At 51.5% G+C, this 116,164-nt stretch overlaps 2 protein-coding genes across 3 annotated transcripts; both read right to left on the reverse strand.

The window, feature by feature from the left end:
• Nucleotides 1–34,930: 34,930 nt before the first annotated feature.
• On the reverse strand, nucleotides 34,931–52,519 carry Mfng (MFNG O-fucosylpeptide 3-beta-N-acetylglucosaminyltransferase). The gene is made up of 8 exons (XM_034516694.1): nucleotides 52,058–52,519; nucleotides 46,680–46,728; nucleotides 46,221–46,323; nucleotides 43,463–43,616; nucleotides 39,856–39,941; nucleotides 38,248–38,413; nucleotides 36,316–36,401; nucleotides 34,931–35,697 (listed from the first exon to the last, which is right to left on the reverse strand). The coding sequence occupies exons 1-8, from the start codon at nucleotides 52,310–52,312 to the stop codon at nucleotides 35,637–35,639; spliced, it is 960 nt and encodes a 319-aa protein (XP_034372585.1). The 5' UTR covers nucleotides 52,313–52,519; the 3' UTR covers nucleotides 34,931–35,636.
• Nucleotides 52,520–54,105: 1,586 nt separating this feature from the next.
• Card10 (caspase recruitment domain family member 10) lies at nucleotides 54,106–82,992 on the reverse strand. 2 transcript variants are annotated; one of them, XM_076911601.1, is made up of 22 exons: nucleotides 82,113–82,992; nucleotides 81,896–82,010; nucleotides 81,075–81,326; nucleotides 80,356–80,493; nucleotides 77,858–78,183; nucleotides 73,783–73,974; nucleotides 72,452–72,607; nucleotides 71,507–71,632; nucleotides 69,056–69,247; nucleotides 67,882–68,007; nucleotides 66,950–67,065; nucleotides 66,086–66,114; nucleotides 65,594–65,717; nucleotides 59,879–60,038; nucleotides 59,533–59,644; nucleotides 58,869–59,112; nucleotides 58,667–58,736; nucleotides 57,775–57,868; nucleotides 56,601–56,759; nucleotides 56,362–56,477; nucleotides 55,836–55,948; nucleotides 54,106–55,201 (listed from the first exon to the last, which is right to left on the reverse strand). In XM_076911601.1, the coding sequence occupies exons 3-22, from the start codon at nucleotides 81,307–81,309 to the stop codon at nucleotides 54,964–54,966; spliced, it is 3,066 nt and encodes a 1,021-aa protein (XP_076767716.1). In that variant the 5' UTR covers nucleotides 81,310–81,326; nucleotides 81,896–82,010; nucleotides 82,113–82,992; the 3' UTR covers nucleotides 54,106–54,963. The 2 variants fall into 2 exon arrangements, with proteins under 2 accessions (XP_076767716.1, XP_034373101.1); XM_034517210.2 differs by lacking the exons at nucleotides 81,896–82,010; nucleotides 82,113–82,992 and adding an exon at nucleotides 81,555–81,719.
• Nucleotides 82,993–116,164: the final 33,172 nt, after the last annotated feature.

Here is a 116,164-nt window from a genome sequence, read left to right on the forward strand (position 1 = left end):
CAAGTGGATCAAGAACCTCAACATAAAACTGGATACGCTAAATCTGATAGAACAGAAAGAGGAGAGCAGCCTTGAACTCGCTGGTACAGGAGACAACTTCCTGAACAGAACACTAGTGGCTCAGGCTCTAAGATCAATTAATTGATAAACGGGACCTCATGAAACTAAAGAGCTTCTGTAAGGCAAAGGACAAAACGGCAGCCTACAGATTGGGAAAGGATCTTCAACCCTACATCTGACAGAGGGCTAATGTCCAAAATTTATAAAGAACTCAAGAAGTTAGACACCAACAACACAAATAACCCAATTTTAAAATGGGGTACAAAAATGGGGTACAGAGATAAACAGAATTCTCAACAGAAATCTTGACTGCTGGAGAAGCAAAGAAAAGATGTTCAAACTCCTCAGTCATCAGGGAAATGCAAATAAAAACGACTCTGAGATTCTATCTTACACCCATCAGAATGGCTAAGATCAAAAACGCAAAGGATAGCGCATGCCTGTGACGATGTGGAATAAGGGGAACTCTCCTCAGTTGCTGATGGGAGCGTAAACTTGTACAACCACTTTGGAAATTCTCAGAAAACTGGGAATAGTTCAACCTCAAGACCCAGGTCATGAGTATGGGATGAGACAAAAACGGACATCAGGTCTAGGCCAGGCCTTTCCATTTTTTCCCCTGGTGTCCTGTAACAGTCTCCTCTTCCTCTCTCACCCGTTTAAGCCCTCCAGAGGTGGCCCGCAGCTCAGGCAAGCATGCAGATGTGGTCTTAGAAAGATGCCAACTGATTGGCATTAGACGCCTGAAGTACTCGCTGGATCAGCTGGGGCAGCCTGCCCACACGTGACTGCTGGGGACTGTGCTACGTCTTCTCTTGTAGAGAACGAAATCCAAACTCCCCACTTTGCTTTCTGTGCTGGCTGGTCCTGTGGCAACTTGACACACGTAGAGTTATCTGAAAGAAAGGATTGGCAATTAAGAAATGCCTCTGTAAGATCTGGCTGAGAGGCATCTTCTTAATTAGCAACTCATGGGAGAGGGCCCAGCCCATTGCAGGTGGTGCCACCCCTGGGCTGGTGGTCCTGGGTTCTATAAGAAAGCAGGTTGAGCAATCCATAAGGAGCAAGCCAGTAGGCAGCACCCCTCCGTGGCCACTGCATCAGCTCCTGCCTCCAGGATCCTGCCCTGTGTGAGTTCCTGCCCTCACTGCTTTTGATGATAAATGTTTTATGGAACTGAGTGAATAAACCCTTTCCTCCCCACGTTTCTTTTGGTCATGGTGTTTCATCACAGCAATAGAAACCCTAAGACATTCTCACAGGCCCTTCGAAGGTGGGCCCTGGGATCTTTCAGCGTCTCTCCCATCACGAGGCATGTGTTCTATGAGACAGCAGCACAAGGTCAGCGCTTTCCAGAACACACCACGGAGCTCTCATCCCAGACTCCCTGCGAGCCCCTCCCTGCCTGCCTCCTGCCAGGCTACCTAGCATGGGGCACTATGGGAGGCCCACCTCCCACATGACTCCTCCCCTTACTAACTCCAATGAGCTGGCTGTTGCTTCTTCGTTCCTCGGCTCCCAGGACAGTCTAGAAGCTGTAGTGACAGCACACATCATGTCATACTGTCATTGGCTCCCGTCCTGTCCAGGGCTGAGGCCTTCCCTGTGGGGATCATGTTTGTCTGTGGCTCTTCCCGGTTCATCTTCAGCCGAGCGCCCCTGTCTAGGAGCCCAGTGCTCTTGTCATAGGTTGCTCAAATTTACAGGCTATAAAAGTAGCCAGCCACTAAGGGCTTGTGTTTGGCGCAGCCAGCCTCTCTCCCTCTTCCCATAACACCTAATTCCTTCTCTCCACACAGCCATGGGCAGTCTTAATGGGATCTGAATCAAGGTGCTCCTCCCGGAAGCTGAGCTAATTGCTCACAGGTGGAATGATGTGTGGGCAGAAGGAAAGCTGTATAAGAACCATCCCAGAATCCCAATGTCCAAGATAACACGGCGGGCACTTCCAGCTGCCTGGAGCCCTGTATTACATCCCAGACCTTCATCCACCTTGGGGTCTTCTCATAGTGCTGATGTGTGGTCCCCACAGCCCATCAGCAAAATGACCTCCATTCATGAGTTGACCAAATGTGGCTCACATTCCAATGACCCCACATCATCAGGGTGTTTTCCCTCAGAAGGTCTTCTGTTGGGGGGCTTAGAACGGTAAAGAGATGTACTGGGGTGCCGTGCACACACTTGGCTGAGTAGCAGGATGCATCCTTCACACACCATGTCGATTTTCTTTCACTTGATCTGCATGCCATTCCGAGTTGGTGCTAGACAATTAGGTTAAGCAATTCTCAGATCACGGATACATACACAGGACTATAAGGAGTCACAGTCTCGTTGGGCTTTTGGGGCTGGGACAGAATGCTTGACCCACTGCAGGGGAGAGGCAAAATGAGAGGCGGAGTCCAGAGGACACGTGAGTTCAGGAGAATACCCTGTCCTGTGCCCAACATGGATATCCCAAGAGGCATGGGACAGGACGAGGTGAGAACAGGGGACAGAGATGCCTTCTCAGCGAGGGGTCCTCAGATGGGAGCTTTCCTGTTTTCCTGAACACTGCAATAGGTCCAGGAAGCAAGGCTGAAGGCCAGGTTCCTCTGTCTTCTCTGGGCCTTCTGCCTTGATCTGAGGTCAAATACTTCTGGGTCCTAAGAAGGATGAGAGACCTTGAACGTGGGCTGGAGAGAGTCACGAGGAGGATGGATGAGCAACTGTCAGGAGGAAGAGGATGGAGATGGACCCCACCCACTGGAGGCTGAGACCCCTCCCCTACTTCACCCTTCCCACTTTCTCTGCCCTACCTCCTTCAGGAAAGCCTGCCTGGTTTGCCATATCCATCATCTGTTGTGTAATGAATTACCCCTCAACTCAGTAGCTGAAACCAGCAAAAACAAAAACAAGCTTACCACTCAGGTTCTGGGGTCCTGAGTGGGAGGGAGGGGTGTGTTCTTATAAGGCCATCCCTGACCTCACCTGCTTCATGATGGATGACAAGTGGGTGTAGGCTGAGGAAGAGGGCGCTCAGCCCTTGTCCCTATAGGACCATCTATACACCCTCATGATATAATGAGTATTTCCCCTGTGATTGGTCAAAGGCAGAAGCCAGAAACCAGGATGGCTCTCATGACCTGTCCCCAGATGACACCAAGGTCAGGGCCACACTGGGTCTACACAAGAGTGTGTAGGAAGATGCTCCCATTAGCCCGTTCCAAGGTCAGTGGGGTCTGATAGCTGACCCCAGAGGAACCTGAGGAAGTTCTAAGTTCTGTGTCCAGACAGACAATATGAAGATAGCAAGTGGTACAGATGCCAAGCCAGCCACCATTTGCTCTCCATCACAGGAGAGGTGGATTCTGGGAATCTGTGGTCTCTGTGATTCAAGAGCAGCTGTGGAGCTGACAGGGCAAGAGGAATGATCATGAAGTTCCTTCTAAAGCTAGCAAGGATGAAGGAAGTCAGGATATGGCCCCAAGGGGAGGTGCCTACGAAGGCAGAGGCCAATGCCACATTCATACATCTCCCAGCATGAGCCATCTGACCCTAAAAAACTATTACAGAGAGAGCCCAACAGAGTACAGATGGCCCCCTGCTTGCCCGAATTAGGGATGATGTTACTGGATGCTAAAGTCAGCAAGCAGGCTGCTTCCCTGTAAGGAGCCCCAGGACTGGGAGAGAACAGGTGCCACATGTACCTTGTGGTAAAACAGAATGCAAGCGAGTCCATATATGACTGAGGCCAGTACCCTAGCCAGGCACGGAGAAGGGGCTGAGGGAAAGAGGACCCTCGTGAGCGGCCACCTGAGGGTGCACATGTCAGACTGAGGTTGTATCCACCCAGCCCTCCTCTGAAAACTCTCACAGAAGGGCATCTTCAGGTACTGAGAGTCCCATGGCAGCCCACTTTTCCCTCAAGACCACCCCCCAGTGAGCTGGCTGAGGAATCAGGAAGCTTGGCTCTGAACTGGGCCAACATGTGCTACCTGAGAGCCAAAAGCTGTCCAGCTCTGATATCAGGAATTTCCTACCATGCCTGAGACCTATGCACAGAGCTCTACAGTGCTGCTGTCCTGGGTCCCACAGGAGCTCCATCCATTGAAGGGGGCACAGTGAGCCAGGTCACAGGTCCAGCCTGCATTATTAGGGTCATCTATCTAACTGCTTGGAGGGAGGCTGGAGGTATGTGGTTCTCCCCCCTTTTTCTCTCTGGTCCGGAACTGGGGCAGTCATGGTCTCCTGGGAGCTGGAGGTCACTGACTTTGCAGCCAGGCTTGTGACCACTGACCTGCTGGCTCCGGCTCCAGGTGCTGCAGGGATCAGAAAGCTGCTGACTGCATTTCTTCATGTTCTTTCTCTGCTGAAAAGTACCCAACCCAGGGCTGACAAGATGGCTCAGCAGATAAAAGCACGTGCAGACAAGCCTGATGAACCAAGTTCAAACCTCAGGGCCCATGTGGTAGGAGAGAACAAGGATTTCCACATTTGACCTCTGACCTCCACATTGCACACACTGGGGCACATATACATACACACATACACCACAATGAAATAAAATGTAATCATTTAAATAAATAAGTTTTTTTTTTAATCTCGTAGTGAATCCTTGTAATAAAGCACCCATTCCTTACTTTGACAGCAGAGCCTCCCAGAGCCTGGCCTAACCCCACCTCAGCCAGTAACACTCTGGGCTAAGCACTCAACAAGAATTAAAGTCTCAGACTACAGAGAAGGCTCAGTGGTTAAGAGCACTGACTGCTCTTCCAGAGGTCCTGAGTTCAATTCCCAGCAACCACATGGTGGCTCACAACCATCTGTAATGGGATCTGATGCCCTCTTCTGGTGTGTCTGAAGACAGCAACAGTGTACTTATATAAAATAAATAAATAAATCTTTAAAAGAGGCATTTTAAAAAAAAAAGAATTAAAGTCTCTGTGACAGAGATGTTAAGCAAAATCCACCAGGGCCACACAGGGAAGAAGCAGCATGATCCACACCTGGCTTTTGTGTGTTGTTTTGTTTTGTTTGTTTTGTTTTGTTTTTGCTGGCAGTCAGAGCAGAGCTCGGCCTGTTTCACCAGAACATCATCCATAGCCCTATGCGAACCCAGTCGATTCCCGGGGCCTTGCCTCTCCAACATTCTCTCCGTCTTGAATTGCGTGCTCCTGCAGGTGTTGAGTAGCTGAGCTTCCCCCCCACACACACACACACAGAGGTAAAGATGGGCCTTTTGTGGCTGTCCCCAAGTTCCCCTGGCTCCAAACCCAGGGTCCAGATGGGAGTCTCCGGGACTTCTGTCCCTGTCACCCTTCAGAATTTCCACTCATACACCACCATTAGCCACACTCCCCACTTGTTCTGGTCTACTTGTTTCTCTCTCCTGGCACTTGTTCTCTGATCCAGGTCTGACCCAGGACACCACACTGCATGCATTTAGTCACCCTGTCCCCCGGGCCTATGACAGCTTCTTGTCCTATCCTTATTTTGTATGGCCTTGAAGTTGTGAAGGAGTGGCCGGGTCCTGTGTGGAATGTCCCTCCATCTGAGTTTGTCCATCCTCCATGTTATTGATCTGGGCTGCAGGGGAGAGTCGAACTGGAGGGTCATGGTGGACACACAATACAGATCTGAGGACCTAGTGAGGTTTGACCCGGGGACCAGGAAGCCACAGAGGATACTGCCAAGCTTGTCTGGGAGGGGAGGCAAAAGCTGGCACAAAGGCCTTGGGAAGGAGACTGGAGCAGGGAGGGGGCCTGAGCTGGAAAAGAGGGACACAGAGCAGAGGCCATGAGGTTCCACAAAGACACAGTAGAGTCCAGCGTGTGAGATCTCAGACTCCCGAGTGCCACAGCCTGGGCTCAAATCCCCAGGCTCCTGTTTCGCATTTCCTGACACAGAGGTCTTCATTACTCCCCAAACTCACGGCAGGTTCTCCAGGTCCTGATTTGGACACTGTGCACCCACCCAAAATAATCCATTCTGAGCCAGTGCCACCTCATCCCCCTATGATATCCCCTACAGCCAGTGTACTCTGCACCCCTGTAGACTCTGAGGCCAAGTGAGACTGTAGGATCCTGTGTCGACAGCATTAAGAACTTGGGACAACGGCAGCCAAGCATTCATTCAACTGTGGTGCCTTCAGGCTGGGGGCTGCACAACTCTGCACAGGGCTTCTCTATGCCTCCCCACCCAGCCTTAGGGCACACCTACTCCTGTAATCTGATGATTGTGCTCTCCCCAGCCCCCTTCCCACCCCATTGGCCTCCACCATTCCCAGGCCTGCCGGCCTGCTCCACACTCCCACCCCCACCCCCCAGTGACTGCCACTTTCATGTGGCTGCTCTCTGTCCTGCCCTGGGTGGCAGGCAGCAAGAGAGCAGCTCAAGGTGCCGCCTGCAGTTAAGCTGCAAGTCCTTTAAGTTTATGGCTCTAATATCTTTGCCAGGAAGCTGGGAGTACACAGGCTCAAGATGTCAAGGGGTCAGGCTCTCCCGAGGGCTCTCAAGCCTACTGTCCGCCCACAATGTGGAGGTTTTAGATAAAAGAAGCCTCCTTAAAATTTCATTCACTGTTTTTGTTTTTTTTTTTTCAAACATAAAATGCAAAATTAGAACCAGTGAGGGTTTTTTTTCTCCTTTTTTCGTGTGTGTGTGTGTGTGTGTGTGTGTGTGTGTGTGTGTGTTAAGGAACTGAACCTCCAGGGCCCACGTCTGGTGGGCAAGAGCCCTGCTATGAAAACCCTTCAAATGCACATTCATTCACTTAGTCATTTATTTATTCACTTAGTCATTGTAATATTCTTCATCTTTTGGCTTTTTTGAGACATGTCTTCATGTAACCCACGTTGGCCTCAAAATCACCTTGTAAAATAGGGATGAACTTAAACTCCCAATCCTCCTGCCTCCACCTCCAGAGTTCTGAACTGCAGGCCTGTGCAACACCAGTGTGTTAAATTATAAGATTTGAGGTTTTCCTCACTGGGTCCCTAAAGGTGGGCTGTGGGCTGCAAAAGGAGCCAGCCTTCTTTTGCAGGGTGCAGTGGGGAAACATCTTGTGTGCTAGCCTTTCTCCCCCTTATCACTCCCAGAAGTAGAATGCAGGTGCCCCTTCATCCCTCCTGGACTCTGTGAGCATGTGCAGGTGGCCTCATCTCTCTAATAAATGGAAACAGTGAGTTCTCGCCTGCTAGCTATTCACCATGAGAGACGCCAATGCTTAGAAATGGATAGACCAGTAACAATAAATGATAAGTGGATGGATAGATGATTGGTAGGTAGTTAGGTACATAGATAGATACATAGATAGATAGATAGATAGATAGATAGATAGATAGATAGATAGATAAATAGATAGATGATAGATATATAGATGGTAATATATAGATGATAGATAGATGGATAGATAGATAGATGATAGATGATAAATAGAAGATAGATAATTGATAGTAGATAAGGAAATAGAAAGATAGATAGATAATTGAGGTGATTAGTAGGTGGATAGTTACATGATAAATGGAACCAACCACTTCATAGCGCCGCCCCCATTTTGAGTCTCCAGACTTCCGGAAAGGCTTAGCTTGGTAATGCTCATGTGTGTCACGTGGTCCCAAGCTGTCTGCTGGAGTTGCCACCATCTGATAGACCAGTTGGGTTGGGCATCCAAGAAGGCTCAGCCATACAGTAGCACTAGGTACCCACTGCTGACCAGGGTTTGCCAGAGGATGGCAGAGAGAGAAATGGGGGTTTGTACAAGGCAGGGGCTTCCCTGGGGAAATCCCCCCAAGAGAACAGGCCAAGAAGCATGGCTTTAGAGATCAGCAGACACTTCCACTACATTTTTGGTTGTTTTGTTTCATTGAGACAAGTAGCCCAACCTAGCGTCTAACTCATGGCGATTCTCCTGTCTCAGACTCCTGAGTCTTGGGTGACAGGTGTACACCACCATTCCTGAAACTTCCTCTGCTTTCTCTTAGCTATCTAGACAGAAGTAAAGGGAAGGGACAGAGACCTTGCTCCCAAATTGGAACTTTATTTTTAAAATTGGAGGATTGGGACTAGGCGTGTGGCCTGGGGTAGAGCACAAGTCTCTCAGGCATGTCCCAAGCCTGAATTTCTCATATAAGTCTAATTTTACATGGGCAAAGAGAAAACACAAACTAGTAAGCATTTAGAAAACCACTGAGAAAATGTATGTGGCTGGTTCAAGCCCCTATGCCTTGTGCCTGGGAGACTGGATTTTAAAAAAAAAAATGAAAACAACAACAAAAACTCCTTTTATTGGTTTTTTTTTTTTTTTTGTGAATTTCACATCACGTACCCCAATCCCACTCATCTCCCCCACCCCTCATAACTGCCCTCCACCCTTGCAACCTGCCCCCCAACAGAGAAAAAAATCTGGTTGTGGAAACTGTAGTGTTTCGGGGTGTCTCGCAGTACCCCCTTTTGTCCACACTTAATGACTGGTTGGTCTGGCGCGAGCCCTCTGGCTTCTGCTACTCTATCACTACTGCACCTCACTGGGGCTCCTCTTGGATATGGGGCTGGTGGCCTGTGTCATGGAAACCCTGTAGCTCCGTATCTGTAGAAGTGCAGTCCACCAATGGGGTAGATGTTGGGGTGGGTCAATTCAAGATTCTGGATCTGGGCCTGAGAGGTATGTATGTCTTTTCCTCATCACCTGTGAGTCTCCAGTTCTGCCTCTCTTCACTGTGCCCACATTCTCCTGTTTCTCCCTCTTCTGTTTCCCCACCACTTATTTGCTCCTCTTAGTGGCTCCCAGAGTCTCATCTGGGGTCATCTCAGGAGTGCTCTGTCCTACTCATGCATTATGGTGATGGGCAGGGGTCATCTTGGGCATGGTCTGCTCACCATCCCAAAGCCTTCATGACACCAGACTGGTGGTCACCTCAGGCTAGCTCCCTGTCCAGGCCCCATGTGCTGGTATAGTGGTCATCATGGGCTAGTTTCTTGCCTGGCCCACTCACCCAAATGGCTCCTTTCGAGGGTCATCTGTCCTGGAGCTAATCCTACCTGGGTCTCCAGCTTCCTCCCTGTCCTAGGAGCCTGCCTGGGCCTGCCTGGCACTGACTAGTGGCCACTTCAAGCCTGTGAATTTTTATCTTTTCTCCTATGGTGGAAAAGTAACCATGATGCCCCTTGGTGGGGGCACAGGGACATAGAACGATTATAGAATGAAGGCACCAGGTATAAAACTGGTGACCCCTATGAGTGAGGACAGAAAAGAAACCAAAACCAGAGGTGTGCATCCAAGTACCTGGCTGAGTAGAAAAGCCAGACACAGAAATCTATGGCAAGGACACTTAGGAAGCCAGTAACACACTGAGTGGCAAACTTATCTATGTGTGAGTGAGTGTGTGTGTCTGTGTCCCTATATGCGGGTGTGCATGTGTGACAAAGGAGAAATCAGTGTCCTGCTCACAGGTGTGACAAAGGAGGACATCAGGATTCCTTGAAGGTGTGCATGTGTGACAAAAGAATATCAGGTGTCCTGCTCACGGGTATGCATGTGTAACAAAGAATGACATCAGGAGTCCTGCTTGCAGGTGTGCTTGTGTAACAAGGGGGGACATCAGGTGTCCTGTTCACAGGTGTGCATATGTGACAAAGGAGGACCTCAGCTGTCCCTGCTCTACCACTCTTTCCTTATCCTCCTGAAACAGTCTTTCACTGAATGTGGTGCTACACTGACAGCCAGCCCAGCAATCCTCCACTTCCACTCCACACCCACTCCCTGCCACCGTGACAGGTGTACACAGGTGTGACAGGTGTTTTCCCCAGGTGCTGGGCAGTGGAACTTACGTCTCTCACTTGCACAACACAGTACTCTTTCCACAGAGCCATCTCCCCAGTTCTAGCTTTTCTTTTCTACTAAGTCAGAAGTCTTCATGGATGAAGCCACATTTGTCCCCACACCGTGTCCTGGCAGCCCCCTCTGGCCACGTGCTGAGCCAGCGGCACAGCCACCTCATCCCGCTCTGCTTCTAGTCCCGTGAAGACAACAGCTTGAACAACAGTGGCGTAACTCCAACCAAACCTGCCACTTTGGCTCCCATGTTCTCCTCAGCCCTGGATAACCTTGCATCGTGGACAACAGCAGGAGCAAGTAGAGGAGAAGCCACCTTGCCTCGTGGTAGCCAAGGAGCAGCAGAAGAAAAACAAAACAAACAAACAAAAAAAAACAAAAAAACAAAAAAAACAGAGAAAGAGGAAGGGGCGGAGACAAGATGCATCCTTCAAGGACACGCCCCAGTGACCTACTTCCTCCAACTAGGCCCCGCCCCCTGTGCCCCAATAATGCCGTCAAATTATGAAGACGTTAGTGAACACCCAGAGATAAGGTCAGAGCCATTGGGGCAGGCTGTTCTCCCCAAAGGTCCACCTCGGAACGGTGCTGCACCCAGAACTGAGTCTTTAGGGGCACTTCATCATAAACGAACCACCACAGAACCGCTGGATGATGGCGCCTTTGGAGATGAGGGAGGAACAGCTTTAAAAACCCTTCTCGGTGACACCGTAAGCCATGGAAAGCCACTTTGATTTGGAGCAGTGTGCCTCAGCACACCGTCCTCTCAGCACCTTGAACAATCTGCTTGTCTCCTTGGATCCAGGATATAATCCTCACATTCCATAAAAAGATACCAAGATGTGGCGAAATCAGACCGTGGGGCGAACTTCTTGATCCCCACGAGGCCTACTCTGAACCAGTCCTTGATGTTTTTCTCTGCTGCTTAGAGGGAGAAATCAATGACACGGTGACAAGCATATTAAAAAACACAGCTGAGTGCCAGCCACAGCCAACAGGCAGGCATCCTCTCCACTGTGAAATCCAGCCGAAGTGAGGCGTCCCAGTGGCCTGCCACGTGCCAGCTCCTGAGGGCACCACACATGATGAAGGAGGCCACCCTGAGAAATCCCTTCTGTGTCATCCCAGAAAGCTGTGTCCAGTCCCCAAAGCCCAGGATGTCAATCACTACCAAGCACTTGCAGGTGCCCAGCCTTGGTAGCCCAGCCTGCAGTCCCTTGTCTTGGTAGAGGTGAAGGAAGGGGACTGGAGAGATGACTCAGCTATAGCTGCTCTTCCAAAGGACCTGGGTTCAATTTCCAGCATCTACAGAATTCCATTTCCCAGAGATTCCATTTCCTCTTTGATCCACAGTCACCAGGCACACACATGATACACACACAGACATGCAGGTAAACACTCATACACCCAACATTTTCTATAAGTCCTACAAAGTTAAATACATGTTTTGTTTCAATCTTTTAAGAGGTATAGGAAGAAAGCTGGCATTCCAGATCTTAGTATTGACAGCCCTGTAGAGCCTCCTGCAGAGGAAAGTCTATATGCCTCTCTCTGGCTCCAGGAGGCACCGTGGGCATCAGCAACAGCAAACGAAGATTCGAAGCGGATTTGCCCCTTGCAGTGCTGGGCAGATAGTGCAGGTGGTGAAGGGCTTGCCACACAAGCCTGAGAACCTGAGCTCAGTCCTCAGCAGCCCCACAAAGAAAGCTCGGTGTGGTGGCACTCACTTAGAATCCCAGCCCTGGGGAGATGCAGACAGGAAAACCTGGGGCTCCAAGATCAGCCCGCATGGCCGATTTGGTGAGAGATCCTGCTTTAAAAACAGGATCCAGGCCAATGAGAGACCATGCTTTAAAAACAACAAAAAGGGTCTGGCGAGATGGCTCAGCGGTGAAGAGCACTGACTGCTCTTCTAGAGGTCATGAGTTCAATTCCCAGCAACCACATGGTGGCTCACAACCATCTGCAATGAGATCTGATGCCCTCTGATGCCCTCATATGGGTGTCTGAAGACAGCTACAGTGTACTTACATATAATAAATAAATAAATAAATCTTTAAAACAACAACAAAAAGGAACAGCAGCTAAAGACATCCTCTGGCCTGAACACACAGGAGCACCCATGAGTATGTATGTCTATACCAATGTAGTCATCACACACACATACATTCACATGCACACACATACACACATGCACACACACACACACATACACTCATAAAAGAATCATCCCTATGAGTCCTACACAACTTTATTTTGTATGTGGTCGTGCCTGTGTGCACATCTGTGTGCACATGTGTGCAGAGGACAACATAAAGAATCTTCTATAATCATGCTCTTATTTTTTGAGGTAGGGTCTCTCACTGAAGGTGGAGCTCCCTACCTCAGACCTCAGCTAGACTGTCTGTCTGGACAAGGAGGCCAGGAGATCTCCCTGTCTCCACCTCTCAGGGCTGGGGTGACAGGCATGCCAAGCAACATGAGCGCCAAGGCTCTGAACTCAGGTCCTCAAGCTTGTGTGACAAGCCCCTTACTGAGGCACCTCTCCCAGCCCCTGTAGAGGTATGTGTGAAAACGTGGGACAGTGTAAACAATAGGAATCCAGTGGTCTCGTCTTTTGTAAGTGATCGGCCCAGCGTCAGGAAGCCCACTCGCATTGCCAGCTGCTGTCGCCGTGGCCATTTCCACAGCTTTGCCTCAGCCCAGGTATGAACCCTGGGCCTGTTGAGTAAGAACTCCCAGGCTCTGCATGACAGGCCCCAGCCACAACTCTCTCCATCTGTGAATTTGACCTTCCTGGGGACCTTCCATGAGTAGAAATACACATCTGACCCTCCTGAGGTTCCTCTTGTTCATTTGACATGTTTAAGGTTCGCCAGGGCTGCACATACTATCACCTTTCTCCTCCTCGAGGCTGATGGCCGAGCAGCTGCTCTCCTGGGTTTGGCTGAGTCCTCTCAGTTCCCCCAAGTACTTCCCTAGGACTGCAAGAGCTGGTCACACAGCGGCTAACTCTACCTTCAACTTCTAAAGTTTGATATATTTGATTATGTTTATGTATTGTGTATGTGTGTGTGTGTTTGTGCATGTGTGCACATGCATGAATATATATACCATAGTGTATATATTCTGACTATATTTAGCAATCAGAGGATAATTTGTAGGAATCGGTTCTCTTCTTCCATCATGTAAGTCCTGGGGATCAAACTCAGGTCTTTGGGCTTGGCAGCAAGCACCTTTACCCACTGAGCCATCTCCACGGCCCTCTACATTCAGCTTCTTTTTATTTCCTAATTTAACTTTGTGTGTGTGTGTGTTTGTGTGTGTGTGTGTGTTTGTGTGTGTGTGTGTGTGTGTGTGTGTGTGTGTGTGTTGTTTGCATGTATATACATGCACCATGTGCTTGCATAATGCTTGCGGTCAGAAAAGGGCATCAGATCTCCCTCCGAGTCTGGAGTTACAGATGGTTGTGAATCACCAGTAGGTGATGGGAATCGAGCCAGGATTCTCTCTCTATAAGAGCAGCCAGTGCTCCTAACTGCTTAGTGGTCTCTGAGGCCTCAGTACTCAACGTCTTAAGGAATGCCAAACTGTCTTCTCTGCATCCACACCATCTCATAGTCTGTGATTCATCTTAAACATTCAATTTTATGGGTTTAGGTTGTTTGAAACAAACAGAGCTTCTTGTGCCAGGCTGCTCTTGAACTCCCTAAGTTGCTGAGACTGGCCTTGAACTTCTGATCCTCCTGCCTCCATCTCCCAGCTAGGACAGCAAGTGTGCCCCCAGCTAACATCAATTTATTTTTACTTTTTTTTTTTTTTTTGCTATGGGAATCTATTCGTACTCAACCTGAGGTTGGAGGCTCATGGGGGCTCCTTGTGACTTCAGGCAACTGGAGCTGTCACAGGCTGTAGACACACTTACATGGAGGTCCTGATTCTAGGACTCTCAGGTGAGCTCTGAAGGGCCAGGGCAACTTTTACACCAAGGCAGACTAACAGTGATGTTTACTGAAGTCCCCTCCTTGTGAATTCACATTGAGGCCTTGGGGTAAGCTAGTTACAAACCCCGGGAAACTAGGGAGGGTGTAGCAGCTGGGAGGGGCAGGAATTCCTGCCAAGGGGTATGTTTAGGGCAGTGGAAATAAAGAGGAAGAAGTCAGGGGGTCAAAGGGAGGGGTCGAAGGGAGGGGTCAAAGGGAGGGGTCAGAGGGAGGAGTCAGAGGGAGGGTTAAAGGGAGGGGTCAGAGGAAGGGGTCAAAGGGAGGAGTCAGAGGGAGGAGTCAAAGGGAAGGGTAAAAGGGAGGGGTAAAAAGCAAATAGTGGGGCTCCACCAGAGAAAGTTCATGGGTTCTAGGCCCCTACATGAGTGGCTCTGAAAGGAAAAAAGGACAACCATTCACTCATTCATTCAATCATTCATTCATTCAACAAACATCTCCTGTACTATACCAAGTCAGGCGCAGCCCCCAAGGCAGCAGGACGTCTAGCTTCCTTGTGTTCAAGCCTGCATGTCCGACCAGCCTTCCCATGAAGTGCGGGAATGCTGGGGCCAGCCCCCACTGCCCTTGCTTCTACTGGCTCTTGTAATGTCACCTGGCTGTGGACAACACCTCAGACATGTGGGTCACCGGTGGAACAGTGCCAAGGTTGCTTCAGGCCTCAGAGGGAGGGCACCAGCTCAAAGTCACTGAGCCTTCCCCTAGCCAAGTGTCCCACAGGTGACCTTTCAATGTCAAAAGGCCCAAGACTCCACCCTCAGAGCAAGACACCTCCGCTATTTTCTGAACTCACATCTTAGGAAGAGAGACAGGAAGTTTAACAACGCAGGTGCAGACCAGCTGTGATATCATTTCCCCCCACTGCAGTTGCTCCCCCACCCCGCACTTCACACCATAAAAACTCTAAGCACCCCAAAAGTTGACCCTCAGGAGGATGACTGGAACCTCCCACCTCCTTCAGCGTGGTCAGCTGTTGAATAAACCTTCTTCTGCAAAAAATGTTCTTTTGATGGCTGGTTTACTGCACAGTGGAAAAACGGGGTGTCCCCCCCCAAAGTCTCAACTACCACTTAGTAACAGCCACCATTCACTAGGTAGTCTCCAGAAACTGCTGCACACTGAGCCCTTCCTGAGGTTAGCACTAAATCGTTACAGTACCCTCTCCTTTAAACATAAGGTAACTGTAGCCCAGAGAGGGTGAGCAGCATAGCCAGGGACACACAGCTGAGAAGCAGAAGAATCCACACTCATGACCCCAAGCTGTGTCTCTAAATCCCAGACCCTTTCCTGAGGTCACTGAAAGAGACCTGGGAGAGGGATTGGCATCACACAGATACAGGATCTGTGGTCCCTCCAAATCTCATGGTATCTCTGGAGAGTTCCACAGCCTGCTTCTAGCCCTGCAAAAGACAAATCTCGCCTGCGTGTCAGTGCCTGGCATCCCCAGTAGCTGCAGAGAGCTGTGCCCAGGATCGAAGCCCCGCCTTGCCGGAGCCCAGCAGCAGCTGAGAGCAAACATGTCTCCTTTTTGTCAGAGTAATAGACTCTTGAAAAATCACATCCTGGGAGGAGGCTTACTGCTGAATCTGATACTCTGAGTCTCTCTGTCAGAGAACCTTGGAACCACAGACTAACGATCTTCATGTGGGGAGACTAGAGGAGCCCTGAGTGCCACCTCTGTCCAGCAGGCAGACTGAGGGCTTGGTGTGACCAGGAGGCCTCGGGGTGCAGAGAAAGGGGTGCAGGGGTGATGGCTCAGCCTGTCATTGTGCTAAAGCACTCGGTTGGTGGGTGAAGCCTGGCTCTGTTACTGATGGTTTTTAATTATGTAAATCAGCCGAGGGCCTGCGCCTGGCACAGGCTCGGCATCCATCAGCTGGCAGCAGAATTAATCAATAAATAACCAGCTGGATGGGGCCTGGGCATCAGAACCAGCCACGCCCCACCCCCACCCAGCTGGAGGGGGTGGAGGGAGAGGAGGGAGCACGAGAGCCACAAAGGGCTCTCAACACAAGTCAACCCGCCCGCCCATATGCTGAGGTGCTCACCGTACTTGCAGTGGTAGGGACTGCCATAGACTTGTACAGTAGCACAAGCTATATGTACTTGCTCAGCACAGAGGCATGATGTGCAACACACACACACTCAGGCCCACAGCCTCCTAGTGCTCTAGCAAATCCAGGATGACAAAAGGGACAGGGGTCCCCATTCCAACATCACATTCCTCTCCTAACTCACAGCCAACTGTGTTTACAACACCCTGGGAAGCTGGCCGAGCAGGGCCAAGGCCTGTATCTAACATGCAGAAAAGCCAAGAGAGGGAATCGCCCCAAGATCTAGTCCAGGAGTCCTCCTTCCTCCTCCCTCCTCCCTCCTCCCTCCTCCTTCCTCCATCCTCCTTCCTCTCTCCTCCTTCCTCCTTCCCTCCTCTTCCAACCAGCACTGCTCAATAGTGCCAAGAGGCTACAAGCCCAGAACACTGAAGAAGAGAAGGCAATTTTAAGGGTTCTAAAGAAAGCCCTCTCCCTGAGAGCAGGGAGCTGGCAGGGTGGTGCCCTGGCAGGGACACAGGCAGGGCAGGGCAGGCAGAGAAGCTGGCGCCACGTTCCTGCTCTCTTCAGTGAGTCCTGATGGATGACTTCTCCCACTGCTGTGCTGGCTCCCTAGCATGGCCCATAAATCAGATGCTCATCCCAGCCATGGCTGCTCCTTTGATCACTTTCCAGTGTTTAGGGGATGGGGTTCCGCATCCCTGGTGGCAGGAGGGGTTGGCAGAGAGGACAGTTAAACTGATGGACAGGTTTCCTCTCCCTCTGTTCCTCCCCTCTGCGCCCAGCTGTCTGCCCATCTCTGCTCTCAGCTGAAATTATTAAATAGTGAGGGAGAAATGAACTGAGATGTGGGTGTGTCCCTCACGGGTCCCTGTCCCTGGGCCTGAGAGCTATTGAGCATCAAGCCAGCTCCCAGGCCAGGTTCCCTGCATCAATCAGCTCAGGGAGTTCTTAGCCATGCTCTGAAGCAGCAGAGGGGGAAGGTACCCTTCATGGCCACTGAAAGTTTCACAGGGTCCCGGGCTTGTGACAAGGAAAGGACTTTGAGAACCCTGGCCTTTATGCAGCTGTGCACACCTTGGAGCAGCTGACAGCCTTTGACAAGGACCAGAGCATTCCGCCTGAGGACTTGGAAGCCATCCGGAGCAAGCAATGGACAGTGACTCAGTCTCAGGTCCCAGCTGTGTCACCCTGAGCAAGCAGCTTCATCTCTTTGGTTCTCATACGTGTATAAAGTAGAATAGCCAGGCCAATGTGGCAAAGGGGTACAGGCATCTGAGTGGAAGAAGACTCTAGAACATACCCACCATTGCCACTACGAAAGGCACAACTCCACGCAGGTCAGCCTCTGTAAGAATCTCCAGAAGGCCTTTAAAACCCAAGTTGCTGCCCCTTCCCCAGCAAACCTCAGAGTCCCTGGCTGATGCTGGTATTAGGGCCACACTCTCAGGGCCTCCAGAGCCTACACGGTGCTGCTCACAAAGCCAGCTTAGCTTCCCACCCACTCTCAACCCAGAATAGGAAGCTATGCCCAAGGCCATGTAAGAGTGAGGGTGGTAGCCCAGGCCGCAGCATCCCAGGGTAGGGCTTCTCAGCAGGAATGGAAGAGAGAGTGAGGGTGGGGGAGGAGGATCTGAAGGGGGTTGGGACTCTGTGCCCACCCCCACCTCACCTCCACTGCCCCCAGGAGCAAAAGGGTAGATTCTGCCTTCACAGCCCAGCCGGAGGTAATCTTTTAATCTCTTTGGCTTTAATCTTACAGCCCAGCATAAACCCAAATCCTCCAGGGGAAAGAAGGGTTTGGGGAACAGTCCCCTGTCCTGGCTGGCTGCTAATCTAAGCCTTGGGCTCTCAACTCACAGCACAGCTCCCCTGCTGTCCTGCCCCCTTCTCAAGAGACAGGGGATCAGGAGGTGGATCTAGAAGAGAAGGCGGGGAATGCAGGGAATGCGGGCAGTGAGGTGATGGGGTGTCAGGATCATGGGGTCATGGGATCATGGGTAATGAGGTGGTAGGGTAATTGGGTGGAGCGATAGGGCAGCGAGGTCATAAGGTGAGGTCATGTGGATTTACTATGACCAGTATGGCAAGCTAAACCTTTTTAACCAGGACACCAAAAGCATTAGCAATGAAAGAAAAAAGTATACATCAAATGAAAAATATAGGATTACAGGACTAGCCAAAAAGAAAGGTCAATTCAAGGATGCCAAGACTATCCCAGTAAACATACCTGGCAAGGGCTAGTATCACCACACATAAAGAACCTCTAGGGCTAGAAAGATGGTTAGACAGCAAACTGTTTGCTATGCAAGCTTAAGGACCTGAGTTCAAATCCCCAGCACCCATGTGAGAAAACAGGCAGGATATGATACACCTGTAACCCCATAACCGGGAAAGCAGAGACACCAGGGCTCCTAGGGCCATTGGACAGTGTCCAGCCAAGCTGGTGAGTTCTAGGTTCAGTGAGATGTGCTGTCTCAAAAATAAAGTGGGCATGATGAGGAAGACACCCAGTGTTGACCTCTGACCTACACATATACACACACACATATATTCACACACTCACACACACATATTCACAATTCACACACACATACACAAACACTTTCACACATACTCTTATTCACAGTCACACACACACACACACATCCATACATGCATTTACTCACACACACTCACATATACACATCCACATACATTCACACAGATACATACACACTCACATACATACACACATAAACACTCACACACTCACACACACTCACATACTTACACATACTCACATATGTACTCACACACATACATACACTCACACACACGCACTCACATACACATACACACATACACGTGCTCACATGCTCACATACATTTACACATACACTGTCACTGGATCTGCCTGCTGCTTCTTACTGCTGTGGTTGAATGTCTGTGTCCCTTTCCAAATTCACAGCGAAACTTGCCACCAGTGTGACAGGATTAAGCAGCAGGGTCCTTAAGGAATGATTAAGTCACAAGGGCAGGACCCTCCTCAATGGAACTATAGTAGCCTATGAAAGGGAGTCCTACGACTCTTTTGAAGTATGAGGCAAGAAGGCTGAAGTGCTCACCCGTCTGAGGCCCTGGGATCTTGGGCTTCTCATCTCCAAAACTGTGTGGGAGAGATTTCTATTACTTGTCAGCTACAAGCCCCTGGTGTTTTGTTATAGTAACAGCAACAAACTAAGATACCTAGCTAAACCTACACCCATTCTCCCACCAAACCATCCCACTCTCAGGAAATTAACACAAAACGAGCAGGCCTGCCAATGCAGTTAGCGAGCGTGAATGCTCCAAGGGATTCATTCAGTGTATCTCCAAGCAGGCCGGGCCAGTGGGATGATTGGGCAAGTAAACACACTTTCCAAGGAAACCTGACCTCCTGAGTGTCATGGCATGCATGCCCAAACATATGGGTTATGAATGTGCATACACAAAATAATACTCACTAAAATAAAAACATACTTTGGGGGGGGGTGTTTGAGGCTGGGTCTTATGAAGTAGTCCTAACTGCCCTGGCAGTCATCATGTAAATCAGGCTGGCCTTGAACTCACAGAGATTTGCCTGCCTCTGCATCCTCTGTGCTGGGATTGAAGATGTGCTCCACTAAGCCCAACAAAATATACTTTTAGAAGCTTTAGTCTCAAAAAAAAAAAAAAAAAAAAAAAAGGAAGGAAGGAAGGAAGAAAATAAGACGCTGTTTCAGAGAGGGAGTGGAGAGGAAAGAAAAAAGTAGAAGAAAGACACCAGCTTGTCGATGGCATCGTGGCATCCCTACTTCCTACCATGCTCTCCGTGAGAAACACAGCCCCCACTGGCTTAAGCCGCTGTTATCCCAGCCTCCGTCACTGACACTGGACAGCAATCCCTCACCATACACTCTGTCTTTCACACTCCCTCTTTGCACAAGCAATGTCAGCCTTCCTCCAAGATGTCTGTGACACCCAAAAGCCCCTAATTCTATTCCTCTCATCCAGATGCTGTGGCTCAGCCTTGACCAACCAAAGTGGCCTCCTGGCTTCCGGTATAAGTGGTGCTCCTTGGCAGAGTGGCCACGGGGGTTTTTTGACACAAGTGTCCAGTGAGCAGCCAGTGGCAGCCTAAGGGACGGCTGACTGTAGTGAAGAAGGGGAACTGGAAGTGGCGACAGATCATAAAGAACAAGCAAAATCCCTCCTAATTGGGCAGGCGGTTACTCGGTTATTCAGGCCACTGTGGGGAGATGTGCGTGCAGCTAGCTGCCTTGCACCTTCAGAGAAGGAATGCTTTGTGGAACTAACTCACAGGCTCATGCTGGGATGGAACTTAGGGCCGTGCATGCTAGGCAAGTGCTCCACCACCGAGCCACACATCCCAGGGCAAATGTCACGATTTATATTGCATCCTAAATTCTCAAGCTTCTAGTGAATGAAATTCTAACGAGGCTTCTCCTTCCATCTAAAACCTCCAAAGTGTGGGTGGACAGCAGGCTTGAGAGCCCTCGGGGGAGCCCAACCCCTGACCTCCTGACGTCTTCCACCCACATACTCCGAGCTTCCTGGCAAAGATATTAGACCCATAACTTAAAGAACATGCAGCTTAACTGCAGGCAGCACCGAGAGCAGGTGGAACAGCCGGTGACCTGGGGCAGGAAAGTGACAGCCGCTAGGCAAGGTGGCTGGAGCAGTGGAGAGGCCTGGGAACAGTGATGGAGGCCAATGGGGTGGAACAGGGACATTAGAGGGCTGTAGTAGTGGGGCCTATGTAGATAGGCCCCATGCATAGACATGTCCCGTGCATAGACATGCCCTGCGCCCTGGGCGGAGTTGCACAGCCCCCGCCCCCCGCCTGGAGGCCCCCTTTCGTGGGTAAGCCCATGGCTACTGCTGTCCTGAGGATGTTTGTTTTGTTTTGCTTTGATTTGGGGGTTTTGGGGGGTGGGGTAGTGGGGGAGGCATGTTGTGGTTTTTCAAGACAGGGTTTCTCTGTGTAACCTAGGCTGTCCTGGAATTCACTGTGTAGACCAGGCTGACCACTCACAGAGATCTGCTTCCCAAGTGCTGAAATTAAAGGTGGGCACCACCACTGCCCAGCGTGCTCTGAGTTCTTAATGCTGTAGACATGGGGTCCTATAGTCTCTGTCTCCATGAGCCCCAGGAAATCTATAGCAAGACCAGGCTGGGAGGCAGAACTGCAAGTCTACCTCCAGTTAGTAGGTAGAGCTCAGAATGAAATATTTCAGGCAGTTGCTGGACAGTTGGACCCAGGGCTGGACAACCCAAAATGAATGAGCAGCATCAACAGGCTGAGACTAACCCCCCCCCCCGGAAGTGGGAATGGGAGGATTTGAACCCAGTCTGTAGTTCCACCCAGTCTCCAAGTTCCACTGTTATCAACATACCACTCTGCCATTCTCTGTTGGATGGCACAGCTGAACAGTTCTTTGCTGTGTCCTTCCTTCTCCTTTCTTCCCTCCCTAGACCCTTGGGCCAGCCCCTCTCTACATTCCCACTCTGTAAAATGGGCACACATGGACAGGGTGGGATTCCAGGAGCTTCTCTGGCAACAACTAGGTGTATGGGGAGGGGGGTAGGATATCAGCCATCCTTGACACTTCATGGTAAGAACACTTCCTCGTGGTGTGTCATGGTGTTTCTTGGAGGAAACCAAATTTCCTCCCTGGTGCTGGAACATTCCAAGATGCTCTCGCAGGCTGCTCTCGTGATAATTAACCCATGTTTGGCTTCCTGGCATCAAGGAGAGCAGCCCCAGGCCTTCCTCTTGCTTAGCTTACAGAGGTAGAAATATGCATTTGTGATCAGCAATTCATTTGTCAAACACAGGTCAAGAATTCCACCAGTTTGTCTCATCATGAAGCCTGCGTGAGGCAGCTCCTTGCATCCCATAATATCTCCCCTCTGACCCTGGCAGAAATTCCACCATCTGATCCAAAGAATCTGGGGGCGGGAGTACAGTGCAAGGGTACAACATCCTAGAGTACATGCACGTATCCAGGTCAGCCTGGAGAGGAACCAGGGCAAGGAAGGGAAGGAGAGCCTTTAGCACGAGTGTGTGTGTGTGTGTGTGTGTGTGTGTGTGTGTGTGTGTGTTCTCTCCAGGTATTAGAGAATCTGCAGCCACTAAGGGCTGTGCAGTCAGACACACACACACACACACACACACACACACACACACACACACACGATGTGTGGGAATGTAATCCCTTGGCCACCAGCACTAGGGACTTAAGCCTCTATCTAGGCTAGCCAGGCTCATGCCCCCAGCTGCTCTAGCCACTTCTGTCCCAAGTCTAGGTTCCCAAAGGCTCAGCAAGGAAACCCTGTTGTGGCTGAAAGCCAAAGCCAGCAGAGCCAGCTGTTACCAGGGTCACACACCGAACACAGGTGTACACATGTACTTGTGTACACAGATGTATAGCCAGCGGCGCAGCAGACACAGGTGCACACCGATTTGTGTCCCCAAAGGCAAGGCAATCCCAGAGAGACACAGAGCCATGTAAGGAGGATACACATAGGCATATACAGAAACTGCCCGGGAGCATTCTGCACCCCAACTCCAGGGTTCAGGGAAGGAAACAACATACTTACTCTTGCCCCTAGCTAGGCGCGCGTCTTGAGGCTCCCGCCCTCTGCCTCCGTGAGATGAATCAGTCACGCGCCCCCTCTTAACTCTTGCTGCCTTCCACAAATATGCTTGGTCCACCAAATCTCATCCCTTCATCCTATTTCCTGCCCTGAAGCCTGGACCATAAAGACTCTGGCCTGCAGCCTCACAGCCCCAACATAGGGCCTCCCCCTCCACCACCACCCCAACACAGAGTAGGTGCCTGACCCCAAACTTCCCATTCCTGAACTCTGACTCCCTCTTCCTCCGTCCTCATGTGCCAGTTTCCAGCAGGCTGAGGCAGATGCTCAAAGACTACAGCTGAGTAGGAAGGGCCAGGCAAGCTCCCTTCTGCCCCCATTTTTGTCTAACCTCCTGTCTAAAACCTTCACACCCTCCCAAAGGCAGGCAACGTGGGCCTGGTTTCAGTCCCATCTCTCATCTGAGGCTAGGGGACGGTGACAAATGGCTTGCAGAACCCCCAGTCTGCCCAGACTGGCCTTGAGATGGAATGGGATCAGGATATCTCCAGGCCCCAAGGAGGCGCATCTTTTGAACTAGCCTGTGACCGTGTTCTGGGCGATCCTTCTCCCTGAAAGAGAAGCTGGAGAGCTGGGGCAGGTTTGGCATCAATCCATGGGTACTGTCTAGTGCTCACAGTCGGGTGTGACCATGGCATGCGTGTCATCGTTACCCTTCACCAAGTGACAGAAAAGCACTTGCTTTCAATCTGCCTGGGGATTCACTGCCTTTCAAGATAGTGAAGCTGTTCTCACTTCTAATTGATGGCTGTGTCCCTAGCTGGTCATGCTTGTTGAGCCTAAAGAGACACATAGTGTAATTTCCTTCCCTAGACTGGGAAGAATTTTCTAGAACTTGAATACAAGGAGCCCACTCTAACGCCCGTCATGTCCATTTAAACCATAAGGCCACTCCAAGCTTGCCCAGACCCACCTTGCTCAGGCCCTGGATAAGAGCCAGGCCTGAGGCACGAGTTCCCCCTGCTGGTGATGTTCTGTACTGCACACTGAGACTCTAGCAGTGTGTGGAGCCCACAAGCCGCCCATATATAGGTTAGTACTGCCTGGAAGGGTGAGGGAATTCATGAAGTCCTGAGAAGGGGCTTCAGTAGGACATGAAGACTGTGGGACACCTACTTCAGCAGCCAGGAGTGTGGCTATTGGTGGCAGACACCTGGCTAGGCGGTGGATGCCAGGTAGGGTCAAGCAAGCAGCCAGTGCAGAGCATGGACCGTTGGAGGGACCAGCAGTGTAGGATGGGCAAGTGGAGGGAAATCCACTGTTTTCTAGAGGTGGGGTGGACAGCATCTGAGGTACAATGCAATCTTGGGAGAACAGTAATCTTCTTGTTCTATGACTATATTAGACATAATGTATCTGGCCAACCACATCGGTAGCATTTAAAAGTAAAGATTTTATACACAAAGGTTCATTGTGATAATATAGCAGGCACACACATGCCACACACCCAGAGAAATCCCATAAATGCTGCCAGTGAGTGAGAGGATGAACGAATGAACAAACAAACAAATGAACAGGGAATGAATGAAGGTGTGTTGTGGAAAATTATTGACGTATTTACAGAGCAGCGTGGTCCACCGCTGACTGGCCTATGGAGTCACTTGGGAAAGTCTGTGTCCTTGATTCCCAGGAGGTTGCAGACGTGTGTCACTTGAACCTCTAAGGACACAGATACCCAATTTAGAACAGTCCTGGTTTTAGTTTTGAGACAATGGAGCTGCTGTCACCGGAGGAGCCTTGGTGACAAGAGACTCTAAAGCCTCAAGCAGAAACAGGGACATGAGCTGACATTGACACAGCTCCCGTGACAAATCATGGCTGGCCTTGAACTCATGGTTATCCTCCTGTCTCAGCCTCTCAAATGTAGGGATCAGAGGCATGTATCCCACCTCATCCCTGGCTGAAATATGACTTCTGTTATTAATTTATTTTATGTGCATGAGTGTAGTGCCTGGATGTATGTGTGTCTGTGTAACGTGTGCAGTTCTTGTAAAGATCAGAATAGGGTGCTCTATCTCCTGGAGCTGGAGTTACAGATGGTTGTGAGCCACCATGTGGGTGCTGGGAATCAAACCCTGATCCTCCAATGAGCAGTCAATGCTCTTAACCACTGAGCCATCTCTCCAGCCCCTGGCATATGTCTTTATTACCAGCAGATATAAATATTACATCAGCCACTGTGCAGAGCACAGAGGACTTGCCATCCTAAGTTTATTTATAAGTTAGTTCATTCACAAGGCTTTTCTCCCTGGGGGGAGAAAAAAAAAAACCCTTCCACGAGAGGCTAATTACAAACATGTATTATCGTAATGTAGTTAAATGTGACTGTTATCTGTACATCTCTCGTAAGGGTGGTCCTGATTCGCTCATGACTATTTTCTTCCTTCCTTGATTAAAGTGTGTAGCTGTGTGCTGGTTTGGAAGAAAGAATTCCTCTTGTATCTTTAAAGCCACAAGGAGGACAAAGCATGTGAGCCGATCTATTATCTGGTCAGTCACTCTTGATAAGAAAAAGGGGCGATCCAGTCATGGAGTCTTATGGCTGTACCTCGGAGAGAGAACTGAGAACAAAGTGAATTTATTTTACGTTAAATATATTTATGTGTGTAGTTGTGTTGCATGAATAAGTATACCACGCGTGTGCAGGAGCCCTTAGTGGTCAGAAGAGGGGGTTGGATCCCCTGCAACTGAAGTTATAGGCAGGTTGTGAACCACCTGCTGTGCATACCTGGGACCCCTGAAAGAGCAGCTAATACTCTTAACTGCTGAACCATCTCTCCAGCCTGAGTCTGCCTTTAAAAGAAAAAAAGAAAAAAACATTAAGAGCGTTTTAAAACAGAAATAGTTTTGCCACGGCACCATATCAGAACTAGTTCTGTTAATAGCGAAGAATTCAATATCAATTATACGTTATGAACAAGTGTAATTAAGTGGCAAGTCCCCTCATAGGATACGATGATAGGACAGTTTTGACTGGTATTGGGAAATGTCAGATCTGTGTCCCCTAAGGGAGACAAAATCCTTGGCACACTGTGGAGAACATGTGTGCTTAGCTTTGAAGCTGGGCCTTGCTCTTACGTGACTAGTGGGATTCAAAGTGGGATTCAAAATTGGCACATTTGTGCTCACGGCTGGCTGGACTGTGACCACCAAACCACAGATACACTTTCTCACTGGCTCTCAGCCTCACTCCTTGAAACTTGCCCACCAGTGTGCTCACCTGAATTTCACAGTGCAGGAAAAGTCATGGTTTGAGGGGCATGTGATCGGAAAGAACCCAACCGTCCTCAGAAGAGAACTGGCTGAAGGGATCCAGAAATGATGATAGGGACACACAGAAGCATGAGGGGCCAGCAGCAAGACAGGCAAAGGGCTTGAAGAGGTGATGGAGAGATGGGTGTGGTGGCACACCCTGGAATCACAGCACCTGAAGGTAAAGGCAGAAGAATCTGTAGTTCAAGGCCAGCTTCAGCTACATACCAGGTCTGAAGGCAGCCCGAGCTATAGATGACTCTGGCTCAAAAACAACATCAAAAAATGAGAACCATAGTGCATTTCTGGTGATAGTATAAGTTGTGTGGCTGTTTTGGATAACAGTATGATGGTTTCTTTAAAATGTTCAGTACTTGGGCCAGCAAGATGGCTCAAAAGGCAAAAGCGCTTGTCACCAAGCCTGATGACCTGGGTTCAATACCCAGGGTTTATACGATGGAAGGAGAGAACAAACCCTACAAGCTGTCCCCTGACCTCTGCATACATTTCATGGTATGCTCGCACACATAAAAAGTGTTATTTTTAAAAAATGTAACACAAAATTATGATAGGGCCCAGGTCCACTCTTGGAACTGAAAGAGGGGACTCAGATGCTTGTTTATCCACCTTCATGCCATCATTATCTACAACAGTCAGAAGATGGAGGCAGGCAGATCCCTGAGTTCGAGGCCAGCCTGGTCTACAGGGGAGATTTCCAGAACAGCCAAGGCTACACAGAGAAAGCCATTCCCAGACAGGGGTCAGGGGGAGAGAGAGAGAGAGAGAGACAAAACGTGGCCCATAGCTATAGAAGAATACTATGCTGTCATAAAAAAGAAGTGGAGTTTGGGTATGTGCTCCAACATGAATGAATTCATGCCTTCTGTTATGAAAATGTTTTTGGTAAGAGCTGCACATTACAAACACAACCAACACTGCTGATCTATAACTCAAATATGGTTGAAGTAACAACTTTACAGCATACATTAATTTAATTTTCAGAAACTAATAACAGAGAAGCAGAGGGTGTGGCTCAGAGCTAAGATCCACCCTTAGCACGCACAAAACCTAGGTGAGTTGATTCTCCTGAGCCTAAGCACCGCCCCCACAAAACACAAAACTACTCTGAACTGAATGCTGGGTGAAACCTAGACTAGTGTCTAAAAATAAAGGGACAGATTTCTTGTTTGTTTTTTTTAGGATTTCTTTATTTATTTTATGTATATGAGTACATTGTTGCTCTCTTCAGACACACCGGAAGAGGGTAGCATCAGATCCTATTGCAAATGGTTGTGAGCCACCATGTGGTTGCTGAGAATTGAACTTAAGTCCTCTAGACAAGCAGTCAGTGCTCTTAACCTCTGAGCCATCTCTCCATCCCCTGAAAGGACAGATTTCCAGTGACATTCTCAGGGCTCCTAGTCAGAGGACCTCGAAATAAAACCCAGGAGGTGGAGTGTGAAGCGAGCCACCTTTCTATTAAAGCAGAGACTTCAAGAAACTCAGGTGAGCATGACTCAGCCAGAGCAAGAACAGCAAGGACTCTTGGGGGATAAAGGCTTGTTTGGAGTTCAGACTTTATTATATGTGCATATGTATGTATGTATGTACATGTACATATGTGTATGTGCATTCGTGCTGGCGAAAGACGAGCCCTGAGCACCTTTCTCAGCTACTCTCTACCTCATTTTTAAAAACATGGTCTCTCCCTCTGAACCTGGAGCTCTGGTGGGCTGGGCTAGTAGCAAGGGAGCTCCAGGGATTCTCCTGTCTCTGTTTCCGCTTAGACAGGGATTACAGGTGCATGCTGCAGTCTCAGATCCCCAAGCTATGGGTCTGAGAGATCAAACGTTAGTCCTCATGCTTCCACAGAAACAGGGAATCACTACTGGGCCACCACAGCCCTGGCTATGAATGTATTAATGAGGCTTTGGAGAACCTAAAGCCACACAGTGTGCCTTCCCCAGCCCCTGCATGACACTCCTGCTCTTCACTTCCTTCCCCAGCCCCTTGCCCTCCAAAGCACTTGATTCAGTGCTTGATTCAGCTCTATGTTTCTGTCCCTTCAGTCCAGACAACACCAAATGCCAAATCCAGCCCCCCACCCACCCACCCAGCCAGCTCAATTCAGCACAACCTCCTGTGCTCACAGAAGTTCAGAGTCAGCCTATTGGTGTGTTTTGGTGAGCAAGCCTCCTCTGAGGACCAAGAGGGCCACACACATCTCCAGGCTCCATCTCCTAACCACTCCTCCATCCTATGGGCTTGAAGACAAGGTGGAGCTGATGAGCCAGGCCTGTGATTGACATGTGGCAGTCAGTGGGGGGAGAGGAGACACATCCCGCCGAAGTCCAGGAGGAAGAGAGGAAAAGGCCATGTCTGCCTTACCTCTGGGGGGAAACCCCCCCCCCTTATTCATGTATGTACTTTCAGGAAATGTGGGGTTCATGGGTGAGGGCAAAGGGCTCTGGCAGGGTCCTAGGCTCTGAGCTGAGTGGACACTTATCCCTTAGGTGCCCTTTGGGAGCTGGGGGAAGGGATGTCATCATCTCCAGCTCTCAGATTAGGAGACTGAGGTTTGATGCTGAGTAACATGGTCCAGGCCACATGGTCCATCGGTGAAGGTTCTGATCCTGCCTCAGAGTCCTTGTGTCTTCTCTTCCCCAGGTTATCTCTCCTTCACAGACTTTCGGTCTCTCAGCCCAGAGACCTTCAAGGCCACTCTCCTTTCTGGCAATCAATGAACCAAGCTTTGGCTCCCTCCAGGCAGCATCTAAATCTCTCCGATGCCTCCATGGTCCTCGGCTACCAACACTGCCCTTGACCACAGTAGGTGTTCAACCATATCTGGAGGATTAACTCATTAACACAGACTCAGGGGTCTCAGTGTGCTGTTGCTCAGTATGGGGCTGAATACAAATTATAAAAGGTATCAAGGGAAGACACTTGTAATAGGGCCTTTCCTTGTGTGGAGTTGGAGCCATCCCTGCAGCAGGACTGGTGGCCTCTCTCAAAGTCATTTCTGAAGCAGAGAAAAAGGTGGAGTCACATGGGGGGGGGCAAGGACAGCAGGCACTGCCTGGCCCCATTAGACTGGACTGTGAATATTTATCTCACACCCGTGGGCTTTCTCAGATCTAGCCAGTCTGGGAAAAGCCAGAGACGTCAGGGGAACTGGGCTCTGTCCATAGTTCTGAACTCACTGCCGCCTCTCCCACCTTGTTCCGTTGTGAAACTTCTGAAGTGGCTCCTGAGAGTACACTGTGAGCCCTGGGCTGTTTGTTGTTGTTTGTTTTGTTTGTTTTGTTTGTTTGTTTGTTTGTTTTAGACAGACTCTCATGCATCCCAGACTACCTTGAATCTGCTCTGTTGCCAAGGATGACCTACAACTTCTGATATCCTGCCTCTACTTCCTGGGACCCCAGGCCTGGACCACCACACCTGTTTGTATGCAGTGCATGCAGGGTAATCACACTACCAGCTGGGCATGCCCAGGCACCCGAGCAGTTCACCGGGCACCTGCGCTTGGCACTTGAACACCTGCTTCAAAAATCACTTGCTTGGTCTTTCATGCCTGCTAAGAGCCTGGCACTGTGCCACAGAGAGACACTGAGGGACATATACAGAGTTAGTCAGCACCTGGACAGGGTGGGCCTATCTGCTGAGCGTGGACAAGCACCAGGCACACCAGATTTGCTTCCTCTTGGATAAAATTAACATGTGTGTGAGCAAAGGCATGACTAGGCCCAGCTAATGCTTGTCTCTTCCCCTGGGCCTCTGCAGCTCTGTCTGTATGCGCCCTACTCCTTCAGACCTCCTGTTGGCTCAAGACCCAAATACAGCACCGTATCCTACATCAGGGGTCTGGGTTCCTGCTGTGCACGCAGCCCTTCCACCACACCACACAACACATGCTATTACCACTTGAGCTATGTGCCTTCTCCTCCCCAACACATGCTATCCCCTCTGGGATTGGAACTCCCTGTTCAGAGCAGGCCTTTGCACCTGGTTCCCCTGGGTGGGATCTAACACAGACTGCAACCACCCGCCCCAGGAGGTGGGCAGAAAAATTGCATTAGTGGATCAGTGGTGGAGAGAGATTAGAGTGAGGTCAGACTGTGCCCAGAAAAATGCTACTGGGCTACAAGGCAGCTGGGAGCAGTACTCAGAACCAAAAGAAATCAGGGTGAGCCTTGGGGAGACCAGGCAAGAAGCCAAAAGCAGGGTCAGAGAGGCTGGCCCCAGCAAGCCTATCTCCCCAACAGTGGGTGCCAGGACAGCTGTGCCCAGGGAAAACAGATGTTCTCTGGGGCCTGAATGTGGGGCGGGGGGAGGGGGAGGTGGGCAGAGAGAAAGGGGAGATGGGGGAAGAGCTTCAGCTGGGAAATGGAATGCCCATAGATGTTCTTTTATTATTTAGTATTCCTTTTATTGTAAAAAGTTTCAAATGGGAACAAAATGGGGGCGGGGGCGGTGGCATAATGAATCCGAGTGCTGATCCAGCCCCACCCCCTACTCTGCCGTTCTTATTTTATGCCTCCCCTCAGGCCTCTCTGTAACAAAAATTCCAGACATATTCTACCCATAAATATTTCAAAATGTATCTCTCACATATTAGACCATTTCTCAAAAAAAACCCTCAGTACCACTGTCTCCTATAGAGACACTAATGCCATCTAATGCCATCTAATGCCATCTAATGCCATCTAATGCACGGTCCCCGCTTAAATTTCCTCATTTTCCTGAAAAGCATCTTTTTTAGGGCCCGTTGATTTGAATCATGATCAAACCACTTTTGAGGGCTGAGCTTTCGCCTGTGTCTTCTTCCCTGGTGGTGACAGTTTCCCTTGCTGCAGACACCAGGTCCTCCCTCCTGTACAACTGTCCCCGTGGAGGACTTGATGGATCGAACCTTATGATGTCATTTAACCCCCTACACTGCCTCCAGTTGCTGTGAACCAGCCTAAGGCTGATCTGACAGAGGACCAGCTGCCAAGGAAAGTGACATCTGAGCAACCCTGGGCTTCTCACATGCTCACACCATGGAAGGATGCCAGCAACAAACCATGGGACCCACTGTAGAGCTCTGCCCCACCACATGCCTGCACCGGACCCTTCCATGGGATCCCGAGTCCTGGCCATCAGAGCCTCGAGGGACCGGAGGAACCCATTCCCCTCCTTTTTCTATCCATTCCTTAGATCTATCAAGGTATAAGCTGCAGAGAACAGAGCTGACAGAACCCCTGAATGCTGGAACCACTTAAGGTCAAAGGACAGCGAACATGCAAGTGAGGCAGAGCCAGCGGGAGACAAGAGGTGGGGGACATGGCTTAGTCAGTAAAATACTTGCCTTGCAAGAGTGAGAATCTGAGAACAAACCCAGATCCCCCATAAAAAGTGGTGGTAGCATTTACTTTACATGACAGTACTGGGAAGGCAGAGACAGGAGGATCCCTGGGGCCTGTCCAGCCAAATCAGTGATTTGCAGGTCAGTAAGAAATCCTGTCACACAGACCCACACAAACAATGAACAGTATTTGAAGAAAAACAGTCAACGTCATCCTCTGACATGCTCATACACACACATGCAGATACACAGATACACACATACACACATACAAGCATACACAGATACACACAGGCACATATCCCACACACATGTCATACACACATACACACACATACCAGATACATAAATACATACACCACATACACATATATCATATACACCACAGATACATACATATATAGACCACATACACACATACACACATATACACTACACACACATATATACCACACACACATATATCATATACACCACAGATACATACATATATAGACCACATACACACATATACACTACACACACATACACCACACACACATATATCATATACACCACAGATACATACATATATAGACCACATACACACATATACACTACACACACAGGATACATTCATTAGGAGCTGAGGGAACTAAGGGACCCACAGCAAGCAGATGCAGACTTAGCCTGGTGACCTTCCTATGTAGAGACAGAGGGCATGGGAGAGGAGAGAGAGAGAGAGAGAGAGAGAGAGAGAGAGAGACTGAGCAGAGGACCTTGAAGGAAACAGTAAGAGTAAGAAGAGCCTTTAAATTGGCAGGGCTGCAGAACTAGGGACCCATGGGGAGGAGGGACCCATGGGGAGGAGGGACCCATCCCATGGGGAGGAGGACCCATGGGGAGGAGAGACCCATGGGGAGGAGGACCCATGGGGAGGAGGACCCATGGGGAGGAGAGACCCATGGGGAGGAGGAACCCATGGGAAGGAGGGACCCATGGGGAGGAGGGACCCATGGGGAGGAGGGACCCATGGGGAGGAGGACCCATGGGGAGGAGGAACCCATGGGGAGGAGCGACCCATGGGGAGGGGGAACCCATTCAGAGGACAGACCCACAGCCATCTCAGTCCTCTCCCAACCTTTACTACTGAGAGAATGAGCTGGGGAGGGCAGGGAGGACACCTGCTGAGCAACTGCCCATGAAGCTGCTTCCTATGCAGGGCCCCCAACTTAACTCACATGGCAGGGATAGCCATGACACCCGGGCAAGCCACTTGCCCAGTGCACAGAGCCCCAGAAAGGCAAAAGGAAGCCCAGGCCTGCAGAGGTTCCTCCACCCTTCAAAACCATCCCATATGGAGAGGCAACTGACACAGGCCAGGCTACCTCTTACCTGGGCTCTGACACCAAGAAGATTGAGCCACGCCCCCATGCCTCAGTTTCCTAACCCTAAGAAACAGGAATAGTGATGGTTCCTGCTTCAGACAGGGGTGTGGCTCAGTTGGTAGTTGCTGGCTTCGCGTGCACAAAGCTCTGGGTTTGACATCACTACACACACACCAGCTTCACATAAACTGGACCTACTGGCACATGCCTAAAGCCCTAGCAATAGCAGAAGGACTGAATGAATGTTCAAGTCCATCCTCAGCTGCAGAGTGAGCTTACTGCAGGCTGGGATACAGGAGACAAGAGGAAACCACAGAGCCTGGTGGGCAGCGACCTCCCAGTGACCTCTACCGTGTGGCTGGTGACCTCTATATCCACATAGAGACACTCCATCACTAGCTCCCTAAATGTCTGTCACTGGGGCTGACTCACGGAAGGGATGGTGTGGGTGGGAGGAGCACAGGCTCACTTGGCCCTCTGCTGCCTTCTGGCTAGGGATGGGGGCCTGGCTGGAGAAACCCAGGCCCCTTCTAGCGCTGTCTGTCCTGGCTTGCTTTCTGTTGCTGTGATAAACACCAAAACCGAAGCGCGGTGTGGAGGAGAGGGCTTATTACAGCTTACAGTGCCACAAAACACTCTGAGGGAAGTCAGCACGGGGGAAGCGGAGGCCATGGAAGAACATCGCTGACAGGCCTGCTTCCTCTGGCTGGCACAGCTACTTCCCTATACAGCCCAGGACCATCTGCCCAGGGGTGGCACGGCCCACAGTAAGCTACACTCTCATCTATCAATTAGTCATCAGGAAAAACGCCCCACAGATGTGTCCACAGGCCAGTCTGATGGGGACAGTTCCTCAGTTGAGGTGCCCTCTTCCAAGTATGTCAAGTTGACAATCAAGATTAGCCCCATAGCTGCCTCAGGCCATGATCTCCCTCTGCCCCCCTTGTCATGGACACCTCAGCTCTCACTCATAGTCTTCAACTCAGCCACCTATGAACACCCTACAGTGTGCAGCCTTGCTCAGCAGCCCAGACTATAGATGAGGGGACTGGGGGTCAAAGGAGACCACCACAGGTATCTCACCTTGCCTACTCCTGGTTCCTGCCTCTGGGCTCAAATGAATCCCTCTTCAGCCAAAGAGGTGGTCAAAGAGCTTGAGAACCATCCCCACAGATCTCAGGGGATTAAGCCACACTCCCCACTCCCTCCATCCTAGTGCAGGCCCCGCTGACTCTGCTCCCCTTCCTACCCAGCTATTCTGGGACAATGGAGGAAGCAGATGGTGGGAGTTTTCTACCCTCCACCAAAGCCTCAGGATCTGAAAATAACCCGAAAACCTGCTGCAGCTTCTAAGAGGGACCAGTGGCCGTGGACAGGACTGCTCTCTCACCACCCCTGGCTTTGGGCTCAGGGCCCTCCCTCTGCCAGCCTCTCCCTCATGTGACATCAGCTTTGGAGGGGCCCTTGCAACTGGATTCTGTACCAATCACTAGGAATACCGCAAGCCCTTTCAGAGACCAAGACCCAGGCATTGGGCGGTCCCCAAGATGCCAGACACAGACATGCTGGGAACATTCTGGTCCTTCAGGGCAAAAAACATGTCTAAAGGAATTGTAGGCCCTGGGAGCCTGAGTCTGTACCCCTCTAGCCACACAGTCTCTCATCCTTACACTCTCAAGTGTTCCTTTCTCTGAAGGCCCCTGCCATCCTGGTCCCATTTGTTCACACAGCCAGCCTCCCTGGATAACAGCCAGATGTTAAAGGCTATTGTACTTGTTTGGCCTTTACCTTGACTGTTCAATCCATCCTGCCACCTTTAACTGACACCCAAGGCAAATCCCCAGCTCAAAGTCACCAGGCATCCCAGATACAATGGCATCCCAGTCCATGCCCTGAGGGCAGAGAAAGGAGGCAGGGTGCCCAACACTCACAACTGACATAATCACACCTCACACCGGTACATGCCCCAGCCACGAATACATCCCCCCATATGTATCATACAGTGCTCATGCACACATATACACACATACACACACACATGCACACACACTTATCCTGTCTCCCTTTCTCTCTCATACACACACACCCTTTCTCTCTCTCTCTCTCTCACACACACACCTTCTCTCTCTGTGTGTCTCTGTCTGTCTCTCACACACACACATGCACACTAACACACATGCACACATGCATGCATGCACGCACACACACACACACACACACACACCCTTCATAGCCATCATTCCCCAAGCCCTCTCTGAACAACACACCACATCCCACCACCGAGTGTGGCCATCACCACAACTCAGAAGCCTTGTTCCAGCCAGGAACACTGGCCGACCATAGCAGGAAGCTGGACAGAGAGAAACTTAAATAAAGGTTTAATTTTCTTACAGTTCAGGTGTTAAGGAGAACAGCTTTAGATTGTCTTGGCCTTTCTTTCATGGTGCCAAAGTAGCTGCCCCAGATCCAGCTGTCACACCCACACTCACAGTAGGAAGACAGGGTCTTAGGCTGAGAACGTACTGTAGAAACCCTTCTACTGGCTTTGCTCAGTTCCGCTGGGTCATATGTGGCAGCCCCTCACAGCAAAGAAGGCTGGGACAGTGAACCAAAGGTCAGTTGCAATTGGCACCTGTGCCTGCTGGGCTCCCAAAGTCTAGGTCCATTGGCCAGCTGAGCAGAACCACGAGCGGTTGAGACCAGTCCCATAGCTGCAGGTCACAGATCCTGGTTTTATTCTGATGACTCTAGTCCCTAAGGAATCACTGAGGCCAGAGCCCAAGCCCAGACTCCAAGCAGGGCACCCTCAGGAGGGTGAGGATCCTCATCACCTCCGCACACACACACTAACTCAAGTGTCCCTGCAGCCTCTGTAGTGTGACCAGGAGTCTGGGCCCGAGACACCTTCAACACCAAGCAGTGTCCATATCCTGGCTTTTCCTGTCACCCAGAGGCCTTGCCAGGGACCATCTGCCAGTGGGCACTGGGCCAAGAGCCCTTAGGACTGCTTGGGAGGTGGGGAGTGGTCAGGCAGAAGCATCCATCATCCTCTGTGGCAGTTCAGAGCTCACGCTGGCAGCGGACACCAGGGTGTGTCCGGGTAGAGGAGACAGTGGAAGGATCGAAATCTGCAGAGAGATCATCAAGGGGGGACAGTTACCCCAATCTCGCTGATCCATGGGCCCTGCAGATGCTCAGCCTGCAGGGTGGTGGCGAGCACCCCCAGCACAGAGCAATCAGAACATTGGTAAACGACCCCTGATTTGAGAACCTCTCCTTCCAGATGCCTTGAAAGTCAGAGGAGACACCGAGAACCCCCTGGCTGGGTTCTAGAATCTTCAGGCTCAAAGAATCTAGCATCAACTAACACCGAGGCTTGCATGCCTCTGCAGATGGGCAGCTCACTCCGTTGAAAGGCAATGCCTTTCCTCTGGGGACTTTGCATTTCTTCCCCACACTGAGCCAAATTCTATCTCCTTAAAACATGGCTGTGCTTAGCATAGCCCTAACTCCCAGGGCTCTTGGAACAGCCAGGGGCTCTGGTGCTACAGATACAGACGGAGAGTCTAAAGCCCAGAGAGGACAAGACAGTTATCTAAGGTCACACAGAAAGTAGCGGACTAGGAAGTTAAGCCTGTTTTCTCTGCTCCCAGCTTGTGTGCTCAACCACCATGATTTGTGTCACTATTCTCCCTCAAAGTTCCTCAGTCCCCACCTTCATGCTACGGTCTCGACCCCACACCCACCTGGAGGGGTCCTCTTCATGAGAGAAGGGGCCTGGTAGCTTGATGATGTTCAGTTTCCCCTCAAAGACTCCATAGCTGAGGGTGACCTGGGGGAGGATGGGAAGGTATTGGGGGATGCTCCACCCAGGAGGTCCTCCAGGGAGACACTGGGCCTTTAGAGAGGCCTGGCAATTGAGCCTCCTGTACAGTAGAGCCCAGCCCCTCCCAAAAGCACTGCATCTTGAAGAAATGCTCCTGCCTCAGAGCCTCAACCCATCCCCAGCAGCGATGCTTACCCAGGAGGCTGGTGATTCCCTCTTCCTAAGGACTGGGACACCAAGCTCATCAAGAAGGGGTTGTTCCCCTCAGCTGAGTGCCTGGGCTAGCTGGGAGGTTTCCACAGCCCTGAGCAGGCCTCGGCTAGTCCCTCCACCTAGAGCCTGGACTATACAATGTCAGGAAGACATGGGTCAGAGCTGTCAGCTAAGAAGCAAACACACGCCATGGCTAAAGACTGATGGTTTGGTGGCTACCGGGGCTCAAAATCCCCATTTGGCTACAGCAGATGTGTCACAATTGACTTCGTTTTTCTGGGCCTCGGTTTTCCTATCTAGTAGAATGGGAATAATATTTGTAGTCAGCCTTCAGAGATATTCTTTCTTTCTTTCTAGACAGGGGTTAGAACTTCTGATCCTCCTGCTTCGACTTTTAAGTGCTAGGATCAGAGGTCTGCACCACCAGACCTGGTTTCTGAAGATCTAGGGATCAAACTCAGGGCTTCATGAACACTACATAAGCTCTCTACCCACTAGGCTACATCCCGGCCCTGTAGTTGGCCCTCTGTATCTGCATCTTCTACATCTGTGGAGTCAACCAACCTTGGGTTGGAAATATCTCAGTGATGTGTGTCTGTGCTGTGCTCTTCTTCTCACTTGTTCACTAAACACCAAAGCGTGACATATTACTGAGTCTTTCTATCCTGTTAGGAATGGAAAGTAACCCAGAGCCGATGTAAGGAGGGGGGGCACATGCCAAACACTGAGGCCCTGCCCATAAGGGACTGCAGCTGAGGGTTTGGGAATCCTTTCGGCCTTGGAAGCAGTCCCTACGGACACTGAGGGAGGCTTGTGTGGCCACTATGCGACAACTGGCAGAAACAGAAAGTGAAGGGGGTCAGGCCCCTCACAGTGCCAGGTGACAGTTAACTGCCCCATTTCTGGCCACCCTACATTTGTCCCCCTTTCCTGGCTTCCTGTGCCCTGCTTCCCTGCCTAGTCAATCGACTGACTTCAAGTGCTGACCCAAACTAGACTATCAGACCATGGGATCTGAGGGTCAGCTGGGAGGTCAGAGGACCCTCCATCCATGGTGACTACAGACCTAGGGCTGAGATCCTGTCCTCCCAAGGCCTGGGTCCCCTGAGGAGAGTACAGATGGGACAGGAGATAGACCCTTCTGAATGCCAGGCCCTGTCCGTCCACATGACTCAGCTTCATATGAGTTCCTCATATGTACCTCAAAACTCTGACTCAGTGGGGGCAAAAAATCTCAGGCCTTCTGGCCAGGCAAGCCTTAAAGGGAACCCCAGACAGAAGTTGGAAGGCCCACCGGGCTCTTTCCACAGATTTCTCAAGAGGGTAGTGTGAGGGTGGAAGATTCAGAGTGGAAAGGGAAACTGTGGATGGGAGTGGGGTGGGGGTTGGGGGGGGGGGGGATGGGGCAGGGTCTTGGGAGCAGCACCCATGCCTGTGAAGTCCTCCTAGACCAGAAACATAGGAAGCCTGAGCCACTGTCTGGAGGGCATCTGCCGCCTCCCTGGGCCTCTGTTTCCCCATTAGTCGGTGATGGCCGAGCCCCATAAGTTCAATCTCCGGGTTGATTCCAAGTACCCCAGCCTTTGTCTGGAGAGACCCTCTTCCCCACCCCTGGGCCTCTGCTTTGCAGCTGGCTCACCTGCTCCAGAAGCTGGGCAGCCCCCAGCAGCTGCAGGGTTTCCAGATGTGAATGGAAAAGGGGGCTGGGCTGCAGACGGGCCCCCAGCTTGCACTCAATGATGTAGCCCACGGTGCAGTCATCAGGGAGCCGGATGAGAGCCGAAGTGTCCACGAAGTGGGAGCCACTGGAGGACAGAGCTAGGTGGCGGCCACTGACCCAGGCCATGCGCACATGCACCCCTCCCTCCTCCCAGCAGGGCCTGCGCTGGACCAGCAAACTTCACTAGGATAATAGACAAGTCTGGAACCTGGGGGTTCTCAGTCTCTTCCCCTGAGAAATGGGCTGATAACAGTCCTGCCTTCCCAGGGTCCTTGAAGGACTGGGTGGAGGAATGGTGGGAAATATATCCTTTCTTCTTCTTCTGTTTTCTCTCATTCATTCACTCGTAGATTCACTGCTGAGCTTGACACCCCCTGACCCCTGCACCTCACTAGGGATAAGGACCCAGACATGATAGAGAGACACCCCCTGCCTGCCCCAGATTGGGGTACTGAGGCTGGGGCCAAGTCAGAGGGAAGCACATGTTTTGAGGGGCTAGAGGGAAAATGTGGATTTCCCAGAGGCAGCAGCAGGCTTTCAGAGAACACCTCCTGACTGTCCAAGACCATCAACATCACTTCCCAGGATGCCTGGCCAGGGGTGGGCATAGTAACCCAGCCTGGTGCCCCTCCCTCAGCTGCACATTTAGATGGAAATAGGTACCACAGAGGTGGGCAGAGTACAAGGGGGCACCCTAGTCACAGAGACAACCTTGGGCCACGGTGTGTGCCTGCTCTGGGCTGGCCCTAGGGACAGCATGTCCTCTGACACTCTAAACCCCCTCCTCAGGCAGGGAAGGGCAGACAGGGACAGGGGCCGAGCAGCTGTGTGACCTTCAACCTGGGTAATCTAAGGCTTGTCAACCTCTCCTGAGGGCTCTGAGCGTGGCCCTGCCTTCCCTCTTGTTCTGGTCCTCCTGGTGAAACAGCCTAAGTTGGGTCAAAGATCCATACAAGCTCATGGCCACTGATGCCAGCCTGGGAAAAAGCTAGGCTCAGCCACTTTCAGAAAGGCAGTGTGTCTACCCACACACACTCCCAGATCCCGCTCCTGTGAGGGCCTACAGGGATGTTTCAGATAAAATGTTACCCCTTCCAGGAAGCCTTCCCTCATGCCCCCAGTCAATAGCCCCTCTCCATCTCCGAGGGCTCCTATGCTTGACCTCCATGACATCGACTATCAGAAGGTGAGGAAAGGACTGCCAAGGAGCCCTGGCCACTGCAGGTGTCCACCTAGACATTTTTCCACTTGGCTCTTACAATGCCATTGGCCACTATACATTCAGTTTCATTTCAGATGGGGAAACTGAGGCAGAGTGCACTGAACCACGTGCCCTAAAAGTCAACAGAAATGTCTCCCAAAGATCTGCACTGCCCTAATGCAGCTGGATACGATACAATTTCCCCTGGGTACCCTCTTGTTCCTCCTGCCTCAAAGGCACCTCATGTTCACCACAGCCTCTCACGCTAACCATAGCCTGTCATACACCACAGTCCCTTCCGTTCACCACCCCTGACCTCTACTTACCTGGCCCATGGCACCATCTTCAAAGCCAGTTGGCGGTTGATGCAAAAGCCAGCACCCCCTGTGGCAAACCAGAACCGAACCAGCCTCTGGAAAGAGGATGTCAGAGATGTGGAGTGAGCCCAGGGAGCCAAGGGGCACCGGCCACAACAGCTAGAGTACCCCTTACCCCTAGCCATCATGTCCTGAAGCTCTGCCTCACACCTCACTGGAGACTGAAACATGCCCATTTCACAGATAGGGAGCCGAGGTCCAATGTCACACTGCTAATTATGAGTCCCAAGGGCACAGGGGAGCCCCAAATCCAGCTAGAGTCTGGCTTCCTTGAAGAGGAGGTATTTGGTCTGAGACATCCAAGTCTGTAGGCCTCCACAGGAGAGGGTGGAGTGGAAGAGGAAGGGGAGGAAGAGGAAGAAGAGGAGAAAGAAGAGGAAGAGGAGGAGGAGGAAGAAAAGGAAGGGGAAGAGACAGGTGCCATTTTACCCTTGGCTTTCGAAGGGAGTCTTGGCACCTGATCCTCCAGCTCACAGAGGTGGTCCCATGCTTTCGGAATAAAGCCCAGGGCTGGGCCCCTTGACCCAGCAATAGGCACGTGACTTAGGCCAGCCAATCTGAGCCTTTCCCAGAGTGCTCTAGGAAGACCATAGGGGCGTGGCCTCTATAAAGCCTGAGCAGCGCTAATGCCTGAGGCGACCAACACCAAGCCTCCAGCTCTCCCCTTCTACACTCCAAATTCCTGAGGCTGAGAAAGGTTTTCTGCAGATGAAGAACATGAAGCCACCCCTGGAGTAAAGAGAGGACAATCTTGGGAGCACCAGTGGGCAGGCAGCCCGTTGACATGGCCATCCCAGTAATCAGTAGCATCCCTTCTGCCATTCTCTGACCTTCCACCACCCTCACCTCAGCCCAGGCCTCTTCCTGGATCTCCTGCGAGGACCCTGAATTCACCTGTGGGTTCTCCGGGCCTTTAGGAGAACCCTTCCCTTATGCCATTTCATCTCTCCGACTCCTCCCCCACACTCAAATTCCTTTCTGCAAGTCCACACTGGTGCTTAATGAGAGCATCTTGCGTTGGGCTGAGATTTCTCCCATGATGCTGCTCCAGAAAGACCCGTGGACAGACAATGAGGAGGCCCGAAGGGCCCCCTCCCACCACTCCCATCCCCTTGAAGGATCCACTTCTGGGTCCTAAAATTAAGCCTGGGAGCACGGATGTCCCAGTTCTGTCATCTGACAGCCTTACTTTCTAATTTACTTCCACAAATGTCCTTTAGAGAAAGTTCGGGGCTCGAAGAGGCAGTGTGAACGTGAACGTCTCTTGAGGACCCAGCATCCAGGAAGTACTCAATAATTGCGTGCTTTATTAAAACTAACAAATGTGCCGCTTCCCACTCCTATGTAATTAGAGTAACCACAACATCACCAAAAGGGCCTCGGCCCTGTGCCCAGCTCTGTGCTAAGGGCCGCACCGCAAGCACAGTGACCAAAGCACAGACTGAGGCCACTTGCCTCAGAACACAGAGCAGTTACAGATGCCAAGCCAGAAAGAGATCTTTCGCCTTTGCTGTCCCACCATGCGGAGCTCTAGGCTCTGCACTGGCCTGGGCACTCGGATTCTGGAACACTCCAAGACAGAACAGAGAGTAAGGGACATTCTCTTTAGTGGTACATATGAAGAAGAAGAGCACTGTGCGGGGGTGGGGGGGGGGAGTTTGGTTAGTTTCTGTCAGCGTGACATAAATTAGAGACACCTGGGAAGAGAGACCCTCAATTAAGGGCCTCCACCAGATTGGCTTGTAAGCAAGTGTGAGGCATTTTCTTTTTCTTTTTTGGTTTTTCAAGACAGGGTTTCTCTGTATAGCCCTGGCTGTCCTGGAACTCACTCTGTAGACCAGGCTGGCCTCGAACTCAGAAATCCGCCTGCCTCTGTCTCCCAAGTGCTGGAATTAAAGGCATGCGCCACCACTGCCCGGTGTGAGGCATTTTCTTGATTGATGATTAATGTAGGAGGCCCACATAGCCCACTCTATTGGCCTCCAGCCTACTATGGGTGGTGCCGCCCCTGGGCTTGGTGGTCCTAGGTTGTATAAGAAAGCAGGCAGAGCAAGCCATGGGGAGCAAGCCAGTAAGCAGCACCCCTCCATGGGTTCCTGCCTTCTGCTCCTGCTTGAATTCCTGCCTTGACACCCCACAATGATGGAATGTGATTGGTGTGCATATTCCAAATAAACCCTTTCCTCCCCGTGCTGATTTTGGCCATGGTATTTATGACAGCAGGTCTGGATGTACCCAGTCAGGCATTGACCTGACCCTGCAAGACATGTCTAAGAAATGAATCCCATAATATTCATCCAGTCCCCAGTCCAGGGATGCTGACAGATGGCCCCACCTGACTCTTATGCTCACAGTCTGTGAGGAAGAGCTGTGATCACCTGCCTCACAGATGAGACACTGACAGCCAAAGAGGTGGGTCAGCTTCAGTCAGGGTCCCCAGCAGGAGTGACGGGGCTGGTCTATGAACCCCAGGAGACATTCTCAGGCCTGGAGACAGAGGGGGGCTCAAGCTGGGTGGGAGGTCAGGGTGGAGGATGGGGACACCCCTGGGCTCACCGGGAGTGGCATGTGTGTACACACACCCTGAGGCCCAGGAGGATTTAATTAGGGCTTGGAGACTGACTGATAATTAAGGCTCCAGCTTCCCCAGAGCAGCAGATGGTGGCCTGGGGAGGGCGGGAGGAATCTTAAGCAGCAGCTTCTGCTGCAAGCAGGGTCTCCTGACACAGGGGCCTCCTCCCTGGCTTCCTCCTACCCTGGGGTTAACACCCAAGCTCCAGAAACCAAGCAGTACTGAGGGCAGGGAAGAATCATGCAATTAGGGGGACTCAGACAAAACCTCATTATTTATCTGAAGTCTAGCAGAGACACGGCCCAGTTCTCCTGGGTTTTGTTTGTTTTCTAACCTGGCCATCCTAAAACTTCTTGGGTCTGCAGTAAAGCTGGTTCTGGTCTCCCTAGTTCCCCGTGTCCACATTTCAGTGGCTGGACAGTGAAGAAGTCCGAGGGAGAGAGCCACATGTCGGGATTGGTGTGTAGTTCTGAGCAACCAAGATCTATCACCTGACCCAGCAATACCTAGGATTTTTCTGGCTTAGACCCAGTATCTATCTATGGCCCAGGCTGACCCGGGAAGCCACTATGTAACCCAGGCTGGCCTTGAACCAGTAACAGCTGCTTCAGCCTCCCCGAGTGGTAGGATTATAGGCATTATTGTATTACACAACGCCTGAGCTTCATGGTGTTGAAAATCAAACCTATGGCTTTGTGACGTTAGGCAAGCATTCTGCCAACTGGGCTCCAATCCCAGCCCAGGACTGTACAAATCCATGGTGAGTCCAGGTGTCTGGGAGTTTGGTCAGAGAGTCAGGAAAGCCCAGTGGTTAGAGACCTCCTTGCCAAGCCAGGGCTCTTTGATGACCCAGGCCTTACCATACAACCAGGCCCTGGCTCCAGGTTCTGCCCCTAGTATCAGTGTATACACACACACACACACACACACACACACACACACACCAAGAGCAACAGCCAGCTGAAAAGGGAGAATAAGACACACCGTGCGGTTTTTTGAATGGAGCTCAGAGGCGTGGATGGGCCTGTTCAGGCTGGGCTTGCCCACATAGACATCACGGTCCTGCGGGAATGTTTTCAACAGCTGCAGCAGAGCCCTGGGGTTCACGTAGTTGTCATCGTCCACATGACAGAACCACCTGTAGGGATGGGGCCACAGTGAACTCATGGAAATACTGTGTTCCTGGGTCCCCACAGTCAACAGCTAATAGCTATGAGTCAGGTAGCTGTTGGGGACCACGAAAGCCTCAGGGCCCTCAGGGAGACATCCACGCTACCTGAAGAATGAAGCTTCAAGTCAGTACCATGGAACTGAGTCTCCAGAATAAATCAGGAAGGCAGTCTCCAGGACTCAGGACTGAGTCAAAAACTCCTGGAGACTGCCTTCCTGATTTATTCTTCTTACACATTAAAGCATAGGAAAACTATGGAGAAAGGTTACCACAGAACAATTATTATAACAAAGCCCTAGGCATAGTGACATAGAATCTCCTTAGCAAGATAAGAAAGCTTTACGCACGCCTTTAATCCCAGCACTTGGGAGGCAGAGGCAGGCGGATTTCTGAGTTCGAGGCCAGCCTGGTCTACAGAGTGAGTTCCAGGATAGCCAGGACTACACAGAGATACCCTGTCTTGGGGGGGTGGGGGAAGAAAGAAAGAAAGAAAGAAAGAAAGAAAGAAAGAAAGCTTTACAATAAGGATGGACTCTATTGTTGATAAACAGAGCCCAGGGCCAGGGCCTGGGGCCTGCTACACAGGGATGTGTTCTGTTCACTGAGAAACACAAAGCCCAGGGCCAGGGCCTAAAGAATTCTGAGGCTATGGGAGAGACTCAGGTGGAAGCTGGCTCCTAACAGGACAGCAAAGGGTCATGTTTGACCACTTTCACTGGCATCCGGGTGGCCAGACATCTTTCATTCCTTCCACTGAAGGAAATAGGGTCACATGATTGACAATCCTGCTTTCACTGACACTAATGCTGAGCCAGCGGTTCTCAACCTTCCTGACTCTGCTTGGCTTTGTACAGCTCCTCGTGTCCTGGTGATCCCCTCCCATGAAATTATTTTGTTGCTAATTCATAGCTGTAATGTTGTTACTGTTCCCAATCATAATGGAAATGGCTGTGTTTTCCCAATGGTCTAAGGCGACCCCTGTGAAAGGGTTGTTTAAGGGGTCACAACCCACAGGTTGAGAGTCTCTGCTCTAAGCTCTCTGTGCTTTCTAGTGGGAGCTACTATTTGAGTCCTGAGTTTTGGACCAGGCAGCATGCTGTGTGCCCTCACAGATATCTTCAGAACAGATGAAGACAAAGACTTCATGACCACACAGCCACTGAGTGACAGGATTTGACTCCAGGTGGCCCACCTCTCTGCCTGCTAGGTGGGAAAGGGTGAGTCTAACCCCAGAAGGCCCTAGGATCCCTTCACTAGCTCAGGTCCCTTCATTTGTGTGTGGGAGGGGAGTCCGGGGAGCGTGTCAGTGTATGCTCAGGTACAAATGTATGTGCTTGCATGCCAAGGCTGGAGGCCACTGTGGATGGTGTTTCTCCTGTTACCAACCACCTTGTTTTTTGAGACAGGATCTCTCACTGGAACCAGACATGATGGCTAGGCAGCAAGCCCCAGAACCAGCCCATCTCTACATGGCTCCTAGCACTAGGGTTAGAATCATGCACATGCTTTTGGAGTTGGTGTTGGGTATTGAACTCAGATCCTTACACTGTACAGCTAGGACTTTACCCTCTGACCCACATCTCCATCCCCACCACTCCACTTTTGGGGCTTGTCTGTTTGTTTGTTTTGTTTTGTGTTAGATTAATTTTTCCCTTATGTGCATTGGTGTTTTGCCTACATGTATGTCTGTGTGACGGTGTCGGATCTTGGAGTTACAGACAGGTATAAGCTGCCATGTGGGAGCTGAGAATCGAACCTGGGTCCTCTGGAAGAGCAGCCAGTGCTCTTAACAGCTGAGCCAGCTCTCCAGCCCATATCCCCACCCACCCACCCCCGCCACTTTTGTTTGTTTGTTTGTTTTTATTTTTCTTTTTAGAGTACTCTACTTTTTAACACAACGCTCAATTCAAAAGCTGGTTCGAGTGGTTGGGGATTTAGCTCAGTGGTAGAGCACTTGCCTAGCAAGCACAAGGCCCTGGGTTCGGTCCTCAGCTCTGAAAAAAAAAAAACAAGATAACTGGCACAAAAGCTGGTCCAAGACCAGGAAGATAACTCTGGCACCTGCCAGAGATACGATGGAAAGATATAACTCCCAACCAGGCAGTGGTGGCGCACGCCTTTAATCCCAGCACTTGGGAGGCAGAGGCAGGCAGATTTCTGAGTTTGAGGCCAGCCTGGTCTACAGAGTGAGTTCCAGGACAGCCAGGGCTACACAGAGAAACCCTGTCTTGAAAAAAAAAAAAAAAAAAAAAAAAAAAAAAAACCTCCCAAAAGTTGTCCTCTGACCTTCACACAATACATGGCACGCATATACCCACACATGTATACAGACACACACATAAATATTTTAATGTAATTAAAAAAAATAAGCCAGGCATAGTGGCTCATGCCTTTAGTTCCAGCATTTGGGAGGCAGAAGCAGGCAGGTCTCTATGAGTTCAAGGCCAGCCTGGTCTACAGAGTAGTACCAGTACAGCTACATAATGAGACCCTGTGGGAGCAGAGGGGACAGGGTAAAAAGATAGCCTGAGGCAAAAGTCACTCCTGTCCCCATGACCTAACCACACTTACCTGAGGCCACTGACCAAGAAGGCATCAAACTCTGCAGCCATCTTGCAAGACAAAGCAGGATGACTGTGCTCTGCAGAACAGTTGGTGACCACGAGGTGCGAGCCTAGAAATGAGATGCAGTCAGGTGACCTGCCCAGCCCCCCATAACACTGACACACACACACACACACACACACACACACACACACACGGGAATACAGGATGTATAAGATGAGGCTAGACCCCAGAGAGCCTAGAGGGCTCATCCCCTCCCAGGGAAACTGAGGCAGCAGACTGATCGGGAGCCCAGGTGTTCAGGGCCTTATGCAGTAGGCTCTTACACACTTATTCTGTTCCTGGGCACAAAGTAGTCAGTCCCCAATGCCAAAGACAGGAGACCTAATTCCTAGAGACCGAAAGGCCTTATCACAGCCATGAGCTTTTCCGGCCAACAGTGGAGCACCCCAGCCAGACAGTTACCTAGTCTCTCCTGGAGGCGTTCATCTGGGCTGTCAGTGAAGATGAATGTCTGTGGGGAGAAGGTGGCATCAGGATAGATTAATGGAGGGAGGCCCCCAATCCACAGACCACCAAAGCCATGTCCTAGATTAACCCACACACGAGAGGACATAGACGTGGCAGACTCCTGTCTTCTATCCTCAGACATACCCTCCTCCTGCACACATACAACTAAGCTCTCAAGGACACACAACTCCAGGGTGAAGGGTCTGCATCTGTTCTCTAGGGTTGCACACTCTTAGCCAACTCACGGCTCTTCCACACACAATGTCACAGCCACACTTGGCCACTGTGCTGCTGGCTATGTTTTGTCAACTTGACACAAGCTAGAGCCATCTGGGGAGAACCTCAGATGAGAAAATGCCTCTAGCAGAATGGCCTGTGGGCAAGACTGTAAGGAATATATTTATTAAAAATTGATGTGAGAAGGCCCGGCCCACTGTGGGTGGTGCCACCCCTAGGTAGGTCCTGGGTTGTGTTAGAAAGCAGGCTGAGGCCGGGCAGTGGTGGCGCATGCCTTTAATCCCAGCCCTTGGGAGGCAGAGGCAGGCGGATTTCTGAGTTCTAGGCCAGCCTGGTCTACAGAGTGAGTTCCAGGAAGCCATGGCTACACAGAGAAACCTTGTCTCGAAAAACCAGAAAGAAAGAAAGAAAGAAAGAAAGAAAGAAAGAAAGAAAGAAAGAAAGAAAGAAAGAAAGCAAGCAAGCAGGCTGAGCAAGCCATGGGGTGCAAACCAGTAAAGCAGCACCCCTCCAAGGCCTCCGCTTCAGCGCCTGCCTCTGGGATCCTACCCTGCCTTCCTTCATGATGGACTGTAACCTGAGAGCCAAACAAACCCTTTCCTCCCTCCCCAAGTTTCTTTCGGTCCTTGTGTTTATCACAGCATAGAAATCAAAGCCCTTTGAACCCCATCCACAGGAGTGTACAGACTGTAGGACTTGTCCCACCCAAACCCTCAGATACCATACCATATAGCCACAAAGCCTCGTGCAGTGCAGAGGCCCCCAGCACATCAGAAACCTCACACGCTGGCATGATCCTGCTTTCTCAGACTGGGCATGTGCCAGGACGGTCACTCACACCACCTCCCCAGTGGCTGAAAATGAGGCTGAGCTGGGATTCCAACCCACTGGGCTGTTGCTGTATTCTTATTCATTTTGAAAATGTTCACAGAACATCTTGAAAACCTTTAGTGGTATCCTTGACCCTTGGAACCAAGTGGACCCTTGAACCACTTTGAAGTGGGGGCTGAAGAGGAAGGGTGGACAAGAAAGAAAAAGTAAAGGCAACACGGTGGCTGTACTTACTCTCACAGGAGCCCAGAGCAGGGGTGGGGCACGGGGAAGGCTGGGCCATGAGGGAACCAGCCGGCTCTCCCAAGGCCCACGACCACAAGCTTACTTCAGAGCCACTGTGGCTTGACTGTAGATTGTTACAAGACTCTGCCTAGATCCTAGACCTACTGCCCTTTCAAACCTACATAGATAGCACTTGCACCCACTTGTCAACACCATCCCTATTTCTTTAGGATACTCGTGGAGAGATGGCTAAGAGCACTGGCTGCTCATCCAGAGGACCCCTGTGTGATTTCCAACGCTCACATGGTGGCTCACAGCTGTCTGGAACTCCAATTCCAGGGGGAGATCTCACGCCCTCTTCTGGCCTCTATGAGTACTACACCCAAAGGCATAAATACTTTAAAAAAAAAAAAAAATCAGTGTGATAAAGGAAGAGACACCTGACCCTTGCCACCGGGTGTGACTTTACCTCAGCCCTCCCTGCCCCACCTCGGGGCATCTCTACTCAGATTTGTTTTTTCAGTTACCCCTACACATTACAGGCACATGATCTGCATATACCAAGCTCTCTAAATCTCAAGTTGCACTTCCAGGGCCTCCCCCGCCAAGAGACACCCATCCCTGACACCCGTCATCTACTCCAGGGGCCCCTGGTGCTCTTCTCCCCTCCCACCAGAAGGCAGCACCCTGTCTGCCTCCAGTGTCCCAGCACCGGGCTCTCTCAGGGAGACTGGGCAGTTCTTCCTTCTGAGCCCTCTCCCCCGGGTCCGCCTCTGCACATTGAGCTAGTACCAGAGCCCTGGATGTTCCAGGGACAGCAAGTGGCCTAGGCCTGCCTAGTATTTTCCTCTCTACCCCTCTCCACCCACAGGGCCCCGGACCTGGAGGCCCTCTCCAGGCCTGGAGGTGTGGCATAGCACTTGCCCAGCATGCTCAGGCCTTGAGTTCAAGTTCTAACACTGGGGTTGGTGGAGAGACAATTCCCGCCTCCAACCCCCAATTTAAAAAAAAAAAAAAAAGCCGGGCAGGGTGGCACGTGCCTTTAATCCCAGCACTTGGGAGGCAGAGGCAGGCAGATTTCTGAGTTCGAGGCTAGCCTGGTCTACAGAGTTAGTTCCAGGACAGCCAGGGCTACACAGAGAAACCCTGTCTCAAAAAACCAAAAAAAAAAAAAAAAAAAAAAAAAAAAAAAGAAAAAACAAAAAAGGGCGAAAGAGATGGCTCAGCGGTTAAGAGCACTGACTGCTCTTCCGGAGGTCCTGAGTTCAATTCCCAGCAACCACATGGTGGCTCCCAACCATCTGTAATAGGATCTGATGCACTCTTCTAGTGTGTATCTGAAGACAGCTCATATAAATGAAAAAATAAATAAATCTTTAAAAAAAAAAAAAGAGCCAGGGCTGGTTGCACTTGGCTGTGTGAGGCCCTGGATTCCATGTCGAGCATCAAAGGTTGAGTCCCCTGCCCTCCCTCCCACACATCGCACCCTCTTCCCACTTGCTGGGCCCAGAGGCTCAGAGTCACCATGCCTGTCACCTCGTGTGGCCTTGTCCACCCACATCACCATCCCGGTTATCCTGACTTCCATCTTTCTCTGCTCCCGAGGCCAGTCACGGCCCAGCCCTTTCTTCTAGGTCCCCAGGGTGTCTTCCTCTGCCTCTTGTTCCATTCTCAACCAAGCCTACTTACCACACAGCTCCGGAGGGAGCCAGCCAAGAAGTCAGGCCTTTCTTGTCTGACTGACTGGCAAATTTTTGCCACCAAATGGCCATGGGGCAACAAAAGTCACTAGAGTCCAGAGCGCGGCACAAACAGACTGAGAATGTTTGCTGAAGTGGGGTGGCAGGTGGGGCAGAGTTAGGGAAAGGACCAAGGTCCAGGAGTCTGGGGTAGAAGAAGACTCTGGTGGTTTTAGCTCTTGAGAGCACAGGGGGCTGGGTACCAGCACAGGGGGCTGGGTACCACCGCAGACTGCATTTGATTTACTTAAGCAAAAAGACCCAGACAATAGTTAGTTATAGCTTCACAGGCTGGGAAACAAAGAGAAAGGCAGCCTGCTGGGGTAAGGGAGGGAGTGGCCAGGGACCATCTGCTGCTGTGAAGGGGAGAGGGGGCTGAGGCCATCTCCCCCTGCCCAGCCCCCACCCAGGAGGGGACTAGAGGGAGAAAGACTCCTTCGAGCTCAAAACACACAAAACAGCCTACCCCGCCCACCCCCTCTGCCAGACAAAGGCCATACATGAGTCCATCCCAGCACACTAAGCCGAGGCCACCTGTCACCCCATCACCTTTAACCAGCCGGGCACTCAGGACTACAGTTAACCAGCCAGGGCTGTTTCCAGACACAGATGTGTTGTGCAAATGTGGGAACTGAGGGCCTGTAGCCAAGGTCACTGGAAGAAAGGAGTCTAGGAGTAAGGACTGGACCTCCCTGTCTCCCACCTTCCTTCTGCACCCGACCATCCTTCCAGAACCTTCTCCCCGGCTCCAGCTGACCTCACTGAGGATGGGAAGTCAGTACCTACCATGCAGGTGGTTGGCAAGATTAAGGGACATGAAGCCTCCTACTGCAGCCCCTTAGAGAAGCTGGCACCTTTGACCTGGGTGCCTCATTGGCCCCTGGGAGAAGCTAGGACACACATTTAGGCAGCTGCTGGCCTTTCTGTCTTGTTCTGCCAAGCACCAGCACCTCAGCCGGTGGCCCCTGACCAGCTGCACCCCAGTAACCCAGGCAGCTCTGACCTAGAGGCCTGTTAAAGAAGAAAGGAGCCCAGCTGAGAAGCAGAGAGGGTGTCCTGCAGTGCTCTGCCCCACAGGCCTTCTGGGTGACTCTGGCCAGCCCTCCCTTTCCTCATTCAGTGTAAGGGCACCACCACGGTGAGCAAGACAGGAAAGCACCAGGGACCATGTGAGACCATGCTCCCTCATACACACAGACGCAGCTTCATAAACAGGAAGGTCTGTGAGGAGGGCCAGCCCTGCTGGCTTCCGAGGAGGAACCATGTTCTCCTCCAGACAAGAAATTATACAGGGGGGGAAGTGGGGGCTGGGGATTGCAGGGAGCTCTACCCGGGAAGAACTCATGCCTGTACCGGACACTGTGCCAGGAAACAAGGGGGGGAGGGAAGAGGGCATCCTCTTCAGGTACCCCCACTTCTCCCTCACTGAACTACCTCCTCTCCTTGGCCTCTCCTCCAAGGGCTCAGTCACTTCCGCCCACAAAGCCAGCAGCCACCGTGGGGACATAGTATGTGAATGCACAAGTGCGTGAACTCTTCTATCTCCCCTGAAGTGGTCCCCAGTGCCCCCCCCATCCCTGGCTTTGATTGATGGGGTCTTGAGTATGGGGAGAAAGACTCTGTTTTCAGGAAACACACTCATTACCCATGCTTTCTTAATTATTGTATTTAGCATACCTAGCCCTGTATATGATGAGCACATGTATACACACACACACACACACACACACACCACACACGTATCCCATATGCCTGGCAGCTTGACCTCCACTCCACTCTGCCTCATCCACTGCCTCCCAAAGGCAGCACAGGAAACTGAGAGGCTAGACACCACCCTCACACTCTGGGCAGCACAGTGGGGCAGGAACTGAGAGGAAGCCTCCCTCAAGCAGGCCCCACCTCCCTGTCTCCCCAGCATCCACATCACACCCCTGCCTCAAACAGCCCCATCCATGCCCAGAGCTGAGGTGGGCAGCTACTCAGGCCTGGTGGGCTGTATCTCTCTGGAGCTTCCTTAACACCCACCACGACCTTAAGGCAAGTTAGGGTCAAGAATCTAGACGAGGGCGACCCAAGAGGAGCCTAGAACAGGGGTCCCACACTGAACCCGACAGATGTAGACCTGGGAGTCTGAGGCGGCCCTGGAGTGCGGCGGTGGTGATGGGGGTGAACATGGAGGAAGGAAGAGTAGAGAGACCCCAGAAGGAACCACTCACTGGTGGTCAGCTTTTCCCCAGACCACCAGGAAGAAGCCCCTCAGCAAGGAGCTCTCTCAGGCCTTAAGGCGGCCCCGCCTGTCACCTGTTGCCTGGTCCTGGAGACCCACGTGTCAAGTAGCAGGTCCAGGCGGGAGCGGTGGAAGGCCCAGGTAGTCTTGACTGCGATGAAGATGTCGCCCAGCTGCAGCTCCAGGGGCCCCGGGTTCGGTTGGTTCAGCCTGAGCGTGCCCTGCATCATCCTCAGGGACAAGCTCGAGTGATATCGTAGAGACAGGAGCCCCACGCATAGGAGGATAAAGAGGGCTCCCGCCAAGCCCCGAAAAAACCGGCAGTGCATTGGTAGCGGGCCCCCAGACAGTTCAGCCCCCGACTCCCCAATCAGTCTGGGGTGGGAGGCTGGTCAGCCGGGGGCCCTGGTACAGGCAAAAGTCTGGCAGGCATCGGGGGCAGGCACCAACGGGAAAGGAGGAAGCTGGGTCTCTGGACCCAGAGGCTGAGCCACCACCGTTCTGCCCGCCCGGCAGAGGCCACCAGCCCGCCACCTGCTCCTCAGCCCTCCCTCCGGGCAGGGCTGCTTAGCTCCTGGTCCCGCCCCTGCCTCAGCCCGAAGGGCGGGGCTAGGTCTGGGAAGCCCCAGAGGCAGCTGCTGGGAGCCACCCACTGAAGGGGCACCGGGCCCTGCCAGCTGCTGCAGCCACACCAAACCCTCCACGAGGTGGGAAGAAGCGTCTCCAGCCTTCCTATGGCCCACAGCTCGGGCTCCTACAATACCCATTATTTCACAGTCCGGTCGAGCCAGCTTCGGATCTTGGCTCATTCTCCCTCCTGCTGGCCCTCCCCATCACCCACCACACATCAGGCCTACCACAGGGCCGTGCCCACCATAACATGCTCCCTAGAGATCACTCCTTGCTTTCTTTGAATCTTTACAGACATTATTTCTGCCATGAGGTCTTCCCTGTCCGCGTTAAACAACCCTCCTTCCCAGCCTCCAAGCCTAGACCCTTCTCTGTCTTCCTGCTGTACAGTGTATTTTACATATTTATTGTCTTACTCTTGATATTACTGGGGCAGGGGGGGTTCTCTTTTGTTGACTATCCAGAGCCCAGTATGGTGCCTGACACATACTGGGCACTCAATCAATATTTGTTAATTATGTTAATTAAGCACAGGAAAGTGTTTGGCGGCTGTGAATGGATCTAGGCCTGCTAAGGCTTCTGACACACAGTGAGGTATCAGCTTCAGCCTGTCCCCTTCACAGCCTGCCTCCTCAGCACAGTGCCACCAGGGAAAAACCTAGGCTTGGTGCTGGGTTCAGATCCTAGCTAGGGCCACAACCTGGCTGTGTGGTTTTAGGCAAGATACCTCTATCATTTACAAAATGATGGGTGAGAGCTTGCAAGATGGCTCAGCAAGTAAGGGTGCTTGCCACCAAACCTAAGGACCAGAGTTCAATTCCCAGGGACATGCCCAATACCGCAAGTTGCCCTCTGGCCTTGTGTGCATGGCCACAGCAAATTCCTTAAAGAAAGGGATGCCGGGGCAGGCGAGAGGGCTCAGCAGGTGAAGTGGCTTGCTGACACGCTGAATGCCTGAGTTTGATTCCCAGGACCCACAACAAAAGGGTTAAAGAGGCTCCCGAACATTGTACACACACACTGCATTCTTGCTCCTTCACGCACACACAATAAGCATTTTTGCTAAGTGAAATCCTGACCTCAAAGCCCAGGGGCACCTCTTCCAGGATGCCTCTCTGGACTGCTCCCCCTGGAGGCGACCATCCTCACTCTCAGGAGACTGTCTCAGGGACGTCCACACACCCACAATTTGCTCTGGTCTCCTGTACTCAAGCCAGGTCTGCTGGCTTCAGTGACCTGAGCAGAGGACACTCTATTGATGAGGAAGGCAGGGCTGAGGGCCACCCCCCACTTGGCACTGGGGCAGGTAAGGTGATTCCAGCACAGATGGCGGACGTGTCCGGGAGGAGCCAAGGGAAATGTGACCCTCCCCACAAACTGAGCAAACTGGCAGGGACCTGAAAGGTGGAATCCGCCAGTGCTGGGGATGGGGACAAAGGGGAGTAGTGGGACAGGGGCCCCGGGCCAGAGATGGAAACAAGCATAAGGTCACTAACTTCTATGACAAACTTTAATGACTCATTGTGTACAGCTTGAAAGGTCTGGGAATTACCCACAAGCCTAACATTCGAATGGCCTAGCAGCACCGCCACCTTGGCCTCCTAGAGGCAGGCGGGGGACAGAAAGCCAGTGAGAGAACATGTCCTGGTGTGCTGGGCGGAGAACACACTGATTAGTGCCAGTATCACAGGATGGTGATGTTTACACAGGATGAGAGGTGACACACACAAGGAGATAGACATAAAGGTAGGAGCTGACCAGGGCAGCCATGGTAGCTGCACAACAGCACACACAGGAAATGCCAGGGGACTGTGGAGGCCACATGGTGCTGGGCACTGCTGGGTACACAGACCCAGGCTGAGGACCCCAGAGACATTGTGTGCCCAGGTGGAGGGACAGAACTGGGCATCCATGAGGAAATGTGTGCAAAACTGAACAACGGTGTGAGAACTCTATTCCAGGGTGAGTGTGTAAGGAGAGGACACAGACACACACATAAGACGCACAAACGGAAACGTGGGGACATTGGAGCTAGCGAGGAGACCAGAGCAGCAGGTCAGGGACAGGTACATGGGCTCCTATAGCCTGTGAAGAACCAATGACAGACTCTGGTGAGAGCCCAGGACCAAGGTCCCACACTGGAGAGTCCATGGGGGACAAGGAAGGCCCCAACTGGGGAAGGTCTGATTCTACTGAAGACACAGGGTCTCCGTCTGCTGGTCACCTCTCCAGCACAGGTGTGAGCCCATGTATAAACGGTGAGTGTCCAGGCACCAGCTGGAGGAGGCCCAGGCATCTGACGGAAGAGGTCTGGACAGTGGCTGGGAGAGGCTGAGCATCAGATGGGTCCTCAGGCCTCACTGCTGCTGCCACTGCCCCCTCTGCTGCTGCCTCGCTCCACCCACACAAGGCGAGCCTGTTCCTGCAAGATTCGGCCACGCACCACCTTGGCCAGCTCCTCTGCATGGCCCCATGCATGGGCAGGCACCTGCACCCAGGAACACGGCAGTCCCCAGAGCCACTGTTCTGAGCCTCGGCACTGACGGAGCAGCTCTGAATCCCGCCAGCCTGGCCGGCCCAACAGGCCCCTGCAGAGGAAGGGGGTGGTCAGAGCTGGGTGCATATGTGCATACACATGCATAGACACATAATACACATTATGATACGTGCACGATACACATTACACGCACACACATACATGACAGACAACACACATAGCACATACCAGTACATACTGATACACAATACACATACACACATAACTACAACCCACATGATACAACAAAAGCACAATACCTATATGATATACAATATGTACATAATACATAGCATGTATTATGTGTGGCATACCTGATATACACATGGCATGAAAGTTACACATATGATTCACACTATGAGTAATACGCAAAAAAGATACACTTATAATGCATTATACACCCATGATACACACACAATACATACCCAGAACACACACACGTGATACACATTATACCCATGATACATGTACGATACATGCATATCTATGAGACACATAGTACAGACACCTACGATGCATACATATATATGCACATGACCTACCTCTGTTACAGACCTAGCCCACTCTAAAGATAATCACAATACACATAAATAATACAAGCATGCACACAGATGGACAGGCAGACAGGTGGCAGGTGCAGAGACAGAGGCTTCCAGAGAGGGCACCCACACATAGCCACCACTCGCCTGATCTCACGGACATTCTTCTCAGTCACCTCCACATGGATGACGATGGGGTAGACCTCACTGCGTACCAACTCCCGCACTCCCCGTGCACCCAGCTCCAACAGACAGTGCTTCTGTTCAGACAGAGACAGACAGACAGACAGTTTACTCCTGGGCCCACCCTTGCCTGCTATACCCACCCTGCCATCACCTCCCAGGACAAAGTCCTGCTTCATCATCAATAAAGAGCCAAAGGAAACTGGAGACCCAGAGTCAGGAGTGCGCTGGGGAAGACCAGGTCCCTGTGGACCTGGGTCTCTACTCTCATCCCCATCGGCTACACCCCTGCACCTCCAGCCAGCAGGCAGAGCAATGGAAACTCAGGAGTAAAGATGTTCAGGTAAGAGATACCAGCCCAACCCTTAAGTAACCCCCGAGGGTCACTGTCCCAACCAAACTAGCACAGGGAGGACACGGAGGAACCCAAGGCGTGGCCCAGATGCTGGTTCTTGGTCCCAAAGGCAGCCTTGTCCCCTTCAGCACTTACCTTCCCAACAGACTCCTGGATGGCACGGATCCTGCTGCCCAGCCCAGCAGTGGCAGGCCAGGCTTTGGGGGCTCCGGGAGCTGAGGATGTACACTGCTCCTCTCCAGAGAGGCTTTCTGTGGAGAACAAGGACATGCATGACTCAGGGCCACAGGCTCGGCTGTCCAGGGCCACCCAGACGCACGTCCCTCGACCCCGTACCAATATAGCCACCCACCCAGGTCAGGTGGCAGGCTCACCTGCAGGGCACACTTGGAAATCCAGCCTGGAGCTGGGCAGATCCAACAGGTTACGGATGAGGCGAGGTGCAAGGCACTCAGGCAGGAGCACCACAGGCCGCAGGGCGGACACCAATAGTGGCCGCACCAGGCTGTAGGGTTTTAGGCTTCGCTCCAGCTCTGCAGAGAGGGGTATGGAAGAGGTGAGGAGCTCCATGGGGTCCTTAAGTCAACATAATATTCTGCCTTTCTGCCTATTTTCCCTTTCTGCATCCTGTACACACACACACACACACACACACACACACACAAACACACACACTCAGAAAAGAACTGGAGCTCTTGAAGAAGGCATCTTTCTGATCCTGTCTCAGGTCTGCCCCCTACAGGCCACTCTGCAATCAGCACCTAGGGAGAGGCTTCCAACCTTCAACACAATCATGTGACTCCCTGCTTTCAATGCTCTGCTGACTTCCCAACATCCCAGGGCAAAGGTCACATCCTCCTAGTGGTTACAAAAGCACTGCATGAGTGCCGGGAGAACTCAGCATCTGGCCTGCTCTGGCTTTAGCTGCCGGCAACATTGGGGCTTTCGCCTGCAGCTCAGAGCCATGCACCGGCAGCCCACGTAACTTCCACTAGCCACCCAAAGTTCAAGTCACACCTTCCTAGGTCCCTAGCACATGCTACTGGGCACCTGGCTCTAACTACACTCACTGTCTCATCTGCTAGTGTCCTGGGGTTGCTGAGTGTCCTGGACCTCGGAGATGTTCTCCATACCCATCTACTGTACCCACCCTCCTCCAAAGACACCACCCACACCGCTCCTGTGACTGTGTGTGAGCTTCACCTCCTGTAGGGGTAGGCTCCTCCCCCTCTTAGGAGGCTCCAGTTGAAAGGGTCTCTCTTCCAAAATTTTCCCTCACGTCTGCATCCCCAGTGCCCCTCAGAAGTGCCGGTTTCTCATCTGGCTCCTCCCCAGACCCTTGCTCTCCTCAGTGTGGTGGGTGGCACTAGTTGTCAACGCTCCTCGGAGTCACACACATACACACCAGCTCCCTACCCATGGGCTCTCTTCATCCCACCATCAGGGAGCCTTGTCACTCAGGACTGTTCCTACTGCTGAGCCAGGGGCCACCCAGAGGCACACTGGGCACTTGAGCAGAGGGGATGTTCCCCGTCCCCACAGACTCACCTGAGCAGGGCTCGGCGGGTAGCTGTTCCCCTGAGTCTCCGGCAGTGCCTCCAGCAGGCTTGGGCCTCACCAGCCCCAGGGCTCGCTTCTTCAGCTACGTGGACAAGGAAGGGAGATCCTCACAATCCATCCCAGCAACAGGGGAAAGCTGAGGGGGCATCCTGACACTGCAGTTCAGACTCAACAGGTCAGCATATAGCCCCATCCACCTCCCCTCCTATCTCGTTGTCCCCCCACACCCACCACCGCCGCCGTATTATTGTTCCATTCACTCCACACACACCCCCATCCCTCATTCCCCAAGCTCATCCTCAGCCTAGTCCAGCACAGTCTCTCCTCTAATAAACTAACAGCAAAACCCTAGGTAGGAAAACCAAGGGCACTCACACTATTCAGCCCAAGCCTGACCGTCATGGAGCAAGCCCCAGAGCCGGCACTGGGCCCCAGCCATGCATGGACTCATAGAAGCTGCTTGCTGTCCAGGAGGCAGGTGAAGGGCAGAGGGGTGAGCATGCACGGCTGCATGCTCTTCACAATCCCCCTGAACACACACTCCCTGGCAATGGGGTCTCCCAGGGACCTTATCAAGGGACCTCACTTTACCATGGGCACAGTGGTGACCCACCCTAGGGACTGAAAAAGAGAAAATGACTGTTCTCTGGTGCCCACTGTGTACTAAGACATAGACTAACTAGAGTCGGGCCCGTTCCATACACTTCATCTCTCAACCATTCTGCATCAACATCCTAATGTTCTCTGTTTCCTGGGCACCTAGGAGATCAATTATGGTCACAGAGGCCTCCCCTCTTCTCTCTTCTCAGGGACGACAGAATATGCAGCCTGCCCCTCCCTCCACTGCCAATGCCTCTGCTGGCCCATCATCCCTGCTTACATTACTTCGAGGGCTTCGGTGTCTGCTAGAGATCAGGTATTTTTCCTGGACTTCCAGAAGCTGCTGAGCTCTGCAGGAGGAAGGTTGGGTCACACATGTCAAGAGAAGTAAGCCCGTGTCTTCTCCTCCAAATCATCCTGTCCCAGAAGGCAGTGGGGAACTCCTTGGGAAAGAGGGCCCCAGCCCAGGCTTCCGACATCACCTCTGATAATTGGGCACGGTGCCTCGGTCCAGGTCCCGTAACGTGAGGGTGTCCACTCGAGTACAGAACCACTCCTGCCTCCGCTTGTAGGCTGGGTCCACCAACCGCAGGATCTCTTGGGCTTTCACACAAAGGGCATGGGGATCTGCCCGCTCCGGCAGGGAGAAGTTGGCTCGAATGTACAAGGGCTCAGTACCCGGCCCCTTTGCCCAGGCATCCAGGGCCTCATGGAAGGACTGACAGGCTGGGTTTGGCAGGGTAGGGAGGACACAGGAGGCTAGTGAGCCCAGGGATCAGCTTCAAGGGACTCGGGCTGATATGACGCTCTATAGACCTGGGCTGCAAGGACCTTCTTTGAGCAAGGAACTTAGGTACAGAAGAGTTAAGTGATTTGCTTGAAGCTTTGAGTCCCTAACAATCAGCCCCAGGACTCAAAAGGTCTCTGGACTCCAAATGTCATACCCCCTTCATGATTGGTGCTTAATAAATGCAGAAAGAGAACACATGTGCACACCAAAAAGAGGCCACAACCCTGCTGGCACGGGGACATGGGCTTCTGCATCTACTTCTGGGCCCTTCTACTCCTACCCACATCCCAGACTGAAGGAGGCCTGACTGGCTGGGTCTCATGAGTTCAACAGGTTCTCCCATAGGCCAGGCTTACCCTTTGAGTCCAGCAGGAAGGGGAGGGTAGAGCCCTGGTTCCAGAGCAAGGTCCTCTGCTGGGTCTCAGCTTCCAGGCCTGCCCCCTCCAGGCCAGTGCCTTCTGCCCTTGGCTGAGGCCAAGCAGACAGTGAATGATTTTAGGGATGTAGCTCTGTCAGGATGCTGTCACCATGCCCCACCCCCTACTCTACCAAATCAGATGTTAGTCACCGCAGGCTGAGGGCAGAGCAACTTCTACTTCAGTCAGTCCCCAGAAACCCCACCCGTGGATGCTGCTCAACCAACCAATGTCCACACTTGTTGAAGCAGGACTCCTGCCCCTATAGCAAGAAGAGGGATCTCACCTCTTTCTGTTCTGTCCTGGCTGACCCAGGCCCAGACAGCACCCTGCGAACCACCGCTCCAGACCATCTGTCCCCAAGGACTGGCAGGCTATCTGGACTTTTATCCTGGGGATCCAGGCCCCCAGGGGGACTCCAGCCGGACACCCGGATGGCCAGAGACCTGAGAAAAGGAGAGGAAGGTGGGAATAAGAATCCAGTCAGCACTTTAACAACGTACCCAGAAAGCAACCGTGACTGTGCTGCCTCATCAGGCCATGAATCTCACTCACCCAGGGCCACTGCCCCTGAAGTTCCCTCTGCAACATCCTTCCCTCTCTCCCCAGCCTGGCCATCCTGCTGCTGCTGCTTCAAAACTCAAGCTAGACACAGCCTCTCCCTCCCAGATACACCTGCCCACTAACCCTACCCCTGCAGCACCCCCTGCCAGGTTTTGTATTTTCTCTTCAGTTCTGCCCATTTCAAAGCCCTTCAGGCCCAGACAGCTGTGGAATCAAGTCTGTACCCCTAATACCAAAACCCTGTGTCTAACCCATTGAGGACAAAAGAACACAGTTTACAAGCCCAGGAGGGAGGATCCCTTAGGCTCTAAAAGCAGCTGCAAGGGAGGGGCGCAGACAGTAGGAAGGGGCTTCAGGGGAAGACACTGCTGGGTGCCATCTCAGTGTGGAACCTTAGTGCTTTGTGACAGAGGGTGAGGAGTCAGGCTCTGGGGTGATGGGAGGTTTGCGGCACAGAGTTCAGGATTTGCAGCAGCAGAGGCAGTAAGAGATTCCAGCTACCCATGTTCCCCAGCACCACGGCTCCTTGATTACCAACTTAAAATCCTGAGCAACGGCTCCCAGAAAAGCCAGCTGGAACCTGTGCCTGAGTTACACGAAGGTGTCTGTCCACCCTACTCCCTGACAGGAAGGGGGCCACTGAATGAAGCCAAAGACATGCCAGGTTCCCCCGTGACAGCGGAGTACTGCCCATTCCTGGATGAGAACTGGTAGGGGCCGATGGCCAGTCTCAGGCAAACTGACCCCAAAGTCTCTTCCATGAGCCTGAGGCTAGCCCAGTTACAGAGGAGATCCTCTTCTCCCAGCAGAGCCCCTTCCCCACCTCAAGGTAGTCACACTGCCGCACCCCATCCCACCCCGGCAGCAGGCACCTGTCCCCTCAGGCCCCTGGGACCTGTCCTGGTTCTCAGAGGCAATGTGGAAAGACCTAGGCAGAACCAGGAACTCTTGAAACTTGCCCAGTCAGCAGTTAGAGAAAAATATCCTGGAGGGCCCCACTCTGTATCTATCCAACCTGTGACATACAGGACACCCAGGATGGCACTCAGTGCAGCCCAACCCAAAATCCTAAATTACTTAAAACATGAGATTTTTTTTTGGTCATTTTTTATAATTCAGTTGCACAGGGCATCAACTGTGTAGATGACAGCCTCATGTTGAAATGTCCAAAAGTCGGGCTGCAGAGATGGCTCAGTGGCTAAGAGCACTGACTGCTCTTCCAAAGGTCCTGAGTTCAATTCCCAGCAACCACATGGTGGCTCACAACCATCTATAATGGGATCTGATGCTCTCTTCTGGTGTGTCTGAAGACAGCTACAGTGTACTCACCTACATAAAATAAACAAAAATCTTAAAAAAAAAAAAAAAAGAAATGTCAAAAGTCTGAGCACGCCTGTGCTAAACTCTTCCTCAGCCACGGCCTGGACTCACAAGCATGAACAGGCTGCTTGTCCATAAAGTGAGGATGACAGTGACCCTCTGTCCCTGTGGGTGTGAGAGTCAGAAGGGCAAGGCAAGGAGTTGTGAAGCCACTGTGGGCTATGGAATTCCCCAGATCCTGACTAACTCTGCTCTTGGCAGAACAGGATACAAAATGCAATCATGCCTCTTCTCAAGTGAACTGGACCATACTGCCTCCTGGTCAGAGTCTTAGGTACCCTAAGCTAGCTCTCTATGTAGTTGAGGATGACCTTGAACTTCTGATGCATCTACCCTCCAAGTGCTGGAATTACAGGTATGTATCACCATATCCAGTTTACACAGTGCTGGGGCTCTGTGCATGCTAGGTAAGAAATCTGAGCCGCATCCCCAAGCCTGGACCATGGTCTCATGAGCCTTTGATTTTAGGTTCTTCCAGGTTCTCCTTTCCTGGGTACAAGTTCAGAAAAGCAGAGAGGAAAGTGCCCTCGAGGGAAACAGCATGGTGGCCCTAATAACCATGGATGTGCATATCCTACTCGGCAACCCCAGCTCACCCCAACCCGCCAGTCATGAGTGGAAATGTAGTGTGCTTTCAGTGTTATGGTCTCAAGGGAGGTGGTCAGGCTGGTGAGATGGCTCAGCAGTTACATCAGTAACTCAGTAAAGTTACCTACCTGCCGTCAAGCCTAGTGTCCTGAGACCCATCTCTGACCCACACAACAGAAAATGAAAATCAAATCCCACAAGCTGTCTTCTTACCTCCACATTTGCTCTGCGGTATGCACGATACACACACAGACACACACATTAAATAAATAAAATATAATTTTAAGACAACGCTTTGGCTATTTCCTGTTGTCAGGTGGGACTGAGAACAATCCCATTGGTCAAATCTCCCCAAATGTTGAAAAGCCATAGACTGCTGCCATCACTCAGAACTGCTGATCTCAGATTCCCCCACACCCCTGCCTACCCCATGACCTAACAATTAATTTTTGGCACCCCACCTCTGGAACACTGTGGACAACCACCCTTCCTTCCCAGGGTCCCCAAGGACTCTGTGAACTTCTCTGAGCCTCATATACAAGCAGTCTGCTCTGGGCACTTGTCAGCGTCTGGGAACTGCCTGGGGCTGGGTGGGGTCAGTGTGCAGAGATTCCCCTTGTTTGGGACCTCAGTGGATTCAGAGGAGCTGGTCCTGACCCTGAGTCTAAGGCCCTAGGGCCTGGGAGGGACAGGGGCGATCCAACTCCTAGAAGGAATCTGAGACCCACCCTGTCTTATCAAAGAACCCATCATTTCTCCCAACAGTGAGTGATAATGGGTTCTGTGGCCTGTGAGTGTCCCTGTCCCAGAACACTGTGGGAAGATCTCCAGGCTGTACGTATGACAGATTTGCACCAGTCAGGGACTTGGATGCTGAGGCCGAAGCCTGTCACACAGACTAGAAACATTAATGCTTCTGACAATGATGCTATCAAGGTAGAGATGTGGGACATTGAGGTACAAAGAGGTTATTACTTCCCAAGGATGGTACAAATGGCGAGCAGTGGACCTGGACAAACAGTGTTAGAACTTTTTCTGTGTGTGGTCAGAAGGTTCTAGAGATCTCTAGGACCATGTGAGTAGAGGCAGGTTCTGCGGACAGAGACAGCAGACCAACTTTCTCTAATGCTCTCCCAGGGCCTCACACCCTTCTTAGGCTCCTCCTACCGTCTCCTCCACCCAGACATCTGTCCAGTGATCTTCTAGCTTTATTCCACCCACCCACCCCCAGTGCCTGAATGACCCTGCTCTGCCCTGTCCCCTAACAAAGGAGTGGAGAGGCTGGAGGGGGTGACAGAGTTGGCAACTAAGAGACTCAAGATGTGCATGCTCCCCCCGCAACATGTACACAGCAGACGGAAGGCAGGTGTGCCCAAACTACACCAGCCTCCTTCCTGCCCAGGTTCTGGGATGAAAAGATAGCTCAGTAAATAAAAGTACTTGCCGCATGAACACCAGGAGTGGGGTCTGGATGCCTAGTGCCCACGTGAAAGCCAGGCACTGCGACTGTAGCATCAGTGGTGGGGAAGCAGAGACAGAAGGATCCCAAGAGTTTATTGGACAGCGGGTTTAGCCAAACAGTGATGCATCTGATACATCCTTCATCCCAGGATGCAGGGATTAACATGGACAGCCATGCAAGGAAGTCACTAATTTCAACTCTGTCCTCCACACCTGTACATATACGCCAGCATGCAGACACACCTGTGCGTGCAGACTTTCCCATACTCTACTCCATAGACCATGCCTCCTTGCACACGCACCCAATATAGGCTCTGCACAGCCACTGTAGTAGCTAGAATACCCAAGACTGAGCCAGGTACTGTTTAATTCAGGACTCCTGGAGGGGGTTGAAGGACCTGAGAGACAGGCATTGTCATAGATCTACAGCACACACGGAAATTACGTGGCCTGCCCAAGCCCCTAGGGGAGCGATAAACAGTAAGATTTGAACTCAAGGCACTGGGTAGAGAGCCAGATCTTCCCCACCTCACTAGAGCCATATCCTGGGACCCAAGTGGGTCACCCTGACCTGCGGTTAGGTGAGGGCCTGTCACCCTTTCTTTTTCAGCTACCCGAGCCCACAGCCTGGTCTGTGGTTTTCCTCCAACTCCCTCTTCCCCAGAACTGCATGAGCAGGAGAGGAGACCCAGCCCAAGCCCAGGAGGATTGGGCCACAGTCTCATTCCCGGTACTGCATCCTGGCGACCCCTGGAAGACAGCCAAGCTGCTGCAAGCTAGGCTGGAGGAAGGGCCACAGCAGGCAGGAAGGGAGGCACCTCCGCCCCTTCCCCCATAAGCATGTCCTGAACAGGCCTGAGACAATGTCACACTGGGCCCACTGCCTACACTGGGATTGCAACAGGAGCAGGGGGTGGGGGTGGGGGTGGGTGGGTGGGGCGCTGGAGGCCTGGCCAAGCTGTCTCTAGGAGGCAGGAGGCCTCTGGTGCTGCTCTACCCTGATCTGTTTAGCTTGACATTCCCCTAACCCTAAACCCCACCTCACACTGGCTGATATTTAGTGCTTCCTAAGGCTTTCCGAAGACCCAAGTGTGGTCCCTGAAGATGGTCCTAGTACTTTTCAGCCAAGTAGTCTCAAGAGAATTCATCAGCCTGTCTGAGCTTCAGTTCTGTAGTTTATGAAACAAGGACAATCAGAACAACACTTTGTCCCAGGAGTGAAGCAGCTGTCTTGGCGCGGAACGGCAGCGGAACATCCCGGGCATCTAATTCACACAAGCCAAAATCCACATGTCCAAGCCTTAGTCATGGCATCCACTGGGACTCATCTGACCTGAACTCTCCGCTTCCCTCTCCCCTTCTCCCCTCCTCACTGACTCCAGACCCTTCCCTGGCCCAACCATCCTGTCTTTCCGAAGCAGCTCTGAGTTCAAAGGTTTTGTGGCCTGGGGTCAGGGCGGGGAGGGGAGGGAGTGTCCTTCCCTCATGGACCAAGTGGGTCATTTTCAGGGCATCCTGCCCTAATGTTTTGTAACTTCTGTTTTGGGCTTGTGGCCACAACGGCTACAGGGGCTCCCGTGGTGGCCCTGGCCATTGTAAGTGGCTCAGCGGCTCGTCCGAGTCCTGCCCGCAAAGAGCTCAGAGCAGAGAGGAGTATCTAGAAAGATGGTGAGATGAGGGCAGTATGGAGACAAATTCTGTACCTGCCAGAGCTGGATGCTTTTGTTCACATGGACCAGAAATTTCCAGACACCCACACGCAAAAGAGATCATGGTTGCCTTTAGCCGGTGAGGAAACCGAGGCCCAGGGGGTAGAGATCAGCCGGGGCTCACACAGCACAGGCAACAGTAACAGGCTCTGAATCCTGGGGCTGCTGCTGTCTGAAGGCTGTACTGTTCATGGATGCCTGGAGAAGAGGCGTGGCCTGCTGCCTCCCAGCTGAGACCTGGACCCTCAGCAGCTATGTGACACCCAAACCCTACTCTACCATCCTGGAGAATTGCATACCTATTGAGGAAGTCCAGGCCACAGCCCCGGGCCAGGAGGCCTTCAGGCCTTCCCAAAGGCCACACACTGTCAGATGAGGATGATGAAGAGAGGCCGGGGGACCAGGGCTTAAGGGTCACACTCCCTGGGGAGGAAGAGGGAGGTCAGAAGTTTGGACAACAGAGACAGCTGAAGGCAACGAAAGAAGGGTTGGCGGGCTAATGGCCCCAGGAGCACAGGGTTGGGACAGGGCTGCAGGGTGAGCCTCCAGTTTCCTAGAAGAGGAAGAGGTGGGCAGGAAGTGAAGGGCTACACATGGCACACCCAGGAGCAGGTGTAAATGCTGGAGGACCCTATTTCTCAGGAGCCTCTCACACAGCTTCCATAACTGGTCAGGGGCACAGACAGGCCACGGGGGAGGGAACACAGGCCAGAAGAGCAGGCATACACAGGATCTAGCCCAATGGCAAGGAACTCCCCAAAGTGAGCCTCCCCCAGGGCCCTGGGAATTACCTGTGATATCCGACATGCTGCTAAAAGACCTGAACAGAAAAGAGACAGGGTTGGCAAAGGAGACCCATGACATTTTGCCCTACCTTTTATCTCAGTGCCCCAGCAAACACTGAACAGGACCCAGGCCCAGGCCCAGGGCACCCAGGCCACCCAGCCCCCTAAAAGCACAAGGCACGGAGTTCATTGCTTTGATCTATAGCTGGGTTATCCTTCACTGCTGCCTCGACTTACTTTTCACCCCGCCATCGCCCTCCCCTGCTACCTTTGGTCCCTGGCTCCTACTTGTACTTCCTGAGCTGGACCAGTCTCCTCAGTAACCCCAGTGAGAGCAGGCCACTCCACAGAAAGCCTGTGGGCACCATAGCCTCCCCTAGCCCAACCTCCCATCAGGAGGCCACTTAAGAGGGGGAAGACAGTGATGGGAAGGACCAGGAGACAGGAAATCCCACATCCTGCTCTGGCCATTACGGATGTGGCTGGGTTTTCTGACCTGCCTGCTGCTGCTGCTGCTGCTGACTGACTGAAGCTGGGGCCTGGCTTTCTTGCTTTGCGTGCCCTGCCCATGGAATTCTCTACATCCCCAACCTGAGCCAGCCCAGTCTCTAAGGTTAAGAATCTGAGGATCTCAGGCTGCAGGCAATGAATTTCCCACCCGAGCACTGGGCTGCAGCCTTTTGGCCTTAACCTGACCCAAGCTGGTTCCTCTTTGAACTTCACTGTTTCTAGGACTCTGACAGATTCAGGGCAGTGCAGCAAGAGGACTGCTGGTCCTGCCTGACTCTGGCAGCTGAACTCAGAGGCTGTGTCAATCAGGACCCAGCAACCCTGCCTCATGGAGAGCTCCTGTTCCCTCCAGCAAGTTACCTCTTAGGGGGCTCTGGGTCCTCCTCACGCTGACGGCGGAGTATGGAGCCAGCACTGGGTGGAAAGGGTAGGATAGAGAGCCGGTTGATCTCCTTCTCACTGTCTGTAGCTTCCTCCTGCAAGCCCAGCATAAAGCCTGGTCATTTCCAGCCCACCCATCCCAGCCCTCAGCTCTCAGACAAGACCTGGGGCCCAGGACAAAGGAAAGGTTTACAAGACTACAGTATATTAGGGCTCCCCAAACCTGCAGGCTCTGGGAGAAGCTTAGCCAATAAAGGGCCTCTTGTGCTCTCACACGCGCTCTCTCTCTCTCTCACACACACACACACAAACAAACACACAGACGCATGGTGGCACACACTTGTAATCCCAGTGATAGCCTAATCAGAGAGCTTCAGGTCCCAGGGAGAGAGTGTCTCCAAAAATGACAAAGGGCCAAAGAGATTGCTCAATGATTAAGAGTTTGTGTTGCTCTCAGAAGATAAAGCCCCATTCCCAGCACCTATATCAGACACCCACAACTACCTCTAATTCTAGCTCCAAGGAGATCAGACATCTCTGGATTCTGAGGCTATTTGTACTCACGTGCACACACACAGATATGCACATACATGTATAATGAAAAATAAAAATAATCAAATAACTTAAAGAAAAAGACTAGGTGGATGGCTCCTGAAAAAAAAAAACGACACCCAAGGCTGACCTGTGGTCCCCACATGCACAGACGTGTGTACTTGCACACATGTGAACATGCAGAAACACCTGCACGCACAAATACACATTTAAAAAAAAAAAAAGGGTTCTCAGCCTCCATGGGGCCTTGCTGTGCTTGTCTATGGTATGCAATGGCTGGCAAACTGGACGCACTGCACATACTGGCAACACAGGGAAGTCTGATGCTTCCCTGTGTTTTGGGGTAGGTGACATCTTACCGAGGTATGGGGCTCAGATCCCCCGACTTCTCCTGTAGCTTCCGGGCCTCCCAGTGGCGATGGGAACTCACTGAGACTCCAGGTGCTACTGAGGTTGGAGCACAGGGAATGGGAGGAAGCACACGCCTGCCAGAGGATAAGCAAGGGAGGGGGTAAGCAGGCTGGCCAGTCAGTGCTGCACACCTGTCACGTGCCAGGCACAAGGAAGATACAGGCACAGGATGCCAGATCTGGGCTCTCATAGACCCCATGCCGCAAAAGGACACGGACTACAAGCCAGCAGAGGAACAAAATCATCCCAAACATGAGGACAGCGGGAGAAATGTGCCCTGAGCACAGAGCACAAGAGAGGCCCCACCGCGCCTGGCACATCAGTGTGTTCCAGGAAAGGTGGGATTTGAGCTGCAGACTCAGAATATGGGGGTACAAAGTAGGTACACTTGGGAAGGATGATCTGGGCAGATGCACATGCAAAGGTCCTGAGGCAGGACCACGACTGAGTCTAGGATTTGCAATACTAAGACCCCACAGGACTAAGCTAGGTGGATGGGAGAAACCCAACCTACTGGGCCTAGGAGGCACAACCAGTCTGTCTTTACCTTAGAGCAGAGGTTCCGACACATAAGAGGTCACATACTTATGCCTCCTCCTTCTACTCCTCCAGGCTCACGAGCTCATCACAAATGACCAAAAACAGGAAACAGAGCTCCCGGCAGAGTCCGAGGACCACTGCCTGACTGCCCAGGGGTCTAGGCCTTGTGCCAGTGCCACCTGACTGTGTGACCTGCAGCAGACCTCTGGCCCTCTCTGAGCCCCGCTCTGAGAGGACTGGAGCAGCTTTCTCTTGTGGAACTTCAAGACCCACTCTAGACTAGCCTCGCTGCCTGAGAGTCCTGCTCACCGCCCTCCAGCATCCAGGCTTGCCAAATGTTTACAGTCAGCTCAAACTATCCTATGTACCCAAGTCGCAGAAACCCAGAAGCCAGCCCACAACCTCTCAGCTGCAACCCATTGTTAATGTCAACCACGGTCCCACCCAGGCCTCACGAATTCCCAGCCCTGGCCTAGAACTCACAGCTGAGTCTTAAACCAGCATATTTTTCCCCCATGAAACAAGGTTCCCCAAGTCCACAGCACCCCAGCCCCGGGGTGTTATACTTCTGGCCCCACTTACCTTGAGACAGGAACTGCCCTGTGTCCGCTGCAGCTGTGTCTCCAGCAAGGCCTTGGCCCCCTCCAGGCTGGTGACTGTGGTGAGCAGTTCATCACGCTCTGCCTCCAGCCCCCGCACCTGCTTGCGGTACTGATCCTTCTCAATGAGGCTCTGAGAGTATTGCAACTGGATCCGGTCTCGGCTCTGGATTGCCTGGGGAGAACAGAGGAGCCAGACTCTGAGGGAGTCGCGCTGGCTCAGCGGGCTGGATAGAACAAGACTGATGCTGTCGCCTGTGGGACACTTCCTTTATGGGGGCCCTGTGTTTAACATCAGCTCGTTTTGTCTATACACAGACAGGCTAAGACAGCAGTTCTCAACCTGTGGGTCTCTATCTCCAAAACTATTCACATTATGATTCATAACAGTAGCAAAAATTAGAGTTATGAAGTAACAATGAAAATAATTGTGTGGCTGGGGAGGGCGTGGCCACCACAACATGAGGAACTGCATTAAAGGGTTGCAGCATGAGGGAGCTAGAAGACCATTGGACTAAGGATGGATCACTGGTCTTACTGGTGGAAGAAAAAAACACCACCAGAGCTACATGTGGCTCTGGCTGGGAAGGCCAAAGTCCAGGAACACCACAGCCCTAATTCTTAAGATGCTATTTCCAGCTGAGTGGTAGTGGAGTATGACTTTAAACCCCAGCACTTGGGAGGCAGAGGCAGACAGATCTTTGAATTCAAGGCCAGTCTGGTCTACAGAGAGAGTTCCAGGACAGCCAGGGCTACACAGAGAAACTGGGTCTCAAAACAACAACAACAACAAAAAAGATTCTTTCAAGAGATCCACTGGGGGGCTGGAGAGATGGCTCAGCGGTTAAGAACACTGACTGCTCTTCCAGAGGACCTGAGTTCAATTCCCAGTGTGGCTCACAACATCTGTAACAGAATTCGATGCCCTCTTGCATAAAGAGACCTAACTTTAATCACAACTTGGGTCCCTGAGAGCTAGGCCCAGGCCCAGACTTGCTCGTGCTGCTTCTGAAAAAGCTGGGATAAAAAGCCTGGAGGGCCAGGAAGATGGCCCCAAAGCACCAGAATCATAATGCCAGGGATGACACCCCAAACCCGCATTAAGGCTCTCAGGGGATCCGGTGGGCCATTCTAACACATGTGGTAACTCAACAGCCTCCTGCCCTGCCTACAGGGGCGCCCTCCCAAACAGTGGTCAGGGGCAGCAAGGAACTGGTCTGAAGCCTCAGCTACCCCGTAACCTTCACAGGACACAAGCCTGTGATGCCAGGAACATAGCCACAACCTTTGGGAGTTTCTCCATCAGCAAATATTTGCAGGTCCCTCCTCCATGTGGAGAACTGAGACGCAGGAGGATCTGGGAGCATCTCTCAAGTACTCAATGGGAAAAGGCTCGTGGCTGCAATCCGAGGACCCCTGTGTGATTTACCAAGGGCCTGGGTCTGCTCCAATGCTGCCTGCCTGTGTGATCATCAACAAGGCTGACCCTCTCTGGGACCTGTGCAATGAGAGGACTGTAGCAGAGTCTCTGGGAGACTGTGAGGCCCATATTGACTGGTGGGCATCTTCTGAGGCTCATGTTTCACACTCCAGCACACTCCAGCTTGCTTGGGTCTATGAAAAGATACTCACCAGTCTCCCTGACCTGCCAGCCTCATCTTAATTCACCAGTGCACTTTTAACGTCTTTTCCTCTTCCTCCTCTCCTTGCCCTTCCTCCTCCTCCCCTCTGCTCCTTTTCCTCTCCCTGCTCTTCTTCCTCCCCCTGTTCCTCCTCCCCTGCTCCTCCTCCTCTCCCTGCTCCCCTTCCTTTCCCCCTGCTCCTCCTCCTCTCCCTGCTCCCCTTCCTCTCCCCCTGCTCCGCCTCCTCTCCCTGCTCCCCTTCCTCTCCCCCTGCTCCTCCTCCCCCTGCTCTTCTTCCTCCCCTGTTCCTCTCCCCCTGCTCTTCTTCCTCCCCTGCTGCTCTTCCCCCTGCTCCTCCTCCTCTCCCTGCTCCCCTCCCTCTCCCCCTGCTCCTCCTCCCCCTGCTTTTCTTCCTCCCCTGCTCCTCTTCCCCCTGCTCCTCCTCCCCCTGCTTTTCTTCCTCCCCTGCTCCTCTTCCCCCTGCTCCTCCTCCTCTCCCTGCTCCCCTCCCTCTCCCCCTGCTCCTTCTCCCCCTGCTCTTCTTCCTCCCCTGCTCCTCTTCCCCCTGCTCCTCCTCCCCTGCTCTTCTTCCTCCCCTGCTCCTCTTCCCCCTGCTCCTCCTCCTCTCCCTGCTCCCCTTCCTCTCCCCCTGCTTCTCCTCCTCTCCCTGCTCCCCTCCCTCTCCCCCTGCTCCTCTTCCCCCGCTCCTCCTCCTCTCCCTGCTCCCCTTCCTCTCCCCCTGCTCCTCCTCCCCCTCCCTAAATCAGAGCCAGAGATAGGATGAGAGTGCCACTCAGCAGGCTGTAGCTCACCTGGTCCCTCTCTTTCTCAATCTCCTCCAGCTGGGCCACCACAGTGGCCATGCGGTGCTTGTAGAGGTCACAGTCCTTCAGCAGCGTTCGATGTTTGAGCCGCAGATCCTCCATCTCTTGCAGGTACTGTGGGCAGGGCAGGTGGGCCAGGCTCAGAACCCCAAAATCCCAGGAACAAGCAAGCGCCCATCTCTTCAGTGGGATATCCTCAACCATGGTGGCACTGAGCCTCAACTGCCTAAGTCACAAAACGGGCTTGATAGTGCCAACAGCACCCTCCACGCCAACTTTGGTCCCCCATGGAGACTTCAGCCCCCAAGCCCCCATCTTCTCAGGTCCCTGTAGGCACTACAGCCTACGGCTCTGTGAACTGCTTTAGGGTCCCAGGTGTACACCCTGTGCACCTGCCTGCTATAAACACCCTCTCCAGGAATGGAAGCCTTGGAGTTGAAGATTTGTTATTTCTAAGTATGTGTCTATGTGTGTTTGGTTGGGTGGGGAAAGATACATATAAATGCAGATGTTGACAGGCAACAGACGAGCAGCTAACACTTACCAGCCCCTGGGAGCAACCTGACATGGGTGTTCAGAATAGAACTTGGGTTCTTTGGTTTGCTAGGCAAGCCCTCTACCACTGAGCTAAATCCCCAAACCCTGTAGGTTGTTTTGTTTTGTTTTTGTTTTTGTTTTTTTTAAGATTTTTTTTTTCCCTTTCAGGGAGTCTTAGATGTGTTTACTATTGAATCTGCAATGCCTGAAAAGGCCCTATTGACACACAAGGATTCATCAGTGGGGATGAATGAGCCCAGTGCCTGCTGAAGACACCAATGGCAGGCTGCTAGGGTATGCCCACCATGCCTGGCAGTATCCCCCCTCCTACACCAGGGCATTTAGTAGAAGCTGATGGATCAGAATGGGGGTGGGGAGGCAGGCAGTGGTCCCTACCTTGTCCCGCAGTTCCTCTGCCCACTGTAGCTCGCTCTGCACAGCGTGAAGCTTCTGACACAGCTCCTGCCTGCTGTCTTGAGCTTCCTTCCAGTCATGCTCCAGGATGTCCAGCAGGATGCGTTCAGAGCCTGCAGCTCCTGGACGGCTCATCTCCTGCAGGGCAAAGTGGGAGACCACCTCAACCCCTGGGCCTCCAACCCCACCTTAGGCACATGGAGGAAGGGAGACACACATCCCTCAACTCTCCAAATCAGTCAAGTGTCTACTGTTCCAGCTTGGCACCTGGACCTCTGTTTCCCTATGTGGAGAGTGGTGTGGCCCCTCCAGCCCCACTGTCCTCTAGAAGATGTGTTCGGATCAGAGAGTGTGGATGAAGGTGTGTTCTGAGCTCAGCCAGGACCCCGGTCACCAACAAAACCCTAGTCCACTCTCATTTCTCTGGCCCCATACCAGAGCACTATTCCCCAAGGGCTATCCCTATCCCTCTGACTGCAGGCTTCCAAGGGGCTGATCCTGAATCCAAGCCCCTATCCCTAGGCCCACAGCTAATCAAGCACCTCCAACACCACAAAATAAATAATGTTGTTTCCACTTTCTGTGTGGAACAATGACAAGTCCACACTGCCAGGGACCTGAGAGAGAGGTCACCAAGCGGAGTCCTAGAACCACCCAGACCTAAGGGCTGTCTCAACCACTTCAGGGTCAGAGACTTCTTCACAAATTCCAGAAAAGCCAGGTGTGAGTGGCACAGGTCTACAAGGTAAGCACTCAGGAGACTGAGATAGGAGGATCAGGAGTTCAACACCAGCCTGGGCTACACACTGAGACTCGTCTCAAAAAAAACCTAACCCTATCAAGCATGGTGGCTCACACCTGTAATTGCAACACTCAAGAGACAGAGGCAGTAGGATTACTTTTTGAAGCCAGTCTGGTCTACACAACCAGTTCTAGATCAGGTGGGGACTAGAGTGAGCCCAGGTCAAAGCAAAACAATCACGCAACAGGAAAAACTAGGGTTGAAGTAGAAGTCAGGGCCCTGGGTTAGATCTCTAATGTCACATTTAAAAAGAGAAACTGGGGCTCCTCTTCCTAAGAAAATGCTCACATAGGCTCAGGGGTGCGATTTTATGGGGTTCAGAGACTTCTGGGGGTTGGCTAGAGACCCCAGACTGAACCCCCAGGGCGAGCACTATGCTAAGGCGGCCCCACCAAGAGCTGTCAGGTGAGAAGCGGCCCCGCCTGTGTGGGCCAGGTCAGACTCTGGTGCTGATGTCCTTAAGCTCGGTGTGAGGACAGTGAGCAGCGGAGGTCCAGCACCAGGGTCCTACCTGCTGAAGACCTTCCTGGAGCTCCTGCAGTGAAGCCGTCAGGCGCTGGTTCTCCGCCCGAAGCTCAGAGAGAAGATCCACACCATCTGGCTCCCTCTCCTTCTCTTCGGCCCCAGGCGGCGGGCCCCTGGCCCTCCGCAGCAGCGCACACTCTTCCTCCAGCCGGCTGACTTTGAGCTTGAGCTGATCCACCTGGGGCCCAAGACATGAGTCAGCCTGGATGGGACCCACTGGAAACCACTCCAAGGTGTCCCCAGGTTCCTGAGGTTTGCTCACCTCTGAACAGGAGCCAGGCTGAACAAATACAGAAGAGGGAGGAAGGAAGCGGGCAAAACCAAGGATATCCTCCCAGGGATTGCAATGAAAAAATGCCCTGCATGTAGCACACAGTCTGGCCAATGTCAAGGTGAGAGAGGGGAGGCTACTTGAGTACAGAAAGGGGGACAGGGCCTGGACCCAGCCCTGCCTGGACTGAGGTGACCCTGAGCAAGGCATGCCTTTGGCTGGGCCTCTCTGGGCCTCCTTATCTAGACCAGAAGGAGAAAGAAGTGATGGGCCAGAGGGTCTCATCCAGCCCAGGAGCCAAGGATTGCCCCTCCAGCCCAGCCCCCCAAACACACAGGGGAGTGGGGGGCCCTTCAGGAAATTCTTCACAAAGCATCTAGGTGCAGTGGCACGTGCCCATAATCTCAACACTCAGGAGGCTGAAGCAGGAGGCTTGCCAAAGATTCAAGGCTAGCCTGGGCTAATATTAAACTCCAAATCAGCCTGGGCTACATAGTGAAAGCCTATCTTTAAACAAAGGAAAGAGGAAAGAAAATCGTTATGGAGAGAGGTTTTCTCCAATAGATTGGCTTGCAGGTTTATGTCAACACCCCCACATTCAGGTTTACTTCAGTATTCGCCGATGTACACCTTAAACGAGTCCCTAATCTCTTCCCAGCCTCAGCTTTATCAGCTCAAGCTCGAGCTTGCGCTCGCTCTCTCTCTCTCTCTCTCTCACACACACACACACACACCTCCTAGGGCTGTTAAGAACTGAAAAAGACAAAGAGAGGGCAAAGCAGGCTGTGAGGCCACCACCAGTGAGACACAGCCATTGTGGGGCTTTAAAGAAAGCCCAGGGCCCTGGCCTGTCACCAGCTCAGTACGGGAAGCCAGAGCCTGGCCTGGGAGCTGGGTTGGGGGTGGGCAGTTGATGATTGCAGCTTGGCCCAGGGACCGACACGCATGATCAGTTTGCTGGAGTACAGTGTTCTTGGCCAGAGATGTTTGCCAAATGCATGTGGGATTCTGGGGTGACCGGGCTGAGGGAAGAAGAGCAACAGGTGCCGGCCATCACTGAGGTCACTGGGGGGGGCGGGGGGGGGGAAGAGCACAAGGACCTCTGGGGACATCCACAAGAGAACCAAGTCCTGGTGTCTTACGAGTGTCCTGGTCTGGAGAATGACAGTCAGTCCTCCAGGCCCCAGAGCCCAGAACAGCGCATGCATACACACCCTCGTCTGAAGCTGGGTCAGCAGCTCCTCAAATTAACAGTCCACTCCTCCTCCACAAAGACTCAGAAAGTCTTGACCCCCACATTCCTTTCCCCTCACAAAACACGCTTTGTGACCCAGCAGAGAAAGACAGCTGGTTTCAAAGGCCAGGCTGGCCACACCCTTCACAGCAAACCACAACTGCACACCCAGGATCCTGCCTGACCCTCAGGCCAGCCGGCTTCCCCAGTGAGCTCAGAAGAGAAGTCGCCAGGAAACCTGGATGCCTTTAATCCCAGTATACAAACTCCTGAGCTCGAAATTACACTGTTCGCTCCTTGAATTTATGTTGCTCAGAAATAACAGCTCATTAACTTTGCACCCTGTAAAACACAGTATTAAATCAGCTACCACAGACACCTGTCCACGGCGGGAGGAAACCAAGCTGTGGAGCCAGGCCCCGCTGGCAGTGCTGAGAGCTCCCACCTGTAAGGCCTCTTTAAACTTTAAGACAGGAAAAGCTCCAAGACGTGCACAGGTGGATGTGTATGTGTGTGTGTGGGGGGGGGGGGTCTTTATTCTACTGATCTCACTCACCACCCTCTAAACGCAGCCGCTGAAGCAGCTGGTCCCAACCATGGGCACCGCAGGTGACAAAGGCTTCCTCTGCATCTTCTCCAGCTGCAGCCATTCCCACAGCTGCTCCAGCCCCAAAGATCCAACACACACAGAACAAATCCCAGTCACAAATGCTCAACTCACCCAACTCACAAAGAGGATGCCAGCCCAGCCTGCCACAGCCTCGGGGCAGCGCCATCGGGGCAGTGACCATCACACTGCCCTCTCTGAGTAGCGGCCCCTTCAGGAAAAACCTGACAAAGCTACACTGTCAGTTTCCAAAAAGGTGGATTAGCTGAAGAAAGAAGGAAGATCCCACCGCCCCTCAGCAAGGCAGGCAGCAAAGCCTCTTCAATCTCAGGATATTAGGAAAGAGCTCTAGACAACCACTCTGTGCCTCAGTTTCCCCTTCCAGCAATGAAAACCACAACCACACCCAACCCCAATGGGAAAGTAAAGAGTATGTGCAGAGCAAGCAGTGCTCAGGGGTACTTCACAATGCTATACCATCCTCAGAGTGACCTGTTACTTTAAGGATAAAGAAACTGAGCCACAGAGAGTGAAGCCTGGCCCCATGTGACACTGCTCACCAGCAACTGAAAGCAATCGGAATCCCCACTTAGCACCAAATGAAAAGCAGATGTTCAGACAATGGCTGTCCAATCAGCTTCCGACGGCAAACACATCAGCTACACCTCAAGTAGGGCCAACAGCCTCAGCAATCTGGGCTCCCCTCCCCGAGACACTGAGCCGGCCAGCGTGTATAAGCCCAGACAATGGTGCCCCAGAGTCCCACAAGCTGTTCGTGACCCCCAGTGCCTACATCATTACCACCAACACTGAAGCCAGGCTTGCCAGGGAGGGGCTCCAAATACCAACGTCAAAAGCCACTGTGACCCCACTGGCACGGGAAACCTCTGAGCTAGATAGCTTCTCAGAGCTCGGGACAATGCATGGAGGACATTAGACATGGCAGAAACTCCATTTGATGGATTCCCAAGAAGAATGGAGGAGAATGAGAGACTCTATCCCTCAGCCTTTGAGGGCCCCTCAGTCCTTGAAAGGCAACCTGGGGGTCCTCTGAAGAGGAACCAGCAGGGGTTCACTGGCTAGAGACAGGCAGAATGGCATCCCTCAGGAGGCCTGCTTGAGTGCCAGGCAGACGCAGTTTATACCTAGGCTCTGAGACCTTGAACAAGCCCCTTTACCAGTGTGAGCCCCTGCAACTGTACTGGGGAACAGAACCTGAGCACCATGCATGCACTGGTGAGCACGAGATGAGGCCACCTGTGGAACCTGCACTGTAGAACCACAGCGGCTGACAGAATGCAGGTGTTGGGCACACGGCCTCTGCCAAGTGCTCTGCCTCTGACGTTCCGAGCCTTGGCCTCGCTGAATCCTTACAGCCCAAAGGGTCATCCTCTTGGCACAACTGACATTCATAAATCTGTTGTAGGGGCTATCCTGGCCACAGTAGGACACGTGGCAGCATCCTTGGCCTCTGCTTACTAAACGTTAATATCATCCTAGTTGTGCCATCCAAAACTGTTTCCAGAGCTTAGGGTACACCTCAGTCAGTTACAGTGCTTGCTTGTTAGGCACAGAGCCCCAGGGTTCCTAGCAGTACAAGACACCTGTAAGCCCAGCATTTGGGAGTGGAGGCAGGAGGATCAGAAGTTCAAGGCTATCCTCAGCTACATGTTGAGTTTATGGCCAACTTGGGATAGCTCAAACCCTGTCTCAAAAAAAAAAATAGTAATAAAGTAAAAGTCTTCCCAGAACAGCCATGCGCTTTGTGCGGTGTCTCCCTGAGTAGAGAACCAGTCATAACGCAATGAAACGTGAACGCACGGCAGTCAGGGATTGATTATCATTCACAACTGGGTGGATGGTGACTCTGAAACATGTATCGATGACCATGTTGCCCTTCCCCCCGCCCCCCACTTCTCCATCCCACCGTCTGTCTCTCCGGGGCCTACCGCAAGCTGCAGGTCTCGGCTGCGCAGCACGGCCGAGTTCTTCTCCTCACTGAGCTGAGCCAGGCGCATGGCGATCATGTAATTCTCATCCTTGAGACGCAGCAGCTCCAGGCTGCCCGCCTCCCAGTCCTCCCGCAGCCGCTGGCAGCGTTCCTGTGCCTGCTGCTGCTCCCGCAGACGCTGCTCGAGCCCTGCCCGTTCCTCCTCCAGTGCCCGGCCCCGGGCCTGCAGTTGCTGCTCTCGATGCAGCTGGCTCTTTCTAGCTTCCCGAAGCCTCCGGACCTCAGTCATTAAGAACTGAGTCAAGCCCTCGGGCCCTTCCTCATCTGCCAGGTCAGGGGGGAAAAAAAAAGAATATTCAGAAGGGTCAAATAAAATCCAGGGAGATGCTGGACTGCACAGAAAACCTCAAAACCCTAATAGTGCAGGAGGAAAACTCTGTAAGATATTTCTGCTATTGTTGGACAGGGAACGTCTTCTCCAACAAGGCATAAAATCCAGGAGTTATGAGAGAAAAAAGTTTAAAAAGTACAAAAAAAAAAAGTTGACCAGGCAGCAGTGGCACGCATCTTCAAACACAGCACTCCTGAGGCAGAGGCAGGTGGCTCTTTAAATTTGAAGCCAACCTGCTCTCCAGAGCAAGTTCCTGGATAACCAGGGCTACACAGAGAAATCCTGTCTCAAAATCTGAAACCAAAACAAAACTCTGAAAAGTTCTGTAGTAAAAGAGGTAACAAAGTTAAGGGACAAGCAAAAAAAAAAAAAAAAAAAAAAAAAAAAAAATTGTAGGAAAAAACTATAATTGGATTCAAAGCCATAATACATAAAGAGTTCCTACAAAACAACAAGAAAAGCAAACTAAGTAAAAACATGAGACAAAAACTAAACACATGTTTTACCCACCAGCAATAACAGTAATAGCAGTGACTAATGTTTGTTAGCTTCATTTATATTAGACACTGTATCAACTCATTTAGACTTAGTGACACTGTAAAGTAAATACTATGGGTCTAACCATCTTGCTTACCTGCTGTTCACTAAATAGTAAGCTATCAACTATATCACTTAAGAAGATACAGAGCTGGCTGGGCAGTGGTGACACACAACGTTAACTCCATCACTTGAGGGGCAGCCAGTGCAGGCAGATGTCTAAGTTTGAGGCAATCCCTTGGAGGGGGTTCTAGGATAGCCAGGACTACACAGAGAAACCTTATCTCTAAAAAACAAAACAAAAACAGAAGATGCAAACCTGAAACATGATTCTTAGAGAACTATCTGGCAAAAATGTTTCAAGATCTTGCTCCCGATTCATAAAGGATTCACAAAGCAAAAGGGACCCTCACACTCTGCTGGGGGGGAGTACCACACTTAAAATGTATACATTCCCTGAAAGACTCCGCTTCAGAAACTCCTAGCTCAGAGTAGAACCGCACAGAGCTGCCCCAGGGGATGCACAGAGCTGCCCCAGGGGATGGAGAATGTCACAGAACCTGAAACAATTGGTTGTCCACCCTCGAGGGACTCCACCAGTGAGTTTTGTGACAGGTTCACTAAAACACATTGAGTGCGCTGTCTCTTCAAACAAGTGGAATCAGATCCTGAGTAACTGCTCCGACAAGGAGCCTTATCAGTTGTCCCAAAAAAACAAAACACACAAGGTCTAGATGTGTATCAAAGTTAGGCTTGCTTATTACTCACTATGTAGCCTAGGCTGGCCTTAAACTTGGTTCTGCCTCTGCCTCCTGAGTGGTATTACAGTCAAGCACCACTACCCTGAACTTAAATTAATTAATTTATTTATTTATTTATTTTCTTTTTTTTTTGTTATTGTTGTTTTGGTGTTTTTTGTTTTTTTTTTTTTTTTTTTTTTTTTTTTTTTGAGACAGTGGCACACGCCTTTAATCTCAACACTTGGGAGGCAGAGGCAGGCGGATTTCTGAGTTCGAGGCCAGCCTGGTCTACATAGTGAGTTCCAGGACAGCCAGGGCTACACAGAGAAACCCTGTCTCAAAAAAAAAAAAAAAAAAAAAAAAAAAAAAAAAAAAAAAAAAAAAAAGAAGAAGAAGAAGAAAGAAAGAAAGAAAGAAAGAAAAAAAAAGAAGTGCCAAAAATGGCCATATTAAAGGCATGCGCCACCACTGCCCAGCTTAAATTTCTTGTTACATTTATTTATTTGGGGGAGGGAAGCATCTAAATGGAACACAGAGGACAACTTTCAGGAGTCGGTTCTCTCCTACTGTACTGAAGTTTTACATAGCCATACCGTTCGTAACGATGCTTAGTGAGAGAAAGTCATGCTAAGCACATGGACTCTGAACTCTGGACCCAGCCTACCCTCCACCTCTGGTGGGGCCCTGGGTAAACTCCTGCAGTCTGTGCCTCGGTTTCCTCATCTGTTCAATGGGTATAGTGGGAACAGGCCCCTAGTGCGTGCGGTTAGGGTAAGAAATCTCTCTCTGCTCTGGCACCGAGACTGGGGCACCCATGAGATTGCTCACCAAGGATCATGGAGCAGCGCTGGGCAGGTTCCTGGCCAGTGAGCAGAGTGAAGTGTTCTGGGTAGTAGAATTCCAGGGCTTCCAGGAAAGCCTCGAAGCCCCTCTTGCCCCGGCAGCGTAAAATGTCTATGAGGCGCCCTGAGGGTAAAGGTTGTGATAGGGGTCAGGATGAGGGCTTCCCCCAGTGCCCCTGTTCTCCACCCCCAACAATGCTCCAGGGCCTACGTTCCCCAGATTTTTGGGCTGTGACACACAACAGAGGCCTGTCCCAACACATCAGAGAGCAAAGCTCAGGCTGCCCTGGCTAGGAACACCAGACCCTCCCCACAGCACCTGCAGTGCAGCAAGTCCCCAGCAACCCCTACACACACAGATCTACATTACCCGTGCCCAGGGGCATCGGATGCCTGCGTTTCCCAGGCAAAATTCTCTCATTGACTTAAGTTCCCTAAGTCTCCCGGCCCCCTTGCCAGTCCTGGTACAAAGACACTCAGTGGGAGAGGAGCCTCGGAGAACTGAGCCCGGACTTGAGCTTTTAAGAAAAACGGATTCTTTAAGGGGTGCGTTCCCACACAAACCGGACAGAGAGAACCAGAGAGGTCAAAGAGCACAGTTAAGATCCCACAGGGGTCGCCATCGGCACCGGCAACCACATCCAGCTGTCTGCTCCGGAGTGGGCCTAGGAAGTGAGAGGAAACCCCTGGCGGCGGCGGGCTCACCGGTACGGTTAGCGCGGCACGGGAAACGGTAGGTGCTGAGCACCTCCTCCTCGTCCTGCTCGTCCAGGACGCGGCACTGGCGCAGATACGGCGTGAGCTTGGCCGGGTTCAGGGCGCGCGTCAGCCGGTGCCGGACGCCCTCGATCCGCTCCCACAGCGCGTCCTCTTCGGCCTCCGACCCCGAACCCGCCCCAGCCTCCTCGTCGGCCTCACCCGCGTCCGCCCGGCCCTGCATGGCCGCGTCCTCGGATCCTGCAGGCGACAGGCATGGTGGGCAAGGAGCCTCGGTCACCGCACCTGGGCGTCGCCCGCGGATCCCGGCGCTGTCGCGCTCCGTCTTCCCGGGACCCCACGCTGCTCTGCCTGCACCCTTCTCGGGTCCCCGCGCTATCACGCCCGAGTCCTCCCGGGCGTGGCGTCCCGTCAGCGTTCCTTCAGGTCCCCACGCTGCTGTCCGGATCGTGTCCTCCCCTCACTCACCACGGGAGCTGCAGCTGCCCTGGGCTCCGGGCTCCGTGCTCGGCCGACGGCTCCGGCGGCGCGACGGGGCGGTGCCCTCGGGGTCATTGGCTCCGCCCCCGGCCCCGTGGCCGCCCGGGCCACCCAACATCGCCGGAGCCCCGCCGCGCTCCGGCTGTCCTCGCGGCTGCTCTGCGGGCCAGCCGCGCCTCCCCACCCCCCACCCCCGCTTCCTGTTTCCCGCCGGCTCTCCGGGCCAGTCCTGGCGGGGTCCGCACGGCCCTCCCACACCTGCCCGGCCCCCGACGGGGCGGGGCCGCCACGCGCGCGCTCGCACCCCGCTCGCCGCCGCCACCACTCACCTTGCCGCGGACCATGAGCGCAACAGCTGCCTGCACCCACCACAAGCCCGACGACCGGTGCAGCTGGCCACCCGGAGCGCTGACCCAAGTGTCAGCTCCACTAGTCACACACGCCCTGCAATCAACAGGTCACACCAACTTAGCGGGCTCTGGGCTCGGACCTCATCTTACCCACTTCAACCTGCATGGTACATCCACTCTGCTGGAAGTCACATACCTGCACATAATCTATGGCCATCTTTCAGGAAATATCTGTAAAGTGTGGGACAGGGCCTCAGAGGCCGGCAGAACTTCCACATGTGTCCATCTTCTGGGATAACGGCCTTAAAAGTGTTGGGCAGGACTTGACCTGAAATAGACATGCCTCTTCCTCCCACAAACACCCTGTGTCCAAGCACTTGAAAGACCCGGGTCAGCTGTGAGCCTCTGGGGCTCAGCGTTGGAATCATTGCATCCTGTTCCCAGCTAGGCCTCTTATCTGCCAGTGACCTGGACAAGTGCCCCTCCACAGTCTCAGTGTTCCCGAACACACTGCCAAAAACTTACATCTTCCACTAAGCCCAGGATGGCCTGTGTGGGCAGCAGAGGGGAGGGGACATGGGCACCTTTCCAAAGAAGGGAGTCAAGTCAGTCCCTGCAGGCATCCAGACTGACTGCACCTCTCTTCCTGGGTAAAGCTGATGGCACATGGGGACCAGGATGCTTGCATTTCTGAATGGCTGTTCCTCCAGACCATCAGGAGGGTTTGGTGGTTAAAGTCAATAACGTTTGAAAAAGCAGCATCAAAACTCCCCTCCCCTTGGAGACTAACCCTCACTCCCACAACAATGTCCTGCACTCACATGATAGCAGCTCTCTGGGCACTGGAAAGTGCCTTCAGGGTGGCAAGAACAGGGGTAAGAGGACACCAAGGATCTGGAAAGATGTGTAGGTCCCCAAACCCACCCATACTTTCCAAATTAGATGCATCACTCACCCAAGGAAACAAGGTTGACCACAGAGGTGCCGAACAGCCCCTGCAGTAAAGAAACTAGTTTACCTATGTAACCTAGTTCCTCTCCCAGCCTTAAGGAAACACAGACTCTTGTTGACTTGGTTTTGTTTAAAGTATCACCAGTTCACCTGCACAAGAAGCCCTGTGGAAAAGGACTGAATTCTAGTGCAAACCTATCATCCGTTTACAAAGGAGGAAGCAGGGGCCCAGAGAGAACAAGAACTTGCCACACACTGGATCCGCCCTGGCCCCCTCTCCCCTCCCCAAGCTCAGTATCCAGGTTCACACTAGGCTTCCTCCCAAGGAGTGCCTCTCCTCTGCTGGCCGTGGACACCCTGACTCTGGCTCTCACAGGGAGCAGCTCCTCCCTCAAGGAGCGGCTCCACCCCACCACAACCCTGTGAATATTTTCACTTGGCCAGGATAATGGGAAGGAAACCCTGGAAAATGAGTCTTTAGTTAATTATTCTCTCATCAGAGGCAAAAACAGGGCCAGGGATCTGGCACTGAAACTAGGAATTAGCTTGCAAGTTGACAGGCTGGGGTGCAGTGTCACAGAGTCACAAGAGTCCCAACAGATCTCAGAGCCTGCTCCTTTAAGAAGCTATAGAGATCCTGAAACACCTCATATGTGCACACATGGTCATATACATGCTCACAAGCGCACACTTGGTCTCACAGACACACTCACATGGACACAGATGCATTACTATTCACACACATACCAACAGGCATGCATACACAAGGCTACAAACACATCATGCATGGTTACACACATGCACAGTTACAGGGACACACACATACACACACACATTCATATGGACACACTCATATGGACACACATGGTTACACAGACACACTCAAAGGCACAAGCACAGTTTTACACACATGCACAGACACCTAACAGATATACTCAGATATACACACAGTTATGTACATACAGATACACACAAACACATAGTTAGACATAATCATATACACAGAATTGCATTTATACACACAGTTACATGCACACACACACACACACACACACACTTGCCTGTGTGGGTCTGGAGCCTGGAAGCAGGCAGGAGTCAGTACAACACCCACATCTCTATTGTCAACCAATGCCCCTGCTCTGTCTGCTTTCCCCAGTGTTCCCAGCATGGAGGGTAGATGGATATCATTAAGCGTCCCTTCCAATACTGTCTTCTTGTGGCTTCTGCTCCATTATTCTTCTTCCTGTCACCACGCCAAAAAAGCAAGGCAGGGAGGCAGAGGTCTGAGTCCTCTGGGTCCCCAGGTACCTAGCCAAGAGTGCTAGACCTCCCAGAGGCTCCATTTCCCTGTCTGCAGGTGACAAGAGGTGAGCAGTGCCAGCCACACCTAGGGAGGACAGTGGAAGAGCAGGCCTGGTATTCTGGGGACTGACATTGGGCCTTAGCCATGTCTTCTTTCCCTTGGAGGAATGGCTGCATGTTAGTAATGGCACGAGTCGTCTCTGTGCAGGAATGTGTGGTCCATTGGAGCTGAGGAAACTCCATCTTCAAAGTCACTTCTCTTTCCAACTCCTCAAGGAACCCATCCCTAGGTTTAAACCCCTCTGTGTCCCATCACCTCTGGCTCGTCCGTCCACACCCCCAACTCTTGAGGTACAGTGTCTTTACCACTGAGAGCCAGAGGGTTGGTTTGTTGTTGTTGTCTTTTGTTTTTGTTGTTGCTGCTGCTGCTGAGATGAGATTTCAATGGATTGCACACATTAGCTTCAAATTCCCTGGCTCAAGTAATCCTCCTGTCTCAGCATCCCAAGTAACTGGAACCACAAAGTCATAGCATCCTTGAGAGACCATTTCAAAGCAGACTTCACTCCGGTTTAAACCTTCGCAGTTTTTCCACGAAAAAAGAAGATGCAAACAGCAAAACCTGCCAGCTATGTGTGGCCCCCCACTGCCTCCACTCACCCACGGGCCCTAGTCTGCTCCTGTCAGCCTCTTCCACCTCAAGGCTTCCTCTAGGCTTTTCCCTCTACCTAGAATGTGTGTCCCTCTGCTCTTAGTCTTTGCCTTCCTTCTGGCTATACTGGGAGATCAAACATCAACTTCTCCAGGGCAAAGACTTTGATCTACCTCTCTATGGCCACAGCTGCTTCCTCTGCTCCCCATCACCCTGGAACAACTCTGGCTCACTTGCTAGTAGGAGTGGGCTAGAATATTCCAGATTCAAGGATGAGGAATGGGCCAGAAAGGAGAGGAAGTTAGCTGGGAGAAGAGTCGGGGATGGAGCATGGGCACCAGCATGGTGTCAACCTTCACTTTTGTCCGGAGTGAAGCTTTGATCAAGGTCTTCCCAGGCCACTCACAGAGCATGCACAGCCTGGGATCTCTTTTTTTTCTCCCCACCTCTCAGGGCTGCCTGGGCCCCAGCATCTTCTCCTTCCACTAGGAAGACCTCCAATGGCATCTCAGGAATTTGGGTCTTCTGGAGAGCTGAGAAAGAGACAGACAGACAGATGGGAGGAGGGGTGTGGGTGTATGTGAGGGTGGCCCTGGTCCAACCACCACCATCACTCCCCCTCCCCCAACCTCGTTGGCTATCCCCAGAAGCTTGGCAGCAGGGAACAGAAATAGTGAGTCATTCTAGGTTCAACCAATGACAGAGATCTGTGCCCACCTGTCCTTGGGTGGGGCATGAGACCAGAGGTAAGGCAGAGCTGGAAGGGACAAATAAGGGAATAGATTGAGATCAGAGAAAAGAACTAGACAGTTGTCGGGAGACAAGATACTGAGGCTGGCCCGGCCACCGATTCCCTAGGCTGTCCCAGCTTCCTCAAGGGTCCCATGTGTGCCTCCTCTTCTCCCAAGGTGGTTGGAAAAGATGCTTACCAATGCTCAATCTAGCAAACCTGCAACAGAGAGGAACCTGAAGACAGAGGCAGCTAGCTTAGCATCTCTATGGAGGGTGTGCCCTGCCTACAAGAGAAGGTGGCCAAGAGCTCTGCCTAGGGGCCAAAATTCCAGAGAAAGGCCCTGGACCGTCGGGCTGAGTCAGCTGGAAAGGGAGGGGTGAAAGAAGGGCTGTGGGGACCTGCCTGTGAGTCACGGCCTCCAGGGGCTGGCAGGGTTCCTGGTGCTGCCTGCCCTACCTGGTATCAGGAAGGTCTGGATTTAAATCCCAGCCCCCATCCCACCTCCTTTGTGACCTGGGCTAAACTGTAGACAACAATGGATGTATCTGGTGACTCTGAGGTCGTGCTTAGCCAAAGTCTGTGACCATTTGTATACCAACACATAACGTATGTGCACCGTGTAGGGTTAGTTACCTCAGAGCCTCAGAGCAGCCAGCTACACAAACCACCTGTTGGGGACCTCCTGTCTCTTGCTAAGAACTCACAGGTTTCCTGAGGTTGCGTGCACAGGTGTTTGAACTCAAGTGCATGTTTGTCGGTGTGTGACTGTGACCTCCTGTCCTGTCTCACCGGTCTGTACCCTCCCCCCATTTGATGCCCTGAAGACCCTGAGAGAAAAGTTCTCCTCCACACCCACTGCTGAAGAAACCCTCACTTCTGCCCAGGGGCATCAGAAAGCCCGGCTGAGGAGGAGGTGAGAGGGAAGGGTGGGGTGGGCAGAAGCCTGAAGCCTCACCTAATGCTTCCGAAAGGACCGGGCTTCCTGCTTGCTTCAACTTGCACCATCACAAGCCATGGGTCCTCTCATCCCCCATGACTCACGGCATCCCACCAGCCCCTGCCCCTGGAGGAGATGAGCTGAGAGCCACCCCTGCCAGGAAGCCTGGTGAATAAGCTCCTCTGATGTTCACAGTCTCTTGAGGTTGTGTGACATAAATGGGTTTAGCAGCTAACCCTGTGCCAAGTCCAGAATTCTCTGTCTTAGCAGCCTGAATGCAGGCCTGGTGCTGCCCCCAAGTAAGGAACAGGCTTCTGGCAGAGCCACTATCCCAGCCAGGGCCCAGTCTTCACTGTAGCAGGATCCTGGTAGAAAGAGTCCTCTAGGCTGAAAGAGAGAGGCTTTCAGCCCTACGTGTGCTCCTGGAGTTTGGGGGGTTCACTTCTCCTTGTTTGATCTTATCTTCTCTACCTGCTCATCAAAACCCCTAGAGCTTCAGCTATAAGCAATAGTGCAGGAGCTGGGACCCGAACCCGGGTCCTTTCAGTAACAGCAAGCGCTCTTAGCCTATGAATCATCTCTCCAGACCCTTGCTTTTGCTTCTGTTTTTTGTTTGGGTGTGTGTGTGTGTCAAACCATGGCTTGTAGATAATACTGCCCTTAAACTTATTGCAATCCTCCTGCCTCAGCTGGAATTACAATCATGATGCCCAGAGATTTTGTTTTTGGGGTTTCCCCCCCCCAAATATTTCCAGTCTGCGATTCTTTGACTCCATGGATTAGAGCCTAGAGATAGAAAAGCTGGGTGGAGGTGGCTGGTGCGTGCCTTTGATCCCAGAACTCAGGAGGCAGAGGTTCTCTGAGTTTGAGTCCAGAGTGAGTTCCAGGACAGCAAAGGCTACAAAGAGAAACCCTGTCTCAAAGAAAGAGAGAGAAAGAGAGAGAGAGAGAGAGAGAGAGAGACAGAGAGACAGAGAGACAGAGAGACAGAGAGACAGAGAGACAGAGAGACAGAGAGACAGAGAAAAGAAAAGAAGAAAGAAAAAGAAAAGAGAAGAACCAGAGAGAGGAGGAAAGGCTCACTGTGTGGTGTTGTAATCTCCAAGCCCCTGCCTGCTGGGAGCTCTCAGGAAATTGGCAATGCAAATGGCCTGAAGCTTTGCTCATCCACCCAGCTCCCAGCTTCCCTACAGAACCCACCAGCCACTCTAACTCAGACTGCCACATTCCTCCCAGCCTCCTCACTGGCTCCCATGCACCCCTCCTCAGTTCTCTTTGCACATCTGCCCCTCCCCCACACATTAGAAAGGGGAGAGGGGCGGATACTCAATTCTTTCTCCACTTCCACTCCCGTCACCTCATGGTACTTGCATCAAAGCCTGCCAACCCTTTTCTGTGTCCATCTGATACATTTCCCAGAGAACATAAACCTCTAATAATAAAGACAGGGCCTAGCCGGGCAGTGGTGGCACACGCCTTTAATCTCAGCACTTGGGAGGCAGAGGCAGGTGGATTTCTGAGTTCAAGGACAGCCTGGTCTACAGAGTGAGTTCCAGGACAGCCAGGGCTACACAGAGAAACCCTGTCTCAAAAAAAAAAAAAAAAAAAAAAAAAAAAAACTTAAGGAAGGAAGGAAGGAAGGAAGAAAGAAAGAAAGAAAGAAAGAAAGAAAAAGAAAAGATAGACAGACAGACAGGGCCTACTCCCCCATCACCGCTTCCCTGCAGCGGGGCTCAGTACCAGGCACACAGCATGTCCGCAGAGATGTGGGCAATACCAATGGACTGGAAGGGTGAATGTGATGGCACACATTATGCAACAAGGAATGTGGCAGGCTCCTGCTGGCCTCCAGCTGAGCCCAGCTAGCCATGTGTGTAAAGAATGAACAAATGAATGGATAGTATCATTAAGTCCACCCAGGCGGTGGTGGCGCACGCCTTTAATCCCAGCACTTGGGAGGCAGAGGCAGGCAGATTTCTGAGTTCGAGGCCAGCCTAGTCTACAGAGTGAGTTCCAGGACATCCAGGGCTACACAGAGAAACCCTGTCTCAAAAAAAACAAAACAAAACAAACAAACAAACAAACAAAAAACATTAAGTCCCCAGTGAATGGGACTCTGGAGATCGCAGGACAGGCCCCTGAGACCTGGGACAATAATAGCTGGCAACATTCCAGAGAGTTCTTGCGGCTAGGACAGTTTGAGTATTTCCTGTAATGCGATCCTTTTAGTCCCCGTGTGAAATACCCACTGTGACTACCTAGACTTTATATATGAGGAATCTGAGGCTGAGTCATGTACTCTGCCCAAGTACCCAACTGGGAAGTGGGTAGCCTGAGATTTGAACCTAGTCATGATCTGCCCCTGCAGGAGGTGTGGCAACATCTGGCCTGGAAGAATGAGCAGACTGCTGCAACCTGAAAGGGAGACATTTATGCAATGGGGAAGTGGGCACACTGGTGTGGCCGGCAGGGTGGAGCAGAAAGGACCCTGAGGAAGAAGCCAGCCAGGTGTTTCTGTAGAATATCTCTGTGTAGCAGCCCACCCCAGGATGAAGCATCGTGAGGCCAGCAGGCATGTTGAGTGAGCTCTGGGGTCTGTGTGGGGTAGGATCTGGCAGGACAGCAAAGGCACGGGTCGTCATTGGTTGGGACAGCTGGGGCCGCTCACTCTGAGGTGCTACTGCTTGGTCTCCATGGCATGGTGGCATCAGAACTATCAGCTTCCTATACCATGGTTTCAAATACGTATGTCAGAGGCATCCAGAGGAAGCCACCCCTTTTATGATCTACCTCCTTGGAAGTCAGCCAGTGTCACTTCCACAATGTTGATCACAGCAGTCACAAGGGTGCCTGGGCTCAGGGGGAGGGGAGAACAGGGTGTTCAAGGTGTCCTCAACCTGTGGCTCGAGACCCTATCGGGGTTGCCTATCAGATATTTACATTACGATTCATAACAGTAGCAACATTACATCTATGAAGTAGCAACAAAAATAATCTCACGGTTGGGGGTCACCGTCTTAAAGGGTCACAACATTGGGAAGGTGGGGAACCGCTGTCATAGCTGTGGGGGAGGGTCCTGGAGGGATGGAGAGTCAAGACCCTGGAGTGTCAGCCAAGGACACTCTGAGGGTGGGCTCCGGGCTGCTTTGGGGAGAGGGTGACTTTCCATCTAAGACCTCTTTCTCCTCCTTTTTATTTAGAAAAGCACTGTGAAGGGGCAATGAGACTTCCGTCCCTGCAGGTACAGGCACTTGTCACTAAGCCTGGTGACCCGATTTCACTCCCAAGGACACGCATAATAAAAGGGGAGAACCAACTCCCAAAACACACTCACACACACACACACACACACCTGTCACCAGCACTAGGAAGGCTGAGGCAGGAGGACTGCCATCCTGAGCTACAGAATGAGTTCCAGGCCAGCCTGAGACAGGAGCCAGTCTCAAAAACAGGGAAACAACACACCACCAGTCAGTAAACTCCACAGATCTCAGGGGTGTGTAGCTCTGGAGAATTTTACCTGTGCTCATAGCCAAGTCACCATTGGCCTAGGTCAGGTTCTGGTAACCTCCAACAGCTTCCCACAGGATCCCTCCTAGTCAGGTCCTCCCCTGGATGGCATGTCCTCTCTCCAAGGATCCATTTCCCCTGTGCCTCTTCCTATAAGTGTCCTGAGCACCGGAGCTGGTGTGTCTGGTATCTTTTGCTATAGTCAGTGGGTGCGACTCCCCCTTGAAGGACGTACATTTGCCGACCAGCCATTCTCATTGCTGTGTAGGACATGGAGACTCTGAGAAATACCCTTAACTCACATATGTTCCCTACGATAACCACAGGCGTGCCTGCTGCATGCCTTGACTAAGGGTAGGACCACCAAGCCACCAAGGCAGATTTACAGACTGCCAGGTGGTGTTGTGTCATCCTTGTGCCCTTTGACCCTCCCACCAGCAGTGTGTCAGCCTCAGTTCATATCCCCCCCCCCCGCCCCCGTGTTGTTTTCTTTCTTTGAAACAAGACTTGGCTGTGCAGCCCAGGTTGGTGGTGAGTTCGAGTCCTCCCTGCCTCAGAAATTTTGTCAGTCAGTCTCCTGAAGTTATGATGGGCAGTGAGTGCTGACCAACCAGAGAGGCTCTAGGATCATCTAGGAGGCAGGTCTCCAGGTACACCAGTAGAAGCTGAATCTAGATTAAGTTAGCCTCTGGGCAAACTCGTAAAGGATTAGAAAACCTGAGATAGGAAGACTCACCCTAAAGGAGGGTGATACTTCTCCCAGAACTGGGGTTCTGGGCTGAGTGTAGGCATCTGTCTCTTCTTCCTGATTTGGATCCCATGGGACCCGTTGCTTCAAGCTCTGGACACCAGGACTTTCTTAACTATGGTGCACTGTACCCTCTAACTGTGAGCCCAAATAAACCTACCCTCCCTTTCTTTCCTTCCCCTCCTTCCTTTCTTCCTCCCTAATTCCTCCCTCTTTCCTCCCCTCCCTCTTTTCCCCTCTCTCCTTCCCTCCCTCCTACCGTCCCTACTTCCTTCCTTCTTCGAGTTGCTCTTATAGAGACTTTTTTTGTTTTTGTTTTTGTTTTTTCGAGATAGGGTTTCTCTGTGTAGCCCTGGCTGTCCTGGAACTCACTCTGTAGACCAGGCTGGCCTCAAACTCAGAAATCCACCTGCCTCTGCCTCCCAAGTGCTGGGATTAAAGGCGTGTGCCACCACTGCCCAGCTAGAGATTTTTGTCATACCAAGAAGGAAAGTAACTAAGACAGAAGTGAGACCAGGTATTTGAAATCTCACACACACACACAAAATAAAATAAAATAAAATAAAATAAAATAAAATAAAATAAAATAAAAGTAAAACCACCACAGCTAAGATCAAAGGTGAAGTGATATCAGATACAATAGATAGTATGGATCCAGAAAACATCTTGCTAGTGCTTGGTTTAATTCTGTTTCATTTTATATCTTTTAGACTATGTTTAAGTGGTTTTTGGATTATTAAATTAAAAGTAATAATAGGGGGAGCTGGAGAGATGGCTCAGTGGTTCAGGCCACCAGCTGTTCTTCCAGAGGGCCTGGGTTTGATTCCCAGAACCCACATGGCAGCTCACAACTGTCTGTAAACTCCAGTTCTCCAGGATCCAATGCCCTCTTCGGAACTCTGTGGATACAGACATACACACAAACACACAGGCAAAACACCATACACATAAAATAATAACAAAATAACTTTAGATGAAAGTAATAATGGGGAGCATATAAAAGCTTTTCTGTAAAACAGTAACAAAAATACTTGATAGTGACAAGAGAGCAAGAGAGAGACAGCTGTAATCGTGGGACCTTGCTGCGTGTGGTGGTACTTAGGACACAGAGGCCTGTAGATATCTGTGAGTTCGAGGCCAGTATGATCCACATAGTGAGTTTCAGGCCAGCCATAACTACACAGTGAGACCCTTATCTCAAACAAAAAAGTCCAGAATTGGGGCTGGAGAGTTAGGTCGGTGGTTAAGGCGCTGCCGTCCGTTCCCAGCACTCACAGCTGCCTGTAACAGCAGTTCGGAGGGTGCTGATACACTCTGGCCTCCCTGGGCACATGCATGCACCCAGGGCGCATGAATTCATGTGCACATTAGTGAAAATAAATAAACCTCCTTTTTAAAAACCCAAAACATCGACAACACCAAATGTCATCAAATGAGGAATGACAAGAAATGGCTTTGTCGTTGTTGGTGAAAACACAGGATAGCTACTTTGCCAGGAGGGGTGTGTTCCGGGCTTCATTTTTATATATTTAAGTGGTTTGTTTGATTTTGGTCTTTTTGTTTTATAATGTTTTGAGCAGGGTCTTGTTCTATAGCCCTGGATGACTCACTACTGGCTATGTGGCCCATAGACATAGTCCTTGAACTCAAGGCAATCCTCCTGCCTCAGCCTCTCAAATACTGGTATTACAGGCATGTGATACCTCACTCCATTTTATTTATTCATTACTTTTTTTTTTCCAGGCAGAGTCTTCTGCCTCCATCTCCCATGTTCTGGCGTTAAAGAACACTCAGGCCAGATTAACTCCTGAGAGAAAGAAATGTCCACTTACCATGGCGCCCAGCAGCCATGGTACTTGCCCAGGATTGAAACAGCCACACACAATTCTGCACTCATGTTGCTTTCAGTTTTATTCCTCATTGCCGACACTTGGGAGCAAGCACAGTGTCCTCCGTAGATGAACGGATAACCAGGATGCCTCCAGACAATGAGATATTATTATTCAGTGCTAAAAATGGAGCAAGCCAGCCAAGCTTGGTGATACTCCCAGCACTTGGGAGGTGAAGAGTGAAGGAAAGAGGATCGGCAGTTCAAGGCCAGCCTTGCCTACATAGAGAGTTGAAGACCAATGAGATATGCCCCACTCCCAACCACCAAACAAAAAGAAAGAAATGAGCTTCCTCGAGCCAGGAGAGGTGATGAGCACCCAGAAACCCTGCCCTTGGGAGGTGGAGGCAGGAAGGTCAAGGTGATCTAAACCAGCCTGTGTTAGGTAGTGAGACAAGGGGGGGGGGGGGAGAAGGGAGAGAGAGACAGAGAAGAAGAGGAGAGAGACCGATGGCAGGGAGAAGACAGGAAGGTAAGAAAAGAGCCAGCAAGCTAGGACAAGTCACAGAGAGAGTATTACATTAAGCAGACCGCCTGCTGCTTTTAAGTTACTACAAGTTATTAGCATCCAGCTCCTAACATCTGGAAGAGAGAAAACTCTAGGGACCATGGAGGTAAGGTAAGGGGGCTGCCAGAGGTTTCAGGAAGGAGAGTGAGCAGTGGCAGGTGACTCCAGTGGAGGCAAGGGTCACTCATAACCAACACATCCTTCTGTGTGGGAGTTTGATTCAGAGAGAAGTTATATTGGAAATTCTGTCTTTCTTGCTCGATGTTGCTGTAAATTTGGTATTTCTATTTTTAAAACAGTCTAGTTTGGTTTTGCTGTTGTTGTTTTTTTTTTTTTTTTTTTTTTGCTTTTTTTGTTTTTGTTTTTAAGAAACAAAAAGAAACAGGCTTGGAAAGGCAGCTCAGTGGTAAGCACACTGGTTGTTCTTGTAGATCTGAGTTCAGTTCTCAGCACCCACGCTGGGTGGCACCAGGCTTGGTGGCCGGTGCATTTCATCCCAGCACTTGGGAGGCAGAAGCAGGGAGATCGCTGTGAGTTTGGGGCCAGCCTGGTCTGCTGATGAGTTCTAGGCCAGACAAGGATATACAGTGAGACCCTATCTCAAAGGGAGAGGAGAGATCATTTGTGAGACCATTAAAAAACAACAACAAAACCTTCCTAAAATTAAATCAACAAAAGATTGGAAAAACCACAACACTGAGAAGGACAAAACAGTCCACTGTCTGAGTCATTAGGAAAGACAGACAGAACCACGCTAAGCATACACCCACCACATGGCTCTGTTCCAAAAGATAAACAAAAGCAGGCAGGAGAAGGAATCAGGACTTCACCATTGCAGGTAGGAATGGGGGATGTGTGGTTGCTGTGGAAAAGTTTGGCAGGTCCCCAAAAACTTAAACACAGAGTTGCCTTATGTCTCTTCAGTTCCCTCAGAGGACTGGTGGTGCAGCCCGAGGTCCCCCAGCACTAGGAGAGGGAAAAACAGTACCCAGGAGAACGGAGGATACCCACGCAAACACTTCCCCATTGTGCTGCTTGTAAACTCGACACAAGCTAGAGTCACTTAGCAAGAAGGAACCTCAATTGAGGAATGGCCACTGTCCTGTGGGCGTGTCTAATCGCTAACTGAGAGGGAGAGCCCAACCCAATGAGGCTGATACCAACCTGGGCAGGTGGACCTAGGTTGTGTAAGAAAGTAAGCAGGTTCCTCCATGGCCTCTGCTTCAGTTCCTGTCTCTCCCGGTTCCGCTTTGCTTTCCCCTTGACTTGTTGAAGACTGAGCCGCCTTGAAAGTGTAAGCTAAATAAGCCTGTGCTCCCCAGGGTGCTTTTAGCCTGTCTTTTATCTCAGCAACAGAGAGGGAAGGAGGACATCCAGGTGTAAACGTTCCCAGGTCTGTAACTGATGAGCAGATGTGCATTAGCCATAAAAAAAGGAGGAGCTGGGGGTGTGGCTCAGTTGATGGAGTACATGCCTACTATGGGGAAGCCTTGGGTTCCATCCCTGGTACCTCAAAAGAAAAGTAGTTATACGTCATTGGAGTGCATGCCCATGACCTTGGCACTAAGGAGGATCAGAAGTTCAAGGTCATCCTCAACTACCAAAGTTTGAAGCTGAGCAGGGTCCCATTAGAGCCTGTCTCTAAAGTAAGGAAGTAAAACTGAAGTTCAAAGTCAAGCTACAACAGGGAGACCGGGGAGTAACAGACAGTGTGGGATTCCATTTATATGAAGGTTCCAGAATAGGCAGGGTCGTGCACATAGAAACTGACTAAAGCCAGGCAGTAGTGACACATGCCCTGAATCCCAGTACTCGGGAGGCAGAGGCAGGTGGATTTCTGAGTTCGAGGCCAGCCTGGTCTACAGAGTGAGTTCCAGGACAGCCAGGGCTACACAGAGAAACCCTGTCTCGAAAAAAAAAAACAAATTAAATAAATAAATAAATAAATAAATAAATAAAAACAAGGGTCTGGAGAGATGGCTCAGTGGTTAAGAGCACTGACTGTTCTTCCAGAGGCCTCAAGTTTAATTTCCAGCAACCACATGGTGGCTCACAACCATTTGTAATGGGATCTGGCGCCCTCTTCTGGTGTGTCTGAAGACAGCCACAGTGTACTCATATACATAAAATAAATAACCAAAAAATATCTTTATAAAAAACACAAGACAAGAAAGAAATTGACTAAGAATGAGGAAGTGAGGGGAGACAGGGGTGACAGCCAGCACATGGCAGCTTCACCAGGTGGCTTTTGGGGAAAGAAACGAATATTCAAGAATTGGACATTGGCAATGAGTGTAAACATGAGAACCCACAGAAATGTCCACTTTGTTTTTATAAATGCATTTATAAGGGTTTCATGTTACATGGGCTGGTCTTGAATTTACCAAGCAGCTAAGGGTGAGTTTGAACTCCCGATCTTGCTGCCTCTGCCTCCAGAGCATTGAGAAGAGAGATGCACACACCACATCAAGCAGTCATATACTTTATTTACTGTGGTGGAGGGGTGACTGTGGTGGAGGGGTGACTGTGGTGGAGGGGTGACTGGTGGAGGGGTGACTGTGGTGGAGGGGTGACTGTGGTGGAGGGGTGACTGTGGTGGAGGGGTGACTGTGGTGGAGGGGTGACTGTGGTAGATGGGTGACTGTGGTGGAAGGGTGACTGTGGTGGAAGGGTGACTGTGGTGGAGGGGTGACTGTGGTGGAGGGGTGACTGGTGGAGGGGTGACTATGTGCCACATCAATTACCTGCATGACAGAGGACAACTGTAGGAAGTCAATTCTCTTCTTCTACCATGTGTGTCATCAGACCTGACAGCAAAAGCCCTCACATGCTGAGCTGTCCCACACACCTCAACTGTACACTGTCAACCAGAAGATTATGGGGACTGACGGTGTTACCCAGCAGCAGAACATTGCCTAGCTTGTCAGACTCGTCTTGGTTTAATCCCTGTGGGAAAAGAAAAAAAGTGGGGGGTTGAATTTCATGGTACGTGAATTATATCTTAATTTATTTTTTAAATGATTTTCATCACAAAGATTTATTTATTTTATGTATATATGAGTACACTGTGGTTGTCTTCAGACACACCAGAAGAGGGCAAAAGATCCCATTACAGATGCTTGTGAGCCACCATGTGGTTGCTGAGAATTGAACTCAGGACCTCTGGAAGAACAGTCAGTGTTTTTGTTTTTTTGTTTTTTGTTTTTGTTTTTTTGTTTTTTGTTTTTGTTTTTGTTTTTTGAGACAGGGTTTCTCTGTGTAGCCCTGGCTGTCCTGGAACTTACTCTGTAGACCAGGCTGGCCTCCAACTCAGAAATCCACCTGCCTCTGCCTCTCAAGTGCTGGGATTAAAGGCGTGCGCCACCACTGCCCGGCACAGTCAGTGTTCTTAACAGTTGAGCAGTTGAGCTATCTCTTTAGCTCCCAAGGCAACTTTTCCTTTTTTTTTTTTTTTTTTTTTTTTTTTTTTTTTTTTTTTTTTTTTTTTGTGGTTTCTCTGTGTAGCCTTGGCTGTCCTGGAGCTCACTCTGTAGACCAGGCTGGCCTTGAACTCAGAAATCTGCCTGCCTCTGCCTCCCAAGTGCTGGGATCAAAGGCGTGCTCCACCACTGCCCGGCTCCAAGGCAACTCATAAAAAAACACTTAATTGAGGCTGTCTGGCTTACAGTTTCAGAGGTTCAGTCTATTATCATCATGGTGGGAAGCTTGGCATTGTCCAGGCAGGCATGGCCCTGGAGGAGGAGCTTAGTTCTCTATTTTGATCTGAAGACATGTGGCTAGAAGGGGGATTTCAAAGCCCACCCCCCATAGTGATACACTTTCTCCAACAAGGCCACACCCACACCAACAAGGCCACACCTCCTAATAGTGCTACCTTTTGGGCTAAGCATATTCAAACCACCACATAGACCTTATCTCAAAACAACAACAAAAAGTCAAACATTACCATTATGAAATTAAATGAGATCTATGTTGATTTTAAAGTTTCCATAGGAATTCAAGAGAGAAAATTATTTGTATAAAATACAAACACACAAAAAATAGATAAATAAAATACAAACACAAAGAACAAAAGCCGGGAGCCCCTGATGCCAGAAGCAAGAACTGTGCTGACCACCAGAATATGATACGGGGTCTGCACTGACAGAATATGGGGACAGACACCCCAGACACTTGATTCACCACAAAGGCCACAGGCCTTGGCTCAGGAAGGTGGTCTCTGCACCTTGAGGAGGGTCAGTTGGGTAATTACCAAGAGTGTGTTGACTCTGTTAGCTTACCAGGGCTGAAGTAAAAAATAGCACCCCAAGGCTGATATGCCCCAACAGAAGAGAATTGAGTTCAGATTCCATCCTTTATAATGGGGGCCTGGTGTTCTATATACAACAGCCCCAGGCCGGCCAGGCCTACATAGCGAGATCCTACCCCAAGTAGATATGAATATACTCACACAAATAAATGTAAAATGTAATGTTGCTTTTGAAAAAAAATAGAAAGTCGGTGGCTTCAAGACAATAGAATTCTCTTTCCTCACCGTTCTGGGGACCAAAATCTGTACCCAGGCCCAAGTCAAGGTATCTGCTGGGCCAAGTGCCCTCTTCAGGCTTCTGGGAAGAACCCTGGGCTAGCTCAGCCAGCTCTGGCAGTGGCTGACACCTCTAGTTCAAGGGCAAGGAAGCCCGGTCTTCACAGGCCAATGTTTTCAAACCCTCTAAAGATGAGTATTGAGCCAGGTGCGGCAGTGCATGCTGTAATCCTAATACCAGGGTTGTGGAGGCAGGAGAATCATAGTTCTAGATCCTGTCTCAAAATAAATGAAAGAAAGAGAGAATGAGGGGAGGAAATGAAGGTCTTTTCTATGTAGTCCAAGTTACTCATTATGTAGCCCAGGCTGGTCTTGAACTTGCAACAATTCCCCTGCCTCCACATCCAAGGTACTGGGATTATAATTTTTGTTTTGTTTTGTTTTGTTTTTCAAGACAGGGTTTTTCTGTGTAGCCCTGACTGTCCTGGAACTCACTCTGTAGACCAGGCTGGCCTCCAACTCAGAAATCCACCTGCCTCTGCCTCCCAAGTGCTGGGATTAAAGGCGTGCGCCACCAACGCCCGGCAAGAGATTACAAATATTGATCCAGGTTTCTTTATATACTTTACATTTTCTTTATATGCCCTCTCACGTAAATGTGAGTGTGCACGTGTGTGTATGTGAGTGTGAGTTTATTGTGAGTGTGTATGTATAATTTCCCATATCTCTCTTACACATGGGATTGATTTTGAACCCATGTGGATAATCCAGGATCATCTCAAAATCCTAAACTTAATCATGCCTGCAAAGATTTTGCATGGAAGGTGACATTCTCAGGTCCCAGGGAACTGGGAATGTATGCCTTGGCAAGTAGGGGTGGCAGCTTTGCTAACTCGATCAAGAACAGAAATTCCAGCTCTGATTCTGAATGTTTGAAGCAATAAAACCTTAGAACTCAAAGCAAGATGATTCATGACCTTGGAAGAGGTGATGAGTTCCTACAAAGGCTGAAAAACCAACCATTGTTGCTGGTTGTTGTTGAGTGACTACTCTCCAAACAAAACAACCAAGCCAAGCAACCGCCATCTTGGAGAATTCAGCTTTGCCCACTGCAAAACGGTTAACCCAGCCGGGCTTTGTTGACTGTTTATGCCCCTTCGTGGAAGGGCAGAGAGAGTCACATGACCCTCACTTAAGTAGCCAGCACTCTGTTTTGTATGCTACTCCACCTTAATTGCCTGTGGCCTGGGGAGGGGAGCTTGTCTTAATTAGGTTCTCTAGTCCTGTAATAAAACATCAAGTCCCGAAGCAACCTGGGGAGGAAAGGGTTTAGTTCAGTTTACAGTTCTACACCACAGAGTAGAAATCAGTGCAGAAACTCAAATAGGGAAGGAACCTGGAGGCAGATGCTAATGCAGAGGCCTGGGAGGAGTTCTGTTTACAGACTTGCTCCTCATGGCTTTCTCAGTGAAGGAAAGCTAGCCAACCCCAGGCATGGCAAACATGACCCTGGCAGGCCATGCGCTCTGCCTTGCTAAAAAACCATTAGATTACGTTCCTAAAGCTAGCCACCAAGGTCTATTCCTTTATTAGGCTGACTAACAAGTTCTAGCTACCAAAGTGTTGAAGTCCAACAATCAAAAGCCCCATTTAGGGCTAGAGAGATGGCTCAGTGGCTTAAGAGCAATGGCTGCTCTCCAGAGACCCTGAGTTCAATTCCCAGCAACCACATGGTGGCTCACAACCATCTGTAATGAGATCTGATGCCCTCTTCTGGTATATCTGAGGACAGATATAGTGTACTCATACACATTAAATAAATCAAATTAAATTGATTTAAAAAAAACATTGGAGGCCGGGCGGTGGTGGCGCACGCCTTTAATCCCAGCACTTGGGAGGCAGAGGCAGGTGGATTTCTGAGTTCGAGGCCAGCCTGGTCTACAGAGTGAGTTCCAGGACAGCCAGGACTACACAGAGAAACCCTGTCTCGAAAAACCAAAAAAAAAAAAAAAAAAAAAAAAAAAAAAAAATTGAAAACTGGTCTATAAAGCAAGTGCCGGGACAGCCAGGGCTACACAGAGAAACCCTGTCTCAAAAAAACAAAAATAAAAAAACAAAACAAAAAAAACAAAAAACAAACAAGTAAAAGCAAAAGCAAAAACAAGACGAGAGACATGACCCAGTTGGTAGAGTTCTTACCTAGCATGCATTCAAGCTCCAGAACAGAATAAACCAGGTTTGTTTTTGAGAGACCAGACCAACTCCATCTTGGGTTCAGGGCCTATCTTAGAGAACCTGATCTAAGGTTGAACTTGAGTTAACCAACAAGCCTGCACCTAACACTAGTTCCCAGGTTACTGCCAAACAAGCCTACATCTTCAAGTCACTCCCTAACAACCACCAATCAGGAGGAAAGCAGAAGTTAAGTTTATGGTTTGGCTCCCAGTCAGCCAATTATTTTAAAGGGCAACAAAATTCCACAATAGCCCCTCTCAATCAGACGTGTGCCAGGCTAGAAACCCCCTTGCTTGTTTGCTTGTCTCTATAAACGTTTACTTGAAACTAGGCTCGGGGCTTCATTCTCCTGTCCTGCTGTGTCAGGGTCAGCAGTGAGCCCAACCTGGACCTTGGATATTAAGACCCTAGTGGGTTGCATGGGAATTGGCTCCTTGGTGGTCTTTTGGGGTTCATGAATGATTTGAATAGGCATAGCAGTTTCAAACCCTTGAAATCCCAGCACCGGGGTGGAGGAGGCAGGAGGACCAAAAGTTCAAAGTGATCCTCAGCTATACACAGAGTTCAAACCCAGCCTGGGCTACATGAACTCTGTCTCAAAGACACCAAAAAAAAAATTTTTTTTTATTTTTGTAGAAGAAAAGAAATAGAGACACGGCTCAGTCAGTAAGGTGCTTATTTTGCAAGCAAAAGGATAAGTTCAAATCCACAGAACTCACATTTAAAAAAACAAACAAACAAACAAAATCTGGGCATGGTGATGTGCATTTGTGACCCCAGCTGTAGTCAGACAAAAAGTAGAAAGAGGGAGACATGCCTGGTGCCCCACTGGCCAGCTAATAGCCTACTTGTTGAAGTTTCTGAACAAAGGGATCTCCTATCTCAAATGAAGATTAAACAGTGCCTAAGGAATGAAGCCCGAAGTTGTCCCCCGGCCTCCACATGCATGCACACACATGCAGCTACACATGAACATGCACGGGTGTGTGTGCATGATACACACACACACACACACACACACACACTCTTACATAAACCTGAGCAAAAACTAATCTCTACGTGGACAGTAAGCCTCCGTCTCAGGAGTGTGAATTACCCACAGTGCAACAGCCAACAGACATTCTGTCCTAAGAAAGAGAGAGAGAGAGAGAGAGAGAGAGAGAGAGAGAGAGAGAGACGAGAAGAGAAGAGAAGAGAAGAGAAGAGAAGAGAAGAGAAGAAAAAGAAAAAAAAGGCAGACTTGACTGAGAGTTGCCAAGAGTGTGGAACACTGTTGGTGAGACTGTGAACCTAAGCAGCTCCCCCAAGAAAACCTGCTAGCAGGTAGTCGGTAGCACGGAGAGCCAACAACCCCCACTTCTAGGGTGACCAGCAGAGGAAGTATGTGCATGCGTGCGTTCCTCAAAGAGCTCAGCATCTCCCAGCACTTGGGAGGCAGAGGCAGGCGGATTTCTGAGTTCTAGGCCAGCCTGGTCTACAGAGTGAGTTCCAGGACAGCCAGGGCTACACAGAGAAACCCTGTCTCAAAAAAAAAAAAAAAAAAAAAAAAAAAAAAAAAATCAGCATCTCACCGTCACTCAAATACCCACTAAGAGCGAACCTGATAAAACAAACAAAACAAAAACCAAACAAACAAACAAACGAACAAAACCCGGGGAACTCTTACACAGTGAGCAAATACAGCCAGGCCAGTCAATACACACCTATGGCAGCTCTGTGGATGAGGCCTAGATGCTAAATGCAAGACATCAACCAGAACTAGAGCGTGGTTCACATCCTCAGAGAAACTGGACTAAGGTCAAAGACGGTCAGGATCCTTGTTGGGAGAGTTGCTGTAAGGCGGCATGGGGGGGGGTGTGGCTCATAGAGGTTACCCACATAATCTATATAAATACACGCTCACATATGTGTTACACGTGCATATGTTCTCACACGTGCAGAATAGGTGCAAAGACTGAGCCACGTTCTGCAATACTCCAAGACAGACACACGGTGGCGCTCGCAGCCCATAGGCTGCTGCCGCGAGGTCCCGGCCTCCAGACAGAGAGCAACGAAAGGGGTAGTTAATTAATTTAACACTTCTCAGCCCGAGACAGTGGCCGCGTGCCTGAGGGCCACCCAGTTCATGATCAGGAACCTAGAATAGAGGGATTAGTGCGGGAGGGAGAAGGGGAACTTCTCCTGCCCTGCAGAGGCAGAAGACACCCTTTCTGTTGCACTCAGCCACCAGCTTACTGCTCTTTTATTACTGTAGCTGCAGGAAACTAGTACACATGTTGAAAACCTCTCCCCGTCTCTCAGCCAACCTGCCAACCCGTCCACCAATTATCTGTGGGAAGATGGCCAAGGCCCCCACCCAAACTTGATGCCACAATTATCTACCCCCCTAATTTAACATTCACCATCCACACTTCCCACTGAGGCCTGCCTTTCCCCAGTGGGCCTCTGCACAGCTCCTAGTCAGTCGTTGAGGCCTTCCTTAAACACCCCTACTAAACAATTTACCATGTTCTGAGCTACTTGGCTCTCCATAAACCTGCCCTCCTCCATCTCCCCTGCCCCAGAACACACTCGATCATTCCCCATGTCAGCTAAGCCCTGTGTGCTCCCGGAAGTCCGCCCTTGGCCTTTCTACTCTAGAATTAGTATCCTAGCTCAGGTGTCACCATCTTTGCATCTGTGTGCTATGATCTGGTATCCATGTGTGGACAGGTGGAGGCCAGAGGTGGACACTGTCTTCTCTATCAATCTCCATCTTATTCTCTTTTTTAAATTAATTAATTAATTAACTTATTTATTTATTATGTATACAATGTTCTGCCTGCACAGCCAGAAGAGGGCATCGGATCCCCTTACAGATGGTTGTGAGCCACCATGTGGTTGCTGGGAATTGAACTCAGGACCTCTGGAAGAGCAGCTAGTGCTCTTAACCTCTGAGCCATCACTCTAGCCTCCATTGTATTCTTTTTTTGTTTGTTTGTTTTTGTTTTTTGTTTTTGTTTTTTGAGACAGGGTTTCTCTGTGTAGCCCAGGCTGTCCTGGAACTCACTCTGTAGACCAGGCTGGCCTCCAACTCAGAAATCCACCTGCCTCTGCCTCCCAAGTGCTGGGATTAAAGGCGTGCGCCACCACCACTCAGCCATTGTATTCTTTAAAAACTATGTGTGTGTGTGTGTGTGTGTATGTGTGTTTAAGGGAGAGCAAGAGTGTAAGTGTGCCACAGCACATACCTAGAGATCAGGGACAGCTTTTATCCACTGAGCCAGCTCATTAGCCCTCATTTTTTGGAACAGGGTCGCTCAATGAACCTGGAGCTCATCAACTGACCAGACTGCCAGCGAGCCTTCCAGGAGTCACCATTGCCCACTTCCCCACACTGGTGTTACAGGTTCGCTGCTTCACTTGGCTTTTCTCACGGGCTCTGGGAACCAGAGCGGAGGCCTTCACGCTTGTGCAGCAGGCGCTTTACCCACTGAGCCATCTCTTGGCCCCGGATCTCCCTATCTTTCACCAGGAACCTAGCACTACCTTCTCTCTAGTCCCTGCGTCTGTCTGGTCTGGGCCCTCCAGGCAGCCACCATTCCAGAGTCCTGGCGTTCACATATACCACACAGCCCTGCTCGAAAGTCTCCCTTGGCTTCCCCAAAGGGAAACACGGTACCTTCAAATCCCTCTTCCCCGTCATTGCTTTCCTGTGCTCAGTGAGCCCCCACGTTGCATTCTCTGGGCCTTTGTACAGACTCTGCCCTTCACCTTCGCTGTTGCTGGCTAGCACACAGTATTATCCGTGTGTGCCAAAGACAGTACAGCCTTCTAGTGCAGCTGCCGAACAAGCTGATGCTGACCAGACTCCAGATGCAGTTCCAAGCACTTTCCACACCTTTGAGTTCTCATAATGACTCCAGCAAAAGCAGTGGTCTCTCTCTCTCTCTCTCCCAGGAAGCTTCTGGAAAGCCCCACTTGTCTCAGGCCCTGGCAACTGGCACAGCAGAGGCTAGAATGGGTAAGGGATGGGCTGGTTTCCAGGGAAATGGAATCCTGGGGATTTCTCACCCTCCTAAAAGAAAAGAACAAATTATGCAAATTCTTGGGACCAGCCCCCTGGCCACCTCCTCAGACTCTCCCTGAGCTTCTGGGAGGGTGTCAGGCTCAGCAGAAAGTGCCCTAGGCTCTCCAGCAGCCTGTTTCCTGATTACACACGAAACTGGGGCTCAAAGGTGGTGAATCACAACGGCCGCCAGCCAGGGCATGCTGGGTGTCAGGTGGGGCAAGCAGGATGCTGGCTGGCTGCTGGCTCTCCTCCCTCTGCCATCCTCGGGGTTGTCACCACACAGCAAGTCTCTGACACCATCTAGACCTGGGTATGGAAGAGTCTGCACAGTTTCTTATGGTCCCACTTCTCCTACCCCAGGTCAAAACCCACTTGTCCCAAGTGGTTCACAAACCACCTGCCTGTGTCCTGTGTAGGCAGAAGCAACCGTCTCTGGGTTCAAAGGGCGTTAACGGACAAAGGAGTTAACAGCAACGGGTGGGGAAACCTCAAACCGAGGTCCCAGGTCCAGGCACGAACCCCAAACGAGGTACTCACAGTTCATGGAGTTATGACGTTCCACACATTTCTTAGCTTCTGTGGGCCTCAGTTTTTCCCACAGTAAATGGGAGGGAATGAGTCTCTGTAGCATCATGGACGTGAGAGGATGCACGGGGGCAAGGCTTTCAGGACTTCTGGATAAAAGGCCACTTTATAAAGAGGGCATTTGCCGGGCTGGAGAGACGGCTCAGGTGGTGACTGCTTGCTGAAGAACACGGGCTCCAGAGTTTAGATCTTCATCACCTGTGTCAGAAACCAGGCATTGTGAGTGACACAGGTTCCCTTTCTTTCTCTCTTTCTTTTTCTTTCTTTCATTTTTTTAATTAGCTATTTTTTAAATTTTTACAAAAGATTTATTTATTTGCTATATATACAGTGTTCTGCCCACATGTATGCCTACACACCAGAAGAGGGCACCAAATCTCATTACAGATGGTTGTGAACCACCATGTGGTTGCTGGGAATTGAACTCAGGGCCGCTGGAAGAGCAGTCAGTGCTCTTAACATCTCTCTAGCCCTGTTCTGTTTTGTTTGTTTTTGAGACAAGGTTTCTCTGTGTATCTTTGACTTTCCTTGAACTCACTCTATAACCAGGGAGCTCTGGAACTCACAGAGATCCATCTGCGTTTACCACTGAGTGCTGGGACTAACTGAGATCACCTCTACAGGCCATCTTACAACACAGGTTCCTATAATCACAGAACTGGGGAGATGAAGGTACCAGGATTCCCTGTGTGTGCCAGCTCACCTAGCCAATCAGTGAGCTCCAGAATCACTGAGGGACCCTGTCTCAAAATATAAGCTAGATATGGGATGTGGTGGTGTTTGCCTTCAATTCCAGTGCTAAGAAGGCGGAGGCAGAGAGGCAGAGAGGCAGAGAGGCAGAGTCAGGAGAGGCAGAGGGCAGAGGGCAGAGGGCAGAGGGCAGAGGGCAGAGAGGCAGAGAGAGAGGCAGAGAGAGAGGCAGAGAGGCAGAGAGAGAGGCAGAGAGGCAGAGAGGCAGAGAGGCAGAGAGAGAGGCAGAGGGCAGAGGGAGGTGGATCTCAGATCTCAGTGAGTTCAAGGCCAACCTAGTCTACATAGAGGGGTCCTACTGGGGAGAAAAAGCAACTAAGGAAGGCATTCAGTGTTGGCCTCTGTGCTTATGGGTTCAAGTGTATGAACCTGCACACACACAATAAATACATACATAAGTAAATATACAGATAAAATACCATACTTAAAAGAATAATTTTACAAGAAGACACAGCAGAAGAGGTCCTTGCTGTCATCAGAGGAGAATGTGTCCCATGCCTGTCAGACAGAGCTATCTTATGGCCTCTGCCTGGCCCCAGCCTATCCATCAGAGGCAGGGAAAGGGATCTTGGGGTAGTGTTTCTGGAGATTCCTTGGCTCAGGAAGTCTGGAAACCCTCCTCTGAGCTTCGGTCTCTACTGGAGGCTTCTCCCAGGTAATCACCTCCCGCCCACCTGTTAGCATGTCTTTGAACCGGAACCAACTTTTCCTTCTTTAATACTACTTATAAACCAGAACAGAGAGAGGCCACAGGCAGCGCAAGCTCCAGGCAAGCGGTTGCTAACTGGTGAGTTAATTGGCCTTGGAGGTAATTACTTTCAGATCCATCTTACTGGGGGAAAGACTAAAGCCAGGAAGGCTAATGACTTGGCCAGAGTCACACAGCTGGATGGCATGTGGTCAGAGCCAGAAATCCCTTTAGCCTTAGCACAGCCTTTACAAACAGTCCCAGCGTAGACCAAGCTCCTGGCCTAGGGAGGCTGCAGTTCCTCCAAGGGCAAGTCCCAGGCTAAAGGCTCCTCTGTTGCCACAGAACAACTAACCAGCACTACCACCGTCACCAAATCCCTGACCTTTCCTTTATCAGGCTCCATGCTGCATTCCTGAGGGGCCAAAGAGGGCAGGGCATTCTACAGCACAGGAAGCCCCAACGCAGAGGACTTCAACCCCCTGCACCCTCCCCCCACCCCCACCTTTTTCCTTCTGTGCCTGTCACCTGTCTCGCAATCCCAGCACACGGCTAAATTTCTCTAGAAACGTGTCATTCTCTTTGGCCAGGCTGTGGCTCCGTTTCAGGAATGCGTGGTGAGAAGCTGCTGCCTCTTGCGAGAAGCCCTCCGTGATTGTCTCCTGCTGCTGTACCAGCTCCTTCCAACATAGCTGCCTCAAAGGCATACAAAGGGGTGCCCTAAGGGCTGGTCTCTGGGTACACTGAGCTAGGGGACTAGAACAGAAATAAATGGGGAGAGGGGTTACTGACTTTTTTCCAGTTGGGTGAGGGGTAGTGACAGCAAATCTCCTGAGATCACAGCTGCTGTTTTCTCACGAGGTCATGACCTCTCAGGTCCTGGATCAATACCTGTTTCGTAACCACAGGGAGAGCTGGCTGGGACAACCTGCAGGGGAGGTGTATGAATTGTTCCCTTCTGTCCCCTGCTGTCTGTTACCCCTGGGTCCTGAAGCTTCACTATGAAGAATATCTGGCTGTCTCCTAGCCGGTCCTGGGCCATAGACAGCCCATCCCCCAGTGAGGATGAGTATGGAAGTCTTTGAGACCATATAGAAGTCTCAAAGAAGGTGAGGCAGTCTGAGCTAGCCAGGAACTGGCCTTCAGCCACTCTGGGAATAAGGGTTCTGGTCCCCAGTCCCTAGGGACATATAGCTGCCCTGGCCTCAGCTGAATCTGTGGCCTCTGAAGGCGGAAAGTATCCATCCTTCTTCCTGGTTGCCTCAGCTCCCCCATAAAGAATTGCAAGCGAGCAAGAATACTTGGGGGAGCCCTAACTACCGGCCTGGAGGCCCAGATGTTACCCCACTCAACCCTCCCGCCGCCACCATTCCAAAGGCACCTCACTTCCCGTACTGTATGGGGGTACAGTCTGAGCCCAGCTAGCTGTGGTGCTGGAGGCCCCTCCCTGGCAGCCAGAATACAGGGGCTGCCCCTAAGCCTGTCTTAAGCACCACCCCTGAAGGTCCTTGGGATTCTTGTAAACAGGAAGCCCCTACTCCCCCCCTCACAGACAGCTCCGTGTTGTATGGACACTGGGCTCTGAAAGCCTAGGACTCTTGACCTCTCTGGCTGTGTTTCCTGTTAGCTGGGCTAGAGGAGAGAGGGAGATTGAAATGGTTTGGGGGGTGCGGGGGAGGATGACAACTGAGGAGAGCCAGACCCTGAAAGATCCAGAGCAGCCCTGCACGTAGTAGGCATTTAGTAGGGCTTGGGAAGGAGCTCCAAGCCTGCCCCCACATTTCCCCATAGAAGAGCAGTACCATTCAAGAGGTGGATTCTGGGCCACCCTGGCCTGGCAGCTCTGGTGGTCAGCCCAAGGCTCAGCATCCCCCCATTGTCCCTGTCTGGCCCCGCCCCAGCTCTGGCGGCCTAAGCCAGGCCACTGTCTCAAGGCCTTTTATTTTTAAAATCCCTGTGGTGTTCGTGCCTGAGCCTAAGGAGCGATGCCAGCCACAGCGAGCCTGCGGCCTGGGCTTGGGCCCAGAGGCGCCGGGCGGGGCATCCGGCCACCCTGCAGCTGCTGGGCAATTCTGGGAGGGCTCGGAGGCCAGCTGGCCTGCTGAGCTGCTGAGGAAGCCCTGGAATGCCCAGACTTGAGGCCCGAGGCACTAGCCCTGGTCCTTAGTGGAGGAACAGGGGCCCACCAGGGAGGCAGCTGGTCTGTGCCTCCGATCCAGCGGCACACTCTGCAAAATGAGTCACTGTCTCCCCCGTATCCAACCCAGCAAACTGGGACCCCGCATCTACCGAGAGAAGAAAGGGGATACATGGCAGACCTGTGGGGGAGATAGCAGTGATGGGTACCCTCTTTTCTGGGGAGCTGAGGAGCACTGTAAGTAGGAGGAATGAATGGCAGTGCAAAGGCCCTGAGACAAAAGGGTGTGGGTGTGGCCTACACTGGGGAGGCGGAGCAAAGGCCCTGTGACAGAAGGGTGTGGGTGTGGCCTATAGTGGGGAGGCGGAGCAAAGGCCCTGAGACAGAAGAAGAGTGTGGGTGTGGCCTAAGCTGGGGAGGCAGAAGGAGCTGTTGTTATGGTTGTCATGAGGAGAAGCCTGAGCAGGCTGAGTGTTAGACACACCCATGTACACTCTCCGGGCTACGCCTGGGTCCCTTCTTTTGCAGGCCAGAGAGCCAGTGTGTGGTGTTCCCATGATCTGCACAGAGGCCTCACTCTGACCCAACTTGCTCTTGCCTTTGATCCTCCCAGAAGTGAGGTAAGGCAAAGAGGGCTTATTACCATATGCTCATTTGATAAGTGGGGAAACTGAGGCAGGAGGGGCGAACAGTGATGGTGGCCTACCCAGGTCTACTCTCATCAATCCCCAAGCTCAGCCATGTGAGCAAGCATCCCAGCCCCTGACTAATCCATTCAGCCTCGACAACCCACTTACTCAGTGGAAGCCTCTGTGTACCCAGTCTTGGCTCCCTGAAAAGCATTTCCCGCCTCATCCCACCCTTCATCCCAGCATCTCCTCTCCAGCACACAGGCTCCACCAGGATGTACCAGCCACTTCCCCCACCCCAGACTCCAGCAGGCAAGGAATGTGGTCTGAGGCTCCCCCGGGGGCTCAGGCCAGCAAGCCTTGGCAGGAGACCTCGCTGAGTCAACACAAGGCTGGCTGCAGCTCACACTGCCCACCAGGGCTGCCTTAGAGACCCAGAAGGAAGGCCTGCTCCCACCCTCCCTCCCCACAAGACTCCCCCTCTTGCTCTGGGCTCAAGCCAACATGGTTAACCCTCGAAGGCCTGCTGATAACTAACTCCGTTTCCAGCAGAGACATGCTGTGGGACCTCAGGCAGTCTCAGCAACACTTCTGGGCCGCTTCCCTCACCTCTGAGAAACACATCCTCCTCAGAGTCTTTATGATTTTTACAAAGGGTTCTCTACATATAAATCCATAGAAGCTGCGCGTCCCCCTCTGCCAGACGAGAGTGTGAATTCCTGAGTTCAAAGGCAATGGCTTTGTTTTTTGCTTTCTCCTGACCTGGTGCTTAATGAGTCTGTTGTGATGTGACATGAAGTCCATGACAGAACTGTAAGCCGGGGGTGGGGGGGGGTGGGGGGGGGGGAGCTGTCATTCCTATGACGCACACTCCAGCCTGTGTCTGTAAAACAGCTTTCCCAGGTTGCTGCTTTGATGGTAGGCATTATTCTTCCCATTTTACAGACAGACAAACTGAGGCAAGGGAAGGTAAGCTTGCCCAAGAGTCCCAGCTGGGACTAGCTGGAGCCAAGCCTTTTAACACTTGAAAGGGGAAACTTCAGGGCCATCTATCTGTGTGTGGCAGCTGAGGTGGGAGGGAGGGAGGGAGGGACAATGAGCAAAAGACAGAGGGGTGGGGTTGAAATCTGCTGTTTCAGGGAGGTACCATACCTGGTGAAGTTGCCCTCTCAGGTAAGTGGTGAGCTCCCTGCCATCCAAAGGACATATGTGACAACAGACCATAGGATGTGCTCAGTGATTCTTGTTGCAGGAGGATGTGGTTACCACATTTGGGAGTCTTTCTGACACTTGAGGATTAGAGAGATCGATGAGCTTGGAGGCCACAGACCCATTTCCCAAGGCAATGTTCACACTGCCCAGTTATGTGAAGCTGCGGAGGAAGTGGCTCCATCCCTTTGGCCCTGTGTCCTCGCTGGACAATGGGCTGTGAGGATGAGAAAGAATCCAGCCAGCTCGCCGGGCAGCTCCGTGCAGCAGGGTCCGGCCTCTGACCATCTTCCTCCCATCACCAGCCTAGCCAGCTGAGCAGGAAGCCAGGAGCCAGCAAGCCTGGTGGGGGTGGGGGATGGGGGGCAGGAGTGTCAGTGGCTGAACCAGGGGCTGTGCCAGGAGTGCCACTGAGTTCTGTCCCTGAACCTGTCAACCCCCTGGGCCACCGGGAGGGTGAGGAAGAAGACAGCCTCCTGCACACTTGCTTGTCTTGGGGCCAGGCTGGGGGGTGGGGTGGGGTGGGGGGTGATGGTGATGATTCGGGCCCAAGCCTGGCCCACAGCCCAAGAGCCTATCTCTCCAGCCAGGCTGGACCATGGAGAATAGGCTATTGTTTGTTCTACTCTTAACGTGTTTCCTGTCCCCCCCAGCCCCTCCCCTCTCACCCACCCCCTCGAGTGGAGAACAAAGGTCTCCTGGATGTGGACCCCTCCCCACCCTTCCATCCTGGGCCTGGCCAGCTTGGAAGAATTCAGTCCCATCACCCAGGGGACAATGGGTCACCTGGGCCTGACCCCTTCTGATGTCCTCGGACACCATCTGCAACTGTAGGAGCCTCAGAACCCCCCATGTTCCCCTGTGTCCATCCATCTATCTGTCCTCCTCAGGGTGGGGCCAAGGAACCAGCCCCACATCCTTCCTCAGCTCCCCCCCACACACACCACCCAATGTCTTGTTCTCCTGGAGACAGTGGCAATGGGGGGGGGAGGTCTTTCCCCACCCCCATTTCCCTGTGGACCAGGGAGTTAGGCATCAGAGCTGAGCCGCCCAGAAGGATCCTTGGGAGAAAACACATCCAAACTCTCGCCCTTTTCCCAGAGCCTGGAATTCCAGAGGCGTTTCCGGCTGGCCAGCTGTCTCTGAGCTATGATCTGTGGGCCTCTAGCCCATACCATGAAACCCTTGGGATTGGCTTCTGTCTTCTCTCAGTGGCTCTCAAGAACTCCTTCACACCCAGGCTTGAGAAGTGGCAAGGACAGACAGGCTATCACTCATTTGTGGTCACCAGGCCCAACTCTGAGGTTTCAATCCTCTTCATGGCTACGGCCACGTATGTGTATACACATGCCACATGTATGCACTGTGTACTCAGCCTGGCTTTCAAGTCTTCTAGTTTGCATACCCTCCAGCAACTGTATCCTAAAGTCTGTCTCTTCCTCCTCCAGGAAGCATTCCTGGAATTAAGACAGCTCTGGGAGACCTTACCTTGAGACTGTTTTTATTGTCCCCTTGGGGCAAGAAGGCACAGCTCACGTTAAAAGCCACCCTGGAAATGAGGTGGTGGCATAGCACACCTTTAATCCCAGCACTCACTCTGGAGGCAGAGGCAGGTGGATCTCTGTGAGTTCGAGGCCAGCCTGGTCTACAGAGAAACCCTGTCTTGAAACTCCAACAAAAAAAGACGCCCTGTGTGTGTGGTAGTCCAACGTTCCTCCTGCTGTGTAACCCCTGACAAATCTCATCCTCTGATCTCGGTGTCCCCAGCAGACCATAAGACCCACCCCCATCAGGTTGACTTTTGGGACTTTTACGTAGGAGAGAGGAATAAGGGAGCCAAAGATTCCTTCCAGAAAGTTCCAGAAGGTCTTCTAGCTCCCAGAACAGTTCCAACCCTTCAAGGTCAGCAAGGGAATGAAAAAACACCAGCAGCTGATGAGGAAACCCTAGTGACCCCAAGTCCAGGTGTCACACGTGCTCAGCGGCCTAGCCCGTGTCACACAGGGTCCCCACATTCCTCTCTCAATGGGCCTCAGTACCCCTCTCCACCTTGTCCCCCATAACCAGGCAGGTCGGTCGCTTACCCTCTGCCTGGCCAGGTCACAAAGCACCCCTAGGTGTGCCCAAGCTCCTCTCTGAAGTGGAAGTTTCTGGTTGGGTCATGTGATGCAGACTCATGTGACATAGATTCGAGTGACAAGCCTACACACCACCCATTTGCTTTCTCCTCAGCTTCCTCTCCCCCAGCTCAAATGCTATCACCTTCTTCGAGAAGCCTCCCTGGCAGTGCTGCACCTCGTAATTCCTTTGACCTTTAACCTCTCGTCTTCCCTACCAGCCTCTACCCCCAGGGAAAGCGGCCACTGCCCACCCTTCCCTCCAGTGCCCACAAGTCTCAGCCCAGGGCAGCTCCCAGTGGCTCTTTCCCTGGCACATGTGGGTTGAATCCTACCACTTGGGAAAGTAAATGACAGCAGCAGCCACCCTTCCCTGGCCACAACCACAGGACCAACCGTGACATCCACCGTTTGTCACAGACTGTCCGTCCAACTGAGGCCTGGGTAAAGGGTCTGTGTGTTGAGGGTCACCCTGCCATGACAGACAGTGCTGAGATTTGAACCACACTTTGCTTGACTTAAAAATGTGTTCCAGGCCAGGGGCTGGAGAGATGACTTGGCAGCTAAGAGCACTGGCTTCTCTTCCAGAAGACCCAGGTTTGATTTCCAGCACCACATGGCGGCTCACAACCATCTCCAACTCCAATTCCAGGGGGTACAGCATCCCCATGGATCCAGCAGGCACCAGGCACACAGATGTGCACAGATGTTCGTGGAGGCAAAACATACAGACACATATAATGAAAACAATTTAAAGAGTTGAAAATAAATAAATAAATAAAAAAGAGGCTGGGGCAGTGGTGGCGCACACCTTCAGGCCCAGCACTTGGGAGGCAGAGGCAGGTAGATTTCTGTGAGTTTGAGGCCAGCCTGGTTTACAAAATGAGTTCCAGGACAGCCAGGGCTACAAAGAACCCTGTCTCAAAAAAACAAAACAAAACAAACAAACAAAAAACCCAATAACAACAATAAAGAAAGAAAGAAAGAAAGGATAAAGGAGAGAGAGAGAAAGAAAGAAAGAGAGAGAGAGAGAGAGAGAGAGAGAGAGAGAGAGAGAGAGAGAGAATATGAATCTGGGTTTAATCCCAGAACTTGTGAGTTCAAGGCTACATAGTTCCAGGTCAGCTAACGCTGCATATTGAGACCTTGTCTTTAAAAAACTGTGTCTAGAGAGAGTATGGGGTACAGTCACCCCAGTGCCCCTATGCCAATATTCCCCTATGTGTAAAGAGATCTCACAATAAAAATGTACTGTACTGGGGACCCCATTGCTGTCCCCTCCCCCCCGGAGTGTCCATGAGCTCCTGTGGGAGGCTAGTTCTGAGAAGATGCCTACCTTCATGAGGTTGGCTCCAGGTGAAGGAATGAGGACTGTCTCCCAAACATGCCAGGAGTACAAAGTAGGCATCTGATTGAACTCTCCCTGGCAAATAGATGCCCCATGGAGGCCAGACCATAGCAGTCTAGCTTGAGAGATGGATTCTGGAGGGCCTCAGAGTGGCCTATCAGTGGGCATGACACACATATGTGCATATGTGTGCGTATTCGTGCACACATCTGCACGTGTGTGAACATGTGCACATGCCTGTGTACAGGCTCAGAGGTTCAGTCCTCTTCAGAAAGCCAAGATTGAGTCTGTGTAAGGGAATCACCGAATGGAGAGTAAAATGAGTAACTGGACAAGATGATGATGTACAGCTGGGTGGCCAGATGAGGTAGTGGTCAGGGATGCTGGCAGAAAGAGAAGATGGACACCTGAGGAGCAGAAGCATCCATGGGTGTGGATGGGTGGAGGGTGGGGCTGAGGCATAGCTAAGCGGTTGAGTGAGTGGATGGGTATATAGGGTTGTGGATGAGTGGGTGGTGGGTGAAGAGGTAGGTGGGAGGGGATAGTCAGCTAGTCAGCTGGATAAATCAGCCTTTGCAGCTGTGGGTGAATGGATCCCCGGACATGTGAGACATAGAGGACTGGGAACCCTGGGCCAGTGAGTAGAGAAATAAACTGGACAGCAATCCAGCCAGACTTTGGAGTTCAAGGAAGCATGCTGCCTAGGGAGGGCTGATAGCCATAGCCAAGCCAACTCACCCAGCCCAAAGTTCTCTGCTCTCTACAAAAGGTTGCCCCAAGTGGGAAGTCCCCATCTCAGCCTGTGTCTCCGCCCCACCTCCCCACCTTCCATGAGAGCTCTACCTTCCACGAGAGCTCCCTGCTCAGACACATTTTCTTCCCATAAATTCCCACCCCAGTCTGTAAGGGTGAAGTCAGGGCAGCTGAGCCCTGAGAGTATAGAGCCCTAGGGCTTGGTGCCTTTAGTACAGGAGAATCCTAGGCAACTCTCTTGTCAGCAGCAGCTCCCCTTTCCTTCCCCAGCTGGGAGCCATTTGTTCTGCATCCTGCATGGTAATTAGGGCTCTGGTAGAGTTAACCCCTGCACTCCTGACTCAGCCTTGGAGGCAGACAGGGGACTTGAGAAAATCAGAAGAGAAAGACACCATAGAGGGGAGATGTTTACCCCTGACTCCTGGATCCTGAGACTCTTCTTTTCTTTCCATTTTCCAGAGGAAACAGAGTCAAGAGTCTTCAATCAGGAGTGGGACCAGGAGCAGAGAATGCAGCCTATGTGGAGATAGACTTACATAGAGACAATCTACAAATCTACAAATGTGAGCAAGGGCCCCTCTCACCCTCAGTTTCCCCATCTGTACAATGGGAAAAGACTGTCTGCCTCCAAGATTGCCACACCACCAGCTGGGAGAGAGGGAGTACCTGGAATCTGGTCCGGAGGTTGGGAGGGTCTGAACCACTGAGCCAAGGTACAGATGGCTCCAGAGTGGAGGAGAGTAAACACTTGCATCCAGACAGCTTTCTCAGTCGATTGTGGTGGTGCAAGACTTTACTCCCAGCACCCCAGAGCCAGGGGCAGACAGATTTCCATGAGTTCAAGGCCAGCCTAGTCTAGGGAAGGCTGCCGGGAAGTTCCATCCATAGTGAGACGTTGTCTCAACAAACAAAGACAGCTTTCTGGGCCACCTCTTTGGGTTTGCGACACACCCTTAGGTATGGTAAATGCCTGCCCTGGAGCTAGACCCATTTTAAAGAGAAGTCTACCCTGTGCTCACAGCTGGCACTCTGGGTCTTTGACTCTGAGCCAAATATTCTGAGCTGCTCCAGGAACCCTGACTGGAGGGATAAGCTGTTTTCCAGCCAACCAGAACACCTTTGAGAGGGAAAGCAAGGGGGTATTGCTAATCACACTGGGACACTGATGCTCTCAACAAACAGGAAATTCGATCATCCTGCCAAAGAAGGGGCGCCTGGACAAGTCACATGACTGTTTTTGCAAAATGGGCATGATGACAGAATTGTCCCCACAGGGCTGTCACAGAGATTAAATGTGATTATACATAGTATGCATTAGGTGCTCAATAAAAGCTGAGAGATTTTTTTTTCTTTTTCTTTTTTTGGTTTTTCGAGACAGGGTTTCTCTGTGTAGCCCGGGCTGTCCTGGAACTCACTCTGTAGACCAGGCTGGCCTCGAACTCAGAAATCCGCCTGCCTCTGCCTCCCAAGTGCTGGGATTAAAGGCGTGCGCCACCACCGCCCGGCCGAGATTTTTAATTACACCTACTCACGCACAGACACCTGGCCATAGTTAAATACCCGGGCTATGGCCCAGGTCTCTCCACAGTGTTCCACCCTCCTTGTTCATGAGTTTCTCTGCCTCTGAGTCTTTGGGACACTGTTCCCAATTTCCCTAGGCGGCCCTGGGGGAAAGATCTGGAACTTCCATATCTCAATCTTATCTGCATGCCACTGGTGTCCTTTGTGCCTCAGTTTCTTCATTATCCAGTTGGCAAATCCCCTGTCGGCTAGCATGAAGATTTAGAGTGCCAACCCTGAAGCACAGCATTCTGTGAGTGAGCAGTAAGACCTCTGAGTTTGTCTCCTCTATCTCCTGTCCTCATGGCTCCTACTGCCCAGCTCCACCCCTGCCTCAGAGCTCAAAGCCTTTGCCCACGGTCTGTCCAGTGTGAACTTCCTCGGCCTTCTGCGTCTCTATTTAAGACTTAATCCAGCTTCTGTCTCCTTCGG

This window comes from Arvicanthis niloticus, chromosome 13 (assembly GCF_011762505.2).
Source record: "Arvicanthis niloticus isolate mArvNil1 chromosome 13, mArvNil1.pat.X, whole genome shotgun sequence".
NCBI lineage: Eukaryota > Metazoa > Chordata > Mammalia > Rodentia > Muridae > Arvicanthis > Arvicanthis niloticus.

Bases quoted from the DNA above. Each gene is read 5' to 3' on its own strand.
- Card10 (XM_034517210.2), bottom strand. From the start codon at position 81,684: ATGTTGGGTGGCCCGGGCGGCCACGGGGCCGGGGGCGGAGCCAATGAC. The intron at 66,115-66,949 runs GTAACTTGCTGG...TTTTCTGTTCAG, and splicing joins GACCCAGAGCCCCCTAAGAG to GTCTTTTAGCAGCATGTCGG. The intron at 59,113-59,532 runs GTAAGCCTGGCC...TGCCAAACCCAG, and splicing joins CTTCCTGCTGGACTCAAAGG to CCTGTCAGTCCTTCCATGAG.
- Mfng (XM_034516694.1), bottom strand. From the start codon at position 52,312: ATGCACTGCCGGTTTTTTCGGGGCTTGGCGGGAGCCCTCTTTATCCTC. The intron at 43,617-46,220 runs GTAAGTGTGGTT...CCATCCCTACAG, and splicing joins TTCTTGGTCAGTGGCCTCAG to GTGGTTCTGTCATGTGGACG. The intron at 36,402-38,247 runs GTGAGCCAGCTG...ATCCTCCCCCAG, and splicing joins CTGCCCAGCTTCTGGAGCAG to GTCACCCTCAGCTATGGAGT.